The sequence below is a fragment of the Brachyhypopomus gauderio genome, unplaced genomic scaffold (assembly GCF_052324685.1).
Source record: "Brachyhypopomus gauderio isolate BG-103 unplaced genomic scaffold, BGAUD_0.2 sc61, whole genome shotgun sequence".
Classification (NCBI taxonomy): Eukaryota; Metazoa; Chordata; class Actinopteri; order Gymnotiformes; family Hypopomidae; genus Brachyhypopomus; species Brachyhypopomus gauderio.
This window is the reverse complement of record NW_027506882.1, coordinates 25986-170164: the sequence shown is the minus strand read 5'-3', so window position 1 is coordinate 170164 and position 144179 is coordinate 25986. Positions and strand designations below refer to the sequence as shown.

The 144179-nt window shown below is 40.6% G+C and overlaps 2 protein-coding genes across 3 annotated transcripts; one reads left to right on the top strand and one right to left on the bottom strand.

Annotated features, from left to right (window-relative positions):
• Window positions 1-32702: 32702 nt before the first annotated feature.
• man2a1 (mannosidase, alpha, class 2A, member 1) lies at window positions 32703-114506 on the top strand. 2 transcript variants are annotated; one of them, XM_076988264.1, is made up of 22 exons: window positions 32703-33205; window positions 33851-34111; window positions 34658-34802; window positions 36622-36793; window positions 36962-37089; window positions 57963-58136; window positions 77188-77374; window positions 79445-79622; window positions 84069-84280; window positions 100820-101005; window positions 101162-101276; window positions 101353-101420; window positions 101649-101814; window positions 101922-102152; window positions 102343-102465; window positions 102713-102827; window positions 103494-103627; window positions 106232-106373; window positions 109101-109234; window positions 109404-109601; window positions 110517-110630; window positions 110965-114506. In XM_076988264.1, the coding sequence occupies exons 1-22, from the start codon at window positions 33071-33073 to the stop codon at window positions 111115-111117; spliced, it is 3471 nt and encodes a 1156-aa protein (XP_076844379.1). In that variant the 5' UTR covers window positions 32703-33070; the 3' UTR covers window positions 111118-114506. The 2 variants fall into 2 exon arrangements, with proteins under 2 accessions (XP_076844379.1, XP_076844380.1); XM_076988265.1 differs by lacking the exons at window positions 32703-33205; window positions 34658-34802 and having other exon boundaries at window positions 33973-34111.
• Window positions 114507-115957: 1451 nt separating this feature from the next.
• Window positions 115958-118850, bottom strand: LOC143489322 (uncharacterized). The gene is made up of 4 exons (XM_076988266.1): window positions 118766-118850; window positions 118373-118524; window positions 117812-117904; window positions 115958-116552 (listed from the first exon to the last, which is right to left on the bottom strand). The coding sequence occupies exons 1-4, from the start codon at window positions 118802-118804 to the stop codon at window positions 116435-116437; spliced, it is 402 nt and encodes a 133-aa protein (XP_076844381.1). The 5' UTR covers window positions 118805-118850; the 3' UTR covers window positions 115958-116434.
• Between the last annotated feature and the right edge of the window lie 25329 nt (window positions 118851-144179).

Genomic DNA, 144179 nt, shown 5'->3' with positions numbered 1-144179 from the left:
ATTGAAGTGCATACACAAGAAAATCTGGGACGCTTGCTTCATACATAACGCCAATACCACGCTAATGATAATGTGTTTCACGGGAACAATATGAACCCGTGATAATGGTTGGTTCAGCCATGTAAATGTGTGGCGCTATTGAAGTGCATACACAAGAAAATCTGGGACGTTTGCTTCATACATAACGCCAATACCACGCTAATGATAATGTGTTTCACGGGAACAATATGGACCCGTGATAATGGTTGGTTCAGCCATGTAAATGTGTGGCGCTATTGAAGTGCATGCACAAGAAAATCTGAGACGCTTGCTTCATACATAACGCCAATACCACGCTAATGATAATGGTTCACCGCTCTAAATAATACTTATGTCAATATGTAGCGCTTCACACATAACGCCGAAACAGGGCTAAACTTTATTTATTTATTTTAGACTACAAACTAGACCTGGTGCACACAGACTGCACACAGACTAGACCTGGTGCACCACAGAGCTCCTGCCACAGAGCTCCTGCCTGTCTTTCTGCTCCTGTCTTGCTCTGAAATTAACATATGTATGGTCCTGCTAATTGGGCAGGAGAAGGAGGGGTGATGTCCTCAGAACCTTGAAATCTCAGGAGTTCCAGTGTTAAGGTTGATCAACATAAAAATAAAATGAGTCAGAGCGCAGCCAGCGAGCCCAACACCGGGACCACTCCTCGCAAACGTAACAGAACCCGAGTCACAAGGCCTTCGCGGGGCTGACTACACCAAATGGTCTCCGCAACAGATCTTGGAATTAAGTACTAGCTTCTCAGGCGATAACACATGGATAAGATGGATGGCGGGTCAGGCAGCTGAAACAGGAATGGAGGATTGTGTAGCTTGCGCAATGGCTCGACCAAAATTAATGATTTTGCCAGCTCCACTGTTTCCAGAGGAAGACCTCATAGGTTACAACTGTATGATCAGTCTCACTAAAGGGAACGTGAAAGGTAACTGTACTACCTTAGCAAACATCTTTCCGGTAATACAAAATGACACCAGAACAGGGGCCTCATGTACGAACGGTGCGTACGCACAAAAACATTGCGTACGCTATGTTTCACGCAAACGGTCAGATGTACGAAATGTGATTTGAACGTGAGAAAGTGCGTAAACCTACGACACCTTCATCTCTGGCGTACGCATGTTTCTAATGTGTTTTCGTCAATTAGTGACACTTAGAGGTGATGCAATGAAATTACAACTATTAAGATATCCTTCACGCACATTGTAGTAAGCCCTTATTGGGTAAAATAAAGTAAATTAATCAGAAAATTAAACAGTAAATTAATCAGACAATTTCACTGCCTTACTGAAATAATCATTCAACGTGTTTCCACTTAGCCTAGATTATAAAAATATGCATAAAATGTTGCACTGGAGTTCTTGGGAGATGGCAGCGTTGGCATTACTGGAAGATATTGCTAATGGCCGAATTCGCAGAGAGCGCGTTTTTCGTGACCATTATGATTCTTTAGCCCATGATGATGAGTGGCTTATAAGCCGTTTCAGATTTCCAAGAACTGTCCTCTTGTGTTGAGTTGAGCGGTTGACCAGGCAAACATTAAAGCGCAATTTGCAGCGATAATGCAACCCTAATATAATCTGAGCGATCGACTGCACACACATTTCTATGAAGGCACCATTTGAGGAGGAATTTGCTTATGTGAATAAAAAGCACTTTAATTCCATAAACGTGCAAATAATCTGTGATGTAAAAACTTACTAATGTAGTGGCACATTGGCCTGGATCAACCCAATGATTAGTACATCCTTACCAGAGGTGGGTAGGAACGCGTTACATTTACTCCGTTACATTTACTCAAGTAGCTTTTTGGACAAAAATGTACTTGTAGGAGTAGTTTTAATATGAAAGACTTCTACTTTTACTTGAGTAAATATGTGCTGAGAAAAACGTGACTTTTACTCCGTTACAATCGGATTTGCGCCGCACGCTACCGTTACTTTCGTTTTGTAAATAATTCGTCTTTTCAGTGAGAAGACTAACCAACGTCTCGTCACCCGAGTATGAGTGACCAATCAAATGAAGCCGGTCAATCACGTGATCACATACGCAAACTTCCTCCACCTAGCAAGAAAGTGACAGAAAAACCTACCGAGCATCCCTGACCTCATACAGCCAATGTTTACATTACAAACGTGTAAAAGGACAGTTATATAATGCGCTGCAGGGTTGCCAAGTTTTCAGAATCACTTTTAGTGAGATTTAAACCAGGGTGGGAGAAGGGACCTTGTTTTGGTGGTGAACGTAAATTGTTGACAGGGGGTGGTAAAATGGACACAAATTAAGTATTATATCGCGATCGATCGATCGCCAGTGGTTGGTGCCAGAGCGAACTAGTAACTCGTTGAATCATAGATGTGGATCAGAGGTAAATAAACTAGATTTTTTTCGGCATGAGAAATCGGATGTGTGGCGTGTAAGCGTGTGAAGACAGTCAAATGCGTGTGTCTCACGCTCAATGCGTGAGAGTTTGCAACCTTGGCGTTGCCAATTGTGTCTGCAAACGTGTGGACATTTCAGCCTACAAGAACTCGACATCAAATATGAGGAAACACAATGCGATAAGTTTGCTGTATGTATAATGTTGTGTAATGCTATATCTCTGAGGCATAACGTTTGTATGATGTAATTATTAAATGTAATGCAGTGCAATACTAAAAACCAGTTCTCACACTGAGTGTACACACTAGCAATATATGATGATTAAGTTTGCTACAAATGGATTCAGTTGGCGGCAAGTTGTAGCTACACGTATTGGCTGACAGTCTCATCAGTTAGTGCCTTTGTGGAACACATTAAAGTTACACAGGCCTAATAATTAGGAACAAACAAAAATACATATTATTTATAATAAATAATTTATATATATAATATTTGTTTATAATAAATTATTTTTATCATTAAAAGTCATTGTTTCCCGTAATTCAATTTCCCATGATGTAATTTATTGACACGAGACAGTACTCATGCATTTACTCACTACTTGAGTAGCTTTTAATCAAAGTACTTTTTTACTTTTACTCAAGTAAATTTTTGGGATGCATACTTTTACTTTTACTTGAGTAACATTTAGTTCAAGTAACTACTTTTACTTGAGTAAAATTGTTGAATACTCTACCCACCTCTGATCCTTACAAACTGCATGGTTGGGATAAGATTACAAGCTAGCAGAGTGTGTGACGGGTGGCTACTTGGTAAGCAACAAAATGTAAGCATTTAAATAAAAGCATTTGACATTTCCAGCTTAGAATAATTCATTTTAAACATGGGTAATTGTTAAATGACTTAGGAAACAGCAGCTACGTGCTTAAGACCTACCACTCAGACCTTTTGCGCTTTGCCGTAATGCCACAACGTGCCAAACAAAATTTTTTTCCGCACCTCTACCTCATTCAGGAGCATCTCTACTTTCACATTCGGTGAAGTTCCTGTTTTTTCCCCGTTTAGACATGGTTTGTGATAGATCATAGAGCAAACTTCTTCGGTGCAGGGCAAATTTAAATAAATTTGCATATTTATAGGGGGGCGTGTCACAGTGTGCGCTCAATTCCACGTTGATTGGGATGTACAAAAGAAATGTGCGTGGATTCTGGCGTACGCACAATTTGATACATCCGGATTTTTTTATGCGTACGCCATTTTCTGGATTTGTACGTACGCCAATTTTTTGTAAGAAATCCACGCAAGTCTTTGTACATGAGGCCCCAGGTATATTCCATCAGTAAATCCATTCCTCAATAAAGTATGCAAAACAGTATGTCAACAATGGATTTCATGCAACTGTGTAAACAATTCACTTGTTTCTAAATTGTTCTTTTACCTTTTATGACACACTGAAACAAATTATTGAAAGACATATTAATAATTATTAGTGCTAAGGGGTCTACACAATTAATACTCTTTAAGAATTACTTATTATCTATCCTGTATGTTTTTGCACAGTCTTTCCTCTCCTAACCTGTTCTTTCTTTAGATCAGTCCAGTCCTGGGGCCTCATGTACAAAGACTTGCTCACCTCTAACAATGACACGGCATACCTGTGCGCAACATTGTGCAGGACCCCACATGCCAGCACCACCGGCTTTTCAGCTGCCCAATCGCCCTCTCCACGACTGACCGGGTGTGAGAATGGAGAGAATTGTATCTCCGCTGTGGATTACAAAGGGTCATCAGCCACGTCTTGAGCACGTAGCTGCTGTTTCCTAAGTAATTTAACAATTATCCATGTTTAAAATGAATTATTCTAAGCTGGAAATGTCAAATGCTTTTATTTAAATGTTTACATTTTGTTGCTTACCAAGTAGCCACCCGTCACACACTCTGCTAGCTTGTAATCTTATTCCAACCATGCAGTTTGTAAGGATGTACTAATCATTGGGTTGATCCAGGCCAACGTGCCACTACATTAGTAAGTTTTTACATCACAGATTATTTGCACGTTTATGGAATTAAAGTGCTTTTTATTCACATAAGCAAATTCCTCCTCAAATGGTGCCTTCATAGAAATGTGTGTGCAGTCGATCGCTCCGATTATATTAGGGTTGCATTATCGCTGCAAATTGCGCTTTAATGTTTGCCTGGTCAACCGCTTCTTAATGGGAACTTTATATAACTAGCTGACATGCAGATGATCCCATCCAAAACAGCTGGCATGGCCCGGCTCAAAGATGACTGGGACATCCCCGACCGGTCTGCCAGGTCGCTTTGAAAAGAGCCAGTTGCCAGGAAGCCGAGCGTTGTCGCTGGCAATGCGCAACTCCTCGCAGTGAAATTGTCTGATTAATTTACTGTTTAATTTTCTGATTAATTTACTTTATTTTACCCAGTAAGGGCTTACTACAATGTGTGCGTGAAGGATATCTTAATAGTTGTAATTTCAATGCATCACCTCTAAGTGTCGCTAATTGACGAAAACACATTAGAAACATGCGTACGCCAGAGGTGAAGGCGTCGTGGGTGTACACACTTTCTCACGTTCAAATCACATTTCGTACATCTGACCGTTTGCGTGAAACATAGCGTACGCAATGTTTTTGTGCGTACGCACCGTTCGTACATGAGGCCCCAGTAGAGGAGAGCAGAGCAGAGGACAGGAGAACAGACCTGGAGAGGAGAGGAGAGAACAGAAGAGGAGATGAGAACAGACAACAGGAGATCAATCAATTCCACGTTGATTGGGATGTACAAAAAATAAAGGGCAGAGTTGGTGGTGCTTTAGCACCACCTGATGTCTATGTGTGCACGCCACTGCTCAAGGGTGTTAATTATTTTAAATAAAATACACACTGGCTATACGAAGTTCACCTCTGACCACGACTTTGCAGTATTACAGCAGTATTATGTCTAAATATCTAGTTAGGACAAAACTAGAGTGCTCAATGAACTCAATGAAGTTAAAATCACTGTAACTCCGGAATATCATCTGTAGCGTTTTTATGCGTGTGCAAACGAGGGGACTCTGAATTCGGCACAACAGGTTCGTTTGAAAAAAATTATCCGGCCTGCCTGCTGCTTGCATGTGTTAAATGAAAATTAGCACTTTCTTCTTTGATTTACAACTTTGTCCTACCACCTGATTAACTTTCTGTTCCACCCCTGACGGGTGAAGAAACATCTGCAGAAAAGCCACACCTCATTATAAGTCGCATGGTTCAAAGCGTGAGGGAATAAGTAGCGGTTTATAATCTGGAAAATACGGGTAGCAATTGCGGGGGCTCCGCTGTGGCGGGTCAAGGTCGCGTTCCGCTCTTCAGCTCTGTTTGCAGGGTTCATCCACCTTTACAAGGTGGAATTCAAGCACATGTACGACACTTTCAAGGTCCATTTTCAATATTGTCCAGCACCTTCAGCTTAATTAAGTTAAGCACGTAGTCGTCTGTAACTGCACCAGCCTCAATTTGTCCAATTAGACTGTTTATTTCCTCTTTTATTCTGTCGTGAAAAGACATTTCTGCTGCTTTCAAGTCCAACTATGAGTGATTGCTTCTGACTGGAGTCTAAGCCCCGCCCCAAATGCAGGCGAGCGTTCCTATTGGACAGTGATTAGATTTCATACTGGCACAATTACAGCTTCGCAGAGACACACAGTGGAATACAATGACGTTCAGTCGATTGCATTTCAAGGTGGCTTCTGGCACGAATTCAGCGTTTCTTTCTTTAAATACAAATCCACACACACTGGAGCTTTTACTTTTCATTGTGGCATGTTTTTATCACATCAGTGTTTAAATCAATCTCGTGATCATTACATTTAAAGGAGACATTTATGTCAGAAATACCGTACGGTGAAAAGCAATACCTCGGTGCCATGATTACATTTCGAGCTGTATTATATTCAATTCTGGCACAAATTCAGCATTTTGGTTTTGAATGGTAATTCTTGTGTATTGTTTTTCAATAAAGAGATAAAGTGCATTGAAACGTAATGTAATAGTGCTTTTGCATTTCATTGTGGCACGTATTCTGCATGTTTGTATGGAAAAGCAATGCATTTTGTGGATTGCATTTCCATTTTTGCCTAGTAGCGATTACATTTCGATTTGGCATGGAATCTTTTCCATACGGGACTACTGGATAATCATTCGGGGCTGAAGCACCTACAAAGTTTGGTGGTTCTATCTTAAAAGCTGTGGACGAAATAGCGTTCAAATTTTTTACGAGTCGGAATAATAATAATAATAAGAAGAAGAATAATAAGAAGAACAGCAAGTTGGCTTTGTCAAGCCAACTTAATAAAATAAGTTTTCGCAGGAAACAGAGCGTATCATGTGACTCCCTCTCGTGCGGGCGCTGTTGCCTAGCGACTTACTGAGTAGGCCTAACTGTGCGTTCACACCGAAAGCGACACGGCGACCGGAAGTCATTCATTTTCAATGAGAGTGAGCGACACCCTGCGGCGCGACGCGAAGTGAGCGAATCAAGCGACGCGAACAAGTTGAGCTCGGCTCAACTTTACGCAAATGAGCAGTGACGTGCGGCGGCGACTACCAAGTATATTTGCACCCTACTCCGAAACCGCACCTCTGACTTTGGTTCCTACTGATTATATGTTCCGATTGCAAAATGGAGGTGTTATGGCAGTTGGGCTGGTTATTGTTTTGTGCGTGTTCTTCTCTCTTTGTCTTTTTTCCTCCTATTCCCTTCCCCAAATCCAGGTGGAGCTGTGCCCAGGTGTGGCTGCTGTGGGTGGAGTCAGTCCCTCAGAAGTATAAAGGTGGAGGATCCAGGAAGTGGGAGAGAGAGGGGGAAAATGATGTGAATGGGTTGCCCGGAATGTTGGCCTTGTGTGTGTTTGTTGGCAACTGTGTAACCTGTGTGTGTGTGTGTGTGTGTGTGCGTGCACTAGAGGTTTGAGACAGTGCTCTTTGCTAGATGCCTTTTACAACTTGGCTTGTATATGTTCGTTTGTAACTATGTTGGGGTTTTTTTTGTTATCTTTTATGTGGACTGTAAACACCTATGGCTGGAAGGGGGTAAGCGCCAGTTTTGTTCTGATTTTCTCCTGGTTTTGGCCAGGAGCCAGGCTGGGTTCTTGTCTTTTTGTTGACTTCTTTTTTTTGTAGGTAAAGTCAGTGTTTGGGTTGGAGTTAGTGTTGGGTTCTGTTTGTTGTGTTGGCATTGCTTATCCCCTGGAGAAACGGCCTGCTATTCTTTTGTTGGTTTGGTGCAAGTCGGTTGGACAAATACACTGAATGAATCCATGCGGGGTCTCTGTGGTTTTTTTTTTTTTTATTAGCCAAACACCCACTTCCACCTCATCGCCTAGACTGACTTGTAACAAATGGGGGCTCGTCCTTGCGTCTAGGGTTTTTTTTTTGTTTGTCTCTTTTTTTGGTGGGGGGGTGCTTGTTGGTATAGTTGTGGTTGTGGTAGTGTCGTTGTACGCGTTTTTTTTTTCTTTCCTTTTCGGGTGGGTATGGAGTTTCACTTGGATAGGTTTGTGTTGTCTCCCTCTGTGGAAGGTTTGGTCCAGTGTAGGAAGGCTGATTTGCTGATGGTAGCGGAGTTCTATAATGTGCCTGTCTTGCGCTCTGCTAGGAAAGCAGAGATTAGAGATGTTTTGCTTGCTAAACTGCGTGATGACGGTAGGTTGCCAGTGTCTCCAGATTCGCAGTCCCCTGTAAGAGAACAGCCTGCTGTATGGGCTGGGGTGGAGGGTGCCAGTGCTGCAAAGGATGAAATGGGAGTCTTTTCACCGGCGGAGGCCGGTGAACAGACACCCAGAACGTCTCCAGGCACAGCTCCTGTCACTACTCCCCTTGGGCCAAGTTCTCTGGCGGAGTTGGACCTGAACATGGCTATAAGGCTGAAGGAGTTGGACCTTGCAATCAAGCAGCAGGAGCGTGAAACGCAGTTGCTGCGTGTGCGTGCTCTGGAGTTAGAAGCGAGTAGAGCGTCCTCCCACAGGCAACCGGTCACACGTTCTTCAGAGTTTGATATCAGCAAGCACATCTCTTTGGTACCGCCATTTAGGGAATCTGAGGTAGATTCCTACTTCACTGCCTTTGAACGGGTTGCTGCTACTCTACACTGGCCAAAAGATATGTGGTCATTGTTACTCCAATGTAAGTTGGCAGGTAAGGCACAGGAAGTGTGTTCCTCATTAAGTTTGCAGCAAAGCCTTGACTACGACCAGGTTAAGGCTGCTGTGCTCAGAGCTTACGAATTAGTGCCTGAGGCCTACAGACAGCGATTTCGATTCCACTCAAAATCAGCGGACCAAACATTTGTTGAGTTCGCTAGGGAGAAAACTGCCCTGTTTGAAAAGTGGTGTTCTGCCTCTAAAGTAACCACTTTTTCACAATTGAAGGATCTTCTTTTGCTTGAAGACTTTAAGAACGCTTTGCCTGAGACTGTGGTGGTACATTTAAATGAGCAAAGGGTGGTGACTCTTTCTGAAGCTGCTGTGTTAACAGATGATTATGTGTTAACTCATAAAACTGTTTTCTCTTCTGTGAATACCACCAGGTCTACATCACCTGGGAATAATGCACAGCAGAAAAGAAACAGACGAAGTCAAGGGGTTTGGTTTAAGGCTTCTCCTATGAATGAAAAGCCCTTAAACAGAGACAGAGAAGACTGCTGGGGAGTCTCCTTTACATCCTTCTGAGACTCGGGTATGTTTCTATTGCAGGCGCCCAGGTCACATAATTGCTGACTGTGCTTTGTTGAACAGAAAGAGGGACAAACCCAAAGAGGTGGCATGCATTTCTGCTTCTCTGGTGAACACCGGCAGAAGACAGAGTGATAACTGTGATGAGACCTTCCGCCCTTTTATTCTGGATGGCTTTATTGCCTTGTCTGATACGGATAAGTGGCGAGTTCCGGTTAAGATATTACGGGACACAGGTGCTGCCCAGACTTTACTCTCAAGTAAGGTGTTACCCCTGAGTAGAGAAACGTTTTGTGGCTCATATGCAGTGATATGTGGTCTTGATTCAACTCTGGTGAGTGTACCACTTCATAACCTCTATCTGCATACTGAACTAGTTACTGGACCGGTACGGGTAGCTGTGTGGCCTACATTACCAGTCAATGGTGTGGATGTCATTCTAGGTAATGACCTTGCTGGTGGTCAGGTTTTTCCCATTCCAGAAGTAGTAGTTGAGCCTGTACCATCGGATGAGAGTGATGTGTTGCAACAGAACTTCCCTGAAGTATTTCCTGTTAATGTTATTACTCGTTCTCAGAGTAAGAATAAAGCAGAAGCTGTCGATTTCGATTTAACTGACTTGTTCAGGGAAGACAAACCATACGCCAAAGCTGTTGGCTTTGAGAGAGAACAGGATGTGTTTACTTGTTCCTTGTCTCTACCTGTGAATCGTGCTGAGTTGGTGTCTGCTCAGGAAACTGATCCTACCCTTGCTATCTGTAGAAAGCAAGTACAGGAAAATCCCAATGTGTATTACCTATGTGAGGGTGTTTTGATGAGGAAATGGACACCCACCATAGCTTCACATGAATGGGAGAGTGTATGCCAGGTTGTGGTACCTGAGAAGTTTCGGTCTTATGTGTTAGGTCTAGCCCATGATCATGTAATGGCTGGTCACATGGGTATCAATAAAACCTACAAGCGAGTTCTGCAGCATTTCTTTTGGCCAGGGCTAAAAGCTGATGTGGTTCAATATTGCCAGTCTTGTCATACATGTCAAATGGTTGGGAAACCTAATCAGAGTATTCCCCCTGCACCACTATGTCCTATCCCTGCTGTGGGGGACCCATTTGACCGTCTTTTGTTGGACTGTGTTGGACCACTTCCCAAGACGAAAGCTGGGAATCATAACCTCCTCACTGTTATGTGTACATCGACGCGTTTTCCTGAGGCGTTTCCTTTACGAAACATCACAGCTAAGTCTGTATCTAAAGCTTTGGTGCGCTTTTTCTCTATATTTGGTCTACCAAAAACAATACAGACCGACCAAGGAACCAATTTCATAGGTAAACTGTTTTCCCAAGTGCTTCAACAGCTAAACATTGAGCATAGGACATCATCAGCATTCCACCCTGAATCTCAAGGAGCCCTTGAACGTTTTCACCAGACTTTAAAGACCCAGTTGCGTTCTTTTTGCTTTGAGTCTGGAAAAGACTGGGATGAAGGGTTGCCCTTCCTTATGTTTGCTCTCCGTGAGGTCGTGCAGGAATCTACTGGTTTTAGCCCCGCACAACTGGTGTTTGCTCATACTGTGCGTGGTCCCTTAAAGTTACTAAAAGACCAATTGTTGAATGACCGATGTGCTCAAGTAGACAACTTGTTGGCTTATGTGAGCAAATTTCGCGAACGTCTTCACAAGGCATGTGACATTGCCCAAGCCTCTCTTGGTACGGTACAGGCTTCTATGAAAAGAAGGTTTGATCAGAAGGCTGTAAAACGAGAGTTTAAACCTCAAGAAAAAGTCTTGGTTCTGTTGCCCATGCCTGGTTCTAGCCTGCGAGTTAAATTCTCGGGTCCCTATGAGGTATACCAGAAGCTAAGTGATGTTAATTATGTGATTTCCACACCAGATCGTAAGCGCAAACATCGTGTATGTCATGTCAACATGTTAAAACCATATGTGTGTCATGACAACCCTAGTGATGTGTCTGACAGTAGGCCTGTCTTAGTCTTGGACACAGTGGTATCTGAGACGGTTAGTGCAGATGAAGATGATGGCTTAATGCCATTCTCTCTTTCAGTTTTGTCTGCTCGCCTTCAGAACTCAGTTGTTGCCGCGTCTCGATTCGGTTTTGCAACATCTGTCTATGGATGCTAGAGATGACTTAAAGGCATTGATTCGGTCCTTTCCAACCCTTTTTACAGATGTTCCTCGGCAAACAAACTTATTGAAGCATGACATAGAAGTTGGCAACAACAGTCCGGTGAGACAAAACTACTACCGTGTTAATCCTGTTAAACGTGCTCTTATGCAGTCTGAAGTTGACTACTTAGTCAAGCACAAGTTAGCAGTCCTTAGCTCTAGCCCGTGGAGTTCTCCATGTATCCTGGTTCCAAAGCCTGATGGAACATATCGTTTCTGTACAGATTACAGAAAAGTGAACGCTGTCACAGTCCCTGATTCTTTTCCCTTGCCGCGAATTGAGGACTGTGTAGACTGTGTGGGAAATGCAAAATATGTGACTAAGTTGGACCTACTTAAAGGATACTGGCAGGTTCCTTTGACGGAACGTGCTTCTGTGATTTCTGCCTTTGTGACCCCTGATTCCTTTATGCAATACACGGTAATGGCCTTTGGAATGCAAAACGCACCTGCAACATTCCAAAGGTTGATGTCCTGTGTCCTCCATGGTCTACCAAATTGTGCTGCATATTTGGATGATGTTGTGGTGCATTCATCCACATGGGATGAGCATATGGAGATGTTGAAAGCCGTCTTTGAGAGGTTGGATCAGGCTTCGCTGACCTTGAACCTTGCGAAGTGTGACTTCGGAAAGGCTACTGTTCTCTACTTGGGCCGAGAGGTAGGTCAGGGTAAGGTACGGACCCCTACAGACAAAGTGAAAGCTATCCTAGACTATTCTGTACCACGCACCAGGCGTGAACTGCGCAGGTTTCTAGGTATGGCTGGTTACTATCGCGCTTTTTGCAAAAACTTTTCTGTTGTCGTCCTCCCCTTGACTGACCTGCTTCGCGCTAATGTTGAGTACAGGTGGTCCGATGACTGTCAGAACGCCTTCGAAGGTCTCAAAAGTGTGTTGTGTAGTGCTCCTGTGTTGGCTGCTCCTGATTTTTCCCACCCTTTTAAGCTGGATGTGGACGCTTGTGATTCGGGAGCCGGTGCAGTATTGCTCCAAGAGAACAGTCAAGGAATTGACCAACCGGTGTGTTTTTATTCCAAAAAGTTCAACAAATACCAGCGGAACTACAGTACAATTGAAAAGGAAACCCTGGCATTGCTTCTTGCCCTTCAACATTTTGAGGTTTATTTGAATTGTCATTCCTCACCTACCATTGTGTATACAGACCATAACCCTTTGGTTTTTCTATCCCGTATGCGCAACAAAAATCAACGTTTGATGCGCTGGGCATTATTGGTGCAGCCTTTTCATATTGTCCTTCGACACAAAAAGGGCTCAGATAACATTATCGCCGATGCCTTGTCCAGGTCACTGGCTCCCTAGTTTTTTTGGTGGGGGGGGTGTTATGGCAGTTGGGCTGGTTATTGTTTTGTGCGTGTTCTTCTCTCTTTGTCTTTTTTCCTCCTATTCCCTTCCCCAAATCCAGGTGGAGCTGTGCCCAGGTGTGGCTGCTGTGGGTGGAGTCAGTCCCTCAGAAGTATAAAGGTGGAGGATCCAGGAAGTGGGAGAGAGAGGGGGAAAATGATGTGAATGGGTTGCCCGGAATGTTGGCCTTGTGTGTGTTTGTTGGCAACTGTGTAACCTGTGTGTGTGTATGTGTGCACTAGAGGGTTGAGACAGTGCTCTTTGCTAGATGCCTTTTACAACTTGGCTTGTATATGTTCGTTTGTAACTATGTTGGGGTTTTTTTTTGTTATCTTTTATGTGGACTGTAAACACCTATGGCTGGAAGGGGGTAAGCGCCAGTTTTGTTCTGATTTTCTCCTGGTTTTGGCTAAGTTAGGGAGCCAGGCTGGGTTCTTGTCTTTCTGTTGACTTCTTTTTTTTTTTGTAGGTAAAGTCAGTGTTTGGGTTGGAGTTAGTGTTGGGTTCTGTTTGTTGTGTTGGCATTGCTTATCCCCTGGAGAAACGGCCTGCTATTCTTTTGTTGGTTTGGTGCAAGTCGGTTGGACAAATACACTGAATGAATCCATGCGGGGTCTCTGTGGTTTTTTTTTTTTTTATTACCCAAACACCCACTTCCACCTCATCGCCTAGACTGACTTGTAACAGGAGGAGAGATTGATAGTGGCTGTCTCTGGATGTCCCGCACTTTACGATGTGTCCTTGTTTATTTACAGTACAAAATGTTTATTTTTGGAGGGAATACTGTTCATTTGTTAAAAAAACATCTGCAATAAATTAGCATATTATGATATTTTTTTTATTCCTGTTTGATCTTCGGGTCTGGGGTAAAAAGTAAAAAAATTACAAACATTTTAGGTTTATATACTATATGTGTTTTATACACACAGTATGTTTTATACACGCACTATGTTTTATACACGCACTCCTTTATAATCGTGTGTCCTGTCATCAATAGATTAAAATAAATAAATACTGCGTCCTGCTTTAAAAACGTAGTTTGCATATCTGTCACGTGCTGCATGCCGGCGTGCTGTTTGACACGCCCCCAAGCGACGCAATGCTGGCGACTCACTGTGCGTTCACACCGAAAGCGACGAGAGCGACACGGCGACCGGAAGTCATTCATTTTCAATGAGAGTGAGCGACACCCAGCGACGCGAAGTGAGCGATTCGAGCGACGCGAACAAGTTGAGCTTGGCTCAACTTTATGCAAATGAGCAGTGACGCGCGGCGGCGACTACCAATCAGAAAGTATGTTTGCACCCTCCTCCGAAACCGCACCTCTGACTTTGGTTCCTACTGATTATTTGTTCCGATTGCATGGAGGAGAGATTAATAGTGGCTGTCTCTGGATGTCCCACACTTTACGATGTTTATTTTTGGAGGGAATACTGTTCATTTGTTAAACATCTGCAATAAATTAGCGTATACCCTATTATTGGTTATGATTTTTTTATTCCTGTTTGATCTTCGGGTCTGGGGTAAAAAGTAAAATAAATACATAAACATTTTAGGTTTATATACTATGTGTTTTATGCACACACTATGTTTTATACACGCACTCCTTTATAATCGTGTGTCCTGTAATCAATAGATTAAAATAAATACTGCGTCCTGCTTTAAAAACGTGATTTGCATATCTGTCACGTGCTGCATGCAGGCGTGATGTTAGACACGCCCCCACGCGACGCGATGCTGGCGACTCGGCGACGGAGAGCGATTTTATCGCTTTCGGTGTGAACGCACAGTCAGCGACGGAGAGCGATTTTATCGCTTTCGGTGTGAATGTACAGTGAGGGAGGGAAAGATGTCTACGCCACAGATAGGAGAGACAGCGGAGGAATGTGTCAAAAAGAAAAAGTCAAAGCGGGTACCAAAAAAGTTTTATAGAGTATGGATTCATATAAGCAATGGATAAAGTTCGAGCTGAATGTATATTTTGCCGTGACAAACTGGCGAACGAAAGTTTGAAGCCCTGCAAGTTAAAGCGACACCAGACCACAAAACATCCGGAGACGGTGGGAAAACCGAAGGAGTTTTTTCTAAGAAAAAAAGAGCTTCTTGTTGCTAACAGGCCACAGAACATTAAACCAGATTCATCTTGCCATTCGCCACAACTTACCTGTCAGAGACGGCTTTCAGCGTTCTGGTCACCATCAAAATAAAGGCACGCAACAGACTGGATGTGCACAGCAACTTTCGTTTGGCTGTTACCAAAATCACGCCAGACATTGAATCACTGGCTCAGGAAATACAGTGGCAGAGCTCTCATTAAAAGCTAGGTTGCCTGGCCTAGGTTGTGTTTACAGACAAATGAAAACGAGATTAAAACAAAAAAAAACTGAAATTGGTAATATTATATGTTCCTCATTTTCTGTGTTGTTGCCTGGGTTAAGTTGTATTTACAACAGTCAAATGACAAGGAGATAAAAAAAAACAGTGAAATTAAATTCTGTGGTAATATTACAAATTATTAGGCCTACTCAGTTTGTGTTGTTGCCTGCCTAAGTGTTTACAATAGTGAAGAAGGAAAAACTTGAAATTTATGTGATTTTATTTTTATTTTCTAAGTTATTCCTCATTTTCTGTGTTGTTGTTGCTTTCATATTGTCGTGCTCGTCAGTGTTCGAGTGTTGGAGGCGTGAAATGACTCACACAACAAATTGTAATACTCTGGATGGCCAGAATTTACTGAAAAGTTGTAATAACAGAATACAAGCATGAAGGGTCAGTGCTCTCTCTCAGTGTAGTGGTAGAGGCTAAACCATCCACACTAAGAGGTAACGAGCACACAATTGAACTCAAGACCCAATCTTCCCACTATATTTCCCAACTATCAGCTATATAACAATGTGATTGGCCACTGGTATATGTGCATAGAACACACGATGAACTATGCTCTATAAGACATTAACCCATGCACTGTCTAGCTAAATGCAATTTCACTATCGTAACAATATGGAAGTAGGCCTATATTACTTTTGAAGAGACATGTGTTTTACAAATAGCCTATAATCTGCACCGATGTCCTCCAGTTCAGCAGGCGAAAATGGCCATAATCCCTTCAGGGGTGGACAGCATCAGGCACTGTTGTTCAGGAAACATCAAATGCCTCCAGGGCTGGACTGGTAATCTGGCGTACCGGGCATTTGCCGGTGGGCCAACAGTCCTCAAGGGCAGATGGATTTTTTTTCCATCCCTTTTTTTCTAAGAGACCGGCCCACAATTTAGAGGGGGCGGCCCATTGGCCCATCTTCAATATAGACAGTGGACTGAACCAATCAGGATATAGGACGAAAGCGGCCCCACCCTTTCTCTGCGTGGTCCACTGTGTAGCCCTAGCATGGTCTGCCCTCTGGTGTGTGTGATGGAGTGGGAGGAAGCAGGCAATCACGGGGGCAGCTGTGGTCCTGCGGTTCAGGTATTTAGGCAGACAGCCCGGGGTCCTTAGAGCAGAACAGTGTGGCTAGGCTAATAGCGTTTGGATGAAGAACTATTCTGAATAGGCATGCACATGGTAAAGGTACGTGGTGGTCGTGTGTAGGTACTTGACTAGAAATATAATGTGATCAGCTAGTGCTTAAGGTGTCTTTTTACTTGCAAAGTGTGAGATCAGCATGGAGACGGCGTGATTCCCGGTAGCGTGTTCCTTGTTTGGAAGCAGAGCTGAGGTGGTGTGCGGTGCCGCGACCGTGTTTACTCTACAGCCCAGGACATATGGTGATCCCTTGAAGGTATAATGCAATGTATAACTGTCTGATATCTCTTGCCTATGGTGTTTTAAATTCGGCATATTAGTGACATGATTTCTTATTTTCTTTGATCAACCAGGTTAATGCAAGCGACTAGCTTTTGATGCCGGCCACTTTGTAACAGACTATACAGTGCTTGGGTTGCCAGCTGCTTTTCCTTGTATTCTTTTGCTTTTATTCTTTTTTTTGTTCTCTCCGTATTGATATGTCCCCTTCGTGTTGCTGTGGTTTTATGATTATACTCCTGTCTGTTTTTTTATGATTAAGGGTGGTTGCCGTATGTGTTGGATCAACAGTGTTGAGTTGGGATATTGATACTTTGGGTATCCATTAGTGTGACTTGCAGTGCAATATAGTATATGTCTGGTTTTAAACTTCTTCACGTGTGATAAACTTGTCGTGCAATACAGTGAGATTGTGGTGTGCAATAGGGGATCCTTTTTTGTGTGTGTTGTTTTAACTTCACGTGTGATAAGGATACCATCAGGGGACTCCCAACCCCACTACTGTGCCCAGCAAGGTAGCTGTTTTATTCATCTTTCTGAGTCAAACCCATATGATCATTGACAACTTCTGGAACAAATAATAAACTGTCCGTTTTTTGTACGATTCTAAATCTGTGTGGCTTGAGATTGTTAACTCACACGAAGCTTCCCCTCGCTCCAGGTCTAAACTCAGGGGTGGTGTAGTCGGGTATCAGCTAACTCTTAGATGCCACATTCTGGCGCAGTCGGCAGGATGAACCGTGTTCCGGAAGTGTTGTTTGTTAGTTGGTTTCAAGTGCATTTGAGGTGTAGGAGTAATTTTTATTTTTTTGAGGACGGGGAAAAAAAAAGCAGCTGGCAATTCAAACGAAGACCTCATCAGGACCCCACCATAGATGATGAGCTACAGAGGTTGAAGGAGCAGGTGGAGCGGCTCCAAAGAGACAATGAGAGACTCTCTGTAGCAAAAATGGAGGTAATGGGGAAAATGGTACCCAACCTGCACGTCGAAAGCAGGCATTTTATTTGCGACGAGAGAGAAAGTGTTCCAAGTTTTCTGGTTCTGCAGTGGCAGGTGCTCTTTCTGTAGAAGAGTGGGTGGAAGAGGTCCAAAGCTGTATGCGATCTAGAGGCATGTCTGATTTGGATAAAGCACTGTTTCTCTTTGATCATTTAGAAGGGGGGGCTCGTAATGAAATTAAGTACAGACCGGCTACTGTTAGAGAAGACCCAGGGGAAATTATTGCGGTTTTAAAGGAGGTTTACAGGTGCACTAAGTCGTATGTGTACTGGCAGCAGCGGTTTTTCGACAGGAAGCAGAGGGAGAGTGAGTCTCTGTTTGAGTTTTCCCATGCATTAATGGGACTTATGGACAAAGTTAAGCAAGGTAAGAGGGATGCCTTTGTAGACCCTGATACTGTTTTAAGAGACCAGTTCTGCGAGAATGTGCAAGATTCTGCTTTGCGTCGGGAACTTAAAAAGCTGGTGCGAACTGGAGACGAGGTAACCCTTTTAGATGTACGGCAGGAAGCTATTAGGTGGATGGAGGAGGGCCAGCCAGGTCGTGACCGGGGACAGCGGGTAATGGGCCACAGTAGTGAAATTCAGCTTACTTCCCAGTGTGAGGCCACTGTTGCACAGTCATCTGAGTTTGTTAAATTAAAGGAGCTGGTTTTAAAACAACAGGCGCAGTTGGATATGTTAGTTGGACACTTGGGGCCATTTAATCAGCGTTTTTATGCTCCCTCTGGACCCAGAGGCAGTCGTTTTAAACGTACGCCTGATGGCCAGCCCATTTGTAATAAATGTGATAGACCGGGCCACATAGCCCGTTACTGCCCGGCTTCCCCCCCCCCCCCAGACCGCAATAGGCCAGGTCGCCAGGTGCCACGCAGCAGTCCTAGTCAGCTGGAAAACTAGAAATCACCAGTGTGCAGAGCCACACACTGGGAAGGAATGGTTCCGGCTCAGTCCCTTGTGATTCCTCCTCTTATAGTCAGCTTGTAGGAAAGTGTCCTGTGCTGCAGGTGGCTATAGGAGGCATTTCAGTTCCTTGTTTAGTCGACACCGGGTCCATGGTGACAACAATCACTGAGCGCTTCTTTGTTCAACACTTTTCACATTTACAAACGCAAGACTGTAGGTGGCTGGGTTTAAAAGCGGCAAATGGTCTTGATATACCGTACCTAGGTTACCTGGAGTTGGATGTGGTAGTTCTGGGGCAGTGTGTTCCTAAGAGGGGGGTATTGATCGTTAAAGACCCTGAGCATCCCACATTACAGAGTCGCAAGGCAGAAATTCCTGGGTTACTGGGGATGAACGTGCTTCGGGACTGCTACCGGGTGTTGTTCAAAAAGCATGGTTCTCAGCTGTTTCATTCCCCCTTATTGCAGTCGGCGGTCCCGGCGGTACAGCATGCTTTGCACCATTGCGAGAAGATGGAAGCGGTCCTTAATGCTACTACACCATTTAAGGCCAAGGTGCAGGGTAGGTCGGCAGTGTGTATTAGAGCTGGTACCCTTTCTATGGTTCCCGTTACCTGTCCTCAGCTGGAATCCATGGAGTTCTTGTTGGAGCCTTTGGGGTATGAAGAAGGGCAGCTTCCAGAAGGCCTGCTCGTGTCCCCTACCCTTGTGGCAGCGAAGAAGGGTCTGTTTTATGCCCCTGTGGTGAAGGTGGGCAGTACAGCTGTGTGGCTTCCACCTCGCCGTATACTTGGCACAGTGCAGGCAGTGACAGTGACTCCTCCAGGGCCTACGGCATTCGTTTCTGTAGAACCCTCTTGGGATGATGGACTAGCTGTTATATCCACACAAGATACGCTGTGTATTAGCCCTACTGAAGCTGCAGTGTCTGATTTTGAGAGGTTGACCGAGGAACAGGCTGCACAGGTTAAGGCTCTGTTGCTGAAATACCAGGACATCTTCGCTAAGCAAGAGGGAGACTTTGATCACCCATGAAATTCCATTACTGGATGATGTTCCTGTACGCCAGCCTTATCGGCGGATTACCCCTTCCCAGTATGAAACCGTGAAAGCTCACATTCAACAGCTCCTTGATAGCCGGGTAATTAGAGAAAGTAGTAGCCCCTTCTCTTCACCCATTGTTTTGGTGTCTAAGAAAGACGGAAGCCTTCAGCTTTGCGTTGATTATCGGCAGTTAAATGCAAAGACCCGCCGCAATGCCTATCCGCTTCCACGCATCGAGGAGTCCTTGGATGCATTAGGTGGTGCCAAATGGTTTTCCACTCTTGATCTGGCCAGTGGGTACAATCAAGTTCCAGTAGCGGAAAAAGACAAGTCCAAAACAGCTTTTTGTACACCCTTTGGGTTATTTGAATTTAACCGAATGCCCTTTGGACTTTGCAATGCACCAGGTACATTTCAGCGCCTCATGGAGCCCATGTTTGGGGATTGCCGTTACCAGTCTGTGCTCTTGTACCTGGATGATGTGATTGTGTTTTCAGCTACCGTAGAGCAACACCTGGAGAGATTGGAGGAGGTGTTTTCATGGCTGCAAAAGCAGAGCTTAAAGGTCAAATTGTCCAAGTGTCGTTTTTTCCAACACCAAGTAGGCTATCTGGGCCATGTGGTCTCGGCTGAGGGGGTGGCCACTGACCCTGACAAGATTGAAGTGGTCAGGGAATGGAAGCGTCCTTGTCACCTGGTGGAGCTTCGTTCGTTCCTTGGCTTTGCTAGCTACTACCGACGCTTCGTGGAGGGGTTCGCCAAGTTGGCTGCGCCATTACACCATCTGGTGGGGAAGCTGAATGGACCACGACGGAAAGGTAAAACCTCTCCTGTATCCTTGGCCGAAGGCTGGGATACTGAATGTGAACATGCATTCCAATCTTTGAAAGAAAAGCTGACCTCTGCCCCAGTCTTGGCGTATGCTGATTTCAACAAGCCTTTTGTCTTGGAGGTGGATGCCAGCCATGGGGGACTCGGAGCAGTCCTGTCACAAGAACAAGATGGAAAGGTGCGACAAATCGCCTTTGCCGAGAGGAACATGGATAACTATAGCTCTATGAAGCTTGAACTTTTGGCAGTAAAATGGGCAGTGACAGAAAAGTTTAGGGAATACTTACTTGGCCATCAGTTTACCATATTTACTGATAATAATCCCTTGAGTCATCTGCAGACTGCCAAGCTTGGAGCAGTAGAGCAGAGGTGGGCATCCTGTAGTGTCTGTGCCTATGTAATACATTATGTAGTGTTTAAGTTTAAACTAACTGGTTTAAAATTCATTTCATTTCTTGCTTATGTTCAGTTGAGCAGGACAAAGAGGTTGAAGAATGTGGTTTACAAATGGTTTGGTTTAGGTGAAAAGGGACCCTAGTTCAGGGGTCAAAGGTCTGGTGGGCCCTTTCTCACCCTACTCGGTTTCCTTTATCAATATGTTTGATGGTTTACAGATGTGAGGGACCCTATGACTTCTTTGTTTAACTCGCATATAAATATGGGTAGACTGGCAGTGTTCGGGAGAGGAGATTCACAATTGGCCCGAGACCTCTCTCAAGCAAGACCATGGTGCTTGATTTGATGCTGTTCTTTTTTGTAATAAACTTATTATTGACAACTAAGACAGTGTCGGCGGAGACTTCTTCATTCATCATCACAGCATTGCTAAAGAAGAAAATACACCTCAAGAGTTGGCACCCCAGATGGGACCGTGTTGTGACTGACAGCGCTGCTGACGACCTCTGCGCACTTATTCCTGCACCAAGCCGGCAAACGGGTGAGCTGGTTTCTCACGTGTTTTGGGTGTTGGTTTATTCGTAAGGGCTGTTGTGTGGTTGCTGTCTAGTTGCACCGAGAAGAATCATTTATGTGCCATGCTGTGTTGCTGTTAGAGAACTCTCCGTTTTAAATTTGGGATTCTAAATTTGGGGTTTATTGTGGTGCATATGTTGAAATATGGGAATAGAGATAAATGGGAAATAGTGAAAATAAAGGTTTAAAGTTGAAGTAAAGAATAGGAAATGGTTTAAGTGTAGAATAGCGTAACTAGTAATGATAACAGTGTGCTAAATAACACCATGCGAGAGTAAGTTGTTTGGGCCCTTGACTTCTTAACAGTAAGACATGTGTACATTAGTCACTGCATGAAAGTTGGCTTTGTGATATAGTCTGATTTGGTTAAAAGTGTAAAGAGACTAGTGGTAACCCTGGGCCCAGGGCAATTGGCTAATAATAAGCATAAATAGAGGATTAAAGAGGAAAAGGTAAAGAGATAATGAGAAATGAGTTTAAGAGTTAAAGGTTAAAAGTTAAAGGAAAAGCCGCAGATTTGGTTTAAAGCCCTCTGGGAGGCGATGTTAGATGGGCCAGAATCCTGGAAAGTCACTAGGTGAATTTCAGGTCAGTTCAATGGAACTGGTGGTGTAGCATTAAGATTCATTGTAGGTTCCCACTCAACATTAGCTGACGAGCTGTGTTCGAAGCAGCCTGACATTTGAATTGTCTACACTTCATATGGTAGCAAAAATTTGTAATGTAAGAGAAAGATAAATGAGAAAAGGAGCGGCTATAAAGCATGCTATTAGAGAGTGTATGAATGAGTCGACTCTGAGTGTTTGAGATTTAGTGGTTTGTAAGTTTATGCCTGGTTTAGGGTTGAGAGTTGTTTTGTGCTTAGAGGGAGAGTTGTCCCTTTGCCTGGATGTCTGTTTGTGTGTGTGTGCGAGCTGAGTTGGTCTCTGTGTGTGTGCGTATCTTGGTGGAATGCCAGATGTGTGTGAAAAGCTGAGTGAGTTGGTTTCCATGGATTATATGATTTTATATTAAATAAAGGCCTATATAAATGTTAGTAGTTGAGTTATATATGATATAGAAAATTTTTGAGCCTTTTTGGGGGACTTGAGTTGTTAAAAAATAAATAATTAATAAATAAATAAAATGTATGAGCCTTTGGAAAGAGGACTTTATGAATAAAGATGAGAACTTATGAGCCTCTTTCCAGGGACTTTGTTAAAATCTATGAGCCTCTTTTGAGTGGACGTAGGATATTTGAGTAAATTATATGAGCCCCCAAAGAAGGACATTTATTCTTTGAAAGAAAGATCAGGGAGGATCATTTGTGTGCACCAGCATAGAGAAACATTTTGTTTTTGGAGTAAAATAAAATAAAATGAAGTTTTTCATGTGTGGTATAGAACTTTAATTGAGGTGGACATTTTGTAGACATATGATATGCGTGTTGGAAGATAACTTGGCGTGAACTGTGCTGCTCAGAGTGGTGAGACATTAAAACTCTGGTCTGTTCCTTTGTTTGTTCATGGTGTGTGTGTGTCAGAGAAGGAGAAGGAAGAGGGGCCACTGCTTGAGGTCTGCTAACTCCAGCCTGACAAAGGCCAGTGTGTCTACTGACAAACTTTTTGACCAATACCTGCTTCCTGAATATATATGTGTATAATCAATTAAAGTCACTAATGTTGATATATGTAGTCTGGTTTCACATTTAAGCTGTTAAAGGAAAATTTTCAGTTTGGGGTTTAATAGATGCATCTCTTGTTCTGTGTATGTAAGATACTACATGCTGTGTAGTCTTTTTATAGAACAAACCTTGGCAACAGATTGACTAGTTGATGCTTTAGTTACTTGAGGCTACTTTGATTTAGACTCTGTAAGGAGTTGTAGGTGAGAGTTTATCTCTGTGCATGGTTACTTCTTATTTGAGTTGTATTGGAGATCCATTTGTGTTTATATGGTGATTTGAGGTGTATGGGGGTTGTGCATTGGTAATGAGTAGGTGATTGTCTTGCAGTGGATGAGAATACCATTGGTGATAGTTGGTCTGTAGCTGGAGTCTATGCTTTTCCCTTGGGGGTTGTTTTTCTTTCTAGGATATTTGAAGTGCTTTTATTTACAGTTTGATAGAGTGATTGGGAGTGACCAGTATTGTGAATGTACATTAATGTGGTTTGATTCCTCTGGAGTTGGCAAATTGTGTTCTTTTTCTCTTTGATTGCAGCAAAATAGTGGCAAATAAATTTAATAAATTGATTGGTTAATTGATTAGTTATAAATACTTATTGAAAAAAGGAAGATTAATAAATAAGTACGTAAATAAATTTAAACAATTAAATTAAATTAATTTGAAAAAGAAAGAGGCAGGAAGTCAGTAAATTTTTAAATAGTCTTAAAGGAGTCTCAGTATTTTTAGTCAGTTTAACTTATAATAAGGGAATTAAGGGAGCTGTTGCAATGTCGGAAAAGGACAGTAAAGCAGTAAAAGTACTTACACCTGTTGATGTAGTGCAGAAGAATAATCCTTTAGTTAAAGGTATTGCAAAGATGTCAGAGAAATGGAATAAGCGTTGGCCTGATATAGATCAACCATGGCCACTGGAGGGGACTCTTAACCCGGATGTGATCAAAACAATGCAAGTGCTTGTGTCCACATACAAGGCAGGACAAAAGAAGGGTAGGAAAGGTAAACACCGCAAAGACAAGAGACATGCAGAGCTTGAGTTTCTTCAGTTGTTTGAAAAGGAAGGACAGAAGATGATAAAAGTTGCAAAGGAAAAGAGAGAAAGAAGTGCAGATATAGCAAAAAGTGAAAGAGAAACTGAACGGCTGACGTCAGAAATTGAGACACCTTTCTCTCACACGGATCTGGTAAAGAAGCCCCCTCCCTATGAGAAGGAAGTGAAGTTTAAGGAAATCTATCCTCAGCTCCCAGTGATCAGTCAAGAAGGCGTCTATAATGTCAGAGATGAAGATGATAAAATAATAGAAACTGGACAAGCAGAGACAACTATCAAGATGTATCCAAGTTCTAAAAGCAAGAAGGAAATGGTAAGTCTGGAAACTAAGGGTAAAATGAAGGTTAAGAAGATGGTTTCTGAAGATGATGAAAGTGACCTGGAGGAAATCAGGGGTAGATATGACCCTGAGGTCAGAAGAATGCTGGAAAGAGCGGAAAGGAAGGGAAACAGAATGTGGAGGAAAGAAGATTCAGAAGATGAAAGTTCAAATGAAAGTGAGAATGGAGACAGTGATGGAGATATTGAGTGTAGGAGTTCTTTATATTCAAGAGGGTCTTGTCTGGAAGCATCTAGTACTGGGACGAAAGAAGACAAGAGGAGAGCCTCAAGGGAGGTTGAGCGACAAGGCTCCCTAAGATCAGAAGCGAAATATGTATTGCGCTCAAGAAAAGGGAAGCGACCTGAGAAGATGTGTCCAGTCATCATTCGAGGGCAGAGTATGGAGTACAAGCCCTGGCAGAATACTGATATGTCAGACATACTTGAGAAGTTGCCTACTCTTCAAGATGGAGCACATCCGTGGATTTCAAAGTTGGAAGAGATTATGGTGGGGACGCAGCCTGCCATAGGAGACATTAAGAGACTTTTGGCTAATCTCCTAGGAGTTCCAGCTATGGAAGAGATCATATTGAAAGCTGGACTAAATAGATATGTGGGAACTGCTGTGAATGATCCTGAGTTGTTTTCTGCGAATAGAGGACGAGTGTGGGGAGCACTGAGAGATACATTTCCGACAAACGTACATCCTGATAATATTCTCATTGAGCCACTGGGCCAGGAAGAGAACCCAAGAGCCTATGTGTCAAGAGCACATCAAGTGTGGAGGAATGTCACAGGACGTGATCCAGATTTGAATCAAATGGAGCAGTCAATCCTGAGAGCAAAAATACAGAAGGGGCTGCCCTTACCAGTAAGAAGTAAACTGGCAGAAGTAGTTGGTCTTGGAAGTATGACCAAGGGTGTTTATACAGATCATATAGCCCATCAAGTGGAGCTATACAGGAAGAAAGACCATGACCAGAAAGAACAAGATCAAGAGATTCTAAGAAAACTTAATCAAATACAGCTGCTAGATAACAAGAAGAAGGAGAGAGGCTAAGTGGAAGGCTTTTGGATTTGATTCTTCAGTGTTACAAATTGCAGACCAATGGGCAGGAAGGAACTTATGGTTTCAGCAATTAACTCATTCTGTAAAATCAGTAAGGAGATTGAAATGTCCATGTGTGGTGAAAGTGCCAACGCCAAGCACATGGCCTTCAATTTTAGAGCATATATATATTTGCAGCATGGATGGACAGGATGCTGTTACATGGCAACGTTAAAGCTTCCGTATGAGGTTTTCTCTGTTCAGAGAGGGAATAGATCTGATGAGGTTCACTCTGATGCTGTTTCTGGAGATAGGCCAAGAAGAGAACTAGCACAATTTCACGAGGTGGAGTCCTTCCATTGGAGGATAAGTCTAGGAGAAAAGTGGGGTATAGGTTTGTTTCCATGGTATGGTGTAACATTTCTGGCAGATCGTATTGATAATATTACATATACCCTACAGGGTTTTGCAGATGAAACTATAAAGGGTTTTGATCATTTGACAAATACTCAGAGGAGTCACCGTCTGACGTTGCTGAAGCATGACATGGCTCTTGATTATCTTTTGGCCAAACAGGGAGGTTTGTGTGTAGCTTTGAACTTAACTGGAGATGCCTGTTATACTTTGATTCCTGATAATTCTGATAATATGACTAGTGTTATTGATGCATTGAAGAACATTAGGGATGCATTTGGTCCATCTGAAGGAGCTGGATGGTCTGCGAATGCCTGGTTGCGAGAGAGATTAGGATCAATGGGAGCAGCGATGGTTCAGATTTTGATAGCGGTTCTCCTATCATTGTTTGTGATGTTTTGTGGTTGTACGCTGGTGTTGACCTTTGCGAAGGCTATGATATTGAGATGGGTTGGAGTTGTGATGCCTGGAGATTCAGTTCAGATGCCGTTGTTGCAGAGGTCTGATATAAGTGATGACGAGGAGGTGGTGATAGAAGGTGAATTAGTGGAAAAGTATCCATTTTGATATTTATTCGCATTTATTGTTTTGACATTTGTTGTTGTTTTTTTAAGTATTCTAGTAGTTTTTAGTACAATAGAGTGTATGAGTGTGTGTAGGGGGGAAATGGAACAAGTGACTTATAATTTGGAGTGTGAAAGTATGATATGGTGAATTTTGCATTTCCATATAGGATTAAGTCTGTGTTTGATGTTTAATTCACATACATCTGTTGTTTTTGCAAAGATACTGGTTTGTGTTTGTTCTTCCCCTCCAGAGCAAATAGTGGGGAAGGCTGCTATGAGGGGTTCAGGAGCTAAAAAATGGACAATACAGAAGGACTCTGAACAAGGATGCTGAGAGATGGTGTCCAGAGTCCACAGGCTGTCGACACTACACTGAGAGTCAAGCTGCTGAGGAGCTGCAGATTGACATCAATATGGTTTCCTTCGTATATACATCTGCATACTAGTAGATTGTGTGATAATATTAATCTGAATAAAGTATAATCATGTGTTTTGAATGTATTCTATGAGCAAATATGATGGTTGATGGTGATATAGAATGATGTTTCTGTTAGTTGGATGAGTACATGTGGGACCTCAGATGTTTTGTTTTTTTCGATGCTAGGGAAAGGGGTAACTAGGTAAGGAAAGGTTCGAATTTCAGGTCCGATGGGTCGACCAGCCTGGATTTGAACATTTTGACTTTATTTTCTGAGGTTTCTATATGTATTTGTTAAGCTATATAACTACTTCATTTGCTTGAAATATCCTCCTTTTTCAAATTAGTCTGGAGTACTTTATGTGGTCGCCTAGGCAGAGGGGCCGTAAGAGAATTTTCCTGTCTAGATTGTTTGATGGACATTTCAAGAAAGATTTCTGCCTGACAGGTTTTTTGCTCTTACACTCCACAAAGATGTTGTGTTGTTAAGTGTGCTGTAGGAAGCACTATAGGAGAGTTGTTATAATGTGATGGGTACAAAAATGTCTGACATGTAACAAATATGAAATTTTCTTTTGTTTTCGAGACTCTGCGTAGTCTCGAAGGGGGGAAATATGTAGTGTCTGTGCCTATGTAATACATTATGTAGTGTTTAAGTTTAAACTAACTGGTTTAAAATTCATTTCATTTCTTGCTTATGTTCAGTTGAGCAGGACAAAGAGGTTGAAGAATGTGGTTTACAAATGGTTTGGTTTAGGTGAAAAGGGACCCTAGTTCAGGGGTCAAAGGTCTGGTGGGCCCTTTCTCACCCTACTCGGTTTCCTTTATCAATATGTTTGATGGTTTACAGATGTGAGGGACCCTATGAGTTCTTTGTTTAACTCGCATATAAATATGGGTAGACTGGCAGTGTTCGGGAGAGGAGATTCACAATTGGCCCGAGACCTCTCTCAAGCAAGACCATGGTGCTTGATTTGATGCTGTTCTTTTTTGTAATAAACTTATTATTGACAACTAAGACAGTGTCGGCGGAGACTTCTTCATTCATCATCACAGCATTGCTAAAGAAGAAAATACACCTCAATCCCAACTGGCATCCTTTAACTTTACCATCAAGTAAGGGAAGTGGTTGCTCTCCTGGGGCGCTCCCCCAGTGATTTGAGTGCTTTGCAGCAAGCTGACCCGGTGATCGGGCCAATATGGAAATTCTGCTGTGAGGGCCGACGGCCTGGAGTCGAAAACCGGGACGCTTTGGGTGGCCTCAGTAAGGTGCTGCTGAGGCAGTGGGACCGGCTAGTGGAGCGTGAGGGTGTACTGTACCGTTTGGTTCATCCCTCAGGAGGCGGACCAGAGTATTCCCAACTCCTTCTTCCACTGTGTTTACAGAACGAGGTCCTCCGAAGCGTTCATGATGATCATGGCCACCAGGGCACAGAGAGAACCCTCCAGTTGCTGCGGGACCAGTGTTTTTGGGTGAACATGCCTCAAGATGTGGAACGGTGGTGCCAACAGTGCCACAGGTGTACACTGGGAAAGGCTGTCCAGCCGAAAGTTCAGGCCTTTCGAGGGAAATTTTGGCCATTGACTTCTCCGTGTTGGAGCCTGCCAGTGATGGCAGAGAACATGTTTTAGTTCTAACTGACATCTTCACTAAGTATACCCAGGCCATTGCCACTAAAGATCAGAGGGCAAGTACTGTGGCTCAGGTGTTGGTACAACACTGGTTCCATCGGTTTGGCCCCCCAGTCCGCATTCACTCTGACCAGGGGCGAAATTTTGAAAGTCTGTTAATTAGGCAGTTGTGCAGAGTGTACCACATCCAGAAAAGTAGAACCACCCCTTATCATCCGCAAGGGAATGGGCAATGTGAATGGTTTAACCGTACCCTACATGACCTGCTGCGAACCCTGCCACCTGAGGAAAAGAGACACTGGCCCCGTCACATGCCACAGCTGACCTTTGCATATAACACCACCCCTCATCAGACCACTGGACAGACACCTCACTTCCTCATGTTCGGCTGTCATCCAAGGTTGCCTGTGGATTTTCTGTTGGGAACTGGTGAGATCACACAGGGCACGGAACCACTGGAGGAATGGGTAGCTAAGCATCAGCAAAGTCTTCAGTTGGTACATGAGCATGTGAGGCAGAGGTCAGAGGAGCAGGCTCAGAGGCGTAATAGGAACAACAATGAGCAGGTGAGGGATGCTGGATTTGAGGAGGGCCAGTTGGTGTATCTGAAGAATCATGTGACTGGGCGAAACAAGATTCAGGACCATTGGAATTCCTGCATCTATCAAGTAGTCAGAAAACCCACAGGCACAGGGGTCGTGTATTCGGTGGCCCCAGCCTATGAAGAAGGACCGATTCGACAAGTACACCGGGTCGAGTTAAGGGCCGTTCCCGAAGGGCAGCAACCGGGACAAGAGGGGGTAACCCCGATAGTTCCTGAGCCCAATTCGTCTGGGTCACAATCATCTGATGAGGATTCATCAGCCAGCTCAATAATTCTGTGCATGGGAGAAGAGCCCCAAGAAGCTCTCGAACCAACAATGGCTGTTATTCCAGATGAAGTAGAAGCACTACCAGCTCCAGACCTTCCACGACGCTCAGTTAGGTCCACAGCAGGCCACCATTCTAACCTTCATAGACTCCCAAGAACCGCCGTGAGAAGGGGTGATGGAGGGGCCTTGGAACAGGACCATTAGTTGGCCAAGGTGCAGGCTGTCATCGTCGGGGCGCCGATTCATTTGGGGGGTGGATTGTAGCCCTAGCATGGTCTGCCCTCTGGTGTGTGTGATGGAGTGGGAGGAAGCAGGCAATCACGGGGGCAGCTGTGGTCCTGCAGTTCAGGTATTTAGGCAGACAGCCCGGGGTCCTTAGAGCAGAACAGTGTGGCTAGGCTAATAGCGTTTGGACGAAGAACTATTCTGAATAGGCATGCACATGGTAAAGGTACGTGGTGGTCGTGTGTAGGCACTTGACTAGAAATATAATGTGACCAGCTAGTGCTTAAGGTGTCTTTTTACTTGCAAAGTGTGAGATCAGCATGGAGACGCCGTGATTCCCGGTAGCGTGTTCCTTGTTTGGAAGCAGAGCTGAGGTGGTGTGCGGTGCCGCGACCGTGTTTACTCTACAGCTCAGGACATATGGTGATCCCTTGAAGGTATAATGCAATGTATATTATACCTTCGTATCTCTTTATTCTATTATACCAATGTATCTCTTGCCTATGGTGTTTTAAATTCGGCATATTAGTGACATGATTTCTTATTTTCTTTGATCAACCAGGTTAATGCAAGCGACTAGCTTTTGATTGATGCCGGCCACTTTGTAACAGACTATACAGTGCTTGGGTTGCCAGCTGCTTTTCCTTGTATTCTTTTGCTTTTATTCTTTTTTTTGTTCTCTCCGTATTGATATGTCCCCTTCGTGTTGCTGTGGTTTTATGATTATACTCCTGTCTGTTTTTTTATGATTAAGGGTGGTTGCCGTATGTGTTGGATCAACAGTGTTGAGTTGGGATATTGATACTTTGGGTATCCATTAGTGTGACTTGCAGTGCAATATAGTATATGTCTGGTTTTAAACTTCTTCACGTGTGATAAACTTGTCGTGCAATACAGTGAGATCGTGGTGTGCAATAGGGGATCCTTTTTTTTGTGTGTGTTGTTTTAACTTCACGTGTGATAAGGATACCATCAGGGGACTCCCAACCCCACTACTGTGCCCAGCAAGGTAGCTGTTTTATTCATCTTTCTGAGTCAAACCCATATGATCATTGACAACTTCTGGAACAAATAATAAACTGTCCGTTTTTTGTACGATTCTAAATCTGTGTGGCTTGAGATTGTTAACTCACACGGAGCTTCCCCTCGCTCCAGGTCTAAACTCAGGGGTGGCGTAGTCGGGTATCAGCTAACTCTTAGACGCCACAACTGTAACACCCGCTACGTTCAGTGTTGAGCGCGTTGTTAAAGGAGAGGCAGCATGGAGTAACAGAAGCGGCAGAAAGGGGGAGCGGAGAAGTTACATGCGAAGAAATTTAAGAGTCTCAATGTAGATGCTACAAAATGTGTAAGAATCACAGACATGTTCACTGCTGTAGCCTCCGCGTCCTCTGTAGGTGAAGACAGCAGCAGCAGACAGGGAGAGCAGCAGCCAGAGATGCAGGTGTGTGAAAGAGAAACCGAGGGACAGACTGAGAGGGAAAGTGTAGTACGTAAGCAGGTAGTAACATTAGGATAACACGGGGACTTTATTACATGAGAATGATGAGCAATGGCTATTGATTAGTATCAATATTAATTGGTATTTGCATACTTCCCAAAATCTGGCAGGCAAGTGCCCTTATTCTGATAAAATAGCAAATGGTCAAGACTGAGAAGTGTTGGATAAGCAGCAAGTGTCCATTTTAGGCTATCATAGCATTTTAGATATTTAGGTTAAAGGTGTGTTGAAAGGCTGCACAGTAGTTTGAATTTGTAGCCTCTATGCTGTGGTTCAACATGTTTTAAAAGGCACTCAAAACATGTAAAATTACAGATTTAAAAACTTATAAATGATAAATAAAAGCTTTGCAATTTAAGCATGATATAAAAGTAATATTAGCAAAAGACTTGCCCACACTGAATAAGAGTAAAACGGTGTCAAATGCTTTTAAGACATAAAGCAGCTTTGTTTGTAGCCGGATACAAATACATGTTATAGCTGTTTAAAGGAGGGAGTACCTTTAACCTGAAGAATTGAGCTGTTATATCAGAGAAATTCAGAAAATACATATTAGAGATTATTGCAATAAAATCATAAAAGTGATTGTGATATAATAATGTTAAGATTGAATCCAATTACTTTAACCAGTAATAAAAAAAAAACGTCGCACTCTACATACATAAATTACAAGTCGGTTGTACTCCACTAATTATAAGGGGCCGGTCTAAACCAAAAATGCCTGGGCCGATTTTTTTTTTTGTCCCAGTCCAGCCCTGAATGCCTCAGACACCACGTAATAGGATGTGGCACTGGCGAGCCAATAAAAAAGGATGTCCACCTCCAGGGCCTTTCCCCAGCCATGATGGTACTCCCCCTCGAGAGCATCGACAAGGGAGTTGACAGTAGCTCGTGACAGGTGAAAGTCTATTTTCAACTCTGCACCACTGAAGTACAGACGAAGGACAGGTGTACTGACATTAAGATGACAGTAATGTTCTCTCCTGTCAACCTGTATGAAGGGGTTAAACAATAGGAATTTGTTATGTTTAGAATGTGTATCTTCATATAAATTAGTGTTTGAGATTGTCTTACTTGAATTCATTATTGTCTCTCAAATAAGCTTTATTTTATTCTTACGTTTTTAGAAGTTAATATATTTCCATATGTGTAGCGAATTGCATTAACGTTTAATTTCACTATTGGACAAGATCGAGTTGATGGCAAAATACTGTAGGCTATGATATTTAGCCCTGTGGATTGCGGTAGTAATAAATGTGTGGTAGGCTATTCTTAGCTGTCTGAGATAGTAGATAGATTTTGTACTCACGTTAAACTCCTCAAAAATGAATGCCATAAAGGTAGCTGTTAAAATCTTTCTTCTCTGCCTTCTCTCATGGTATCTTCTAAAAACCAATAAATAGTCCGACATTTTGAGACTTCAAAAGAAGCGCTAATCTCTGGTGGCTATACGTTCACGTGACCCCGAAATATTCTTTGCTTTTGCCGCATAGGCTACTGGAAACTACTGCATACTACTACGAGGACCAGTATGCAGTATCCAGTATATACTGAGTGCAGTATGCAGTGTGTAGTAGGCTATTTCGAACAGAGACACTGTATTTAGTTGCATGTGTGCAGTGTTGGGAAAGAAAGACTGTCATCATCACGGCACATCGAAGTTAGCAATCGGTAGGTGGCGCATTTTCTCAGTCTGATCTATATTTCTTGGTTATTGGTAACGCAAAATGAGTTCCTAAAGTTGGAGGCAGGGTCGTTAGTTTTTTGTAGGGTTTTGACCGTCACGATTTGCTGAATCACACAAACACTTCCGCATGGTTAAAACTTTGGCGACGACTACGTACTACGAAGACTAGTCAGTGGTTGGCCACCAAACATAGCATATTGTTTTTTGGTTTTGGACGATTGCAATACTCTCGGAAAAACTTTTATTTGCGAAAAGTAGCACTTCCTCGTGCGTTTCCGACGTTAGTTTGATTGTTCATGGGGCCATAACGCGCATGGCACATGTCAACTTTCAAATAGAACACTGCAACTTTCATTTGAAAGGACAGGATAATTATTGACTTTAACATCATTTTCACTGCAATACAAGACAGAAATGAAAATCAGCAGACAGTTCACGGTTTTTGGCAGTGCTATATTCTGTGTGCTGGTATTCTCATTGTATCTAATGTTGGATCACCTTCAGTTGGACCATATCAAAAACCCCATTAATGGAGAGAGATTACAGAACGTAAGTACATTTTGAAGCTTCGTGTTGGTTTTAACGGATATAATAAAGTTTGCGACACAGAGTAGCCCATATTTGAATGTAAGACTGCATGTTATCGTTGCGACTGATAAAATGCATGTTAAAACCGATACATTTATAGTTCTAGTTTGTAAAATATTTAACCGTTGGTCAGTGTTGAAACATCTGAGATTTACAGCCTCAGCACGTCATGGTAAGATTTTGTTAAGGATCATTACGTTTTAGCTTGCTTATATCTGCTGAATATTCTGTAGAGAATGTTAATGTCCACAACAGTGTCACCTAACAACTTATGGCCGTGAGACTTTTGTAATCCTATGAGCCGGCGAAACCTGAAAATCTGCATTCAGAAGTTTACTGAAGCCCAGAGCCCAATTGTTGGACTAGTAGGAAGAATAGGCAAAACCATTTAGCTTCATGAAATGAAGGCAAATGTAAAGGTAACAATGTAACTACATGTAAAAAAAAGTTAAAGTAATTCTGGATCACATTTTGCAGGCTAAGCAATGTATGATTTCTATTTCTAAGTTGTTTTATTAACACTTAGAAAGTGTAACCAGAAAATATGTTTCAGACAAGTGTCAAAATGTATGCTAAAATACCCCCCCCTTTTTCATTCTTTTCCAGGGGCAATTGGTCATCCTCCAGGACAAAATAGATCATTTGGAAAGATTGCTTGCAGAGAACAACAAGATCATTGCTAACATTAGAGATTCAGCAATTAACCTGAGGAAGTCAGTGAGCAATGACAAAGGGCCTCTGGAATCTGGAAACGTGAGCCAGAGATTGGTGGACTTGCTACACTTTGCTCCAGTTTGGGTGCCCATTCCCTCTGAGGATTGTCAGTTTTCTGCTCAAACATATTCCAAAGCAGCAGATGAAGTACAGGTAGGAAAAAGCATAACAGGACCAACTCATTACACATTCTGTTGTTTATGCCCAGATGTATTAAGCTAATAATAAAAGTTTATATTTAGCATAGTTTTAAAAGGTAACATTTCACAATACGGCATCTTGTTTTTAAATGTTATTTTATTGTTCATTCATGCATCTATTTACATGTGCTTGTAAGACAAGAGGAGTGAGAGAAGAGTCTAAAATTAAATTACTAGTAGTAGTAGCAGCAGCACAACCTGTTGGTCATATCTCATGCTCACTGTTCATTTGAGCTTTTCTGGACTGAGTCATTCCTTGGATCTGTTGGAGATGTTTTTGAACTTTCTGACTGGGACTGCTTAAAATTCTACCCAAATGATTGATATATATATATATAAATATATAATCTAATTATATATATTAATAAAATATTTTAATAAAGATTAGCATCAGGGCAAGTTTTGCAACATCGTGAAATCTGGTGAAACTTTGTTTCATTTTGTAATATGGAATTGCATGCTTAACAACCACTATTTCTTAAATAAAACACTATTTCAGATGTTGCATGTGTATGACATGCTCAGCTTTGATAACCCTGATGGGGGAGTATGGAAGCAAGGCTTTGATATCTCGTATGAGGAGAATGAATGGGACAAGGAACCTTTACAAGTGGTTATTGTGCCCCATTCACATAATGACCCTGGTAAGGTACATTTATCCTTGTTGTGTTGTAGATATAAAAATTAGTTTTTGTATATTCACCACCTGTCCAAATTTGATTGAAGTTTCACTTTTTAGTCAAGCCTTTGTTCACCTCTGTGTAAGGGCCTAATTCAGCTAATTGATGCAATAGACAAATCTTTTATCTTCCACATGTTTTTTTGTTAATAGCACCATTAGTTTATGTGGGCAAAAGCCAATGTGTAATGTCTCTGCTTCCACATTTGAGTTCTGACTCTTTATTTTTCTTCTGTAAGGAAATGCATTCTAGAGTGGTTTTTAAGCTTTTGTAACCATGTCTGGTTACAAGTCTAAATTATTTAAACAAATATGGAACAAATATTCAATTAGGAGTATTGCTTATATCCTATGGTATTTGATAGATTTTTATAATATGATAGATTATTCTGTCATGTCATTTTCAGCCTATAATAGGTTGTTCATGCAGAAAATTTGCAAGCTGATAATAGCACAATGTGTTTTTATAACTGCATTGCTGCTTTGCAAAAGGATAATGATAAATGTTCACAATGTTTTTCTAATTTGAGACTAGGTGAAAGTGGCACAAATTTGCATATTGTTATTGCCCATAGCACACAATTAGTTTAAAACACTGAATTCAGAATCTGTAAGTGATCACTGCTACTTTTGGGGTTGAACTGTGCTGATGTAAAATACATATTTGCAAACTTTCATCCCATTGATCACATATTTATATGTCTACAACCATCACAACTTTATCATTTAATTGACCAGGGTTAGTTGTAGTTAAACGTACCAGCACTGCCACACTGGTGCAGTTTAATCCAGTTTCATGAATGTGCCAGGAGGTAAGTTAATGTTTCAGCTTCAGACAGGTCTGACTTGCACAGCTGGGACACAAGCAGCACACATACACAAACATGTCACTAAAGGCTGGCTAGGTCACTGCCCTTTGTTCCTGGCTTGAATTGATCATGTGTGTAGTAGCCTGATCTACAGTGTCCAAAAAGGTATTTTTAAGTTGCCATTCATCTTAGAGCGTATTAGTTTTGCAGTTTCTCTTTTAAATTGAGAAAGGATTGTAAACAGATTTAAATAATTTAAACAGATTTGAACCCTACCAACCCTCCTGTCCAGTACACAGTTAAAGATAGAATTACAATTACAAATTTAAGCAGAACCTTAAATGCAATATTTTTATGAACTTCACACTAAAATAACTGATGCTTTATATCTACTGCTTGATATTATTTATTGAATTGGAAATGTGCTGCTAAATATTAATCATTAGGTGTATTTTGACAATGGCTGCTTCTACACAGTGAGGTGACTCTGATAACATTATTTAAAAATATTAATGTTAACAGTTGTTTTTATGCTGTTTAAATTATGTGCTGTGAGAAAATAGGTCTTAGAATTGCTTTAAGAAAATGAAACATACTTTCAAACATCATTGTTGGTTATCTGAGGATCAATCATATTGCTTCATTTCAGAAACAATAAGTGAATATTGAATGATCAGTGTTTCTCTCATCAGGTTTTTATTAAAGAAAATAAATGTAAAAATTTGTTATCTTCTGAAGTGTAATGAGTCTAAAATCTATCTTGCTGATTGAGAAATGTGTCTATAAATCTACATTTTCATTTTGGGTTCCATATATTCTCTTACAGACCTACACTGGAACTGAAACAGTTTGCTTCCTATGTTTTGTGTCCAGTGTCTTATTTTCATATTAAATAAATATGTAACATGTAACTTATCAATAATAATTAATGTAGCTATTAATGAAACCATGCTATTGATTTCTTGTTTTGATCAGGCTGGCTGAAGACATTTGATGATTACTACAGAGACCAGACCCAGCATATTCTGAACAACATGGTTGTGAAGTTGCATGAAGATGAGCGGCGGAAAATGATTTGGTCTGAGATTTCCTACTTTTCCAAATGGTGGGACAACACTGATATCCAGAAGAGGGATGCCGTTAAAAAGTAAGACTTCTTTGTACTTTTATTTGCTGTTCTTTTCCCATTTTATTTATTCATAATTTTGTATAATTCCTATCACTCAGTGGGTGGACAGATACTTTTCTTCATACATAGGCCTTCTGCCAGAGGCATGGAAGATTGTTTGAATTGTTTGTCTCTTTTTTTTGGAAGACTGATAGAAAGAGGCCAGCTGGAGATAGCCACAGGAGGCTGGGTAATGCCTGATGAAGCCAACACACATTATTTTGCATTGATAGATCAGCTCTTGGAGGGCCACCAGTGGTTGGAGAGAAATTTGGGTATGTAAAATTGTATTCTCATGTTTCCTTTGAAACAATCAAAACAAAATGCAAAAGTCAGTTACCGAGCAGGCCAAGTAGCATTTCACAGAATTTGAATGCTCATTGTTTTTTCCAACTCTGTAGTAGGTTGAGAACAGGTATTCAAAAATTAAGTTTTATTTGTACATGTAAGAAATTTGACCTCAGTCTCACAATGCTCAGCATACAGTATCTGAGTAAAGTTTGCACTTGTGTAGTAGCATAGACATTCATACTGGAGTTCTAGTTCTATCATACCATACAGTCACAACCACAGTCATATACACCATCACACTCGAATGCAGCAAATGTTTATATTGTAGCGTGTGACAGAAATGATGTCATTCTTGACATGACTGCACCCCTTGCCTTCAGAATTGTCATGCTTAAATGAGACTCTCATATCAGCAAATAAGAGTCATGCATGTCCTTGACTTTGCTCTTTTATTAGCAAAAACTTAGCACACACACTACAAGTACAGCACGAATATGGTAAGTACAGCTGAGTGTGTTAGACTAACATTAACGTAACTACACTAACAATGTTAACCAGAGCACACTGACCAATGCTAAACATAATCAGTCCTTAAAAAGTCTTAAATGGTATTAAATTTCATTTTTGTAAAATAAGGCCTTGAAAAGTCTTATTTTGTCTTAAATTTTCAACCACAATGTCTTAAATTTGCGGAGCTAAATTTAGGGAGGAATAATTCCGTCAGGCATGTGTTCAACTTCGGGGGCGGAAATCGGTAGCCGTGCAGTGCACAACCTTCGCAGTATTGCTCGCAAGTATTCCGGGCTTAACGAACACCCGTAGTTGTTATAGTGGCGGGATTGAATTTTCATGCGGGCTGTATGTACGTTAATGTCTGTTCAGAGAGATGGGGAAATGCAAATTTAGCCAGAAATGGTTGGAAGACCTGAAATATTCCTGGTGGCTCAGAGCTGATACCAGCGAGGCTCGTCAGCAGCAGCCTGTAACTGCGTTCACACCGAAAGCGATAAAATCGCTCTCCGTCGCCGAGTCGCCAGCATCGCGTCGCCTGGGGTCCAACATCGCCGGCATGCAGCACGTGACAGATATGCAAATCACGTTTTTAAAGCAGGACGCAGTATTTATTTATTTTAATCTATTGATGACAGGACACATGATTATAAAGGAGTGCATGTATAAAACATAGTGTGTGTGTAGTATATAAACCTAAAATGTTTATGTAATTTTTTTTACTTTTTACCCCAGACCCAAAGATTAAACAGGAATTAAAAAATCATAACCAATAATAGGGTATATGCTAATTTATTGCAGATGTTTTTTAACAAATGAACAGTATTCCCTCCAAAAATAAACATTTTGTACTGTAAATAAACAGTGACACCTCGTAAAGTGCGGGACATCCAGAGACAGCCACTATCAATCTCTCCTGCATTTTGCAATCCGAACAAATAATCAGTAGGAACCAAAGTCAGAGGTGCGGTTTCGGAGTAGGGTGCAAATATACTTTCTGATTGGTAGTCGCCGCCGCGCGTCACTGCTCATTTGCATAAAGTTGAGCCGAGCTCAACTTGTTCGCGTCGCTTGATTCGCTCAATTCGCGTCGCGTCGCTCACCATCGCGTCGCTGGGTGTCGCTCACTCTCATTGAAAATGAATGACTTCCGGTCGCCGTGTTGCTCTCGTCGCTTTCGGTGTGAATGCACAGTTATATCAACGTTTTGCCCTGCTGCTGGCGCTACTGCAACGGCCAGCAGTACAACAAGAGAACCATTCAGTCGAGCTCTGCTCTACGTCGCATTCACGCTGTATGCGGCTTTACCAATACTTTGAAGGCTGAGGTAATATGGGCGCTAAAAACAGAGTCACCAGGCATACAGATCCAACGAAGGAACTGACTCATTGTTTAAAACCATGTTCCCTGATTCTGCCTTCAAGCCTGGTTTATACTTTCGCGAATGACCGTAGCGCACGAACCTCCGCGAATGGCGGAAGCGTTGCAGTGTTCTCCGAAATGATATAGGGTAGTGTAAAGAAACACTCCTCAAAAACAGGGAAAGGAACATTTACCTGGTGAATTTTAATGTTGCTTTGTGTTTCAGGTTTGAAAAGTGCTGGAATTTAGGCTAAAGTATTTGAAAATGCTTGAAATTGTAACTACTTCGTTTCACAACAAATATCTGTCTGACTGAACAGTTCTCTTGTATTAGGTTAACAAATACGAGCCTCTTGTAATTCCAGGACGAAACATGAGAGAAAGTGAAGACGTTAAGATTGGGCGTTTTGAAAATAAAACACCATTAAATAATGTAAAAAAGCGAATAATTTCGAGTATATGTATAAATATTTAACCTAATTAAGTTTAAGGTGCTGGGAAATATTGAAATGGACCTTTAAAGTGACGTACAAGTGCTTTAATTCCACCTTATAAAGGTGAATGAACCCTGCAAACATGACTTTGTTCATTGTGCTGAAGCGCGGCCCATGCGAAGTTACAAAATTCGAGAGGTGCACGACCTCGCGAATCGACAGCGCGTGAGCCGCTCACGCACAGGCGAAGCCACCGCGATTGCGTCATTTTCGCCGCGCGGACCCTCGCGCCGCTCGCGACGCATCAAGTATAAACCAGTTATAATAATCATTTACTTGCTGAACAAGCCGAAGGGAAAGCAGGAACCCTGATGGCCCAGGTGATCACAAAATCAAACATCCTGAGAAAGCGTTTCAGAGAGAAAGTAGCAGAACTGAAAGGGGTTGAGCTTGAGCTGGAGTGTGAATTGAAAAACAGGAAAATGGCCTTGTGTGTGTGTGTGTGTGTGTGTGTGTGTGTGTGTGTGTGTGTGTGTGTGTGTGTGTGTGTGTGTGTGTGTGTGTGTGCGCGCGCGCACGCACCCGCGCGTGTGTGTGAGCGTGTATGGTATTATGCTGTTGTCAGTGTTTGAATTTTGTTTTGTATAAAGTTTCATTGTGTATACTGTACAGTGAAAAATTGTAATGTTTGTGTCTCGTATTGTCTGTCTTGTGCATTCACATTTGAAGTTTTCAAGCAGCTAGATTAAATAATGTAAATGATCAGCCTGGTCCATCCGCCACAGTCTCAAAGAAAACAATCAGTAACACTCTACGCCGTCAAGGATTTAAATCCTGCAATGCACGCAAGGTGCCCTTCCTCAAGCTAACGCATGTCAAAGCCCGTCTGAAGTTTGCACATGACTATCTGAATGATCCAGAGGAGGAATAGGAGAAGGTCATGTGGTCTGATGAGACAAAAATATAACTTTTTGGTTTAAACTCCACTCATCATGTTTGGAGGAAGAAGAATGATGAGTACAACCCCAAGAACACCATCCCAACTGTGAAGCATGGCGGTGGAAACATCATTCTTTGGGGATGCTTTTCTGCAAAGGGGACAGGACGACTGCACCGTGTTGTGGGAAGGATGGATGAGGCCATGTATCGTGATTTTGGCCAACAACCTCCTTCCCTCAGTAAGAGCACTGAAGATGGGTCGTGGCTGGGTCTTCCAGCATGATATCAACCAAAAACCCACAGCCAGGGCAACTAAAGAGTGGCTCCGTAGGAAACATCTTAAGGTCCTGGAGTGGCCTTGCCAGTCTCCAGACCTGAATCCAATAGAAAATCTTTGGAGGGAGCTTAAAGTCCGTGTGGCCCAGCGACAGCCACGAAACCTGAAGGCTCTGGAGGAGATCTGTATGGAGGAGTGGGCCAAAATCCCTGCTGCAGTGTGTGCAAACCTTGTCAAGAACTACAGGAAACGTCTCATCTCTGTAATTGCAAACAAAGGTTTCTGTACCAAATATTAAGTTTCTTTTTATGGTGTATCAAATACTTATTTCACAATATATATATATATATATATATATATATATATATATATATATATATATATATATATATATATATATATATATATATTAGGGCTGGGTATCGATTCAAATTCCAAGAATCGATCCGATTCTGAAGATTAAGAATCGATTTAATCCGATTTAATCGATTCGATCCGATTCGATCCAATTCGGGGTTTAGTGTTATTAAAAATGTATTTGAGCTGTTTCCTGACTATGTACAGAAGCAACATGTTAAAACTAGTATTATATCGATATTAATCAGCAAATAGTTACTGGTAGTTGGTAGTTACTGACGGCTGGACAATAAACAGAGGACATCTTTGAGGTGTCTATATCTGCAACAGTGGACTCCTACTGGGACACTAACCAGTGCATTATTATTATGATTGAAATAATTAAGAAGTCACCCAAAAGCTGTTGCTACCAAATGCATTTTTATTTTAAAAGTGCTCACACTTAATAAACTGAAATTATAAAATGTAAACGTGTATTTTTCTTTAAAGTGTGAATATAATAACAGAACTGTCACGTTACGGTCCCCAACCCCTCCCTGTTGGGCGTGTGTTAACGTTGTCTGCGTCTACTCGTCTGCGTATCTCCGCGGGTGCGGGTGCGTCTTGTTATAATCCTCACCTGTGACTCGTCTCGTCATCACGTGGGGTTTATGTGGTTTGTCTATTTAATGTGTGTTCGCGCAGCGTCCTGTGCTCGTCGTTGTTTGAGTCACACATGTTCTATGTAAATGTGTTTTATGTGCGCTGTCTGCGCTTTGGTAAATGTAATAAACGATTTGGAAAGTGCAAAGGATTATGTCTCGTCCATCGCCTTGCGCCCAACGTTACAAGAACATTTTTAACTTTTTTAAATTGTAAAAACACTGGGTAAACTGTCAGTGACATGGACTAACTGTAAATAGTCACTGACACTGGATAAACTGTCCTGCTTTTAGATTGCCGATTTGACTATCGTCGTTACCGTCACTGTCCGACGCCATGTTGTTTTACAGTTAGTTAGACCGAGCACGCCTGCGTGAATTCAGTGACGAGGCGGGGGTAAAAGATTACTAAAAAATCTATCTTTGGACGTACGAATCGATTATCAGATCATCTTATGCGAATCGATTCTGAATCGGAAAATTGATTTTTTCAACACAGGCCTAATAAATAAATAAATATATATATATATTACACACACACACACACACACCCTCAAAACGCCAGTGTCAACGTCTACAGTGAAGAGGTGACTCCGGGATGCTGGCCTTCAGGGCACAGTGGCAAAGAAAAAGCCATATCTGGCTAATAAAAGAAAAATATTAATATGGGCAAAAGAACACAGACATTGGACAGAGGAAGATTGGAAAAATGTGTTATGGACAGACGAATCAAAGTTTGAGGTGTTTGGATCACACAGACGGACATTTGTGAGACGCAGAACAACTGAAAAGATGCTGGATATTATTATATATATATATATATATATATATATATATATATATATAATATCCAGCATCTTTTCAGTTGTTCTGCGTCTCACAAATGTCCGTCTGTGTGATCCAAACACCTCAAACTTATATATATATACACATACACATATATATATATATATACACATATATATATACACACACACACACACTACCGTTCAAAAGTTTGGGGTCACCTAGACAATTTTGTGTTTTCCCTGAAATCTCATACTTTTATTTATCAAATGAGTTGCAAAATGAATAGAAATATAGTCCAGACATTGACAAGGCAGAAATAATGTTTTTTTTTTTTTATTTGAAATAATTTTCTACTTTAAACTTTGCTTTCGCCAAAGAATGCTCCCTTAGCAGCAATTACAGCATTGCAGACCTTTGGCATTCTAGCTGTTAATTTGCTGAGGTAATCTGGAGAAATTTCACCCCATGCTTCCAAAAGCTGCTCCCACAAGTTTGATTGGTGACTGTGCTGGCCACTCCATTACCGATAAAACACCAGCTGCCTGCTTCTTCTCTAAATAGTTTGTGCATAATTTGGAGGTGTGCTTTGGGTCATTGTCCTGTTGCAGGATGAAATTGGCTCCAATCAAACGCTGTCCACAGGGTATGGCATGGTGTTGCAAAATGGAGTGATAGCCTTCCTTATTCAAAATCCCTTTTACCTTGTTCAAATCTCCCACTTTACCAGCACCAAAGCAACCCCAGACCATCACATTACCTCCACCATGTTTGACAGATGGTGTCAGGCACTCATCCAGCATCTTTTCAGTTGTTCTGCGTCTCACAAATGTTCGTCTGTGTGATCCAAACACCTCAAACTTTGATTCATCTGTCTATAACACTTTTTTCCAATCTTCCTCTGTCCAATGTCTGTTCTTTTGCCCATATTAATCTTTTTCTTTTATTAGCCAGATATGGCTTTTTCTTTGCCACTCTGCCCTGAAGGCCAGCATCCCGGAGTCGCCTCTTCACTGTAGACGTTGACACTGGCGTTTTGCGGGTACTATTTAAATGAAGCTGCCAGTTGAGGACCTGTGAGGCGTCGATTTCTCAAACTGGAGACTCTAATGTACTTGTTTTCTTGCTCAGTTGTGCAGCGGGGCCTTCCACTTCTCCTTCTACTCTGGTTAGAGCCTGTCTGTGCTCTCCTCTGAAGGGAGTAGTACACACCATTGTAGGAAATCTTCAGTTTCTTGGCAATGTCTCGCATGGAATAGACTTCATTTCTCAGAACAAGAATAGACTGTCGAGTTTCAATTGAAAGTTGTTTTTTTCTGGTCATTTTGTGAGTTTAATTGAACCAACAATTGTAATGCTCCAGATTCTCAACTAGCTCAAAGGAAGGTCAGTTTTATAGCTTCTCTAATCAGCAAAACTGTTTTAAGCTGTGCTAACCTACTTGCACAAGGGTTTTCTAAATATCCAATAGCCTCCTTACAGAGTTAGCAAACACAATGTACCATTAGAAGACTGGAGTGATGGTTGTTGGAAATGGGTCTCCATACATCTATGTAGATATTGCATTAAAAACCAGATATTTATAGCTAGAATAGTCATTTACCACAGTAATAATGTATAGAGTGTATTTTTGATGCATTTAATGTTAGCTAAATTGGAAAAAAAACTGCTTTTCTATCAAAAATAAGAACATTTGTAAGTGACCCCAAACTTTTGAACGGTAGTGTGTGTGTGTGTGTGTATATATATATATATATAATATATATATATATATATATATATATATATATATATATATATATATATATATATATATATATATATATATATATATTAGGGGTGGGCGATATGGGAAAAAAATTGTATCACGATTTTTTTATCACGATTTTCCATCCAAAATAAAAAAAAAATTGGGGCTACAAAAAGCTTTCTTTTTAAGCAGATTTTAATGAGCGGTATTGCAATTTTCCATGTGCAAACATTGTAAACAAAAAATTTAAACAACACACGTTACATTGATAAAGTGCACTATTAGAATATAATTAAGAACAAAATAAGTGAATTAAGTAGGTAAACATGATTAAGTAGGTAAACATTACTGTGATAAATTAAACATCTTCACTGATAAAGTAAACATTCTCACTCTGATAAAATGAACATCACTCTGATAAAAAGAACATTCTCATAGAATATAAAAAATAAAGTAAAATATGAAACATTGAAGAACACAAACACAAAATAGCTTAAAAAAATTGTCCAAAGCAAACTGAGAACTGTATTAGTGCAAGTTTTCAACATAGAAATATCAAACTGCTCCTGATAAAAAGGAGAAATTCACAGTTTCCCCATCACAGATTTTTAGTCAGAAAAATCAATTTGTTCACCTTATCTGGCTTGAGAGTAGCCCTTTGGCAAGTTACTATGTTGCCACCTGTGCTGAAGACTCGTTCAGAGGGAGCGCTTGTTGCTGGAATGCACAGGTATTTCTGAGCTAGTTGGCTAACTCGTGGAAAGTTTCCTTCGTGGACTTTCCACCATTCCAGAGGATCCATCTCACTGTCTGCATGTGGAGTGGAAAGATATGCCTTCATTTCCCCCTCGATTGCCTCTCTTATAGATGGGGTGGAAGCTGTTGTGCCAGCTGCAGATGCAGCACCTGATATTTTCAAAAGGCTGCCTAATGTTTTCTTTTGTGCTTTCTTTGGTGGGGGTTGGCATTCTGCCCCAGGATCACTCTGCGAAGTGGAGGTGGGCAATGAATGCTGTGCTGTGCTCAATAAGGACTCGATCTCAGAAACAGCTCTGGCTTGTATTTCCTCTGTCTTGTCACTGTCAATGTACTGTCTCTTGAACCTTGGATCCAAAAGCGAAGCCATGTCGAGCAGGTCATCAGTGAAATCTCTTAGAGGGCCAAGGGCCTTCTTAACACACTCCATGACTTCAATATCTTGCCATGATGGTGCCAACTGCCGTGTCTTCTTGTCAGCTTTCAGGACCTGCGAGATGGCACTTTCTTGCTCCAACACTCTCTCGATCATGGCAAGTCTGGAACCCCATCTGGTTGGCGACTCTGTTTTGAGTTTTTTTTGTGGGAGTTTCAGCTCTGTTTGAGCTTGAGCCAAATCCCTCTTCTTCTTCCAGCTGAAGGAGAACGCACTGACTATTTTTTTTGCAGACAGATGTCACACAAACAACTCTATGATCTTTGGCACTGTTTTCTATGAAAAAAGAGCACAGTATTTCATTAGTAAGATGCAATGACCGAAATAAACCAAAATAACAAAATGAACATTTTAATATGCCATTAATTATTAACATTAAAAGTGTTGCAATGCTCATATTTTATCATTCAGAATTTTTATGATTATCAGCATCATTATAATAATATATATTATTGTTATTATATGTGAAGAAACATTTGAGATGAGATGAGATTCAATTTATTGTCATTGCACATGTACGAGTACAGGCAACGAAATGTGGTCTAGCATCTGACCAGAAGAGCAATAAGCAGTGGGTAGAATGTACTATAGATATTATAAAAATAATATTAACTATTTAATCATAGACACCCCATCACTGTTATTTATAATCTGTTCCGGATACGTACTGAAAACATCTTAACAGACATGCATTATTAATTTATAACGTTTACTCACCAGTGGCTAGGTGCAGCCTATGCCCAAAACAGGGAAGACGAGTCCAGTTGTTAAGCTGGAGGGCCTTCACCATGTTGGTCCCACTGTCTGTGGTCATGCAAGTCATGTTCTCCTCACGGAGTCCCCAACTTTTAAGTGCGTCTCTCAGCCCTTGCGCGATGAGCTCCCCCGTGTGATCATCTGGGAAGTATGTTGCTTGCAGAGTCGCGCTGCAGAGCTTCCACTTGTCGATGTAGTGGATGGTCAAGCTTAAATAAGGCTCAGATGTGCGGCTAGACCACAGATCACTGGTTGTTGCGAAGAACTGCACTTTTTGTATTTGATGTTCTAACTTCTGTCTGCACTCTGTGTATAGATGTGGCATTGCAGTGTTGGAAAAAAATTTCCTGCTTGGTACCTCGTAGCGGGGGTCAAGTACTTTCATAAGGCGTTTAAATCCCTCGTCCTCCACTGCCGTGAAAGGAACCATGTCCTTAGCTAGATAGTACGTAACAGTGTCCGTTATCTCGCTCCACCGCTTACTGGACTTGTCATACGTGGTGCCTTTTTGAAATGCCTGGGTTAGCGTTGTTTGCTTCGGTTTTGCCACCGAGACCGCAGCTTGTGAGGCGGCTGCCCGCATGGTGTTGCTTTCGGCATATTCCTTGAGATGCCTACGTCTCAAGTGACTAAATAAATTAGTTGTATTAGCATCGGACGATTTAACATTTTCTTTGCACACCCTACATATAGGTGAAGTTTGGTCTTTGTCAGTGGATGAAAACCCAAACCAATTCCATATTACAGAGGTGGATTTCCTTTTCTTCAGTAGCTCCTCGATTTGGATTTCAGCCATCGTTGTCCACGCAGTTTTTAGTTTTTACAAACACAACATGGAGGCGTGGAAGACGCACAGTTCGCTGTGATTGGTCAGTCCTACGCCCTACGTCTGCCGCGTCAGCAAAAAAAGTCATTGCGCTGATTGGCAAAGGCGATCTATACGATTTCTCTAATTTGGTAGATCGCCTGCGATTCTCCACTCGTCATTGCCATTCACGATTTTATATCGCCATATCGTGCACCCTCCGGTCACAAGACCAGTTCCCTAACCGCTAGGCCATGACTGCCCTATATGTATATATATATATATGTATGTATGTATATATGTGTGTGTGTGTGTGTGTGTGTGTGTGTATATATAATACACACACACACACACACATGCATATATACATATATTGATTAGCAGAGCCGGAGTGGCTAATCGGGAGATTCGGGAGGATTCCCGGTGGGCCGGCTCATATCAATCTCTAGTTTGGGCCAATTGGGAGGAAAAAATTATTTTGTAGGATTCCCCCCCTGAGTCTTGGTTCCTCTCAAGGTTTCTTCCTCATGCCCTTAGGGAGTTTTTCCTTGCCACTGTCGCCCTTGGCTTGCCTAATTAGCTAATTAGCTGTTCAGACGAAAACTAAAGTTTAAAAACCTTTTCAGTCTTAATTACCTACACTGTAAAAAAAACTATTTTTTGACTTTGTAAATATTATTAAGTTTATTTAAGTACTATCTGTCACGTTGAGGACCCCGGTCCCTCCCTTTTGGGCGTGTGTTTACATTGTCCTTGTGTACTCGTCTGCATCTGTGGATCTCCGTGTGTTTGGTTGTGTCTTGTGATAATTCGTCTCACCTGTGGCTCGTCTCGTAATCACGTGGGGCTTATGTGGTTTGTCTATTTAATGTGCGCTCGCGCAGTGTCCTGTGCTCGTCTGAGTCTACATGTTTACGTGTGTGTTTACATGTTTCTCGTGCGCTATTGCGCAATATCTGTTCACAATAAACGTGACGTTGTTGGAAAACCAGCGGAACTGTGTCTCTTCCGTCTGCTGCCTCCCATCGTCACACTATCTAAAAGAATAATCTAGTACAGTCTAGTTACTTAAGAATTTCACATAAAATTATATGCAATACTTGGTGTTTCTTTGTAATTGTTTGTCTTCAAATACGTTTGTAAATTTTAGTCTAAATGGCAAAGTAAAATTTACAACGTTTTTGCACATCTTTTTGTGAGATGCAAAACTGAAAACAGCAAGTAAAAGGTCTCTTGCAGGATCCACGCATGCGCAGTGATGTCAACAAGTCAAACGATTTTCACACAGAGTGCATCGGAGATTTAACGTACAGTTTAACATACATTTTCCACTTTAAAAATAAACGTTATGTTTAGATGTGAGATGAGCCTGCCAAGTTATCGAACCAAACGATTAGCTTAACTCAGGCAATGTTAGTTTATTTCCAGTTCGGATTATTGACCTGCCTGAGAGAAATATTAGCAAAGTAACTTGTGCTAACTGGGATTAGCAATTTACGTTCAGAAATACGGATGGTCACCATTAAAGTATTAACAGTGTAGATATCATTTGAATGTACTTTAGGTTCAAGTGTGTTAACGTCTTAGTTATGTAGTTTAGATGCTGAAGTCTTTATTTATTTTATCAATATGTGAATATTTTAAGAATATTTAAAGCTTTATACATTGTAGCGTCGCAGGCTAGGCCTGGAGTTATTGTAGTTTAGTAGGGGGCGGGGCATTCATCTACCCACTTGAGTTCATCTTAGGCACTGTTACCGTGTCTAGTAGCTAGAATAGAGAGGTGAATAAGATTGCGTTTTATATAGGTGTTCATAAGAGTGAAGTGTTCATCTCTTGTGTGATAGTGACACACTGTTCGTGTGTGTTGGAGTTATTGCTGCAGCAATAAAAGGAGCAAGTTTTCTCGCTTCTTCACAATATGTGCAATCCTTTGGTTTCACAGCATGTAACATATAAATTAATGTTTTGTATCACAAAAATAATACTGTAAAAAGAAAACAATACTGTAATAAGCAATATATTTGGCAGTTTGTTCAATTTACTTGCTGTTTATACATGGAAAAAAGTTTTTTTTTTTAAGTAAACCCTACTCCAAATTTTATATGTATGAAGAAAAACTAAATAATTAATTTAAGTACATATAACTTTTGCCTTCAATATAATTAAGTAAAATTATATTTTAAAAGCAAAAGGGAAGAGAAAGGGTTAGGGTACAGATCGAAGGTTAAATGGCCAGGGGCAGGTGATAAAATATTGTGGAGGAGTGTTAATGATGATTTGAAAGGGATGTTGGAAGGGTTGAAGGGAACAGCGGAAAGCAAGTTGAACAGGCTAGGTAAAGTTATCTATGATTATGGTGTGGCAAGATTTGGTGTTGTGCAGAAGAGTAAGGCTGTTTGTAAATCAAGGAGGCAGGTAGAAATAGGAAAACTTGTCAAGGAGTCAAGGTTATTGAGGAAGCAGTGGAAGCGGGGTAATGAGCAGGAAAGAGAGGGCATTGAGTTACTGCAAGACGAGTTGAAAAGTAAGTTAGGGAAATTGCGGAGAGCAGAAGCTATGAGGAAAAGAAGGAAGAAGAAAAAGCGCGCTAGAGAGGCATTCTTTAAGGATCCGTTTAGATTTGTTAAAACATTGTTTAGTCAGGAGAAGTCAGGGAACCTAAAGGTAGGAAAGAAGGAGCTTGAGGGGCACTTTTAGAAGGTGTGCTCAAGGGAGGAAAGGACTAGTGAGTTGAAATTGCCAGCAGATATTCCGCCAGTAGGTGACCTACAGTGGAAGATGGATGTTAATCCCCTTAAGTGGAGTGAGGTACAGGATGTAGTGCGGTGGGCAAAAGCAGGTTCAGCACCAGAGCCTAACGGAGTTCCATATAGATTATATAAAAGTGCGCCAGATGTTTTGAAGTTGTTATGGAGGTTGATGATTATAGTGTGGAAGAAGTGGATTATCCCAAAGGACTGGCGAAAGGCAGGTGGTGTTCTTATTCCGAAAGAGAAGGATAGCAGGGTTGTTGGTAAATTTTGTGATGGGCTACATTGTGAGCTTGGAGGGGGGTGGGTCTGGGACGCCAGACTCCACTGATGAGCCTTCTGAAGGTGTTGGGGGCTCAATTCATCGAAACACCAACGAAGGGAGGTGCCTTCCTGATGACCCCAAGGAAAAGCTTGCAAGGTATTGTTTTGAAGGTCAGTCCAGGTTTGTTTGGTGGTCTGAGTACTTGGCAGTTGAGGCAATGGACCATGAACATAGTGCGCTGTGCTTCTGGATCCTTGTCGAGCCAGTATCAGATTGTAGCTGCTGCTGTGTTCTGTTCAAGCAACTAGTGTGTGCATAGGGTGTGTGAAATCTATCTTGTCTTCTTAGTAGTACTGGGTAGATGAGACGATGGGTCATGAGCATAGTAGTAGGTATTATTAGATCATAGAGGTAGGGGTAGAGGTAGACTCATGTCGTAACCATCCGGGTGAGTGAACGCTGTGCGCGTCTGGCTGCCGCTGCTCTCTGGTATAATACTGTATTGTTCGATTGTAATGTTTTTGTCCTCTGTTGATAAACCACGGTTACCCTAGTAACAAGTGCCACTATGCGGGTAAGACAGTTGTACATCTGGTCTGCTTTTACTGTCCTATCACTTCTCTATCAGCCGGTGGCACTTCTCCAATACACCGCAGCTGAACTCCTGCGGCTTCACCTTCACAACTCCGTACCTCCACCTGCAGAGCTGTTCTTTCACCCGGACATCATTTTTCTGCCTCGCCCGAGGTAAATTCATCGTGGATCTCGCCGGAATTTTTATGTCGACAGCTCCACGTCAATACCATCCTTCTGGTCTACTACCCGCCGCCCTCCCAGGAACTCCAGCCGGCGTCCAAACCATAGCGCGCTAGCTAGCTTAGCCAGATCGGCTAACGCTCCCGACAAGCGCGACCTCACCACCGCTAAGTTTGGTCTTCTCAACATCCGCTCACTTACGAGCAAGGGTCATCTCGTGCAGGATCTCAAAGACCGTGAACTGGACTTTCTTTGTTTAACGGAAACCTGGCAACAACCCAATGACTTTTCTCAACTAAACGACTGTACCCCTCTGGGGTTTGTTTACATTTCTCAGCCACGAAGCGTAGGTCGCGGAGGTGGTCTCGCAATATTACACCGTGAGAACTGGAAAGTCCTCTCAGTTCGCGTCCCTGCTTTCAGTTCAATGGAATGCTTGGCGTGTGAACTGCCCGGACCCTCACCTACAATCATCGCCACAGTCTACCGTCCCCTTAAACCGCACAAGGATTTCCTTACGGAGCTGGCCTCACTACTAACTCATTTATCCACCCTGTCACCAAATGTGATATTGTTGGGGGATTTTAACATACACATGGACTGCAGTCATCTTCCTCGAACTAAAGACTTCTCCTCTTTCCTCGAAAATTTCAGTTTCAGTCAATACATAAATTTTCCTACCCACACAAAAGGACATACTCTGGACTTAATATGTTGTTCTGGTCTCATCCCTTCTAACTGCGCAGCTGCTGATCTCCATATAACTGACCATTTCCTACTTACTTGTAACTTTTCACTCTGTCTGTCCAAATCCAAACCATCACGTTACATTGCCTTCAGGAATATCAAAAACATTCATTCAGATGTTCTCACCGCCAGCCTCGACAACATTCAACACCCAGTCTTTTCATCCCCACCCGATGAATTGACTACTCACTACAATAACACTTTAACCAGCATCCTGGACTGTCTGGCCCCAGTGAAAACCCGGACAGTTTCTTTCACTCACTCTGCCTTATGGTTCACCCCTGAACTCCGATCACTGAAAGCTAAAGCCCGTCAGCTCGAAAGACTCTATAAAAGATCCGGTCTCACTATACATAAGGAAATGCACAAAACCCACATTATATATTACAAGGACAAAATCTCCCAAGCAAAATCTACATACTACTCAGGTTTAATTGATACTAACAAAGGGAACACTAAAACATTGTTTCACCTAGTCAACACATGTCTCCAACCTACAGCCCCCCTACCCCCACACTTTTATTCAACTGCCTCCTGTAATCTCCTCCACTCCCTACTTTTTCAACTCCCTGACTCAGCCTATATTTCTGATACTATTATTAATTCTAAACCGTCCTCGTCCCAGCTGGATCCCCTCCCAGGGTTCCCACGGGTCCTTGAAATCCTTGAAAGTTTGTGAATCTGAAAAAATAAGTTCAAGGCCCTGGAAAGTTTTTGAAAACAGGCAAAACGGGGCTGTGGCTTCCGGTAGAGAGTACGCTGTGCGCAATTGGCTGCCGCTTCTCGCCGGTGTGTGTGTGTGTGATTGATTGTCTGTGACTTGTAACTGTGTAAAGCGCCTTGGGAATCTGGAAAGGCGCTATATAAATCGAACATTCATTCATTCATTCATAAAAGACAGTTGTCCTTGAAGGTCCTTGAATATTTTGGGGAGTTTGAAATTTCACATGGATGAAGACCGCAGTCAAGGAATAATAGGGCACAGTTGGTAGGAAGTCAATATTTACAAAAGATTGCTATGAAAAAGATTGTCATAATGTTTTAAATTTCTCATCCTTTGTTGAAAAATATGATCTGATATGATAGTTTTTATAAAGATTTTAAGAAAGTCTGCAAAGTGATTCCTTTAGCATTAATTCAATTAATCAAAAATGTCATTTTATATTCAGAGTTGACTGTTTCGATGTCCATGTTAAAAGTGAATGACTAACTTAGTTGACTTCAAGTGTAATAACAAGATTATCACTGATGGTATGAGACAAAAGATGTAATAGAGATTATTTCACAAAACATCCAAATACAAATTATAAAACCACAATGGCTTGTCAAATGGCCCATATCTTCTAAAGTAAAAGAGACTCATTTCAAAATAATAAATAAGATAAGATTTAAACATTATGTGGATTCATGTACCTTTTGTAAGTCAGAAGATGAATTCCAGGAGCATTTGTTTTTTCATGTCAACATTCACAAAGTTTTTGCATGGACACTAGAAACACGATTAATCTCAAACTTAACATTCTTTCTTTTGATACCATTTTACTTTATGCGGAAAACTAAAGTTTGGATTTCTCTGATGCCATAAATGTAGTCGTACTTTTAGCAAAATACCACATTCACTACAGTAAGTGGAGTGGTTAAAAGCCTTCTTTTCTCTTTATGAATGAATTAAATTCATATTACTCTTCATTAAGTAGATTAAAAAACTTGGAAAATGCTAGAATCATCTCACACCAGATTTCTCTAGAGATCTATAGTTCTAATCTCATTATATGGCTTTGCTCCTCTGTTTTATGTATGTACTGTATGTGTATATGCATATGTGTATTATTGATATTATTATTTGTCTACTGTCAACGTGTCATTATTTTGCCAGCACAAGTTCATTTAAAATTATGTTGATTCTACAGGGCCTATGCTGACTTTTACTTTGCAAAAGTTTGGTCATTCTCCTGTAGAGAAATCTTTGTTTGTTTGTTCAGCACCGAAAGCTAGTGTTTCCTGTAGGTAGTTAATGTATGTGTAGCCGCTTTACGTGAATGTCACCTTCTCACAGGTCCACTGCTAAATTGCCAGTCATGTTGAGTGTGAATTAAGTTTTCGTTTAATCAGCGCTTAATGTCATGCACAGAACATTTCAGGATGCATGTCTTGAAATGGCATTCGGTCTTTTGAATTTGCATTGAATTAACATCGTTTTTTGACAACATATTCAGGGGTAACAGTAGGTAAATGGTGCCAGGTGCAGTCCTTGAATTTGAGGAAGTTGGTCCTGGAAAGTTATTGAAAAGTCCTTGAATTTGATGTTAACCAAGGTGTGGGAACCCTGCGGCCTCCCCACAGTCTTAGTCAAGTCCTGTATCTCCTCTCTGCTCCCCCTCATTACTGCTATTATACATTCCTCACTTAAATCTGGTATTGTCCCTTCACTTTTCAAAACAGCAATAATTACTCCAATTTTGAAAAAACCCGGCATAGATCCCAATAACTTTAATAACCTCCGCCCCATTTCTAACCTCCCCTTCCTCTCCAAAATTTTGGAAAAAATTGTTGCGACCCAACTCAACTCTTATCTTTCCCTAAATCACCTATATGAAAAATTCCAGTCTGGTTTTCGCCCCCTCCACAGCACGGAGCCTGCCCTCATCAAAATCACAAATGACCTCCTTATGACTGCTGACTTTAATTCTTTCTCCATATTGATTCTCCTTGATCTGACTGCAGCTTTTGACACCATTTCCCACACCATCCTTTTAAATAGATTATCTTCCATAGGCATTAACCATATCACACTCAACTGGTTTCACTCTTATCTCTCTGGCCGCACACAGTTCATACAACTTAAATCCTTCAGGTCTCAGTCCTCTCCGGTTTCTTCTGGTGTGCCCCAGGGGTCTGTCCTGGGGCCCCTCCTTTTCATCATCTATCTGCTACCCCTTGGAAATATATTTCGCACATTTAACATTGATTTCCACTGCTATGCAGATGACACCCAGCTCTACATAGCCAGTAAACCTAGCTCTCCATTCCCTCCCTCATCCCTCTCCAATTGTCTGTCTGAAATAAAAACCTGGTTCTCCTCTAATTTCCTTAAACTAAACTCTGATAAAACAGAAATATTGCTCTGCGGTACAAAATGCACACTTTCCAAAGTTCACAGTTCCTCTATCCTGATTGACAGCTCCATAGTCTCCCCCTCACCACAGGTTAAGAGTCTGGGTGTCATCTTAGACAGCACTCTTTTATTTCACTCCCACATTAGCAACATAACCCGAACTGCGTACTTTCATCTCCGCAACATCAATTGTCTATGTCCCTCCCTCACCCCACACACTGCCTCTATTCTTGTTCACAGCCTCGTTACCTCCCGTATTGATTATTGCAACTCTCTCCTTTATGGCCTTCCTCAAAAGTCCCTCAATAAACTTCAACTGGTTCAGAATGCAGCCGCTCGTATTATCTTTAGAACGCCCTCATCTCACCACATCTCACCTATCCTCAAACAACTCCACTGGCTACCGGTTAGATTCAGAATACATTTTAAAATCCTCTTATATACATTCAAGGCACTCCACAATCTGGCTCCACCATATCTCTCAAACCTCCTCACTATCACATCTTCTTCCCGCTCCCTCAGATCCTCCTCCTCCACTCATCTATCTGTGCCACCTGCTCGTCTAAGTACTATGGGGTACAGAGCTTTCAGCCGCTCTGCTCCCAAACTCTGGAACGCTCTCCCGCCAGACATCCGCAATATAGATTCACTCCCTCTTTTCAAAACACGACTTAAAACTCACCTGTTCAACATCGCTTACTCCCAATGACCTCTTTGTCTGTTTTTTGTTTAGGTATGTGTTGTTTTGGTACTGTATGTGCTGCATGTTTTCTAATTTCTTGGAAAGTGTCCTTGGGTGTCCTGAAAGGCGCTTGAAATAAAATGTATTATTATTATTCATAGTCGTTGGTTGGTTAATACATCCTAGCCAAGCCTGTTGCATGACTCCGGATGTTAGGTGCAGGATTTTATCATCTTCCTGTATTATGTTACTTTACTGTATATAGCATTCAAGGTTTTTGGTATGAGGAAAATATTTAAACTAGGATATCTTACACATATTTATAGCAAATTCTTCCTCAGTAGATGCAGTTGTTGTAGGAGCCAGTATCAGATTGTAGCAAATGCTGTGTTCTGTTCAAGCAACTAGTGTGTGCATAGGGTATGTGAAATCTATCTTGTCTTCTTAGTAGTGTTGGTAGTTGAGACGATGGGTCATGAGCATAGTAGTAGGTATTATTAGATCATAGTCGTTGGTTGGTTAATACATCCTAGCCAAGCCTGTTGCATGACTCTGGATGTTAGGTGCAGGATTTGATCATCTTCCTGTATTATGTTACTTAGTAACCTTCACTTAATATATTTAGAGATGTAAAGTTTAGTGGTATGTACAATTTACTTGATTTTTACAAGTAAAATGTACTTATTACAGCAGTAATATTTACTTAAAAAATGTTAGTGCAAATTGTTACGAGGATTTTATCAAGTAAATCTTACAAGTTAGTTTTTTCAGTGTAGTTAGCTACATTTAAAAAGCTTTACTAATTAACTCCTGTTTGATGTAATGAGATACTGTCTAACACAACTCTTGTTTCTAGTTTAAAAACTGCAGTGGTTTTCCCTTAATTTCTTGCCAGGTTGTGTTTAGTCTATTTTGGGTAATGGTTTTGAGACAAACTGTATCATTTAGCTCGTCTGTGATAACATCGCTTATGTTGTTGCTGCTTATATCATGGGTAAAGAGCTAAATACTCTTTAAATGTAGCTAGCTAGGTATTTAGAGTGAAACTAAGGCTTAAACCCTGATAAAATCCAATTTAACACAACTTAGTTTCTATCTAAATAGCTAGCTAGGGGACGTAATAAAGCTATTTAAATAAAGCTCTTAAAATGTAGCTAGATAGATAGATCTGTCCAGAAACCCTTCTGTTGTGTCATGACTGGATTTGCAGTGCGTTCTGAAATGTAGCGCACGCATTGTCATTTTGATGTATTTGCAGTGCGTTTTCCACTTGCAGTGTGATGGACTTTCAGGGCCACCATAGTAACATAAATTGATGCTCATTTTACATATACAGGTGCTGGTGATGAAATAAGAATTTCATGAAAAAGTTGATTTATTTAAGTAATTCTATGTAAAAAGTGAAACTTGTATATTATACCAATTCATTACACAAATATATTCATTTCTCATATATTTCAAGTGTTTTGACAGTTGTCCAAAAGACGACCATTGACACCTTACACAAGTAGGTCAAGACACAAAAGGGCATTGCTAAAGAGGCTGACTGTTCACAGAGCTCTGTGTCCAAGCACATTAATAGAGAGGCGAAGGGAAGGAAAAGATGTGCTACAAAAGGTTTACAAGCAATAGGGCAACCGCACCCTGGATTGTGAAAAAAAACTCATTCCAAAATGTGGGGGAGATTGACAAAGACTGGACTGCAGCTGGAGTGCGTTAAGAACCACCACAGACACAGGTTTCAGCTGTTGCAGAGTTCAGCCACTCTTGAACAATAAGACAGCATCAGAAGCGTCTCACCTGGGCTAAAGACAAAAAGGACTGGACTGCTGCTGATTCCTCCAAAGTTATGCTCTGTGATGAAAGTATATTTTGCATTTCCTTTGGAAATCAAGGGCCCAGAGGCTGGGCGAAGAGAGGAGAGGCACAGAATCCATGTTGCTTTAGGTCCAGTGAAAAGTTTCCACAGGCAGTGATGGTTTGGGGTCCCATGTCATCTGCTGGTGTTGGTCCACTGTGTTTTCTGAGGTCCGAGGTCAACGCAGCCATTTACCAGGAAGTTTTAGAGCACTTCATGCTTCCTGCTGCTGACCAACTTTATGGACATGCAGATTTCATTTTCCAACAGGACACACAGTGCCTAGGCTACCAGTACCTGGTTTAAGGACCATGGTATAATTGGCCAGCAAACTTGCCTGACCTTAACCCCATAGGTATTGTGAAGAGGAAGATGCAATACACCAGACCCAACAATGCAGAAGAGCTGAAAGCCCCTATCAGAGCAACCTGGGGCTCTCATAACACCTGAGCAGTGCCACAGACTGATTGACTCTCATAACACCTGAGCAGTGCCACAGACTGATTGACTCTCATAACACCTGAGCAGTGCCACAGACTGATTGACTCCATGCCACACCGCATTGCGGCAGTAATTCAGGCAAAAGGAGCCCCAACTAAGTATTGAGTGCTGTTCATGTTCATACTTTTCAGTTGGCCAGCATTTCTAAAAATCCTTTTTTTGTATTGATCTTAAGCATAGGTGTCAAACTTGAGGCCCGCGAGCCATATCCGGCACATAATACAAATAAAGTTAATGAACTCTGGTAAAGTTTCTGTAGACATTATCTCACTTGTTCATTTTTTAAATTTTATTTTTATATAAAGGCACCTGGTTTGCACATGTTTTAATATTGCATACCAAAATGTGTTCCTGCTTCTTGTTACAAACAGGAGTGAAGCCCAGGACAGGCTGGGCTGTGGATCCATTTGGCCATTCTCCTACTCAGGCTTACCTGTTGAAACAAGCTGGCTTGTCCAACATGCTTATCCAGAGAGTGCACTACTCTGTCAAGAAGCACTTTGCCACTGAGAAGACTTTGGAGTTCTTTTGGAGACAGAACTGGGGTAAGTACAGCCCTGATATAAACCATTCACATTGAAACATTGTCAAAACTGTTCATTTAAAAAAAGCTATTAATTTCTTTCAATCTGAACTTTTTTTTTTTTAATCCTGCATAAATTTATTGCTATATATCCAAGCTTTATGGATTAAAAAAAAATGCTTTTCACACTGCCCTGTGGCACTGTCCTGTCTTTAAAATAATCAAAAGCCCTCAGAATTTAATACAATTAATTTGAAACTCTTGTGATCAGCCAATTCTCTTCCCAAGACCTACCATCCTATTTAAATCCTTTGGAAAACTTTTTTTAATTAACATACAAATGCCTGAACACAGTTCCATATAACAAATCATTTTGGAAAGATTTATATTCACTCTGTACATTCAAATTGTGTGGGCCTAATTAAACCACAACTTTCATCACAAAGCAATGCTGAAAACATTGATTCAGTAACAACACTCCAGTCAACACAATGTAATTATGAAACTTTCTTTTCACTACATGATTCTTATTGGATCTGATGTTTGACTAAACTAGTCATGTTGACAGTTTCTCTTAGTTGTACTGTCCTTCCTTCCTGTTAACTGCTTGGATGAAAAGTGTTCCACAGTTCTTTATATTTCTGACTCAGTCTAGGTCATCTACTGTTGTAATTTTGTCTTGTTCCTGCTCTGTGATTTTACTATCAGCAAAAGAGTTTTGTGATGAACTCAACACACAGATCACTTATCATTGCTAAGGCAACCTAATTTTCAATTATAGCCATCAAAATAATCCTAAATAAATTTTTACTACGAAAGATACACAGACTCACCTCAGATCCCATTAGAGCTTTTAATAATAAGTATGATTAATTTATTGAATTCTTTATTGAAAACCAGACGCTTTCAGATATTCACTAGGTGACTAGGTTTATAGCAGCAGGGAGATCCAAGAGCGAAGGTGTAGAGAATGCGAGGGTCAGTATCCAGAGTACATGCAGCCACATCAAAAGGAGCAGATAAAGGATTACGGTCGGTCAAACGTCTCCAAGGATATGTTGCAAGGAGGCAACTGAACAGGGCAGACAATCCAAATGGGCTAGTTCTGGAGAGACAAATGGAGTAAACACTTGTTATGCATGTGATCAGGGCATCACAATGGCTTGGTGGTTAGCATGTTTGCCTCTTAGCAATGGGGTCTTGGGTTCAAGTCCCTGTCTGAGTGGAGTTTCTGTGTTCTCCACGTGTCTGCGTGGGTTTCGTCCAGGGTTTCTGGTTTCCTCCCACAGTCCAAAACCATGGAGGTAAGGTAAATTGACATTCCCTGACAAATTCTCCCTGAGTGTGTTACTGAGTGACTGTGCATGAACGTGTGTGCTCGTATGCCAAGTGGTGCCCTGTCACTAGGGTCTGTCCTCTCTCCCCTTCCTGCACCCCAGGGGGCTGTGGATTCCGGTAGAAAATATGCTGTGCGAAATTGGCTGCCGCTTCTTGCAGTTGTGTTGTGATCCAGGGCTTAATTTGAGCCGGATCCTGCTGGAACAGGATCCAGGAACTCTTTCATTTTGAAGGGTGCGTTCCGGGAACTGTCTGCCTCGATCCAGTAACTTTCAAGCCTACTAATTATAAGTTATGAAGAAATGTGTCTGCGTTGAACCAATTAATTGATTAATCCCTTTTAGCGATGCCTTTCCGTGTCTCCCCTATAAAGCTAGTTATACTTTCGCGAGTGACTGTGGTGTGCGACTCCGCCCACCTCGCACGAACCTCCGCGAACGGCGGAACAATATGTGGTAGTATAAAGAAACAGCCCTCAAAAACAGGAGAAGGAACATTTAGCTGACCAATTTTAATGTTGCTTTGTGTTTCAGATTTGAAAAGTGCTGGAATTTAGGCGAATTTAGTACTTGAAAATGCACTTAAAATGCACTTCTGCACTTAAAACACTTATAAAACACACGTAAATCATTTAAAAGTAATTTATGAATTGGCTTGTTATTTTGACATTTGTGTGCCTAAGCGTTGCGTTTTGTGTGCGATCCGGTGACATTGTTGGCCTCAGTGACCCCTTGTCTCATGCCGCTGTTTGCGTTCTGGCATCGTTTGATTTACAAATTAAGCACTGGTGTGATCATACCTGTAAGACTTGTAAAGTGACCTTGGGTATCTTGAAATGTGCTACATAAATTCTTACAAACATTCATTCATCATGGCAGTACTTTGCAATGTGTTGGTAGCACGAACTGGTTTAAATGGACAGATGAACAGGTGCAAATAATCAGTAATCAGGGGAGGCAGATCTCCGAAATGTGAGGTTATTGGTGAAGCCAGATTGAGAGAAGGTTTGTGACTGCTGAATGCTGGGGGGTGGTATCCATACTAGGAAGCATGACTGAGGTGAGCCACTTTCCACTGACCTGCAAGAAATACTTAAACATTACTCTGAGGAGGAATGGATATTACTAGATGATCCTTTCAAGTCAAGTCAAATTTATTTATATAGCGCATTTTACAACACATGTTGTCATAAAGCAACTTTACAATTTTATGGGTCCACAATTTTATCCATAATGAGCAAGCCAGAGGCGATGGTTGGTATTAGGAAGAAATCTTGGGAGGACCAAGACTCTCAAGGAAACCTGTCCTCCATTGGGTGGTCTGCTAGCAGAAGTCCATATTTATAGCCCAAATGTAGTTCTATAGTTATAGTTGTAATTCCAGACCAAGTAGTCACAGTACCTTCAGGTAGGAGCTAGCATCAGTGCATCCTCTTGTGGCAATGGCACATCCACCGGCAAGCCAGACCATCTCCTAGGTGCTTATATGGAATCCTCTTAGGTAGAAGCATGCAAAAAAGACACAGTAGAACCCCGGAACTCGACTGCATCACTTCTCGACGCTCCTTTTGGAACTAATTAGCGTTGAGTTCTGAATCAATTTTCCCCATAAGAAATAACTGAAATCGGATTAATCTGTTCTCAACCATCAAGTTGAATTCCAATGCTAAGTCCGTCACACGAATGCCTTTTTCAATTCTATTGTTCTTGCTGACGCTGGCATCCTGCTGACGCTGGCATCCTGCTGACGCTGGCTGCCTGCTGACGCTGGCTGCCTGCTGATGTTGCTTCCTGCTGATGTTGCTTCCTACTGACGCTGCTTCCTACTGACGCTGTTGTGGAGTGTTTTTTGCCTACTTTTTCCTATCTGTTTGTTTACATTTGATGTATCGAAAGACCTTTTCGACTCTCAATGATGCAAGGCGCGCAAATCTTCGGCTGTGGACAATGTGAAACATGTATTGTTCTCTGAGTCCTCCTTTACTGTTTTCCCCACATCTGGGAGAGTTATGGTGTAGAGAAGCCCCAAAGAAGTGTACCACCCAGACACTTTATTGCATGCCCAGACTGAAGCATGGGGGTGGATCAAGGCATTCCCTTAGCACAATACTTGTGCTAGATGGGCGTATCACTGCCAAGGATTACTGAACCATTATAGAGTACCATGTGTATCCAATGGTTCAAACATTGTATCCTGAAGGTGGCGTCGTGTATCAGGATGACAGTGCACCAATACACACAGCAAGACTGGTGAAAGATTGGTTTGATGAACATGAAAGTGAAGTTGAACATCTCCCATGGCCTGCACAGTAACCAGATCAAAATATTATTGAGCCACTTTGGGGTGTTTTGGAGGAGCGAGTCAGGAAACGTTTTCCTCCACCAGCATCGTGTAGTGACTGGGGCCTCGTGTACAAACACTTGTGTGGATTTCTTACTAAAAATTGGCGTACGTACAAATCCAGGAAATGGCCGGAATCCATGCACATTTCTTTTGTACATCCCAATCAACGTGGAATTGAGCGCACACGGTGACACACCCCCCTATAAATATGCAAATTCATTTAAATTTGCCCTGCACTGGAGAAGTTTCCTCTCTGATCTATCACAAACCATGTCTAAACGGGAAAGAAGAGAAACTTCACCGAATGTGAAAGTGGAGACACTCCTGAATGAGGTAGAGTCGCGGAAAAAGTGTTTGTTTGGCACGTTGTGGCATTACGGCTAAGCGCAAAAGCGCCCCCCCCCCCCCCCCCCCCAATCTTTGGAGGACAACTTTGTTTTTATGTACAGATCAAATGACAATTATAACAATTCTGTATAATATAGTGATAACAATATGCAAAGTGATAATTATTGGGGTTAGGTGGACCATAAGAATATAGAATATAGAAAAGAGTGGAAAAGAAAAGAGGAGGAGAGAAAGAATAAAAAGAGAAAAGACAGGAGGGCAGGGAGAAAAAAAACCCGGAACCCCAAGGCCCCCCCCTCTGGAGTGGAGCAGTAATCACAAACCAGCTGTCAAAATAAATTCCCCCACACATTCAACCACACCCATATACCCTCTTTTGGACATATACAGTGGAGGAAATAAGTATTTGATCCCCCACTGATTTTAAAAGTTTTAATACAAAAAAATAAATGAAACGTCTCATAATTTTGTCAGCTTTATTTTAACAGTGGCACATAGGATATCAAAAGAAAAACTGAGAAAATTACATGAAATGAGAAATAAAAAATAATTTGCATTTCATTGAGGGAAATAAGTATTTGATCCCCTAGTAAAACATCATTTAATACTTGGTGGCAAAACCCTTAATGGCAAGCACAGCAGTCAGACGTTTCTTATAGTAGGCTAAGCCATTCCATGACCTTGATATGGTTCTTATGGAGCCACTCCTTTGTTTCCTTGGCTGTATGTTTTGGGTCATTGTCGTGCTGAAAGACCCATCTGTCAGGAATAACACCTGATGGCCATTAGGACTCAGCTGTTCCTCATCACCACGCCCACATTCCAGGGATTCATATACACCGCCGTTACAACACCTAGTCGCGAAGTATTACCAACTATGTTGAGTACCGAGCGTTATCATACTCTGCTGTTTCTCCTGTGTACTAACCTCTGCCTGTTCCCTCGACATCGTCTCCTGCCTAGCCCTCAGGTACCGTACGGACTCTGCCTTCCCGTTACGACCCCGGACCGGATTGACCACTCCCAACAAACGGCGCTAGATATACTCCGTTTATGCAGTAACATCTCGCATTCTCTGGTTGTACCTATCTGCCAAATAAAGAGCACGGCACTTTTGCACAAGGATCCCTCTCTGTTTCCTCCATTCGTTACACCAGTGGTTCCCAAAGTGGGGGGCCCGCCCCCTAGGTGGGGCGCGGAGCTATTGCAGGGGGGGGTGCGGAGCTTGGAAGTAAAACATGTGCACATGTGTCAATATTAGGGATGCACTGATTCCGATATTAATATCTGAAAAAATTCTAGATCAGGTATCGGTGACAATGTGACCGATCCATAAAAACAGATCTATTCAGTCTAATTCTATGCTTGTAACACTTTTCGGAGTTAGTTCAACCTTAAATATCCACTCTGTCCCGGATAGAAGTGAACTTGGACAGTTAACAGACGAGTGAAACACGAAGCACACAGAGGAGAAGTGAATCGTTGACTCGTACTCGCGCTGGTGGTATTCCACTTAGTCCGTTTATTTGCTGGTTGACCAAAATAAACCTGGGCTCCAGCACTACTTGACTGTTCATACATGAACTGGTGAGTTGTCCAAAGCTCATTGAATGCGTTACTTACAGAAATAAAATAAAGATAAAATAAAGAGCAGTGGTCTGAGTCGGTCTACGGCAGAAAGCTAAAAAAACAACAATATTCCAAACGCGCGCTCAACTCGCTCCCTTAAAGAGACAGTACACATATTTCTGGCCGTTACATGCTTTGTGCTCTGCGTGATGTCTGCGCTAGCAAACTAGCCGCATAGGTATTGCTGTTTCTCTTATTTCATCTCCTTATTTATTTAAAATTATATTTAGAATTCTTGAACCATTTCAAAGGTTTCTTGCAGTTAATTTTTTTCATGTTTGACCAAAGTGTGAATCTATTGTTTTTGTCAGTTTCAGGTTCTTTGGTATTATTTATTTTACATTCAATATTATATTCATAATTACACTGACTGCAACAAATGCAAGTTGTGTTGTTTTTACATGTTTTTATGTGTGTTTAAGTGTGCTATACTGGTGCAGAGTTTTCAATAAACTTGTAATTCACTATGTCTGTGTTTAAAAAAAAATGTTTGAACTGTTTTACTCTATCAGATCGGTATCGGATCAGTATCAGCCGATACTAAGCCTCAGATATCTGAATCGGTATCGGAAGTGAAAAACGTGAATCTGTGCATCCCTAGTCAATGGGGGGGGCGCAAAAATATTCTCATCTACTAAAGGGGGGCACAGCAGAAAAAGTTTGGGAACCACTGCGTTACACCATCCACGACCCATTTTCAGTGCCCTGGTGGAGGCAAGGAGATTGTTACCCAGGATTTTGCGATACAAGGCCCTGTTCATCTTCCCATCAATGCGGTGAAGTTGGCCTGTGCCCTTAGAAGAAATACACCCCCAAAACATAATACTTCCACCACCATGCTTGACGGTGGGGATGGTATTCTTAGGGTCATAGTCTGTATTTTTCTTCCTCCATACACGTTGTGTTGAGTTGAAGCCAAAGAGCTCAATTTTGGTCTCATCTGACCACAGCACCTTCTCCCAGTCTCTCTCAAACTTGAGGCGGGCCTGGATGTGAGCCTTCTTGAGCAGAGGAACCTTGCGTGCACTGCAGGATTTTAAACCATTACGTCTCAGTGTATTACCAATGGTTTTTTTGGAGACTGTGGTCCCAGCTGCCTTGAGATCATTACTCAGCTACTCCCGTGTAGTTCTTGGCTGATTTTTAACCTTTCTCATGATCAATGAGACTCCACGAGGTGAGATCTTGCATGGAGCTCCAGGCCTGGGTCGATTGACAATAATGTTGTACTTCTTCCACTTCCGAATAATTGCACCAACAGTTGTCACCTTCTCATCCAGCTTCTTACTTATGGCTTTGTAGCCCATTCCAGCCTTGTGTAGGTCAACAATTTTGTCCCTGACATCTTTAGACAACTTTTTTTTTTATTATTGGCCCACCTCCACCCCCCATCTTTGTTTTTATATCAAATAATAGATCAAATAATAACAATTCTATATAATATAGTGTGAAGTGATAATTATTGGGATTAGGTGGACCATGGGAGGATAGAGTATAGAAAAGAGGGGAAAAGAAAAGAGGGGGAGAGAGAATAAAAAGGGAAAAGACAGAAGGGCGGGGAGAAAAAAAAAATTATATATATATACACACACATACATCATACACATACATATATTCAAATATATACATATACATACACACACATATATATATATATATATATATATATATATATATATATATATATATATATATATATATATATATATATATAAAAGAAAAAAAAAACAAGCAGCTCAATTGAAAAAGAAGAGCAGAAAGTGTACCCAAGACATATGGCACAAATGACTGATGTATATGTGAATGTGTTTGTGTGCAACACAAAAGTGCAACATATGATAAATGCATGGGATGTACTTGCCAGCGAGGGTAGAAAGCTGCGACAACATCCCCCAGAGGCCAGAGGTAAGCAGAGAAAGACCAGGGGAACCAGAGGAAACAGAGCCCCCCCCCCGCCATGGGCCAGTAGCAAAGCCCCAGCGCCACGCGCCCCCGAGAACCTCTCCCCACCCGGCAGGGCCCCCCTCCCGCCGAGGAGCCCCGAGCCGCCCCGAACCACAACCCCCCAGGGGAGCGGGCCAACCGCCGCTCTGGAGCACCAAGCCGGGCCTACTCCTCTGGAGTAGAGCAGTAATCACAGGGGAGAAGCCGGGAGTGGACCAGGCACGACTAGCCTCCGACCCAGAACCAGCTGTCCTCACTCATACACTCAAACTAATATATACATTCTCCCCCATATCTACACCCCTACATACATATACACACCCCCTTATATACACCCTTACCATGTATACACCTACACCTATCCTTATACACATACATACACACACACACCCCCAAACTCACACTCTTTTAGATCCTCACATATATACACCTGCATGTACATCCACTCCAACATACATCCCCACACACATTCACCCACACCCATATACACTCTTGCGGACATATGTACCCCATAAATGCTTAGGTCCAGAGGAAAAGGTCCCCTGGAAGAGGAGAGCCAGCTTGCTAGCTGGCTCATTGGGCCCCGAGCTTCGCTGCCCCCCCCCCCCCCCCCGCTCGAGGCAGGGAGTGGTCGCCCCGGGGAGACCAGGGGGACACCCCACTGCACCACCTCATCCAAGCCCAGACCCCCACCACCCCCACCACAGAGAGCAGCCGGTCCGGACATCCACATACACCTAAACACATATTCTCTCTCACGCACGTACACACCCACACACATTCATCCCATATGTACACCCACACACATTCATCCCATATGTACACCCACACACATATACACCCACACACCTTGTGCTATATGTACATCGCACCCATGTAGGCACCCACTACCATACCAATCTCGCAATAATCATACAACAACAGACATCAACACTGGTCTGAGTCCGGAACCCAGCGCCCCCCCGGCCCACCCCAGATCTCCCCAACAGCCACCGCCCCACCCCCACCACCCAGGCCCCTCAGAGCCCCAAGGCCCAGACCCGACGCTCCGACACAAGGCCGACCGACCCACCCCACCCAGTGGTGCGCCCGCAGCGGCACAGGTCCCCCCACGCGGCAGGGCCCCAGCATGGGGTCGGGTGGCCCCAGGCGCCGTGCCCCGGGTCCCGCCACCTAGCCCCGCAGGGGAAGCCAGCCACATAGGGGGGCAGCACCTTCTCCCCCCCGCACACCCCAGAGACCAGAGGCAGCACCACCTGAGCGCCCCCCCCCCCCCCCCCCCCCCCCCCCCAGCCAGGGCAAACATTATATTGGCTGTACAGTGGGTGCATATGTTTGACTGTGCTAGGCCCAATTGGAACATCCTTTGTCCTGTATAGTGTGTTCTATGAAGGACTTTGTATTGTATAAGTTGTAAGTTGGGGTTTTTACTTATTTTGAAAATATTTGTACATATATCTGTCCAAAAGTGTTGATCTGGATTAATAGAGAGATCTTGTTCCCATTTGGCTATTGGAAGGGAAATTGAGTCATCAAATTTTAACAATAATTTATATAGTTTTGATAATAATTTAGGAGTACATAGATTAAAAAATTCAGTTACCCATACTGATGTTTCTAGATTCAGTTGATTGCGGTTGAATCTCTGTTGAATGATCGATTTCAATTGTTGATATTCAAGAAATCTACTGTTGCTTATTCCATATTCTGATATAAGTTCCTGAAATGTGACAAAGTTTCCATCTTTAATAACATGTTCTAAATTTTTTATTCCCTTATCATGCTATGATGTGAAATGTAGTACTTTCGTATTCTGACAAATGTCTGGATTGTCCCAAATGAGTGTTAGTTTGCATGGGATGAGTGAAGACTGAGTTAATTTTAGAAATTCCCACCAGGCTGTCAGTGAGGTATTTATATTAAGGCTTTTAAAACAGTCTTGACGCTTAATATTAGAGCTAATGTAAGGTAGGTCTGAGAGTTTTATTTTCCCACAGAATGCTTGTTCTAGGTCCAACCATGGGCTGTCTATTGAGTCGTATTTGATCCATTTTAAAATGTACTGTAATCTATTGGCTAAGAAATAATTATAAAAATTTGGTCGTTCTAAGCCACCATTGAGTTTTGGCTTTTGCAAGGTTTTCAGACTTATCCTTGGTGGCTTGTTTTTCCATAGGAATTTTGAGATGTTTGAGATATAGAAAAGAAGCTGTCTAAGTTTGATTGTATTTGGAAGAGAAGCTTGTGTGTTCTGTAGGAAAAGTAATACATCATCTGCGTAGAGACTTATCTTATGGTTTGTGGTTCCTGTATTAATTCCCGTAATATTTGCATTTTGTCGAATTGCTGCTGCTAATGGCTCAATGAAGAGAATGAAAATCAAATAAAATCAAATCTCTTTATTTTCACGTCACTTTGTACAAGTACACGGGTGAGTGAAAATCTTTGTGCGTGATTCCCTGTTTGTGCAACTTGTTTGTGCAACTTGCAGGAAGACATATAAATAGAATAAGAAGTCCAAAAGTCTGGATAGAATAATATAATATATAAAATTTGAATTTAAGGGAGAATTACATATTTACAGACGGCTGGCTCCGTTTTGTTGAAGTAATTTAGTACAGTTGGCAGATATTTTTTATTGTTTTGTGTAAAAGAATGAATGAATGGAGTTGTTTATTACTGTGTTGTGTTTGGTGCTCAATGAGTCAGTGTGTTATGGTGGGGGGTGGAAGTTGTGGGTTTTGCTGTTTAGCATCCTGATGGCCTGAGGGTAGAAGCTATCTCGGAACCGGCTGGTCCTGGACTTGACGCTCCTGAATCTCTTCCCACTTTGCAGCCGCGTGAACAGGCAGTGGCTTGGGTGGGTGGGGTCTTTAATGATGATGTTAGTCCTCCTCAGACAACGGCTGGTGTACAGGTCTTGGAGGTTTGGCAACTGAACCCCGGTGATCTTCTGTGCTGTCCGTGTCACTCTTTGCAGGGCTTTAAGCTCAAGGACAGTACAGTTCCCGTACCAGGCGGTGATGCAGCCAGTCAGAACCCTCTCCACAGTACAGGTGTAGAATGTCCTGAGGATGCCGGGGTTCAGGCCAAACTTTTTCAGTCGCCTGAGGAAAAAGAGGCGCTGTTGTGCCTTCTTCACTGTCCTTGTAATGTGTTCATTCCATGTTAGCTCCTCCGTGATGTGAACACAGAGGAACTTGAAGCTGCTGACCCTCTCTACCGTGGTGATGGGGTGTGAACCTGCTTCTGCTTCCTGAAGTCCACTATCAGCTCCTTGGTCTTGCCGATGTTGAGGGAGAGGTTGTTTTCCTGACACCAGTTTGACAGGGTGGTGACTTCCTCTCTGTAGGCCGTCTCGTTGTTGTTGGAGATCAGGCCTATGATGGTTGTGTCATCGGCAAATTTGATGATGACGTTGGAGCTGTCTCTAGCTGTGCTGTCATAGGTGTACAGGCAGTAGAGGAGAGGACTCAGAACGCAGCCTTGGGGAACTCCTGTGCTGAGTGTCAGTGAGGATGAGGTGATGTTGCCCATCTTCACCGCCTGGCGGCGTCCTGACAGGAAGGATCCAGCTGCACAGATTGTTGTTCAGTCCCAAGTCCCGGAGCTTGGTGTTTAGCCTGGAGGGCACAATGGTGTTGAATGCTGAGCTGTAGTCAACAAACAGCATTCTCACATATGTGTCCCTTTTCTCCAGGTGGGAGAGAACAGTGTGCAGTGTCAGGGCAATTGCGTCATCTGTGGATCGGTTTATCCTGTACGCAAACTGCAGTGGATCGAGTGTTGCAGGTATTGAGGAGCAGATGAAGTCCCTCACTAGCCTCTCAAAGCATTTGCTTATAATGGGCGTCAGAGCTACTGGACGCCAGTCATTTAAGCAAGATGTGCTGGGGGCCTTGGGAATTGGCACAATAGTGGCCTCTTTGAAACACTCCGGCACAACTGAGAGAGAGAGATTAAAAATGTCTGTGAACACTCCCGCGAGCTGATCAGCACAGACTTTGAGGACCCGTCCAGGGATGCAGTCAGGTCCGGCTGCTTTCCTGCTGTTAATGCGCTTAAAAGATCTGCACACATCAGCCATGGAGAGAGTGAGAGAGGTGGGTGTAGCGGTGGAGGGGTAGAGGGGGCGTTTCCTAGAGGCGCAGCGTTGTTTACCTCAAAGCGGGCATAGAACGCGTTCAGCTCGTCCGGAAGCGCAGCTGGGATGTTTGTTGCTCCGCGAGGTTTTGTTTTGAAGTCTGTGATAGTGTTTAACCCCTGCCACAAACTCCTTGCACTGTTGCTTTTAAACTGTGTCTTCACTTTGGCTCTGTAGTCGCGTTTCGCTGCTTTGACGGACTTGCGAAGAGCGTAGCTCGCTTGTTTGTATTCCACAGCATTTCCGGATTTAAATGCAGATGTGCGCGCGTGAATAGTGGAGCGGACTTCACAGTTGAGCCAGGGTTTTTGGTTGGGGTAAACACGGATGGTTTTTGTCGGCACAACGTCCTCTATACATTTTCTGATGAATCCAGTAACTGAGTCTGTATATTCGTTGACGTTATTGTTGGACGCTTCCCTAAACATCTCCCAGTCAGCGTCATCAAAACAGTCCTGGAGTATAGAGTCCGATTGGTCCGACCACAGACGAACCTCTCTGGTAGTGGGCGGTTCCCGTTTCAGTGTTTGCTTATAGGTGGGTAGGAGAAGGATGGAGGAGTGATCCGATTTGCCAAACGGAGGACGGGGGAGGGTTTTGTAGGCGTTCCGGAGGGGTGTGTAGCAGTGATCCAGCGTGTGTGTTTTCCGCGTGCTGCATGTGATGTGCTGAAAGAACTTAGGAGCAACTTTACAAAGGTTTGCTTTGTTAAAGTCTCCAGCGACTATAAATGCAGCCTCGGGGCGCATGGTCTCCTGCTTGTTTATGGCTTCATGTAGTTTCCCCAATGCCAGGTCTGTGTCCGCTTGTGGGGGGATGTAAACAGCGGTGAGAGTGACCCCTGAGAAATCTCTCGGCAGCCACGCCGGTCTACATGATATGATCAGGTATTCCAGAACCGGGGAGCAGTAGGACTCAATAAAGTGCACATTTCTCTGATCACACCAAGTGAGGGTGATAGTGGGCAGCCCTGCCTGGTGCCCCTCTGCAGAGTGAAGCTTTGTGAAGTGATATCGTTTGTCCTAACCCGTGCATTAGGAGAGCTATGTAAGGTTTTGATCCAGTTTATGAAGGATGAGCCAAATCCAAATTTGTGTAGAACTGCTAATAAATATTTCCAGTTTACCCGGTCAAATGCTTTTTCTGCATCTAAAGATACAATGGTAGACTCTAATTTGTTAACTGTGCAGTAATCTATTATGTTTATTAGTCTGAGTGTATTGTAGGCTGATTGTCTACCCTTGATAAAACCTGTTTGGTCTGGATGTATTATAAGTGGGGTGATTTTCTCTAATCTTCTGGCAAGTGCTTTGCAAATAATTTTAAGATCTATGTTTGAGTGAAATGGGGCGCTAGCTGGAAGGAAGTGTAGGGTCTTTGCCTGGCTTTAGAAGTACGCTAATGTTAGCAGAATTCATGTCTGGGGACAGTACGTGATCATTTTGAATTTGAGTTACCATTCTAAAAAAGGTTGGTTCTAGCACAGACCATAATTCTTTGTAGAATTCTACCGGAAATCCATCCTGGAGCTTTGTTATTTGGTAGCTGCTGTAGGGCTTCATGTAATTCGGGCAGAGCAAGTGGTGAATCCAGTGAAACTTGTTCGTTTTCCAGTTTTGGGAGATTTATATTATTAATAAATTCTTCAATAGCTGAATCAGATGGATTAATCTGAATATAAAGCTTTATATAACTCTTTTAAAGCTTTATTTATTTTTTGTGGGTCGTGAATTATGTTACCTGTTGAGTTCTTAATAGAGGAGATAGTTGTTTTTTTCTTATTAAGCTTTAACTGATTAGCAAGGAATTTTCCAGATTTATTGCCATGTTCAAAATTCTGCCTTTTTTTTTTACTTTGCAGTAAAAATTGTGTCTTTTTATCGATTCTTTCATTTAATTCCAATTTGAGTTTTCTCAGCTTGTTCAGTGTGTGTTCTTGTGGTGAAGCAGCATGGGCAGCTTCTAAAGACTTTATTTTTTCTTCCAATTCTGATACCAATGTTTTTTCTTTATTTTTCTTATGTGTACAGTAGGATATTATTTCCCCCCACATTACTGCTTTCCCTGCTTCCCAAAGAACCCCCAGTGATGTTCCTGGCATATCCTGGTTATATAAACATATATATATATATATAAATATGTTGCCCATTCTTTTTTGAAGTATTTAATGAAATTTATTGCACAAGTGGGAGAACTTGCACAATTGGTGACTGACTAAATACTTATTTTCCCCACTGTATATTAGCAATGCATAAACGCATATTTAGAATAGACAGGTTAAGTATTATAAATCTACCATCTGGATCTGTTATATTGTTGCTAATGGAGAAGTTTATCCTTCTGTTAATTAATATGGCCACCCCCCTTTGTTTTGAGTTGTAACAGGCTGAGTATGAATGTGGGAACTGGGGAGAGGTCAGTGTGTATGTGGGTGTCTTGGACATGTGTGTTTCCTGTAGAAAGACAATATCTGCTTGTAAATCGTTTAGCCGTTTAAAAAATTTTCATTCTTTTTTCGCTCGAACCAGTTCCACGTACATTCCATGTGACGAACTTCAGTGAATTCAACGTTAAGTTGCTTGAGTGTTGGATGGTTGCTAATGGTGTGTGTGTTGCACATCTGTGTTGTATGCCTGTGTTGTATGTTTCGTGTATGTGTCTGCGCTAGGGTTGTCCCGATCCGATATTTGGATCGGATCGGCCGCCGATATTAGCAAAAAATGCGTATCGGTATCGGATCGGCAGACACGAGAAAATGCCGATCCAGACTCCCGATCCAGTTTTTTTTTAAAGTCCGCACCCATTTTGATAATCCATTCCGGTTTTTGCTAGTGAGAGTAAAATCCGGTCCGCATTTTCCAGCACACCTTCAGCACACGAGCATAGTTTCTGCCCCAATTTAGCTCCGTGGCATTTCGGACCGCCGTGTAAATTTGAAGTTATCGGTCAGTTGTGTGGGATTATTTTACCTTAAAGGATGACAAAGACAAAGAGGTAGAGTGCAACATATGCCACAGTAAAGTCAAGCGTTGTGGTAAAGCTGTAAGAACTTTTAATACCACCAATCTAATCAAGCATTTAGCGAAATACCACCATAAACAACATGACGAGTTTCTAATGAAAACCGAAGACAAAAAGAAAGGTCCTACACAACTAACACTGGCAGAAACGTTTGAATTGAAGGGAGTGTATAGATGGGGATGGAGCAGCAAAGTGTGGAGTAGAAGGCATTTTGCTTTTAATTAGTTTACGATATGTGCACAGATTTTTTTTTTTAGCTTTGGTTTACACTTGTTCAAGAGCACTGATGGATGTTAATGTTAATGTTAATAATAGACTATTTTCCACTCAGGTTGTGTGTTTTTTTTTCTTCAATATAATTTACAATATTATTTGCACTTGTGGCTTTTTAATCCTTGGTTTACTGACGCTATTTCTGTTTGTTATTTAATATTTTGTCTATTTTGAGTTTATTAATTGCTAAATAAACAGGTCAGTTTCTCCTTACCAACCATTGTGTATTATTCAAACACACCTAATTCAGCTGGCTACTTGTTATCAAGAGTAAAACGCTTTTCAACATGAGTTTGACAACAAAGTAAGTTGGCTAAATAACTTTAAACTTTAATACATGCTCGGATAGGCCGGTATCGGTATCGGCCGGTATCGGATCGGAAGTGCAAATAAATATCGGTATCGGATCGGAAGTTCAAAAAGCTGGATCGGGACATCCCTAGTCTGCGCTAAATGTCTGTGTGTATGTGTCTGTGCCTGCATGAATCGGTCGTGTGTGTGTGTCTCCTGTGTGTTAGTGTAAGACTGTGCTGTATGTCTGTTTGGGTCTGTCTTGTATAGCTGCATGTATGTGTGTGTGTGTGCGCATACATTACATTGCAGTCTTGAAAGTGGGTGAACAAATCGCTGGATGAGTGCAGAAAGAGAAAAGGAGACGGAAAGGGAGAAGGTGACATGTAAATTGAGAGTGCATATACGACAAAAAAAAGAATAAATAACTAAGACTTATGAAGGAAAACATGCGGTACGATGCTAATTAGACCGGCATTAGTTATTTAAACTTAGACATGTCTTATTGTTCTAGGTGAAAAGTAATGTGTTATAAAGAGTTGATGTCGGTGTCGGTGTTGATACAGTTCACCTGTTTAGAACAGCCATGGTGTTGTGTTTGTGTCGCAGTAAAGTTGACTGTTCACGTAGAGTTTGTCCACTGAGATTACAGCCCGGGAACCTGCTTGAATGAAACTCTTGCGGATGGGGAACAAGACCTTGCGTCGCTCCAGGATTTCTTTGGGGAACTGGTCGTTGATGCTAAAGTTGGTTCCTTTCAGCTCCCAGCCGTGGCTTTTTAGCAGCTCTTTATGCTTATAGTGTTCAAACTTGGCCACGATCGGTCTGGGTCTTCGCACATCCGGCCGCTTCCCCCCAGGCGGTGAACGTGGTGAAAACTGATGTTTTTAACGGTGGCCTGTGAGATTTTCAGGTGAATTTGTATAAATGATTTTACTGTAGAGTCGGGGTCCTCGTCTGCCTTCTCTGGAATACCTGCAAATATTAAATTGTCTCTCATGCTGCGGGACCGTGTTTTCTGCCGCGAGTGCCTCCACTTGCTGCTGGCTGAACTCCACCGACTCTCGCAAAGCTTGAAACTCTTGGTGGAGAATTTCCACCAGCGCCAGGCGCGCGTCAAACCTGGACAGTTTGGTGTTGATGGACTCCAGAATATCCGCCATGTTGCAGGTGTGTGGGGAAGCCGCTCCTGGGGAAGCTTCGGCACGGTTCCTCTTGGTGGATGGCGTCTTGTCTGCTTCACTCATGATGATTCTATCAAAGCAGTTGTCTATATATGTGAATATACTGTCCAAATTTTTGCGGTGCTCCAGAGTGGTTGAGTTTGTTGATACTTATTAAGTAAAAAAAAAAAAAAACACCTAAAGATGATTACTTATTTTTTTAGGTTGTCTTAAATAAATCTAGCACGATATAAAGATATTAACTGATAAGTTTGTTAGCAGTGGCCTCCCGCCATGTTCAAAAGCTTCCGCCTTCTGCCGGTTTGCAGTCTGCTGTGCTACTCCATCATTTCCTGGTCTCTACCGCCCCCCTGGTCTCTACCGCCCCCCTGGTCTCTACCCGTGCGGGGTTGATGGTCCTCGAGTGATGGGATCGGGTGAAAGGAGGACCAAAATGTGCAAAAGCTTTGAGTGGGACAGCGTGTGTGAAACTTTAAATGTTGTGGGATCAGAACAACGCACACTGGCAGAATTATATAATGCATCTAAAAAACATCAGTAAAATAACAATAAAATAATTGGTTAAAATTTGAATGCTGTCTATTACCTTTTTATATTGTAGCTATGATTTGTTGCCTTGCTTGTATGGCACCTGGGTTAGGCTGTGCATTTATTTTTGTCCTGGCTCTGGGTCAGCTGGTTGCTACACCACCTTTAAAAATGGCACGGCATACCTGTGCGCAACATTGTACAGGACCTCACATGCCCTCACAATACGACACACCTTCTCTGGCCGATACACGAGCATTGGGTGTATGCACTTTCTCACGTTCAAATCACGTAGTACATCTGACCGTTTGCGTGAAATATAGCGTACACAATGTTTTTGGGCGTATGCACCGAACGTACATGAGGCCCCTGGCCACTATTCTGCAAGAAATGGCTTAAAATCCCTCTGACCTCTGTGCAGGACTTATGTCATTCTAAAGAAAAATTGGCTGCAAAAGGAGGCCCTACACCATATTAATAAATTATTGTGGTCTAAACATATAGCAGTAGTATGGACAATACTGTGGTGGAATTGATGACACAGAAGTCGAGGTCTTTTAATATATTAAGCAGTATTTATTTGATAGCAAGTGAGTTACAAAATATAAGAGTATAAAAAGTATGATGTGAAGCTTATGCTTCACACAGCAACTCTGAACTGCCTCTCTCAGTCCAGTTTCTTTATTGTATTTATAAGCGTGTGTGCAGAAAAATTAAGGATGCCAGCTTCCCGGGTGCAGTTATCAGTTTCTCTGGGATTCAACCTTTGGGGCATAGAAATGGATAAGCAATGTTATCTCTAACTCTGCTACTGCACAGAAAACTTCAGTCTTACAGAAAAACATCTTCAATATGGTCACAGGGATTATTAAGCTGTGCAAGCAGTACTTTTCACACAGACTGTGCTATAATGTCTGCATGGATGTGATTAACATGAAACACATTTGAATATAATCAACATTTCCTTCACAATACCCTCGGGATTCATTGTTTAAAGTAATGCTAAAAGTTATGTTTGAGATCTTGTCTTGTGTAAGGTTCATTGAGTAGAAAATCTCCTTTAAGAATTATTGTTTAAGCGAGAAGGTTTGAGTTAATTGTTAATAGTGAAGTCTGTGTTCTATGGTGTTTTGCTGTTTAAAGAGTATGCGTTTTGCTTGAGAGTATGTCATTGGTATGTCATCGATTTAGTCATCTGTGTTGTGTTGCTGTCGTGGTTTCTGATTTCTGTATGTTTTAGTATAATGATGCCTCGAGCTGTCCATGTGTTTTCTATTCTATTAACTTAGTTATTGTTAAATGTGAAACCCCTTATATAAAACGCTACAACCCCCACATCACGCAACACAACAAAAAGATTGTTTATCTGGTAATGCTCATGTTATCCACACCATCAGCATAATTTAAACCACTGCAAGTGAGTGGCATTGCATTTGTAGAATTTGTGGAAATTTTCATTGTTCATTTATTATGTTGGGTGAACCTCTTGGAGCTAGCTGACCCTAACTGACCCTAGCTGACCCTAACTTACCCTAGCTGACCCTAACTGACTCTAGCTGACAGCCCGCTCCAAACTATGAGTTCAGGATGCTGTTTGCTGATAACATTGAATTTAGATAAATGGTAGACAATGAGAGGAATGGAAGTTCAAAATTGCAGATTTTGTTTATCAGTGTATGCTCATGTTATCCAAGCCATCAACATCAAACTTTCTAATTGTAGGCTATGTGTAATCTATATCTCTGGAAAGCTGTAAATACTGACGTTACAGGTATTATCCCTTGAGATAACGTGATTTCACAGGTGTCATTTAAAAGTGTGATAAATGAAAGGCTGGTGGCACAAAGCTGATGACTTCCAATGGCTTGTAGTCCCTCGATGTCATTTTGATGAATTTGCTTTACATATTTGCAGTGCATTTTTCTTTTGCAGCGTGATGGGCTTTCAGGGCCACCGCATCGAATGATGCATGGTATTATTACTTTTCCTGTATTTAAAAGCAGTGTCTCATTTTTGCGTTTCTTTTCCAGATCAGGAGTCCACTACAGACATCTTGTGTCACATGATGCCATTCTACAGTTATGATGTGCCACACACGTGTGGTCCTGACCCAAAGATCTGCTGCCAATTTGACTTTAAGAGGTTGCCAGGGGGGCACATTAGCTGCCCTTGGAGAATTCCCCCTCAGGCTATTACCAGTGACAATGTGCAACAGAGGTAGCTATAATTCCAGAAACATACAATTAAAAAGTGAAGTATAGTTCTAAGCGACAATGTAGGGTTTCCATGCAAGGGTGCAACTGAGCCAGTAGATTTGTGGACAGCATGCTTTCAAAATTTGACAAAGATTAGAGCAAATGAGCTTTCACAAGGTGAATCTTTCAAATGATACTCCTTTTGTCTAGTTGTGATAGTCTATGCTGGACTGTGATATGTGAATGTACTCAATTAAAGCAGAATAACACATTTTTATTTTATATACTAATTCATGAAAATATTAATGCAAGTTTATCAAACGTGTTGATTAGACTGATTCAGACAGGTGTTGATTGCACTACTCGTACTCAATAAGTCTGGTCAGTTTGTAGAAGATTGAGTGAAGTATGCTTGAAGCCACATTACAACACGTTTTGAAACACATCAGTTATGATATAATGTATTAATATTACTCCTTTTATGAAACTTGGCATGATATTGAGCTGCACTATATACCTGTGCATCAGGTTTGGTTATGATTGCTGAAAAAGTTGAGGACTTGGAGCTCATTTTGCTTTTTGGAAAGATATAAAGTAGACAGCATGTTCTCAGGAATCTCATACCAATTTTTTTTTACCGTAATAGTTTAGAATTAAGACATAAAATTTTGAATTGTATAAAAAACTAGATGAGGTTCAGACCTTCTTAAACTAGAGTGCTAGTGTGTCAGGAATGTCAGTCACACCCGTGACCACCAGAGGGCGCCCTTGCCGGAAATTGACCACACCTGTCTCCAATTTGCAAACCACCACACCCTATTTAAGGACTTTTTTCACAAGCCACCAGTGCAAAGTATTGCCTCTCTGAGTGTCTCTACCAAGCCTTATTCTTGCATTGCATTCTGGCTGATTCTGGTTTTTGATCCCTGCTCTGGCCTTTTGATACCCTCCTGTTTCGCCTAGCCCTCTTGTTCCTCTGCCTGCCTTCTGAAGTCTTTTTTGGTTTTTTGATTATCGCTGCCTGGTTTTTGACTCTCCCTTTTTGCCTTGCACTATTGTACTGCTGCCTGCCTTCCCTACGAGGTCTGCTTATTGCTTCTTTATATTAAAATCAAAGTATATTACACCTGCGTATGGATCCATCTCTACCCTCAGGTCCACCACCGTTACATAGTGTTATTTTTTTTGGTAGTTAAACATTTTCACTGAATTTGTTATTACAACTAAAACATTTAAAAGTCAGCAGAGTAAAAGGTGGGACGTGACCAGAGAATGCACAGTTTTCTCATGAGACAGCCTGATCGCTTGACCCGGTGACAGCACCATCTACTGCTCTGGCGGAGATTATAATATGGGTTTGATTCCAAGCTAACATGTTTATAATTGTAATGAGTAACTATACAGCGTGTTATAAATGTATTGGAGTAAAAGTATTAAACTAATGGAAAATATAGTGAAGTAGAAGTAGGAGAAAAAATTATACTCCAGTAAAGTACAGATACTGCATTTTAGTACTAGTAGTTCTACTTCATTACTATACATCTCTGCATAATTATGCATTTTCAGCTTTTAAAAACAATGATTCTGTTTTTGTCTGATGTGTGATAAGTTTTGAGATAGATAAATCATATTTCATTATCTTATTCTTAAGCCTATTTCTTGTTCAGCTGTTTTCTGGCTAAACTCTTCCAGTTTCCAAAACTATATATCCATGATTCCTTACTAATATTGGTTGCAAGCGTATTTGTTAAAAAAAACCTTTCCTTACTGGCAAACTGCATAAATGTAGTGAGTGATTGAATTATTAGTCAGAATAAAGCTTATGTTTCCACGTTAGAGTGCAGGGCAAGAAACCTACAAGTTATTGATACAACCTACAAGTTATTGTTATTGATGCCCCTTACTGCTCCATCCAGATTTCAGAGTTAACTTTCGCAGTAATATGTCACCATACCAACCTTCCTGTTGAACTATGTTTATTTTAAAGTGTTCCCATAAGTGTTTGTGTTAGGAAAGGTGTTAACTTTTTTAACAAATAACTTTGCAACCAATATTAGTATTTTTTTGACCACCTTTGTCATACTATTCCAAGGGCTCACATGCTGTTAGACCAGTACAGGAAGAAGTCCAAGCTCTTCAGGACCAAAGTTGTGCTGGTTCCACTTGGTGATGACTTCCGCTACACAGATGCTCAGGAGTGGGATCAACAGTTCAATAATTATCAGAAGCTTTTTGACTACATGAACTCTCATCCTGAGCTCCATGTGCAGGTTTGGGTTCTTAATGCTCACTGTATAGAATTACCATTAGTATATTTAGCTGTTGTGCATAGCAAGTGCCCATAATTTCATTAGCCTCTTTACAACTAATTTGTTAGTACAATGAATGTTATAAAGATTCGTACCATCAGGGCTGGCTCCAGGGTCCTCCCACTTGCTGCCACAGGGGGGAGCTCGCAAACTGACTCCCCTCAGCATGATCACAATTATTAATGATGACTCTACTCAAGGAAGGTAGTTGCAGTGTCTCACTGCTGAATTGTTTGTAGCTCTACGCTATGCTTATGCAGTCAGCCCCTTTTTCTCAGTACCATATTGCATTGTCTGGTGTCTTGTCACCACGCTTTCTCTCTCTGCTTGTTCAAGTGTTATCACTCCTGTGCCACTCCCTGCCCCATCTCAAGTTTTCCATCGCTGTGTTTTCTCTGTTAGGTTATTGGTTATTTTGGGAATGTTTTTGTTACCTTACAGCTACGGTCAGAGAGCCAACTACTTTCCCTGGCATCCTTAGTTTGTTTGTTTCAGTTCACTGATTTATCCCCTCTTGCGTTGAGTATTCCACGTTTCTTGAGTTTACCCTGGTTTTTCCCTATGCATCTAATACGGTGGTGTTTTCTTTTCAACGTTTTTCCCGCAGTCGTTCTGGCGGAGGTTTCAGTTCTTTGTTTTTTGTGTGGACAGGCTCTTGGGTTCACCTATTGTTCAAAACCCTCGTGGTGGGTATCATCACCAAAACCCACCTTGTTACACGTACATAATCATATACACATTGAAATGCTAGCATGGCAAATGCTGAAGTAATGCTAATGGCAGTTACCATGGAGTGTTCATGCAATGTTTTTGGGCATTAACTAGCTTTCATTCAGTGTCAATGCCCATTTATTATATACATCATGTTCTAAGAGTTTTATTGTAAAAAGGCTCATAGAAAGTTTATAAAACATTAGGGACACTTGCCTTGTAGGTGTACAAAATATGCATACCTGATACAAGTTCTCCACCACTGTGCAAAAGTAACATTTTAAACATTTATGCTTTTGGATATTGAATTGAATTATTTGAACTGAAATGACTACTAAAGACTATACAATAAGTGGCAATCTGATCTAACAATACATGTGATTTGATTTTAGTTTTTATACTAATACAGTTAACACTAGAAGCACCGGTCATTTGACTGCTGTGACGTCTACTAGAAGCGCTGCCTCTGGTCGACCTACTTATACCTAGAAGCGCCGTGCACCGGTCACTTGACCGCAGCAGCACAAAAAATAATAATATCTTTGCACTGGATCCAATTTCAGAACCCTCCTTTCATGACTTTTCCCAGAATTGTCCTTTTAATAAACTAGTATTTTTACATTGTTAAACGAAACCCCGTACAGGCTAGTTTAAATCGATTTTGCTCGTATCTCTGTAATATTATCATCGTCGCCTACACTTCAAGACTGTGATTCTCTTTTCTGCCAGCGGGTCTCGCAAAGATTCGTATGTCATTTAATATTTAGTATAACAAAATAAAGATAAATAGTTTTCAAAACTAAATTAATCACAAAGTTCAAACTGATTATGTGTAAAGAAAAAACGGAATTCGTCCGTTGAACGAAAGTGAAAGTGTTTCACTTTTGAAAGTCTTAAAATATATACTTTATTTATTAATATGATTTAATATATACTGTATATAAGTTTACATCAACGGTTTTCAAACCATGAGTGAGTCTTGCTTTGCCTAATAAATGCTTTAGTAGTTTGCAGGAATTCTGCGAATGGTAATTAGCCTACTTATCAAGTCAATATCTCAAAGAAATAATCTCTCGGGTTTAATCCCTCTTCGCCAGTGCTAGCTGTTAGATACATCAAACAGCAACGTAGTTGCCACCCAGACCACTGCAGGTGGAACTGCCACCCAGACTACTGCAGGTGGAACTGCCACCCAGACTACTGCAGGTGGCAGTTCTCACGAGGCTAGTGACAGAATTTGTTTGGCGCGGCACATAAATGCTTTAAAAAAAAATAAAAATTGAAAACTCGCGGGTTTAGTGTCGACAGTGGGAGCAAACCTGGAACAACAAATCAGAGATGGATTTAACGAAAGAAGGCAGTCCTGCCTAAAAAGCTAAGCATACAAGTAAGTACCTTGACGAATGGGACAGGGAATTTACTTTCCTAAAGAGGAGCATGAAGGGGCACAGCTACTCATTATGTAAGATATGTAGCTGTGATTTTAGTGTCTCTCATGGTGGAAGGAACGATGTCCGTCAGCACGAACAATCTGCCAAGCACAAACGCGGGCTAAAGGCACAGAAATATGCCCAGGAGATGTCCCCATTTGCTACAAATACCACTAGAAAGTTTTTATTTTTTTATTCATTTGTAGTTCAAAACATATTTGGGGTGTTTTTTCTTCACTTTTTGCCACTCCAAAGATGTTTTGTCTCTCCTACAGCCTCGATTGCAGCTAATAAATAACCGATATAATATGATGCAAATAACCGATTATGCAAATTAGGTGATGACGTCATATATGGGAAATGTCTCATATTTTTAAATACAAAACTTGACAGGTATGGTTATGCCAAGGACAAAATTAAAAGTCCACTGACCAGCTTACTGTGTTTGACACAGAGGCAGAGGCTGAACGAAGTATTGTTCAGTTCCAACTAACAGCTGACGAACTGACAGCATTTGTGCGTCTCATTTATTTGAGAGGTATAACAGCCGGTAAAAGCATGAAATACTGGTCTGCTGACTTAGGAAATCCCATTTTCAAAGAGACAATGTCTAGACAGACATTCAGAGATATCATGCGCTATCTGCACTTTGATGACAAGAGCACAAGGGCTGCCCGCCTTGCGACTGATAAATTTGCTATGATCTCGGAGATATTTGATAAATTTGTGAAAAACAATATTGCTTCTTACACGCCCGGTGAGAACATAACTGTTGATGAGCAACTGTTCCCAACTAAAGCTCGCTGTCGTTTCACTCAGTACATGGCCAATAAACCCGATAAATTTGGGATTAAGTTCTGGGTTGAAACAAAATAGCCTATATGTTGAACACAATTCCCTATCTAGGGAAAGGTGAAAGCAGGCCGGTTCAAACAGTGCATGAACATTAACCACAGCGACAGAGGTTTATTCTCTAAGTTCACAATTCACTACATAAATGGAACTTAATTTTAGGTGGGGAACGAAACTTATGCAATATAAGCTAAATGTAAATCGCCGAATGGTGATAACGCTGCTTGTGAACCTCCATCTTCAAACAACTGGTGACACGGTCGTTAGGACGTGAGGAGAGAGCCAACTATATTCGTGAAGCAATCAAAAGTATCATTTTAATAATTTTGCGTTTTGTTACGCAAAGGTACATACCCTACCTTTTATAATGATATTTTTGTAATTAATTTTGCCTATTTGTGCTTTTTGTTCTTTGTCTAACACATTATAGACATTTATTTGTAGATTGTTATGTTCACCATAGCCTACAATTCAGTAACATACACAACTTTTAGACATTAAAACTTGAAATGGCGTAACATTGAGTATACAAACAAACTTGCTTTAGCTCGGTCTACGGGCTTCACTTTGCTACTCTGAGTATCGAACAAGCTTTTTGTGGATGTGGGGGTGGAAGGCTGCAGCGCAGTCTGTAGCATTAGCAAGACAAAAGACGTGAACGCTTCACAGTGGGGGTGCGGGCCAGTGAGTTAGTGGTGTGGCGAACGAACATGATAATCTAGTGACATATATGCCAACAGAATAACACACAGACAAATAAGCAAACTATTACACTAACCAAGCAAACTATTACACTAACCAAGAAACAAAACTGAAACTATATTTTGCATTTACGTTTTCGCACAAACCAGGAAATGCAATATGAAACTAAACAAAACTGGCAATGGGGAAGCTACTGAGAACAAGGTCACAAGGCACTGATTCTAAAAGGTTTAGTCACATTAATTTGTTAACATATTGACGTTACGTGCAAATGTCACCATTACGAATATTTTGTTTGGGTGGCTCATTCTTCCTTTTGTGCAAAATGCCATCTAGCGTTAATTATGTGTCAGTACCAGCTCCCCTGTGTAAAGACTCAGTGATCTTTTGACCACCCGAGGCGCGCTTTAAGTAGGTGAAAACAACACGGCGCTAGTAGGAGGTGGTGAAAGCGGTCAGATGACCGGCCCTCCGCGCTTCTAAGTATAAGTATGTAAATGAGGCGTGGCGCTTCTAGTGTTAAAAGACTCTTTTGTGTGTGTATTTCTTCTTTTGACTCCACTGTATTAGACTTTTGGTAAACTCAGTGAGCATGTGGGAGCAATATGTACAACATTTAGGTTGCTTTTCTAGGGATAAAATACATTCTTAAAAATGTTTTATTATTGTTGTTAACTAAAAAAATATCTACCTCATTATTATTTCATTTCAGGCTCAGTTTGGCACTATATCTGATTACTTTGAGATCCTGCGTAAAGTGACTGGCATGGACCAAGCTGGCATGAATGTGGGAATGTCACCTTTTCCAGTACTTGGTGGTGATTTCTTTACATATGCGGACAGAGATGACCACTACTGGAGCGGATACTTCACTTCCAGACCATTTTACAAACGGATGGACCGTGTACTCGAGGCTCACCTCAGGTAAATACACACTCACACAGATAGCAGTATAGCTTGAATTGGATAACGATGTGTATAAATAAAAAAAAAAGTGAATGACTATCCATGAAAATTAGAACAACAAAAATACCTGCTCCTCAATTCTAGTATTGTTGTGCACAACTGTCTATGATTTTATATGCTAACATATAATCGATTCCCAGTGCAGAACAGTCTAACTGTCTAACTTAGCAGAGGCTCTTGTGTTGCTTGAGAATGATGCTGTAGTGACAGGTGCAGTAATGTGTAGTGATATGTTCTATTGACTGTTTCTGAGTGACTGTGGCTTTTCTCCATTATTTGATATGGGAATGTGAGAAGGGCTTGCATCTGTTCTTTCTGAAGCCTCTATTGTGTTTCTGCTCATTTTTATCTTCCTTGTAGTATATCTTGATTACGCACCTAAACTACCCTGATGTAGATAGGTTTTTACCCCTTTAATGCATGCATATTTGCATGTTAATAAGGATCTAAATTTAGCCAAGGAATGGAAGGTTTAAAGGCATACTGATGAACTTGGGGTGAATGTTCTTTAGCATGCAGATGTTAAATTAGTACTAGTAATACACATTGGTTTTGTATTTTGTACATTGCAGAAAACTGTGCCATTTGTGCTGTTATGTGACTGCAGTGCAAACAACAGATTCTTGGTGTTTTGTGTTTTAAAGCAGTTTATAATCTATGAACTATAAGGCTCTAGCAGTTTTGACATATCCTGCCTGTCTATTCCAGTGCTTGTGTTCTGTGAAGTGAGAGCAGAATTTAAATTGGCTTAAATTTCAAAATATATTTGTAACATGGTGTCAGCGAGAGAACACACAAGTGCAAAGGCAGAATGATATTTAATGAAAAGGTGAACAGATAAACACCAATCCAACATATCAAAGTTACAAGACACAAACTAATGTAGCTGCAAACAGGTAACTGAAACCCATGGCTTAAGTCCACATATGTAGAAATGTTTAAATCTGTATTTTGATGAAAGAGAGGGAGAGAGACTGTGTGTGTGTGTGTGTGTGTGTGTGTGTGTGTGTGTGTGTGTGTGTGTGTGGCGCATCCTGGTGTCAGAGTGAGTTGGCATGATTGACATTACTAGCATGACAGGAATGACATGACTGGAATAACTGGAATGACATGACTGACATGGAATGATTGACATATACTATACATATACATACATATACTATACATATACATACATATACTATACATATACATACATATACTATACATATACTATACATATACCATACATATACATACATATACTATACATATACATACATATACTATACATATACATACATATACATACATATACTATACATATATACTATACATATATACTATACATATACATACATATACTATACATATACATACATATACTATACATATACCATACATATACCATACATATACATACATATACTATACATATATACTATACATATATACTATACATATACATACATATACTATACATATACATACATATACTATACATATACATACATATACTATACATATACATACATATACATACATATACTATACATATATACTATACATATATACTATACATATACATACATATACTATACATATACATACATATACTATACATATACCATACATATACCATACATATACATACATATACTATACATATATACTATACATATATACTATACATATACATACATATACCATACATATATACTATACATATATACTATACATATACATACATATACTATACATATACATACATATACTATACATATACATACATATACTATACATATACTATACATATACCATACATATACATACATATACTATACATATATACTATACATATATACTATACATATACATACATATACCATACATATATACTATACATATATACTATACATATACATACATATACTATACATATACATACATATACTATACATATACTATACATATACCATACATATACCATACATATACATACATATACTATACATATATACTATACATATATACTATACATATACATACATATACTATACATATACATACATATACTATACATATACCATACATATACCATACATATACCATACATATACATACATATACTATACATATATACTATACATATATACTATACATATACATACATATACTATACATATACATACATATACTATACATATACTATACATATACCATACATATACCATACATATACATACATATACTATACATATACATACATATACTATACATATACATACATATACTATACATACACATACATATACTATACATATACCATACATATACCATACATATACCATACATATACATACATATACTATACATATACATACATATACTATACATATACATACATATACTATACATATACATACATATACTATACATATACTATACATATACCATACATATACCATACATATACATACATATACTATACATATATACTATACATATACATACATATACTATACATATATACTATACATATATACTATACATATACATACATATACTATACATATACTATACATATATACTATACATATACCATACATATACATACATATACTATACATATACATACATATACATACATATACTATACATATACATACATATACTATACATATATACTATACATATATACTATACATATACATACATATACCATACATATACTATACATATACTATACATATACATACATATACTATACATATACTATACATATATACTATACATATACCATACATATACATACATATACTATACATATACTATACATATACATACATATACTATACATATACTATACATATACTATACATATACATACATATACTATACATATACTATACATATATACTATACATATACCATACATATACATACATATACTATACATATACATACATATACATACATATACTATACATATACTATACATATACATACATATACTATACATATACATACATATACATACATATACTATACATATACATACATATACCATACATATACTATACATATACATACATATACTATACATATACATACATATACATACATATACTATACATATACTATACATATACCATACATATACCATACATATATACTATACATATACTATACATATATACTATACATATACATACATATACTATACATATACTATACATATACTATACATATACTATACATATACTATACATATACATACATATACTATACATATACATACATATACCATACATATACCATACATATACCATACATATACATACATATACAATACATATATACTATACATATATACTATACATATACATACATATACTATACATATACTATACATATACCATACATATACCATACATATACATACATATACTATACATATATACTATACATATATACTATACATATACATACATATACTATACATATACATACATATACTATACATATACATACATATACTATACATATACATACATATACTATACATATACTATACATACATATACTATACATATACTATACATATACATACATATGCACTCGTAAAAACTATACATGCAGGTAGAAGTGTGTGTGTGTGTGTGTGTGTGTGTGTCTCAAAAAAGAAGCAAAACATCAGTTTGTATGAGCATCTGTTAGTCACTGAGATAATGGCTAGGGAAGTGGCATTGTAAATACTATAGAAAGGCCTGCTTGCGCCTGTATGTGTGTGTGCCTGGTTAATAGACACAGAGAGATCTAGGTAGCCAGAGCAATGTTTACTTAGGGCACAGAGATGGGAGGGGGAATGTGGGTGAGAGTGTGAGAGAGACTGAGAGTGTGTGAGTTTCAGCCTGCGTGCGTGTGAGAAGGAGAAGGTGACAGAGGGACTTTACATGCATTTTTTGCTTTCCAAAAATATTAAAAATATTTAGCAGGTATAAGTAACCTAAAATCCTAAATATTTTTATAGTATTTTTGATTTCACACTCTGTAGAGTATTATAAGACTTTGCTTGACATGATCGTATGAAAATCCTAGGAGGAGTATGAAAAGTGCTGATTTCAAACTATTATTAACTAAATAAACTGTGCATTTTTTAATAGGACATGTACTGGGAAAGTTGTTCGCACTACTGCAAGGAATCAAATGAGTCCAAGTTTGTTGCCATCATACCCCAGTATGTCTTAGAGGGTGTGTACCTGAACATGCCATGTGAGTTTCATGTCAGTTGACATATGTAAAGCTTGTGAAATGTGTACTGACAGCTAATTGGTGGATAGCGGCGGCCATATTGGACATATGATGGTGCAGACCTAGGACCTGTCTCATGCATGTAGATGATGCATGCCAAGTTTCGTGTTATTTCGCCAATCGGCCAAATTTAGGACATACGGGGGTACTGGCAATTTACTTGAATGCGTTTGCGTGCGCTGTAATGCCACCTATGGGCGGATTTGGCTGGCGTCTTGCGCCTGAGTAGCGGGAGGGACTACAACCTATTGACCAAGTTTCATGTCTGTAGGCCTTACGGTTTGGGCTGTGCAAACCGTTTTAAGGCAGAAAAAGAATAATAATCAAATATAGCCGCAAGCGACAATGAACGGGCTCCTCGCACGTTGCATAGGTACCCACTTGCATGCCTGAGACGAAGGCATAGTATGGCTAGGCCAGTGTGTATGTGAAACCTATTGGTAGGCCAGGGCATGTGTGTGCATGTGTAATAGAGAGAGAGGTTTGGTGTGATAATGTTTGTGTTCATGAGTTAGAGCTGTGTATGTGTGAGTGATTGCGTATAATGGGCAGGGAACTTAATGTATGTGCTCAATCTATGATGCATACACAAGTAGGCATATGTGTGTGTGTGTGTGTGTGTGTGTGTGTGTGTGTTAGGTGTTTGTATGTGTTACTCACTGAGGTATGTGTAGGTATGGCTAGGTCAGTGTGTATGTGAAACCTATTGGTAGGCCAGTGCGTTTGTATGTGCATGTGTAATACAGAGAGGTTTGGTGTGATGATGTGAAAGTGTTCAGAGTCAGAGAAAGAGTTAGAGCTGTATATGTGTGTGTGTGTGTCTTTGTGTTTGTGTGATTGCATATAATGTTGTCACAGTGAACTCACATGTCTGACATGACAGTGTATGTGCTCAATCTATGATGCATACACATAAGTAGGCGTATGTGTGTGTGAATTAGGTGTTTGTATGTGTTACTCTCTAATGTATGGGTAGGTATGGCTAAGGCAGTGTGTATGTGAAGCTTATAGGGAGGACTGTTTTTTTGTGAGTGCATGTGAAATAGAGAGAGAGAGGTGGAGACAGAGACCATGGGTTGTTAAGTGTTAGAAGGTTGGGGGAGTGGGGGGTGGGGAGTGGATGAGAGGGGCACTCTGCATGTGTGAGAATGAGAGCGTGCGTGCCTGCAAAGGCTCTCCACCGCTCCTTGCACTGCTCAGTATGGAAAATGAAAATATTCACTGTAGTCATTTGTGGACGGATTTAGCTCAAACTTGGCACATATCACCACAATGGTCATCTGAATGTGCATGTCAATTTTCATAAACATCGGACATACGATGGCGGAGTTATTAAAATGATGGTACCATTGTGATGCATATGAAAAATATACATTTGTGGAAATCTTAGGATTTCTTCTACAACATTTGCATTGCATAGTCTGCTGAGTATATCAAGGTGTGATTTGAGGTGATGGAGTGAAAATCCTAAGAGTAGTGTGGAAAATGGAAATTATACATATTTGATAATATGTGAAAATCTGTACATTTTTGTAAAGCACTTGCAATTACAAAGTTGTTAAGGATTCTACGTAGAATCATTTGAGTCCAAGTTTAATGTTTTATGTCAGGGATGTCAAAGTCAAATACACCGAGGGCCAAAAAAACAAATTTGCTACAAGCCGAGGGCCGGACTGGTTCAATGTTTATTAAAACATATTTAAATGATTGCACATAACCTATTGAACCAAGACCTAACACAGTGTATATTATTTAATGCTTAAATGAATAAAGCAATATTTTCTTATTTTCAAGTGAAAATATTTTTCAACAAGCAAACATGAATAAAGTAAAGGTTTGAAAAGTGCTGGAATTTAAGCTAAAGTACTTGAAAATGCTTGAAATTGTAACTACTTCGTTTCACAACAAATAACTATCTGACTGAACAGTTCTCTTGTATCTTGTAATTCCAGGACGAAACATGAGAGAACGTGAAGACGTTAATATTGGGCGTTTTGAAAATAAACAACCATTAAATAATGTGAATAAAAAGCGAATTATTTCGAAACATTTCGAATATATGTATAAATATTTAACTTAATTACGTTTAACGTGCTGGGAAATATTGAAATGAACCTTGAAAGTGACGTACAAGTGCTTTAATTCCACCTTATAAAGATGTATGAACCCTGCAAACATGACTGTTCATTGCGCTGAGGCGCGGCGCGCGCAAAGTACAAAATTCGAGAGACGCACGACCTCGCGAATCGACAGCGCGCGAGACGCTCGCGAGACGCTCGCGAGACGCTCGCGAGACGCTCGCGCACGAGCTGAGCCACTGCGATTACGTTATTTTCGCCGCGCTGACCTTCGCCGCTTGTGCGCGCTGCAGTGACTTCGCGGGCTACCGTTGCATTGTGGGGAATGTAGTGTTTGTGCGTGCAAAACACCAGCGGGCGGCTGTGGCCTGCGGGCCGGTTCTAATAGTAATTAAATGTCATCCAGGGGGCCATAGATAATCAATTCGCGGGCCGGATCTGGCCCTCGGGCCTTGACTTTGACATATGTGTTTTATGTCATACTATGTGGGCGTAATTCAGGAATTTCTAGTATAGCGCCACGTATTGGTGTAATTGCCATCATACCCCAGTATGTCTTGCCATGTGAGTTTCATGTCAATTGACATGTTTTTTTTTTAATTAAATTAAATGGCCCACCTCCACCCCCCCCCCCCCCACTCATTGTGACTTGCCCCTGAACACACCTTTTCCCCCCAAAGTATTCCCACCAACTATCTAAACAACTACTGACTTAAACACACATTTATAGAACACTTTAAGAAACATTATTACTGAATTATGTACAAGAATGATGCGCTTCCCAGCATCCTCCACAGCAGGTGGGCGGAGCCCACCAGTCCACTAGTCCACCGCCGTCACATAGCCCCCCCCCCTACAGTCAGCCGTCCCGGTGACTCTCAACTCCAAGTCCGGTGATGAAATCATCCAGGTGACGGGGTGGTCTACGGACTCTCTGCGGTCTAGCAGTTTGAGCGCACGGTGGTGTCTGAAGTCCATGCGCGACAGGAGGGCTGGGAGGCAGAGGCGCCTCAGCATCCATTTGTCCATCGTCCAACCCCGCGCACCTCTCCGTCGCGCCACCGTGCAAGTCCGCAGGGCCCTCCACGTCGGTACTGCCAGCATCCTGTGGGTGAGATCGGACGAACCGCGGTGAGCCCTCTTGAACGCCCGGTTGGCTAAGGTAGCCCTTGGGCCTGTACGGTGCCAGCCGATCTCTGTGTATGACAACATGCTTTCTGCCCACCTTGATCCTGTAAACCACCTCACTAAAACGAGCCACCATGGAACACGGCCCCACCCAGTTTGACTGTAGTTTCGGACAGAGGCCCCTCGTTCGCTTAGGGTTGTATAACCACACATCCTGCCCATTAGCTAGTGGTCCACCACTACACCGCATATCGTATGCCCGCTTTTGTTTCCGGCTCGCGGACCCCTGAGCGTCTCTCGCGTCCCTGTGAGCGTCCCTAAGCCTGCCCAACAGGTCCCTGACGAAAGCTGGCCCAGGCACACAAAGTGAATCCGCGTCCGGGCGCGGCCCAAAGGCTAGGTCCACGGGCGTGCGAAGTTCTCTACCGAACATAAGGCACGCTGGGGTGAACCCAGTCGACTCTTGGACTGCCGACCGGCACGCAAGTAGGACCGTGGGCAATCTCACGTCCCAGTCCTTCTGGTGCCTACTCGCAACCATGGCAAGTTGGGTTGCCAGCGTGCGGTTGAACCGCTCGACGAGTCCGTCCCCCTGAGGGTGCAGTGGGGTGGTCCTGGTCTTGTTGATCCCCAGCAGCCTACAGACTTCACCCATGACCTCCGACTCGAAATTACGCCCCTGGTCGCTGTGTAGCGTCTCTGGCACCCCGAACCGACAGAAAAACTCATCCACCAGCACCCTAGCAGTAGTGGTCGCGCTCTGGTCGGCAATGGCGTAGGCCTCAGGCCACTTAGTGAAGTAGTCCATTGCTACCAGGACATACCTAGGGCAACATGGTGGCTTGGTGGTTAGCACGTTTGCCTCTCAGCACTGGGGTCTTGGGTTCAAGTCCCTATCTGAGTGGAGTTTCCATGTTCTCCCCGTGTCTGCGTGGGTTTCCTCCGGGGTCTCCGGTTTCCTCCCACAGTCCAAAAACATGGAGATTAGGTAAATTGGCATTCCCTGATTCCCTGACAAAAAATTCTCCCTGACTGTGTGTCTGTCTCCATGTCCATTAAAACAAAAGCAGTTGTCTGAGTATGTGTGCATGAATGTGTGTGTGCTTGTGTGCCCAGTGGTGGATGGTGCTCTGCCACTAGGGTCTGTCCTCTCTCCCCTCCCTGCACCCCATTCAGTCCCCCAGGGGGCTGTGGATCCCGGTTGAGAGTACGCTGTGCGCAATTGGCTGCCGCTTCTCGCCAGTGTGTGATTGGGTGTGTAAGAGTTGTATCTGTATAAAAAAAAATTGTAAAGCGACCTTGGGTTCTAGAAAGGCGCTATACAAGTTGAACAATTCATTCATTCATACTTGTTACCCGCCTCGGTTACCGGGAACGGACCCATCACATCCACGGCAAGTCTCTCCATGGGTGAGCCTGATCGCATCGGTATGAGCGGCGACCTAGGCTTTGTGGCCGGACCCTTTTTAGCAGCGCATTGGTCACAACAGTGGACGTACAACTCCACATCACGCCTGCACCCTGGCCACCAGAATCGCTGCCTAAGGTGGCGTAGCGTCTTTGACACCCCAAAGTGTCCGCTACCGAGCGCTCCATGCACCGAACCGAGAACCGCCTCTCTTAACTGTGCCGGAACCACGTTTTGTAGGGTGCGCCTATTTGAGCTGGGTTCGGACCATTCCCTACAAAGTAGTCCATTAATCACGTGCATATTGGGCCAATTTGACTTAACCGCCTTTGCTACTGGACCCAGCGGGCATACCACGTCCCAATTGGGCGTGGAGCCGGCCTCCAAATGTTTTAGCCCCCAGCTGATCTCTGGGTCGGCCAACTGGCCTTCTCTAAACTGGTCGGTCGCCACCGCGTCTACACTCCGTTGCAAAGTCCTGTCTGCTGGCCCAAGTTCAGCGCAGCACCTGGACTCAGGCGTGCTCCCCTCGGCCTTCACGCAGTGCTTGCAGTCCGTGCCATGAACTTTACCCGGCCGGTGCACGATAGTAGGGCTGCCACAAACGATTATTTTAATAGTCGACTAATCACCGATTAATTTTTACGATTAGTCGACTAGTCGGATTGTACGTTAATTGAATATAAAACATACACTAGAATGCAACTGCTATTATATAACCATCATTAGATTTCAGCTATAACTAAAAATAAAAACAATTAAGATCATAGTTCATTAAACCTTTAATGAAATATGCAGCTTGTTGCAACAAACAATTATTAAAATAAGGATAAGGCACTGCCTTAAAAAACACAAAAATAAATAGGCCTACATTAATAAAGAATTTTTTTTAGGTTTTTCTTTCTTTCATTAGTCTCTGGCATCAAACTTCGCTACATTTAAATCAAATTAGGTAGGGATCTGAAACTAAGGAGTTATTCACAAAAATAAAGTTTTGGTCTCAGTAACGTTACAGAAAATACACGAATGCGTGCTAAGGCTAATGAAACAAATCGCCATCACTAATGTTAACTTTTACAGCTACAGCGATAAGCAGGGTTGCCAACTCTCACGCATTGAGAGTGAGACACACGCATTTGACCGTCTTCACACGCTCACACACCCGATTTCTCACGCCGAAAAAAAATCTAGTTTATTTACCTCTGATCCACATCTATGATTCAATGAGTTACTAGTTCGCTCTGACGACAACCACTGGCAATCGATCGCGATATAATACTTAATTTGTGTCCATTTTACCCCCCCCCCCCCAAAAGATCAAATCTCACTCCAAGTGATCTTGAAAAGTTGGCAACCCTGCGATAAGTAAGTACTAAGTTAACGCTCTGTTTATGGTAACTTTAGCAGCTAACTAGCAATTTAGATTACAGAGATGACGGTCCCTATTCATCATTGTTGTCACAATTAGCCACAACATGCTTCAGGTACATGCTCGTACATCGCGGTTGTGCTGCCGTGGAAGGCAAGTTCTGCCTTGTAGATATTGCATGCGTTTCGGAACCCGACTACGGAAAATGATCCCGCACTTTTGAGTTCCGTAGCCGGGTAGCCACGATACCAGAACTTGTCTGTATAACGTCCTGGGATGTCGTCAACTGTCTACCCCGGTTTCCACTACTGCGCATGTGCGTCAAGGACAGAAACGCAGACGCAGCAGTGGAAACTGTCGCAGCAGTTTGGAGAGGGAAAAAAACGACGCATCGACTAATAAATTAGTCGTCGACTATTTTAGTAGACGACATAGTCGTGACTAGTCGACTAATCATGGCAGCCCTACACGATAGTGAAGTTGAATTCTTGCAACCTGGCCAGCCACCTAGCCAGCTGCCCCTCGGGGTCACGGAGGTTTATGAGCCACTGTAGGGATGCGTGGTCTGTACGTAGGCGGAATTTAGTGCCATATACGTACGGCCTAAAGTTCTCTAAACATGCTATCATGGCCAACAGCTCGCGCCTGGTGACGCAGTAATTACGCTTCGTCTTGCTCAGGGCGCGACTGAAATACCCCACAACGCGCTCTATGCCACCGTGCACCTGTGACAGTACGCCACCTATACCATGGTCGCTCGCATCCGTGTCGATAATAAATTCATTATTAAACACAGGGAAGGCTAGTATGGGTGCGCAACACAGCCTTTTTTTAGTTCCATGAACGCGTTCTCGCACTCAGCCGACCATGCGAATTTCGCCCTACCCCCAGTAAGCCCATGGAGAGGCGCCGCTATCTCTGCAAAACCTCGCACGAACTTCCTATAATAGGAAGCCAGCCCCAGAAAGCTCCTAACCTGTTTGGCGCTATTCGGCCTAGGCCAGTTTTTGACTGCCTCCGTTTTTGCTGGGTCTGTGCTTACCCCTTCGCTACTGACGATGTGGCCCAAAAAACTCAGGTGCTCTTGCAGCAGATTGCATTTTTCAGGGTTAAGCTTTAGGTTAGCATGCTTGATTCTTTTCAAAACTAGCTCCAAGCTCGATAGCGCCACCTCGAATGAATTAGCGTGCACCAGTACATCGTCAAGATAGACGGGCAACACGTTGAACTGCCATAGTTCCTTACCGATAGTGAACGCAGAACGCTCCTTAGCCGCTTCGGTTAGGGGGACCTGCCAGTAACCGCTGCGTAGGTCAAGGGAGCTAAACCACCCTGACCCCGCAAGCAGTTCTAGGGACTCATCTATACGCGGCAGCTGGTACGCGTCCAATTTTGTCACCGCATTTAAACGTCTGTAGTCCACACAAAATCTCCGATCCCCATTTTTCTTCTTTGACAGCACAACCGGCGACGACCACGGGCTGTGCGACGGCTTGATTATGCCCGCCTCAGCCATAATTTTAATTTGTCGCTTCGCTATTTCGCGCCTTGCGAATGGCAGCCGGTGTGGTCTCGAGCGTATTGGCCGCGCATCGCCTGTTATAATATCGTGTGTAGCCAAGCTGGTCCTAGTGCAGTTGCCTTCTGATACCGCAAAGATGTCCATGTAACGCTCCAAGAGTGACCAGACTTGGTCCCCTTGCTCGTTAGTAAGGTGGCTTACACAGCATTTCCATAGTTCACGGACGGCCGCAGCGATCGCAGTCTCGTCGCGCGTCACGGCCGTTTGCCCTATGCTGCTCGCGGCGCGCGTATCTGGTGGCACACCGCTAAACGAGATCGGCCCAGTTTTGCAATCTATGTGCGCCCCTGTGCGTTTTAGAAAGTCAATTCCCAGTATACACTCTTCGCTAAATGCACCAAGCCAAAATTTGTGAACGCTGGGCCCCTGTCCGAAATCTACGCGAGCTAACGTGTGCTCGTAAAGTGTCACCTTCTCGCCTGTTACCGTGGTGAGGTTAATGCGCTCGCCCCTTATGGGTCTAATACCGCACTTGGACATGTTGTCGTCATTATGCTGCAACACAGAGACGGCAGAACCCGTATCGACAAGAGCACTCACCGCAAGTCCGTTGATTTCCAGTGGGGCGTACTGTCTGTCCAGGTCCAAGCGACACGAAGCCGATGAGGATCCGACGAGATGAGCGGGGGCTGACCTGATCCTCAGTGGCCGGCCCCGTTCTCGTTTCCCTGCATCATGCACTCCGCTGCTCTGTGGTCCGGCAGGCCGCAGGTCCAGCACGTCATCGGCCGGCGCCCCGCCGTTCTACGTCGTGGTCCAGTAGCGGCGGTCGAGTGTGCCCTGGGCCTTCTGGAGAAGATCAGCTCCGCCCTCTCTGCCTCCTCGATCGCCTGGTGAAGTGACGACGGGTCCTTCAGTAGCACGTGCGACTGCAGTTCAAATGGCTCCAGCGCCTCCACGAACCTGTCCAGCGCTAACATCCGTACCGTGTCCTCTGACAGCGTTGGGTACGCCCGTCGTGCCAGTCGCAGAACATCTGCCCCCAAGATCCCAATCCGTTCGCCGTAGGCGCGTCTTCTCAGACTCAGCTCTCAGAAACCTGGCTGCTATTCTCAGCTGCGCGTCGTATTCTCCCCAGTCCGACAATCCGTCGTACAATGGTAGCTCGAGCGATGTTATCGGCTTGTTTAGTAGTGGGCCGCCGGCTGCTGTATCCACGCCGCTCGGTGTGGTGTAATCTGGCGCCCCGCTGTTTTCAATTCTGGCGTCGCGTCGCTCCCCGACGGCCCTTTCAGTCGTCATTGGCTGCACGGCATCAATCTGCGCGGCGCCATTCGCCGTCACCAGCCGACACGCCTCTTCCTGCAGCGTCATCCGATTCTCGGCTTCTGATTGGGCGTCGTTGTTGAACGCTTCCAGCCAATCCGCTGGTCGACGCGCCTCTTTCGCGGCGCTTTGTCCTTCCGCTTCCCATCGGAGCTTTTCTCGTCTCACCGCTGTCTCTTGCCACCGTATTAGTTCTTCTACCTCATCGATCCGGTCCAGCAACGGCCGCAGATCGCCCAGAGGCCCACTTCTTGACACCAGTTGTGGCGTCGGCAAGTGAGAAGACTGGCTCAGGAAGCTCATTTCTACTCAGATGGCTATTTATTTAATGAGTAACACAGAAAATGCCATTTAAATCCACTCTCACACTGGCGCTAATGACAGCCATGTCATGCATTCACATACATTCCCCACTCATGGTGACTTGCCCCTGAACACACCTTTTCCCCCCAAAGTATTCCCACCAACTATCTAAACAACTACTGACTTAAACACACATTTATAGAACACTTTAAGAAACATTATTACTGATATATTACTGATATATATATATATATATATATATATATATATATATATATATATATATATATATATATATATATATATCGATAAAAAACACAACCAGCTTGAATGACCACAGCAAAGTAAAGCAGAAAGTGTACCCGAGACATTTAGCACAAATGACGTGATGTGTGAGTGTGTGTTTGTGTAACCTAGTAGTGCAACATAGGATAAATGTACAGAATGTACTTACCAGCAAGGGTAGAAAACTGCGACAACACACTCCCCCAGAGGCCAGAGGCAGGTAGAGAAAGACCCGGGGATCCCACCCGCCCACGGCCCCCCAGGAGCTGTGGAGTCCCAGGGCCGCACTTTCCAGTGACCCCCGCACGCCCGCCCCAGCAGGCGGGAGAGTGAGAACCCCGGACAGTGCCCCCACAGCCAAGGAGCCCAGGTCCAGGGGAACCAGAGGAAATGACATCAATTGACATATGTAAAGCTTGTGAAATGTGTACTGACAGCTAATTGGAGGATAGCGGCGGCCATATTGGACTTATGATGGTGCAGACCTAGGACCTGTCTCATGCATGTAGATGATGCATACCAAGTTTCATGTTATTTGGCCAATCGGTGTGTGCAGGAGAGTTTTTTTGGCAGTTATAGCGCCCCCTAGGTGTGAATGTGTGCCAAAATGTATGGGCAGGTGTAGACGCCCAACAGGTACATGTATATGAAATTTGGTGTGAATGTGTGAAAATATGCATGAGATACAGCAGAATATGTGGATTTTTGGCAATTTTTCAAACAATTGATGAATGTGACAAAAGTATGCATTTTTTTATAGGACTTGTAATTGCTGTCACGGTACGGCGGCCCCCTACTGGTCGCCCCCGTCTACAGCAGCAGCTTGTCCTGTGGGTGTGGTGTTGTGTTCGTTCCTCAGGTGGGCGGAGCCCGCGATCCGTCTCACCTGAGGGTCGTTTGTTCGTCTATATATGTCTTGTCTTTGTACCTGTTGACCGCTGGTTATTATATCCTTAATTCAGATCAGTTCACGGGTTTTGGTTTGCACACTTCACATATTAAACCAGGGGTGGCCAACCCATCAGAGACCAAGAGCCACTTTTTTACTGTGTTACGGAAAAGAGCCAGATCATTTGTTGTAATGGACAAAAAAATAAGTATTATATCGCGATCGATCGATCGATTCGTGTGAGCGTGTGAAGGCAGTCAAAAGCGTGTTTTCCACTACGCCGGTTTTAAAAGTATTAGTAGCTCGCTAGGCTTGTAAACAAACCACACACCACGAACATGTATCAGTGTGTCGCCCTCAGAGCTGATGAGGTAACCAGGCCATGGCACAGACCGTTAGTGCAGGTGAGAGCGGACCGGCTGGGGAGCCGCATAAAACCAGGCAAAGAGCCGCATGCGGCTCGCGAGCCGCAGGTTGGCCACTCCTGTATTAAACCATCCTATTTCCCTGAGACTTGGCATGATCGCTTCCATTTATTTTCGCTCACCCTGCCCGTCACAATTGCAAGGTTGTCAGGTGTACTGCAAGGAATAAAATGAATCAAGTTGCATGTTCCTAAGTGAAAATTTGGAGGAGTTATGCATGATTTTCACAAATAATGCCACCTAGTGGCCAAATGTTTCAAAACTGCACAGCATGACACATAGTCCTGAGATATGCACAGTGGTATGGTTTCATGTTGATTGGCCAATGGTAAGTCTGTCAAATGGCCAATTAATTCAAACAAAAATTAATTGGATCATGGCGGCCATGTTTTTTAAGTGATGATGTCATCATTGTGTGCCTTGATACCACTTGGGCCCCTGATGATGCCTGTAAAGATGCCTGGCTTGATGTGACTAATGGTTTCTGAGAAAGTTTTTTCCATGTTATAGCGCCCCCTATTGGACAAATGTGGACAACTTTGACCTGTGACCTCAGAGTCATGTGCCCTATCAGTTGATACATTTTCATGAAGATTGGTCAAAGCATTGCTGAGATATAGCTGCTGAAGTAAATTTGCCCATGCCTCAGAGCTATTGATTGACATGTCACAACCAGACTGTATGCAAATGTCTTCTTTTTTTATAACTTTAGATAATGAGATTCTTCTGAATATTTAGACACCAGGATTGTGGTGATCAGATGACAAACTACTATAAAAAAGTACGTTTTGCATATTATGCAAATTAGCAAAAAATCGAAATGGGTGGAGCTTAATGGTTCTTGAGGCGTTTTTGTTTGGCTTGAGCTAAGGAATCCATCAGAAGTGGAATTTCGTTTCTAGGACCTACGGGGTGGGAGATATGGACCAAAACGCAAAATGCTGTGCTATAGCGCCACCATCAGCCAATGTGCGTCTTTGTATTTTAGCACGGTCCTGCAAACAGACTACATCTTTCTGCCAAGTTTGGTGTCTCTGGGACTTACGGTCTAGGCTGCAGTATGTGTTTTATGCGGAGAAAAATAATAAGAAGAAGAATAGCAAAAACAATAGGTTTCCCACACTGTGTGTGAACCCTAATAATCAAAAATAATTACAAAAGGTTTCCAGCACCTTCGGAGTTTGGATCCCTAAATAATTCTGAAAAAATAGCAACTCGTATATGAAAAGATTAATTAAGCTGAAGTATTAATTAATAGGTCTTAACATTACATATGGCTTTTAGTAACCAGATGAAACACAATTCAATGTTAAATTCTGTACAACTAATGATTTTGTATGGCTCAGGCTTTAAATAACGTGTCTAGAAAATATATATTTCTGGATGAATGTGCTTGTACTCAGAATTCTGACACAATGATGTTGGGTGATAGATTTCTGTAGTAAAGTATGTCTCTTTGATCTTTTCTTAGATCAGCTGAGATTCTTTATTCTCTGACCTTGGCCAGTATTAGGACGCTTGGTAAGCCCAGTAATTATCCTGCTATAGAGAATTATAAGTTGTTGACAGAGGCAAGACGTAACCTAGGCCTGTTCCAGCACCATGATGCAATCACAGGCACCGGCAAAGACTGGGTGGTTGTGGATTACGGAACCAGGTACATAGCTTTCTTTTTGCCACTGCTAGTTGAATCATTGTAGAGCAAGTTGTTTCTTGTTGCCTCTAATGCTGATTCTAAGATACTGTAATGTGACTGTTCAAGAGCAGTGCCTCTGTGAAAGTAAAGGAATGTGTAATTTATTCTTTTTTTTAGGTTGTTTCACTCCATTTTGAATTTGAAGCGAGTGATCGGGAGCTCAGCTCACTGGCTTGTGCTTACTGACAAAACAACTTATATTTATAATCCTGCAAAGCCACTGCTTCAGATTGTGAGTACCTTAAATTCTAATTCCATAAATTTATTTCACAATGGACAGGCCTTAACATTTTCTCAAATTATAATAGGATGAGGTCCAACCAGCCCATGATGTCTTACCTCACAAAACTCTCCTTAAGATCAGTGCCACACCGAGGTAATAACTCTGAAGTTTAAACAACCTTCTTTACACATTCACACATTTACACATTCTTTACACAACCGTTTTTAATTGATTATTATAATAGCCGAGGAGTACAGTAGGTAGTAATTGAATGGACTCAATATACATAACAATATAAGGTTGATCTCTGGTAACAGATCAATGGCATTTGAGGTTTCTGATCTCTTTACCACTGCAGATGTTTGTGGTTCCTTCTTTCAGGTCGGTTGTAGTGTTTAACCCTACAGAACAGGCCAGGAGCTCAGTGATGAGCATCTATGTGACAACTCCCCATGTTCATGTACTCACAGCCCAAGGCCGTCCTGTCATTGCTCAGATCAGTGCTGTTTGGGAGGGTGTCACCCAAGCTTCCACTGAGGCCTTTCAGGTGAGCTTATATCTGCTATAACATTACTTTACAGGTATGAATGAAAATTTGGATTCCAAATTGATTGGAACATTTTACATGTATTTATAGTGTTTATGTTGTGACAGCTGTCTTTTGTAGCCAATGTGCCACCGTTGGGCCTGGCTGTCTACCAGATTCATGAGGGAGCAGAGCTACACACCGAGTTAGGCCATTACATGTTCCTGAAGGAGGGTGGAGGTGTGTCAGTTACTGGAACTGAGCATTTCAGAGTGACTATCCCTCAAGAAACTGTTCCAGTGTCTGTGGAAAACCCCCACCTCCAGCTCTTTGTTTCCTCCAGGACAGGACTACTGGAGGTCAGACAGCTCAAACATCCTACAAACTGTTACTTACTGCATCACATATACATGCATGTGTGTTTACAAAAGCTAAACTGGGCAACAGCTGCAAGATGTTTGTTGCTAGCTGTTTATCTGTTCAGATTGCTGTCTCATGTTCCTCAGTTCTATGGAGATATGAAATGAGAATGATTTTCTTCTTTGTCAGGTGCTAAAACTGAAGGAAGATGTAGTAAATCATTCCGTTAAGGTGGATTTTGTATGGTATGGCACCACCAGCGATAAGGACAAGAGCGGGGCCTACTTGTTCCTTCCTGATGGAGAAGCTAAAGTAATTCAACTCTGTTTCATTTGTGATTCAAGCACAATTTTAAATATTTCTTTGTCTAAATGTTTGCCACTTGAATTCAAAATGTAAATATAGACTAAATACATCTGCTAATTTTCACCCTTTTTTCTGCAATATTGTCATGTAGCCTTCAGTATCTCATTCACAAGCACCCACATTCACAATCCCATGTCACTATGAGGTAGTGATGTTCTGTATATTGATTTTGTTTTGTCTTTCACTTGAACAGAAGTACTCTCCCTCCCAGCCTCCTATAATTCGATTGACTAAAGGGCCTGTGTTCTCTGAAGTCACAACAACCTTTACACACATCACACATACTCTCCGGCTTTACAACATTCAGGGTGAGAGTCTTGCAGCCTCATTAAACATCCTGCATGCAGCTGTTGCACTAAAGATCTTCCACTCTTAGCACTGAAACTATACATTGACAGAGGAAATGGTAAATATATTGTATGTGTGCATTTCTGTTGAGTCTTTACTGTCAGAGAAGTTATTTTCTACTTTGCTAGGTCCTGTTCGTTTTAGGAAAGAAAGATGGAAATTTTTCATGACCACATGAAAGGATGTGTAGCTTTAGAGTTCAGCTTTATTTCCTTTCCCCTAAGGATGTAAGCCAATGGTTTAATTATTTGAGATAAGAAAATGAAAAACATTAAACTTAAGGAGTTTTAAATCATTTTGTTTAGGTATTTTATTTTTGCTAACTGCTTGCCTTGAGATGGTGGTCTAGCTGAGATTGAGCCTAGAGTAGTGTACAATATCACCAACCCAGGTCCATCAGATTCCAAAGTGTGGCTCCAACTATCAGAGGAATTTCAAAACTCTAGTGTGCTGTTTCTTATCCAATAATTAAGCATCCAAATACATATATATTGTCAATCTGTATGGCTAAAGCATTCTAAAAATACCATTACTCTACTGTGTAGCATACTGTACAGCCTTTCTTGTAAGCACAGATATAAAGGAAACATTCTTTGTTTCTCACATCTGATTACTTTCTTTCTAAGGAGTGGATGGGCAAGCTGTTGAGATCTATAACACTGTGGATATAAGGGGAGAGTTCAACCGTGAAATTGCAATGAGAATAACATCTGATATTAAGAGCAAGGACCAATTCTTCACAGACCTCAATGGTTTCCAGGTAGGTCTTTCACACACATCTTTCACATATGTATTTTTTTAACTCAATCCAATATACATTTAGACAAAATGCATAAACAGGCATTTATTATTTGTATGTTTTTTTCATATACATTTGATGATAATAGGCACATGAAAACACAAAAAAAAGTATAATTTTTGTTTTATCAAACTTAAAACTTGCCATGGCTAGTTGATTTATTTAAGCGGGTGTTAGGTTTTCAACTTGTCTCTAGATGTAGATCATTGCCATCAGGGTTCACAAGCGGGAGTATACATTTGTTTAGCCCCAGTGTTCCGTAGCTGGTGTTAGGAGAACAGATACACAACACACGGCGGAGACAGACTAAATGTGGGGGTAGGATAAATTCCAAGATAAACAACGAAAAAGAAAAAGAGAAATTCTAACTGAGGGTTAGGCACACACACAATAGAATGAACAAAATGTCATAATGTTCCAATTGAGGGTCACAGACAGTAAATCATAAATTTCCTTACACAGGGTTGTTGTGATAAGTGTGTGATCGGTGATGGCTGCTGTTACCTGGTTATTAGAGCCCTCTTGCAATCATGTTGATCCAACCAAATATTAGTAGCAAGCATTAAAATAATTTTCTTTGGTATTTTGGAACACTTTTTTGTGTGTATATATTAGGGGTGACCTGTAATAGTAGCTGATTCGACTATAGTCGACTATACCCCCTAGTCGACTATGAACGTCATAGTCGAATGTACCATTCTAACTGCATGGGGGTGCACAAGGATGCAGCTAAGCATTACTTGTTACATGAAATGTCTTTGTTTTCGTTATATATAGCCTTTTGTCAAATAAAATCATCCTAATTTCTGTTAATAAATATTTTAAAATGATGATTGCGCATTAACAATAGGCATATTCCTTACTACACATTAATAAATCACACCCTGCAGTTGCACAATCCAAACGAGCTGAGCTGAACACGCTACAGAATACGCAGCATTTTCCGAGATTATAATGGTTACTAAAAAACTTCAAAAGTATTTTGAAAAATATAAAGATGAATCAAACAAAGTAAAGTGCAAGTTATGTCATCAACGTCTTTCATTTCACATGACAACAACCAACATGGCATACCATTTAAAAAACGTAAGGCGAAAAATAAAACAGTTCAGCCGTTTGTTGTTTCGGTCGTGTCATCTCGTCTCGGTGCGTCTCGGCAAGTAGGCCTATAAACATTTTTTGTTGTTGTTTGCTTTTAAACCCCGTTACTTGAACCTTTCTTTATATTATATTTGCTGTTGTGTGTCAATTGTTTTATATTTTCAGGCAGGCATATGCACAGTGCATGTCTGACAGTTCGATATGCGCAAAGCGCACTGACGGTTAATGTTCTCTAACGTTTCATTAAAAAATAAATACGTAAATAAATAAAAGCTGAATAAATCCAACCTACCATGTTTATTCATTTATCTGAGTGTTTTAGGTTTTTACTTTGAAGAGGAAAAAAGTCCTGAATGAGAACGGGATCCCATTTAAGGTGCTCTAAATAAAAAAAATAAACCAGATTCGACTATTAGTCGACTAAAGGGAAAAGCTGACGAATCAGATTCGACTATGAAAATCCTTAGTTGAATACACCCCTAGTATATATATGACTTGTGTTTAAACAGCGTTTCTCAAAGTGTGGGGCGCATGGGTATTGCAGGTGGGGCACAAGCAATTGGAAGAAATGAACCTTTCTAAAGCCTGGTTTATACTTTCGCGAGTGACCGTAGCGCGTGACTCCGTCCATTTCACGTGCGACAGTTTTGGCTTTCAGCCGGTGTTGTGTCGAATTCCGACTCCCCTCGTTTATCTGCGCATAAAGATGCTACAGATTATATTGTCGATTTATGTTTCTATGCATAAATAAGAGCTAGACTTTAATTATCCATCACAGCAAACGGCAAGGCATTATCTATGTCCAAAGCCACACTGGCTCAAGGGTGTTAATAATTTTAAATATAATACGCACTGGCTATACCAAAGTTCACCTCTGACCATGACTTTGCAGTATTATGTCTAAATATCTAGTTAGGACAAAACTAGAGTGCTCAATGAACTAAGTTTATAGTCACTGTAACTACCTAATATCATCTGTAGCATCTTTATGTGTGTGCAAACGAGGGGACTCGGAATTTGGCACAACACATGTTGGTTTGAAAAAACCAACTGCTGCTTGTCGTGCCTGCTGCTTGCATGTGCTAAATGAAATTGAACACTTTCTTCCTTGATTCACAACTTTGCCCTACCACCTGATTCACTTTCTGCTCCGCCCCCTGCTGGGTGAAGAAAAATTTACAGAAAAGCTGCACCTCAGTATAAGCCACATCGATCAAATCGCGGGGAAAAAAGTAACGGCTTGTAGTCCGGAAATTACAGTAGCTAATTAGTGTGTTGCTCTAATAGAGCATGGGCATCATGATTCATTATTAGAACAAGAGCTTCAGTTCAGTCAAAATAAATGCTTTTTCTTCCTATAATATTATGTCATACAGACTCTCAAGCAGTTGAACACAAATATTTCAAGTTGGTACATTCTTTCTTTATCTTTCTTACTTTATTTATACTGGATATTTTATCTAGGTGCAGCCCAGAAGGACTATGGCTAAGCTTCCACTGCAGGCTAACTTCTATCCCATGACCAGCATGGCATATGTGGAAGACTCCAGCAAAAGACTTACTCTACTCACAGGGCAATCTTTAGGGGCTGCCAGTCTCAAGAGTGGTAAGTTGTCCTTTAACCTAGAGCAGGGGTGTCAAACTCATTTTGGTCTGGGGGCCGCATACAACTTAATCGGCTCTCAAGGGGGCCAGACCAGTAAACTCATTTCAAAATTACATGGAACTAACAATAAGTTGTATCGAACTACGTGATGCAGAGCAGGGAGGTGGACACACACGCTGAGGAGAGCGAGATTTATTTAGCAGAATTCCATAAGCAAAGTCGTAATAGCAGGCAGGGGTCATATCAGGCAGGCAGTCCGAACATGAAATGTACACAGGCATACTAACACAAAAACAAAACGAACGAGGCAGGGAACAAGAACAGGGAGTAAAATGGAGAACGTAAATACCAGATGGTAGCGAAAACGGAACACCAATCCACAAACGGTAGCGATAACAAGGAACAGGAATGAACAAAATATCCGACTCCCGACATGGGAGACACAGGGACTATAAATACATAGGACTGGACTAGACACAGGTGAAGACAATGACAACACGGGCGTGGCAGACGAGGGGAAACCACGGAGAGAGACAAGCAGGGCGTGTTCTGAAGACTAATGACTCTACTGACAGTACTTTATAGACTATCTTGTATGGCCCTCAACATTTACAGTGAGTCCAAGAAGTATTTGATCCCTTGCTGATTTTCCCACTAATAAAGACATGATCATTCTATACTTTTAATGGTAGATGTATTCTTACATGGAGAGACAGAATATCAAGACAAAATCCAGAATATAATTTTAAAGAATATATTTTAATTAATTTGTATTTCAATGAGGAAAATAAGTATTTGATCCCTCTTGCCAAACACACTCAATACTTAGTGGCAAAGCCTTTGTTTGCAAGCACAGTGGTGAGACGTTTGTTGTAGTTAACCACAAGTTTAGCACACACACCAGGGGGAATTTTGGCCCACACTTCTTTGCAGATCCTCTCTAAATCATGAAGGTTGGTGGGCTGTCGCTTGGCAACTCTGACCTTCAGCTCCCTCCATAGATTCTCGATTGGATTGAGGTCTGGCAACTGGCTGGGCCACTCCATGACCTTAATGTGATGTTTCTTGAGCCAATCCTTTGTTGCCTTTGCTGTATGTTTAGGATCGTTATCATGTTGGAAGACCCAACCACGGCCCATTTTCAGATCCCTGGCAGAGGGGAAGAGGTTGTCCCTCAGGATTGTGCGGTACATGGCTCCATCCATCTTCCCAGTGATGCGGTGTAGTAGCCCTGTACCCTTGGCAGAGAAACACCCCCAAAACATTATGCTTCCACCTCCATGCTTGACGGTCGGCACAGTGTTCTTGGGGTCATAGGCAGCATTTTTCTTCCTCCACACATGGCGGGTGGAGTTGAGGCCAAAAAAGTTCAATTTTGGTCTCGTCTGACCACAAAACCTTCTCCCAATAACTTGGTTCATCTTTCAAATGATCATTGGCATACTTGAGGCGCGCCTCCACATGTGCTCTCTTCAGCAGGGGTACCTTTCGGGCACTGCAGGATGTGAATCCATTGTTGCGCAAAGTATTGCCAATTGTTTCATTGCAAACTGTGGTCCCAGCTGCCTTCAGGTCATTTGCTAACTCCTGCCGAGTGGTTGCAGGACGATTTCTGACCGTTCTCAGCATCATTGCCACCCCACGAGGCGAAATCTTCTTTGGAGCACCGGGCTGAGGTCTGTTGATTGTCATGTTATACTCTTTAAACTTTCTGATAATTGCACCAATAGTTGTTACTTTCACATCCAACACCTTACTAATCTTTTTGTAGCCCATTCCAGCTTTGTGAAGGTCAACAATTCTGACTCTGAGGTCCTGTGACAGCTCTTTGGTTTTACCCATGTTGGAGACTTGAAATCTGTGTGATCTGTCTGATTCTGTGGACAGGTGTTTTTCACACAAGTGATTAGTGAGAACAGGTGGCTTCAGGTCAGGTAACAAGTTGATTGGGAGTGTCTAACTGGTCTGTAAAAGCCAGAACTGCTAATGAATACTAAGGGATCAAATACTGATTTCACTCCATGAAATACAAATCAATTAATATATATTCCTTAGATTTATTTTCTGGATTTTCTTTTTAATATTCTGTCTCTCCATGTAAGAATACATCTACCATTAAAAGTATAGAATGATCATGTCTTTATTAGTGGGCCAACGAAGAAAATCAGCAAGGGATCAAATACTTCTTGGACTCACTGTATATGTTTGCAATATTTATTGACCTGCTTTTAACCAAATTTATTAGTTGGATATTTTTAGATGCATTTATATTGTAAGCCATTAATGTTTATCCAAACAGTTTGAACACTGCATGAACTATGCATTTAAACAATATACTAGATTATAAGAGTGAAGAGGGAGATATCAAATGAGACTCCTTATGCTATGCTCCTTATGACCTATGGTCATGAACTCCATGAAAAAACAAGACTATGGATACAAGCCCAAAATGAACTTTTTCTGCCCATTAGTGGGGCTTACTCTTGAATGGGCAAGGAAGCTCTCTGTGAGGAGTTTTGAGTAGAGCCACTCCTCCTCTCCAGTTGAGGAGGTCAGGGCATCTAATAAGAGATATGATATACCACACATGGCAAGCAGGGAGGAGGCCTGGTGGTAAACCTATTATCAGCTGGAGGGATTACATCTTCTGTCTGGTCTGGGAATTACTGGGTATGCCCCAAGAGGAGTTGGAAAAAGTACTGAATATTTACTGATCACACCCTTTAGGTCAGCTCGAAGTAATCATGGACCGTCGACTGAACCAGGATGATAACCGTGGCTTAGGCCAAGGAGTACTAGATAACAAGATTACTGCAAATTCCTTTCGCCTGCTGCTGGAACCCAGAAATTCTGCCCAAGAGGTGATCTTAGCTGGTGTGTGGGTGTGGGAGTATTTGTGTAGATCACATTTGGTGTGGGTGTATTTGTGTAGATCACATTTGGTGTGGGTGTATTTGTGTAGGCCACAAATTTTGCATTTCCAAAATGATGAACATAAATGATCAACCGAGTTTTATTTTCCTGTTTTAGCACAAGAAAGAGAACAGTGCCCCATTTAGCTATCCATCACTACTGAGCCACATTTCCTACATGTACCTTAACCACCCTCTCATCCAAATGGCAACCAGTGTGGACTCGGCTCTGCATACTACAGTACCCTACAACCCTCTCACTCACTCTTTTCCCTGTGACATCCACCTGGTCAATCTGCGCACCATTCAGTCTGAGGTGGGTTTTCCTGAAGCCAGCATCTTATCACCATGTTATTCATAAAATAGGTCAAGTACTCCTTTAGGGTACTAACTGAAAACCTCAGATTCACTTGTTAACTGCCTAATGACTGGCTTAGAGAACACAGTTAAATCTTAGTAACAAGGATTAAAAAGCTAGCTACAATTGAATACTTTAATGCATTTGAAAGGTAGTAAGTTATTTATTTATTAGCCATGCATATGCTGTAGCATCAGCAATTTGTTGTGATATAATCTCAGCCTTTACATAAAATCTACAAACAGAAGCAAGTAGTGACAGTTTATGGATGCAAATGCAATGATTCCATGCATTATAATGCATTATTATGTATTATATGTATTATAACTATTACATATATGCATATCTATAATACATTTTATATATGAAAATACATTTGGTTGGACTGCAGTGGAGCTGAATGTGCTTTTGAGTAGCTGCCGGTGGCAACAAAGTGCCATCTTAACAGTGCCTTTTTTCTAAATACCTTTACCATATAAAATTTGAGGTTATAGTTTTGAATATTATGCATGGCAATACGATATCTGCAGTAACTTTATAACATTACTACTTCAGTTTAATTGTAAATAAAAAGTCATCTGCACTTAGCCAAGAAGGTTTACAAATTCAGACAATCCCTATTATAAATAAAGCAAATAAATTGCTCCACAGAATTGTGTTAAAAAGTCCTAGCTCACTCTTCAGTACCTAAACATTTCAGTGAAAAGGTATGATGAAATGAAACATTCAGTGTTTGATTCTGGTTTGCTGCATGTTATGTTGGAACTTAGATGATCCCATTTGTAACAAGACAGGATCTGATGAAAAGCAGCTGATCGCTAAAACAGTGGGCTCCATAATCATCCTAGTGTGGGGTGTGTGTTTGTCTCCCAGGAGGAAGGGGGAGGTCCATCCGAGCAGGCTGCTTTAATATTGCACAGAAAAGGCTTTGACTGTGGCTTTTCCACTAGGAACACTGGTCTACTGTGCAGCATCACACATGGCAAGGTAATTTTGTTTTGGCAATCATACAGGCACACAGACACATGTGCATACTCAATAGCTAACAATGTCTTAACTGTTAGTGTTAAGTCAGTGTTATTGTTAACAATACAAAATAAACCTCTCGTGAATTTAGCCATTGCACAAGAGAGTTAGAGTTTGAATTGAATGCTTAAGCAGCACTAACAGAACTGCATGTAAACATGAAAACCAGGACAGTATATTTGTGAAATAGATGTTTGGTACTGTAACAGTTTGAATAGGTTTGAAATTTTAGAATGTGACTTTTGACAGGTTCTGTCTAATTAAGGGATGTATGTATTTTCTTTTTTGAATTTAGATTCACTTAGAGGAGGTGCTGACAAAGCTAAAAGTTAGCACTCTCACACCTGTCTCTCTCTCTCTGATGTATGAATACTTGAGCATTCCAGCACATGAGGAGATCAGCCTTAAACCAATGGAAATCTGCACATATCGCATCCACCTGGAATGAACCATGGCTATAAAGAACTTTGATTGCAAGTCTTATTCTTAGTATTCAGGACAGCAAGGACAAGCATGCCTTTTCCTTCTGTGATTGAGTAAACAAAGTGTCAAGATGAAACTTGAAGCTCCTGTTACCTGTTTATAAATTCTTAGCTCTAAAAATTTGCTTAGTTTTCAATAAGAAAATACGGCAATTGAGGATTACATTGTGTACATAACTTCCAACATTTCCTTTTTTTTGTGATTTCTATGATTTTTTTCATTTGGGCAATACGTGCAATGAGCTCACTCATTATTTTACCTTTTAAAAGTCCCCTTCACAATTATTTGTTTTAAAAGGTAAAGTGCTCATGGCTATATTCTTGGGCTATGGGAGAATCTTCAATGTTCAACTAAGGAAACATTAATAGTATAATAAATAGAAAGAAATATGCATTTCTTTAAATGTTATTTGCATAAATAATGTCTCGTTTATCATGCTACACATTTTTTTGAAGTAAATAAACATAGGAAACTAGGAGATGATGATGTGGCAAAGGGTAAACGTAATTTTAAAAGGTACACAAATTTAGGATTGCAAATGTTCAGAATCCTCTTTTTCAAAAAATACTTTGTGTATATGAGCAATGATAATTTCCAAGAATAGTGTGTGAAATCATGATTTTACATGGTAAACCATGTAAAACATCTGGTAAACCAAGATAACACAATCCACCATTTTTCTGTACAATTATATTTTTGGAGGTAAATAAAGTTTACTATATAATGTTCTGTGATCAACTAAGGATTTTCATAGTCCAATCTGATTCATCAGATTTTCCCTTTAGTCAACTAATAGTTTTTTTTTATCTAGAGCACCTTAAACGGGATCCCGTTCTCATTCAGGACTTTTTTCCACTTCAAAGTAAAAACCTAAAAGACTCAGATAAATGAATAAAATGAATAAACATGGTAGGTTGGCTTTATTCAGTTTTTAGTTATTTACTGATTTATTTTTTAATGAAACGTTAGAGAACATTAACAAAAAAAAAGTCACGCGTCAGTGCGTCAGACAGGCACTGTGCAAAATGTCAAAAATATTTAAAATAAAATATGCCTGCCTGAAAATATATTTTTTTATTGCCACACAACAGCCAAAAAATTATAAGGAAAGGTTCAAGTAACGGGGTTTAAAAAGCAAACAACAACAAAAAATGTTATATTTTATTTGTGGTAAAAATAACCACACCAGTCACAACTATTACACAGGTCAACAGCATTTTTGGGGCCAAAGATATTTCAACGAATTTAGGGTAACTTTGGGGTGCTGATTCTGAATATGTCATCAGTTTTGCCATATTGGCTCAAGTTTTTGAGATTTTTCGTGAAATGTGTAAAAAAAAAAAGACGTAATTTGCTACACGCGCATTAACTTTATTTTATTTTATTTTATTTAAAATAGGCCAAATACACTTTTTTTATGAAGTCTGTTATGTTTCTTCTATGTTTTTGCAGTGTATATTCACCACAAATGTAACAGAATGTGTCTGGATCGTTAAGACAACTTCTTCTTGATGAGTTCATGCTTTTCACTGGAAAACAGACAACAACATAAAGTTAGTGCAAAAATCAAGCTATGAACAAACGTTTAGAACACTAATTAACAAAAAACTATATTGAGAACTGCTCAGTTCAAGTACTAATCCCAAGAAATTAATGAGATGATGCGTCGCATTTACCAACAAGTGCTATAAATAAGATACCAAAAATCTCAAAAACTTGAGCCAATCTGGCAAAACTGATAGCATATTCAGAATCAGCACCCCAAAAATACCCCAAATTCATTAAAATATTTTGGACACCAGTAAATTTTTTTTTTTTGTTGACCTGTGTTATTATTATTAGCTACATATATTTCATATTATATATGAAAAAGTGAAAGTGGCTTAAAGCATGAAGAACAATGCATATATTTTTTGTGTTTAATTAAACCTATAAAACACTGTTTTCAAACAAAATATGAGTTTTCAATTTATTCTTCAAAAGGTGCACTATAGCACTAAGTTGTGCTCAGAAACACTGTTTAAGGCGTTTACAATGCCAGCAAACGCTGTTTTAAACGCCCAAATGCAAGACTTACTACTTGTTTGGAAATGCATGTGTAACATTGCAAACATCATAAAACAGCTTGTTATCACATTAAAACACTGTTTTCAAACAAAATATGAGTTTTCAATTCATTCTTCAAAAGGTGCACTATAGCACTACGTTATGCTCAGAAACAGTTTAGAGCGCTTACAACGCCAGCAAACGCTGTTTTGAATGCCTAAATGCAAGACTTACTACTTGCTTGGAAATGCATGTGTAACATTACAAACATGATAAAACAGCTTGTTATCACATCCAAACACTGTTTTGAAACAAAATATGAGTTTTCAGTTCATTCTTCAAAAGTTGCACTTTTGCTCCAAGTTATGCTCAGAAACACTGTTTAGAGCGCTTACAGCGCCAGCAAACGCTGTTTTGAACGCCTTAATGCAAGACTTACTACTTGCTTGGAAATGCATGTGTAACATTGCAAACATCATAAAACAGCTTGTTATCACATTAAAACACTGCTTTAAAAAACACAATACGAGTTTGGAATAATCTTCCTAAATGCGTCCGGGACTCTGACACAGTCACAATCTTTAAGTCTAGGTTGAAAACCCACTTATTTAGTTTAACGTTTGATAACTAATATCCCCCTTAGATAAAGGTACAGATCCAGGGGTTCATAGGCGAAGGGTTTTATGGTAGACTGGGGCTCTGGTGCTGTCATCCTGTCACTGCTCGTGGTCACTCAAGTTTGTTGACAGTGCAGTGGACGGATGCCATTGTCTCAGAATGCCCCCAAGCCTGTGTTACCTTCTGGTTCTGCCTTTTTAGCTAGGCTGTGATAGTTTAACTTAATGCCGGAGTTGCTGCCACACTCCAGAAATGTTTATAATTTCACCTGTCCTGTATATGTCCTCATGCAGAGCTAATTTTCCCTGTTTCATTTCTCCACATGGCTGCCCGCCTGCTTGAGGAATAATGAGATGAGGAGACCAGCGATCCATCCTGAGCCAGCCACCTCCTGCCTAACCGGATGCCTACATCATGATGGACATTATTACATATTTTTGCTTTTCTTTCTCTTCTTTCTGTCTAAATTGTTGTTGTTGTCATGGTGACCGGTGTCGGCCAGAGGAGGATGGGTTCCCCCCTGAGTCTTGGTTCCTCTCAAGGTTTCTTCCTCATGCCCTTAGGGAGTTTTTCCTTGCCACTGTCGCCTTTGGCTTGCTCACTGGGGGCTAGGACTCGGCACTTATAAAGCTGCTTTGTGACAACAACTGTTGTAAAAAGCGCTATATAAATAAAATTTGATTGATTGAGTTTTCAATTCATTCTTCAAAAGGTGCACTATAGAATTGTTATGCTCAGAAACACGCCTTCTTCAAAAGGTGTACTATAGAATTAAGTTATGCTCAGAAACACTGTTTAGTGTGCTTACAACGCCAGCAAACGCTGTTTTGAACCCCTAAATGCAAGACTTACTACTTGTTTGGAAATGTATGTGTAACATTGCAAACATAAAACAGCTTGTTATCACTTTAAAACACTGATTCCAAACAAAATATGAGTTTTCAATTAATTCTTCAAAAGTTGCACTAGAGCACTAAGTTATGCTCACAAACACTGTTTAGGGCGCTTACCACGCCAGCAAACGCTGTTTTGAACGCCTAAATACAAGACTTACTACTTGTTTGGAAATGCATGTGTAACATTGCAAACATCATAAAACAGCTTATCACATTTGTGACAGAAATTATTGATTATTGATTAATTATCATTGATTAGTTTATGTTTAGTTATTTATAAGAGATCATTATAAACTTTATGATTTAGTATTTGTCCATTCTGGCTAAGCAGAAGGACTACAATAATGAAGTAGTGTGATTCAGTGTAACAATGTTTAGTTCATGTGTGCCATACTATGACCCAGGTCAGGCAAAGTGCAGAGGGTCGGAGCACTTTGTCAGCTGAGTGTCACTAGTCCACTATTCTGGGAATTCAGCTGTCTTTGTGTCCTATTGATACACCAGTTTCTTCCACTAACTCTAGGAGGGTCCGTGTTAGGCAATGCATACATGTCAGACAAAAGTAGCCTGCTGGGTATCTATGTGTTGTGCTAAAGATAACTTGCTTGTTAGAACTGCTGAACTGTATAAAAACAAGGGGACTGCCCTCTTTTGCCTTCATTTTAACCATGTCTGTGTCCTCATCCACACTGTAAGACCGGATAAGTTGAGTTTACTTAAAAAATATTTGTAAACCGGTTGCCTTAAAAAATGTAAGTAATGTATGATGAAAACTTGATTGTATTTGACTTCAACTTTTGAGTAGACCAGAATAACAATTACTAGTTTAATCAACTTAAAATGTTTTGTAATGTTAATTTCTTTGTGTATTGAATATACTTAATGTTTTAAGTTCAATATAATCAATTCTAAGTTAAATCAACTTAAAATGTTTTGTACTGTTAACGTCATTTGACATTTAATATACTTAATATTTTAAGTTCAATATAATCAATTTTAAGTTGATTTAACTTGAAATGTTTTGTAATCTCACTTTCTTTTTATATTTAATATACTTAATATTTTAAGTTCAGTATAATAATTTCAAAGTTGGTTTGAATAAAGATATCTAACAAAATTCATTTATTTGTATAATTATAACTCCAAACGTAAATTCCAATGCACTACATTCTAAGTTGGTCTAAATCAAAATGCTCTATTAAAAACATTTTTGTGTACCTGTTAAAAATGAATGTTATTATTTTCACAAGAAATTTTACCAAGCAAAAACTAAAATTTTCACATTTACAGTTTATTGCACTTTGTAAGTTTCAGCCTTTAACAAATGGAAAAGTCAGGGAACATGACATTGTAGAAAACATTTTTCATGACCACATTTTGGCTTTGTAGAACTAACAGTATGTGGCTTGCTTAGAACTTTAACTGGGCCAATAAAATATTGTTCAAGCTCTTTACACAATAACATTCTGATTGGTGCAACATTCAAAACTAAGCACCTGGCTTCCAAAACAGTACCTTATAACTTGAAGCCACCTTTTCACATTGAGAGCTGATTTTTTAGGGTCAGTAATTTGGGTGCCAGCTCACTTTTACCCAGGTTGAGCATCACCTGCTGGACAAAGAGGAATGTGTTTTTCATATACTTAGGATATTCCAGGTGCAGAGCGTAGATCAGTCCAAAAAGGACACAGAAAGCCTGAGGAAGGTTGGTCAGGTCATCTATCACAAGATTCCCTTCCAAGATGATCCCAACTCTGACTGGGCTCTGCTGAGGATTGTCTTCATCAATGCAGAGAATCCCCACTGCAGTTTGGCTGTACAAGTCCTTGTCAGCTGGATCCTGGCAGAGGAAAAGAAATGTAAAAAAATAGAAAGAAAAAAAATTATTATACCCCAAATCTCTAAACTGAACAAAACTAAAGCATTGAATTAACTTTTTCCTGATGCATCTCAGTAATCCAGGTTGAAAAAAAAATATATATTTTTTTAAGTAACTCGCTTCTTAAGGCCGTTACAGTATGTCTTAGACAACTTCTGCTGACATCTCAAAATTTTGTTGAACATGCTGACACACACCGAAGAAACAAAAAGAAATCATCAGTTAAGTCTCTTGAAAATGTACATTTCCGTTATCAATGACAATCAAATATGAAACCTTGCTTAAAATTCTAACCTCATGCCAAACTTGCTGATATTTTAACACACATTTCATGTACAGAGCAGCAGAACAGTGATACGGGCCACTGTGGCAACAACAACTGGTGCTGAGTTCTGGGCACAAATAGGACAGTTGTTGTGGTAGTTTGATCAGCTGCCGCTGAGCGCAGCTTCTTGAAGAGCGTAGCTCGGGAGCCCCTTGTTGCTTTATTTTTAAGAACAATATTGACAGTAAAACATGATTCTTTGTATGGCCATGATTAAAATGGGGTTTTTGTATTTTCTTTTCCACAAAAAACTTTATTCATAGTGTCAGGTTGAAATAGTTGTAGTTTATCATCTGCAAATCTTAATACAACATAGGATTACAAGATTCTAAATAAGGTTCTGGCAATAGAAGAGTGCTAAACATGTATATATATTTGGAACCATACTGTGACATTACTGTACTTTGATCAATGCATGTATTGATAGAACATGAAAAATAAAGAGCTTTTCTGCCATCAATTCATTGGTTGTGTTTGCATAGCTTGTATTATAATATATAATTTTTATTAACAAGCTAGTTGATAAAATATTCTTAACTTATGTCAAACTTATGCAGCTTACACCAGTGTGTTGAACAAAATTAGCATAAGCTGTCTAAAACATAGTGTGAAGGGTCTTTAAGCTGGTATGTGGTTATAGCTTCCATTTTTGTCCTTACAGTACAGGTAAAACATTTAATAATCAGTTTTTAAATGTTTAAATCAGTTTTTAACAGCCTTTTCTGACCATTGAACTAATTGGTGACACAGATGCTTCAATTGTTTGTCTACAACCTGTTTCGCAACAGACAGAATATTATGTGAAACAATGATACAATTACCATAATATCTCCATTACAGAATCCAAAAAAAGAGCTACAACACTTGATAACTAATTCCAAACTCAAATACTTACATTTGAAGTCCTGAAGAAAGCAGAATGATCATCTCCCAAGATGACTGGCAACCCCCGAAGGCAAAGGCACCTAACATCTGTAGGCTCAGTGGTCTAAAATACATACAGATAAACAAAAAAAATTCTTAATTTTTATGGAACAGATTCTAAAAACTTCACTACTAATTATTTAGATCAAAATTTGAATATTCCATAACTTGCAAGTACAGAAGAAAAGACAAAATAAATGGAAGAAAAAGAGAATGGCACTAAAGATAAGAGGAAGATGACAGAAAATTAAGCGAGCAGAAAGTGGAGAAAATCACAGAGGATGATCTGTAATTTTTTGGACAGTAGAGAACCTGTAAATTAAAATAAGTGCAAATTAAAACAGAGGTAAAGAAGCTAAAACACCACAGAGATGACAATAAGCAACCAAGTAATATGAAGCAAATAAAAAAATAGCAACAAAAGAGAAAATGATTTGGGCAAGAAAAATAAACAAAAGATCAAGATAAAGACACAATCTACTAATCTTTGTAGGAAGATACAAAGCACTCTGAAGTAAACAACAAATATTACCTTTGCCTGACATAAAGTGCTGCCAAAAGCTGGCCAGTAAGGCCCCTCTTCTTCCTAAACAGTTCCATCAAGCTGGGAGAGAAACGATCAAGTGCGTCAAAGAAGTTGTCTTTGAGATTTTTCCCCACCACTCTGCTGAACTCCTGAAAAACCTGATATATAGGAAACAATGGATAAGTTTATTAAAAATGACCAATTACCCTCAATACTACTGTACATGATTTGAATGAAACAATTTAATACAATTCTTTAAATCAATATGATTAAATGAAAATTACATGCAAAATATGCTGGAAAAAATGGTGCAGGGGCCAGCTTTGACAATTAGAATGCAAGTTAAAATGTATCAAACAAAAAAAGAACACATAAGGCATTTAAAACATTTATACAAACCTGGCTTTCGGTGAAAAGAGCTGGCCAACGCTGTACCATCTGGCTAACTGCAGGCTTGTCTTTGACAACTTCTTTTCTGCGAAGTGCAAATGTCACATCCATTTCTCTCTTTACAGTGGATCCATTTGGCTTTTTTTTCATCATTTCATTGACCAAAACCTGACGGGATTCTTCCAGGTTGTGGTCATCCATTCCTTCTGGATAATTGGGTAGGAAATTTATTTCCCCCTTCTTTGGCTTCTTAATGGCTTTGTTGGGAGGGTCGCCACTTGTGGAATACCTTCCACGTTTACCACCATTCACAGACACATCGAGTCGGCCCAGCTGGCGCATTTTGGTTCTATAGTTTCCCATTTTGAACTTGAGACTATTTTTCCATGCATCGCATCCACTAGATGAGCCTTGTTCTTTAAGGCATGGGTGTGCTTGTATTAAGGCTTTTGCAACAGCTTCAAACTCTTCCTTTGCTGGGTAAGCTTTGAATGAATACATGGCTTCTGCCAATTTCTCAAGGATATCATGTTTCAGCTCTTTTGTAACCTTGAGACAGACTCCATCCCTGAAATACAGTAGGTTACCTTGGCGAAGTCTATATTCGACATCTACTGCAAATTTGGGAATTTCAAATGCTTCTGGCCACTGAGAACTTCTTTCAGAAGAGACAGACAAGATCTCTGTGTCTGCCAGGCTGACTGAGTTGCAAGACAGGTCAAGGTGTGTAGTGACAGGGACAAGCTCAATCGTTGGAATTAATTTGATGGTTGGTTTCTCGGAAAGCTCTGAGAGATGAGTGAGGTTACAGAATTCATTATTAAATTCTGGATCTTGGTATTGTAGGGAGAAGCTGTAGTTTGTTTGGAGACGGTCTTTAAGGCAGCCAAGCAAATCTTCAAGTGTGTCCGGTCTTGTTTCCATGGTCATCTTTCTAATATCTCCCTCAGTGACTATAATCCTTGTGGTAAACTTCTGCTGCACAGCCATCTGGGGGGAAATGGCCAGGTATTTAGCAAATAATAAAATGCCTTAGTGTCACCATAAGTTCTCCTTGAACCCTGTACACTGACAATGGAAAGACATCATTTAACCCTGAAATCTTCAAGACACACTTACAGGTGACATCATCACACTGAAGTTTGTATGATCGTAAATGTTCACAGTACCATGCTGTCATTTTATTGCAGACAAACACAATCTCTGCATTAGCTGCAATGATCTTTTCAATCTGGGCAAACTCTGGGAGACCCGAGCAAGAACCGGCAGAGAGTATCATGCCTTGACGGTAATTGATTCCATCTACACAGACAGATGATGCAACAAGCACTGAAGTTACAGTTGCTATGTTTTGCACAATTGACCTCTGAACAGTCAAAGGAAAAGAATCAAGCAAAACGGGGTAACCTTTGTCATTTCAACAGCTGGTCTAAAGAAGGAGTTACAGTCAAGATGGTAACTGACTGCTTTCTGGTGCTTGGTTGCAAGTGTCATGGTAACATTTTTGAAATTCTGAGTAGTACGTACTGCCCTTTTAAAGAAGCTATGTTTGCCCTCAAAGCGCATTGTCCAAACCTCAGACAAGGGCCCAAACTTCCGTATAAGTTGAGGATAATGTTCCAAATAGTGATGCTTGGGCCTTAAACGGAACTCTGGGAATGTGGACTGTAGCAGGCTCCTGTGTTCTGATATCTTGCAGTTAAGAAAGTTCAGTGTTTCTTCAGTATGCCTTTGTGCTACAACAAGCTCAACAATCTCCTTGAGAAGCATGAGAGTTTCCCAAGTGTTGTCCCCTTCAGGGATATAGTGGCCAATAAGAAATGGAAGGAGCCTTATTAGACACCAGTTCTCATGAGCATTGCCACCAATTGTTCCTTTGGCTGAAAACCCCTTACCAATAACCTGAGGTTTGTCCGTTTTGTCAGCAAATGTGTAGTTAAAGGACTTAATGGCTTCATTGAGCATACCTAAACTAAAATACTTCTTGCTGATCAGATCTGTGAGACAAAGGCATAACTCAACGAGAACAATGCCCTCCAACATATCATGCATGATGTCAGGAGGGTACCCAGTGACCACATGGAAGTGTTCCAGACTCTCAGTTAAAGGGCATGCTTCTTTCACGCCATAAATCCGACTTAATCCTGGATCTTTTTTCACCTCTTGTACCTGAATATCATGGGACTCCTGTTCTCGAGCTTGAAAGAAGCCAGAAGATACCTCTTGTTGTTGAGCGTCACCACTGCTTACTAAGCAAAATCTGCAGAATTTGTCAACAGCAAAGCTTTCCTGGAAGCCTGCAAGAGAGTGGGCACCAAGATTATCAGCTGCCACAAACAAAACTGTTCCTTTAACACTTGCCCCTAGTTGCTCCAAGTAAACCCCACTTTGTTCTAATAATTTTAGATCATAAATCAGAGGCTGGAGAATTTTTGAGTAGCCACACTCTTTGACTGTGGAGGTGTAGCATAGTAGAGCAAGCTGGATTGAGTTGAGTGTTGACCTATATTTTGCAGGAATGTTGACAATAACCCAGTATACTGCACACATTTTGTGTTTCAGTTTTGATGTTCCAAGAGGATTGGCTATTTCAAAGTCATCAATATAAAGGCCAAGGGCGATTGTGAATTCATCTCTTGCAAGAAGTAAATTTTGTTTAAAGTACTGCCCATCTGCACAAGATCTGTATTCCTGTGGGACACTGACTTTTGCCGACATGGCCTTGTCTAAAACGTCTTTTTTGTTAAGCAACTTCTGTAGCATGGGAACAATGGGAACATATGCAAGAGGTTTTTTACCCTTTTCCACAACATATTCAATAGGATTTACCAGTGGAAACACTTTGCGTACATATGCAGCTCTCTTTTTGGCAGTTCCTAAAGGCCCATCTTTATCACAGTATGTCATTACACTACTTTTTGACACTGCACTAATAACCTCTTTCACAAACATTTCTTCTGTGTCAAAACAATATTTCTGTAGTACAGTCATGATCCTCTTTTGCAGAAGAGGTTGTGACAGCTTATTGAGCTGACAGAGTTGCTGGATCACTTCCTGCACAACACTTTCTGGTATGTTTAGAACAGACTGCATCTTTAACAGTAAAGATGCTAAATTGTGCTCAAGCTGCATTTCTAGATCATGAAAATCATAGTCACTGGTTACTTCATTCATGTCCTCCAAGTCCTCCACATAATCAGCATCAGAAATTTGTTCTTGTGCAGCCCCCTTGTCATTATTTACATCATAACCACCTAGTATTTCAGATTTAAAGCACTTCCAGTTCTGTGCTTTGTGTTCTTTACTCTTATGTGCTTTGAACGTGCTGTAAACACTGCTTCCAAAGTTACATTCTTTGTAAGGACATGCTACTTTGTGGTTTACTTTCAGGTGTGCTGAATGTAGATGTGAAAAGAACTCTGTCTCAGTGCATGACTCAGAAAATCCACATGACAAACAGCTAAACTTAACTGGTAAAGTTACACTTGTTTGTTGACTGGGTGTTGTGGTGTGAATGCTGCACAAGTGTACTTTTAAGGCATTTAGTGATTTAAATGTACATAGGCATTCTTCATGCAAGCAAGGAAATGGTTCTATCCTTGCATAACTCCCATGTTTTAATCTGTAATGTTTAAACAAATGTGCTCTCTTATCACAGCTAAAAAGGCATAGTGGTTACACTACTTAGTTTTATGCCCAAACGTTTAGATACATGACAGTATGACAGAAAATAATAGAAATATTAAGCAATTAATGTTATTTTGTTTTTACTTCCAAACGAATATCGCTCTTTTTCTCGCCGTAAAAACTGGCCGTATATATTTGTTTTTTATAACGTTAACTGAGCTGAAACAGCACTCGTTTGATTATACTTGCTATACAACCGTAACAGTCAAAGTTGGGCTATTAGCTGTCTCCAACATGCAAAGAAATTAAAATAAAACAAACTGGAAATAGTTACCACAGTAGTGCTAATAGTTAAACAACGTTCTTACCACAAGCAGCCAGTCAGTGAAAATGGGGTGAGCAAAAGAAAGAAAATCGCTACTAAAATAAAAGACGGCCAGTTTCCATTTCTCTCGATTTCTCTGTCTCCAACTTTAAAATGGTGACCTAGCTAACAAAGCTAGCAGACAAACATTCATGCTAAATGCTAAACAGTTCACCGTGCGTGTCTCTGTCCGTGTGCTTCCGAGTTCTGAACTGGGTCACCGAGCGGGAGTAGCAGCCATACCCAACATGCTCTCTCTCCTCAGCTACCTCAACTAGCTCAACCGGTGGAGCTTTCACTCACTCGCCAATTCTCCCACTAGCAGCCCCTCGCACTTACAAAATGTCCAGGTAAAATACTGGTGCCTGATCCAAAACAACATTCAGGTCCTAAAAACATAGAAGCTAACAAAGTTAATATGCTTCAAATAAAAAAGAATGACTCTTCTCACATTTACTTCAAGTCTTCATATTTTATCCTGCACTACTGCAATGTGTTGTATTTTTAAAGTGCTAAAGATGATATTTTTATTGGCTCTTTCTTTACATATGTTTTTAGGCAAATAAAACATACATGCGCAAGGAAAGATAATGGAAAAAATACTCACTTTTCTGGCAAATGGAAGTTGTCCAGCAGCAGAAAATTGGCGGCAAAATAAAATGGTGTTTCTTTTGCAACTGGACGAACGCGTGGCCAAAACCAAGTTTTAAAAATTTAAGTCCATTTAACTTAAAATTATCCTCACATGTGAACTTTTGCAACAGATTAGTGGACTTTACTTAAGATGTTAAAGTAATGATATAAAACTTAAATAATTTAATTATATTTTAATTAAACAGTTTAAGTCAATACATATTTCGGGTTAACAGTGCATTTATTAGAAAATTTCCATGACAAGACAGAGGTTCAAGAACCAGTAGAGACTGATGATTCTTGGTTTGAGTGGATTACTTCAGGGCTAGGCCCATGGGGACATTGGATGTTAACTATGATTTTACCAATTGTAATATGGTGATAAACATGATAAAACAGCTTGTTAACACTGTTTTCAAACAAAATATGAGTTTTCAATTCATTCTTCATAAGTTGCACTTTTGCCCCAATTTATGCTCAGAAACACTGTTTAGGTGTGACGGGCAGGGTGAGCAAAATAAAATGGAAGCGATCACGCCAAGTCTCAGGGAAAAAGGATGGTTTAATAGAGAAAGTGCGCAAACCAAAAACCCGTGAACTGATCCAAATTAACACTAGAGCTCCTGAGAATTCAGGATTCTGAGGACATCACCCCTCCTTCTTCTCCTTCTTGCCAGCAATTAGCAAAGCCAAACATCACCCTTTATTATGTTAATTCACAGAGCAAGACTGAGGCAGCAGCCTCACCCAGAAAGTCTCTGATCACAGAGATCACAGATCACAAACAAGCAGAAACACAAATGCTTCTATCAAATGCTTCTAACACAAATATAGATAGATAGAGGTAGTATAAGAAATATACAATAAGCAAGATTCAAGCCTGCTGTTTAGATCACAAACAAGCAGAAACACAAATGCTTCTATCAAATGCTTCTTACACAAATATAGATAGATAGATAGTATAAGAAATGTACAAAGAGCAAGATTCAAGCCTGCTGTTTAGATCATAAACAAGCAGAAACACAAATGCTTCTATCAAATGCTTCTAACACAAATAGATAGATAGTATAAGAAATGTACAAAGAGCAAGATTCAAGCCTGCTGTTTAGATCACAAACAAGCAGAAACACAAATGCTTCTATCAAATGCTTCTAACACAAATATAGATAGATAGATAGTATAAGAAATGTACAAAGAGCAAGATTCAAGCCTGCTGTTTAGATCATAAACAAGCAGAAACACAAATGCTTCTATCAAATGCTTCTAACACAAATATAGATAGATAGATAGATAGTATAAGAAATGTACAAAGAGCAAGATTCAAGCCTGCTGTTTAGATCATAAACAAGCAGAAACACAAATGCTTCTATCAAATGCTTCTAACACAAATATAGATAGATAGATAGATAGATAGATAGATAGTATAAGAAATGTACAAAGAGCAAGATTCAAGCCTGCTGTTTAGATCACAAACAAGCAGAAACACAAATGCTTCTATCAAATGCTTCTAACACAAATATATATATATATATATATATATATATATATATATATATATATATATATATATATATATATATATATATATATATAGATAGATAGATAGATAGATAGATAGATAGAGAGCACATGAATTTGTTTTCCTGTCTTTTCCTCTCCTTTTCCAGCCTGCTGTTTAGATCACAACATTTATCAGTGATGCAGTGATGCAACGCGACCATGCTAATTTTCGCTAGCAATGATATGGGATTTCCTATATAACATTAGCATCAAGCTAATTGCGCCATGCAATTTCTTAGCTTTTCAAACGCGAATTCAAACGCGGAAACAGAAAGTGTTTGATTACAACAAATATTATATAGTATAGTATATGAAATATACAAAGAGCAAGATTCAAACATTTTTATTTATTTTTATTGTTTGACGGGACTCATTAGAGAAACTGTCGTCTCTATGTGCGATTGAATTGTAACTTTTGAAACACGAGTCTACAAATTTTCTGCCGTTTGTTGTAGTATCGGTAACATACAGTCTGCTTGTAACTTCGACTTTTTCGTGAAGTATCACGTTTGGTGTTTTGGTCATATGAGCTTGGGGGTGAGCCAGCTTGTGCTTTGGCAGACGTATGAGCTGGGGGTGAGCTGCTTCCACCGCATTACCAAGACAATGGGCGTTAATCCCTTCACAGCAGGGGAGTGGGCTACATGGACCCTACCAAGCCCTGTGAAATTTTTCGCTTCTCTAGGAGCTCTAGTGTTAAGGATATAATAACCAGCGGTCAACTGGTACATAGACAAGACAGATATAGGCAAACAAACGACCCTCAGGTGAGATGGATCACGGGCTCCGCCCACCCGGGGGACGAACATAACGCAACAATAGACAGGACAGCTGCTGCTGTAGACGGGGGTGACCAGTAGGGGGCCCTTCGTACCGTGACAGATCCCCCCTCCAAGACGCACTCCCCTCCACCAGCTGTGCGGCACACAGCGGCAGCACACAAAACAAAGGGGCAGGTAGGCAGGCACAAGGGACACACCCCCTGTAGTCCCGGAGCTGAAACACAAAAACACACACACGTGAGCTAGCTCACCTACCTGGGCGGGACCCTGGACCGACTGGGCCGTTAACAACACAAAACTACGCCCCGGTCGGTCACAGGGCCCTCACGTCCTAAACGGCCTTCAGCCGGTGAGCCCCACAGGTGCGAGGACGAGGATTTGTCTGAGGTGTGTGTGTGCAGGTTACCTCCCCAGGGCGTGGCTATGTCACCTCCTAACTCCTCCCGGAGCTGACCCCTGCCTTCTGCTAGGGGTCACCCCAGCCTGCAGGGGAGTCAGCCCCAGCCGGGGCCTCCCATCACGAGGTGGACTCCTCCACCCAACCCAGGAGCGCCAGAGACCGAGGCCCAGAGCACTACTGTCGCGGGCTGGAGAACAGCCTCAAGGGCCTCCTGGTCACCCCGAGCAGGAGGGAGGATCTCCATCATCTTCAGCAGGAGCTCTTCAGACCCGAGCCCATGGTCCCCAAACATCCGGGGCCCCAGCCCACCAGGGAGGGCATCTTTAAGACCAGGCTCCAGTCACCCCACAACATAAGGGGGCTTCTGCCAGGTGGAGACCCCCACAAGGTCCAGGAACACCACGATCCACCGCCAGGGAGAAGACCTGCACATAAAAAACACACATACACACACACCAACACAAAAACACACACGCATACTTACCCTGATCCCCCTACCATGGGGGAGGGGTATCCTCCAATCAGGAGAACCCCCCACGTTTCTGGTCAGGGCCTCCCGTAGGAGCTACGCCATGTGGCACGGGAATGACCCTCAGGTGATACGGATCACGGGCTCCGCCCACCCGAGGGATGAACATAACACAAGAATTGACAGGACAGCTGCTGCTGTACATGGGGGCGACCAGTAGGGGGCCCGCCGTACCGTGACATTAGGGCGCTTACAACGCCAGCAAACAATGTTTTGAACGCCTAAGTGCAAGACTTACTACTTGTTTGGAAATGCATGTGTAACATTACAAACATGATAAAACAGCTTGTTATTACATCAAAACACTGTTTTCAAACAAAATATGAGTTTTCAATTCATTCTTCAAAAGTTGCACTTTTGCCCCAAGTTACACTCACCCTGTTTACGCTCACACTGTTTAGAGCGCTTACAACAGCAGCAATCACTGTTGAACGCTTAAATGCAAGACTTACTACTTGCTTGGAAATGCATGTGTAACATTGCAAACATAAAACAGCTTGTTATCACATTAAAACACTGTTTTCAAACAAAATATGAGTTTTCAATTCATTCTTCAAAAGGTGCACTATAGCACTACGTTATGCTCAGAAACAGTTTAGAGCACTTACAACGCCAGCAAACACTGTTTTGAATGCCTAAATGCAAGACTTACTACTTGTTTGGAAATGCATGTGTAACATTACAAACATGACAAAACAGCTTGTTATTACATCAAAACACTGTTTTCATTCAAAATGAGTTTTCTTTTCATTCTTCAAAAGTTGCACTTTTACCACAAGTTATGCTCAGAAACACTGTTTAGAGCGTTTACAACGCCAGCAAATGCTCTTTTGAACGCCTAAATGCAAGACTTACTACTTGTTTGGAAATGCATGTGTAACATTACAAACATGATAAAACAGCTTGTTATTACATCAAAACACTGTTTTGAAACAAAATATGAGTTTTCAGTTCATTCTTCAAAAGTTGCACTTTTGCCCCAAGTTATGCTTAGAAACACTGTTTAGAGCGCTTACAACGCCAGCAAACTGTAACGGTGGCGTACCCGAAGGTAGTGAGGGATCCATACGCAGGTGGAATAACACGTTGCTTTAATCAAACAAAAGGACTGAGCAGACCCCGTAGGGAAGGCAGGCAGCAGTACAAAAAGGGCAAGGCAAAAAGGAGAGTCAAAAAACCAGGCAGAGTCAAAAAACCAGGACAGTCCAATAGCAGCAGGCAGAGGTACAGAAGGGCTAGGCAAACAGGCGTAAGACAAGAGGGCAGAGCTAGGATCGGTAACCAGGAATGCAGACAGGATAGTAAATAAGGCTTGGTAATGCTACACGGGGAGGCAATACTTCGCACTGGTCTGCGTGAGCAGAGTCCTTAAGTAGGGCGTGGATGAGTAGCCGATCAGGTTCAGGTGTGCGGATCAATGTTCGGGTGATGGCGCCCTCTGGCGGTCACGGGCGTGATTGCCATTCCTGACACAAACACTGTTTTTGAACGCCTTAATGCAAGACTTACTACTTGTTTGGAAATGCATGTGTAACATTACAAACATGATAAAACAGCTTGTTATTACATGAAAACACTATTTTCATTAAAAAAAAAGAGTTTTCTTTTCATTCTTCAAAAGTTGCACTTTTGCCACAAGTTATGCTCAGAAACACTGTTTAGAGCGCTTACAACGCCAGCAAACGCTGTTTTTGAACGCCTTAATGCAAGACTTACTACTTGTTTGGAAATGCATGTGTAACATTACAAACATGATAAAACAGCTTGTTATCACATCCAAACACTGTTTTTAAACAAAATATGAGTTTTCAGTTCATTCTTCAAAAGTTGCACTTTTGCCCCAAGTTATGCTTAGAAACACTGTTTAGAGCGCTTACAACGCCAGCAAACGCTGTTTTTGAACGCCTTAATGCAAGACTTACTACTTGTTTGGAAATGCATGTGTAACATTACAAACATGATAAAACAGCTTGTTATCACATCCAAACACTGTTTTGAAACAAAATATGAGTTTTCAGTTCATTCTTCAAAAGTTGCACTTTTGCCCCAAGTTATGCTCAGAAAAACTGTTTAGAGCGCTTACAGCGCCAGCAAACGCTGATTTAAACGCCTTAATGCAAGACTTACTACTTGTTTGGAAATGCATGTGTAACATTACAAACATGACAAAACAGCTTGTTATCACATCCAAACACTGTTTTTAAACAAAATATGAGTTTTCAGTTCATTCTTCAAAAGTTGCACTTTTGCCCCAAGTTACACTCACCCTGTTTACGCTCACACTGTTTAGAGCGCTTACAACAGCAGCAATCGCTGTTTTTGAACGCCTTAATGCAAGACTTACTACTTGTTTGGAAATGCATGTGTAACATTACAAACATGATAAAACAGCTTGTTATCACATCAAAACACTGTTTTGAAACAAAATATGAGTTTTCATTTCATTCTTCAAAAGTTGCACTTTTGCCCCAAGTTACACTCACCCTGTTTACGCTCACACTGTTTAGAGCGCTTACAACGGCAGCAATCGCTGTTTTGAACGCTTAAATGCAAGACTTACTACTTGCTTGGAAATGCATGTGTAACATTGCAAACATCATAAAACAGCTTGTTATCACATTAAAACACTGTTTTCAAACAAAATATGAGTTTTCAATTCATTCTTCAAAAGGTGCACTATAGCACTACGTTATGCTCAGAAACAGTTTAGAGCGCTTACAACGCCAGCAAACACTGTTTTGAACGCCTTAATGCAAGACTTAATACTTGTTTGGAAATGCATGTGTAACATTACAAACATGATAAAACAGCTTGTTATCACATCCAAACACTGTTTTGGAACAAAATATGAGTTTTCAGTTCATTCTTCAAAAGTTGCACTTTTGCTCCAAGTTATGCTCAGAAACACTGTTTAGAGCGCTTACAGCGCCAGCAAACGCTGTTTTGAACGCCTTAATACAAGACTTACTACTTGTTTGGAAATGCATGTGTAACATTACAAACATGATAAAACAGCTTGTTATCACATCCAAACACTGTTTTGGAACAAAATATGAGTTTTCAGTTCATTCTTCAAAAGTTGCACTTTTGCCACAAGTTATGCTCAGAAACACTGTTTAGAGCTCTTACAACGCCAGCAAACGCTGTTTTGAACGCCTTAATGCAAGCCTTACTACTTGTATGGAAATGCATGTGTAACATTACAAACATGATAAAACAGCTTGTTATCACATCCAAACACTGTTTTGGAACAAAATATGAGTTTTCAGTTCATTCTTCAAAAGTTGCACTTTTGCTCCAAGTTATGCTCAGAAACACTGTTTAGAGCGCTTACAGCGCCAGCAAACGCTGTTTTGAACGCCTTAATACAAGACTTACTACTTGTTTGGAAAGTCATGTGTAACATTACAAACATGACAAAACAGCTTGTTATCACATCCAAACACTGTTTTGGAACAAAATATGAGTTTTCAGTTCATTCTTCAAAAGTTGCACTTTTGCTCCAAGTTATGCTCAGAAACACTGTTTAGAGCGCTTACAGCGCCAGCAAACGCTGTTTTGAACGCCTTAATACAAGACTTACTACTTGTTTGGAAATGCATGTGTAACATTACAAACATGATAAAACAGCTTGTTATCACATCCAAACACTGTTTTCATTCAAAATATGAGTTTTCTTTTCATTCTTCAAAAGTTGCACTTTTGCCACAAGTTATGCTCAGAAACACTGTTTAGAGCTCTTACAACGCCAGCAAACGCTGTTTTGAACGCCTTAATGCAAGACTTACTACTTGTTTGGAAATGCATGTGTAACATTACAAACATGATAAAACAGCTTGTTATCACATCCAAACACTGTTTTGGAACAAAATATGAGTTTTCAGTTCATTCTTCAAAAGTTGCACTTTTGCCACAAGTTATGCTCAGAAACACTGTTTAGAGCTCTTACAACGCCAGCAAACGCTGTTTTGAACGCCTTAATGCAAGACTTACTACTTGTTAGAAAATGGATGTGTAACATTACAAACATGATAAAACAGCTTGTTATCACATCCAAACACTGTTTTGGAACAAAATATGAGTTTTCAGTTCATTCTTCAAAAGTTGCACTTTTGCCACAAGTTATGCTCAGAAACACTGTTTAGAGCTCTTACAACGCCAGCAAACGCTGTTTTGAACGCCTTAATGCAAGCCTTACTACTTGTTTGGAAATGCATGTGTAACATTACAAACATGATAAAACAGCTTGTTATCACATCCAAACACTGTTTTGGAACAAAATATGAGTTTTCAGTTCATTCTTCAAAAGTTGCACTTTTGCTCCAAGTTATGCTCAGAAACACTGTTTAGAGCGCTTACAGCGCCAGCAAACGCTGTTTTGAACACCTTAATACAAGACTTACTACTTGTTTGGAAATGCATGTGTAACATTACAAACATGATAAAACAGCTTGTTATCACATCCAAACACTGTTTTGGAACAAAATATGAGTTTTCAGGTTATTCTTCAAAAGTTGCACTTTTGCCACAAGTTATGCTCAGAAACACTGTTTAAAGCGCTTACAGCGCCAGCAAACGCTGTTTTGAACGCCTTAATACAAGACTTACTACTTGTTTGGAAATGCATGTGTAACATTACAAACATGATAAAACAGCTTGTTATCACATCCAAACACTGTTTTGGAACAAAATATGAGTTTTCAGTTCATTCTTCAAAAGTTGCACTTTTGCTCCAAGTTATGCTCAGAAACACTGTTTAGAGCGCTTACAGCGCCAGCAAACGCTGTTTTGAACGCCTTAATACAAGACTTACTACTTGTTAGAAAATGGATGTGTAACATTACAAACATGATAAAACAGCTTGTTATCACATCCAAACACTGTTTTGGAACAAAATATGAGTTTTCAGTTAATTCTTCAAAAGTTGCACTTTTGCCACAAGTTATGCTCAGAAACACTGTTTAGAGCTCTTACAACGCCAGCAAACGCTGTTTTGAACGCCTTAATGCAAGCCTTACTACTTGTATGGAAATGCATGTGTAACATTACAAACATGATAAAACAGCTTGTTATCACATCCAAACACTGTTTTGGAACAAAATATGAGTTTTCAGTTCATTCTTCAAAAGTTGCACTTTTGCTCCAAGTTATGCTCAGAAACACTGTTTAGAGCGCTTACAGCGCCAGCAAACGCTGTTTTGAACGCCTTAATACAAGACTTACTACTTGTTTGGAAATGCATGTGTAACATTACAAACATGATAAAACAGCTTGTTATCACATCCAAACACTGTTTTGGAACAAAATATGAGTTTTCAGTTCATTCTTCAAAAGTTGCACTTTTGCCACAAGTTATGCTCAGAAACACTGTTTAAAGCGCTTACAGCGCCAGCAAACGCTGTTTTGAACGCCTTAATACAAGCCTTACTACTTGTTTGGAAATGCATGTGTAACATTACAAACATGATAAAACAGCTTGTTATCACATCCAAACACTGTTTTGGAACAAAATATGAGTTTTCAGTTCATTCTTCAAAAGTTGCACTTTTGCTCCAAGTTATGCTCAGAAACACTGTTTAGAGCGCTTACAGCGCCAGCAAACGCTGTTTTGAACACCTTAATACAAGACTTACTACTTGTTTGGAAATGCATGTGTAACATTACAAACATGATAAAACAGCTTGTTATCACATCCAAACACTGTTTTGGAACAAAATATGAGTTTTCAGGTTATTCTTCAAAAGTTGCACTTTTGCCACAAGTTATGCTCAGAAACACTGTTTAAAGCGCTTACAGCGCCAGCAAACGCTGTTTTGAACGCCTTAATACAAGACTTACTACTTGTTTGGAAATGCATGTGTAACATTACAAACATGATAAAACAGCTTGTTATCACATCCAAACACTGTTTTGGAACAAAATATGAGTTTTCAGTTCATTCTTCAAAAGTTGCACTTTTGCTCCAAGTTATGCTCAGAAACACTGTTTAGAGCGCTTACAGCGCCAGCAAACGCTGTTTTGAACGCCTTAATACAAGACTTACTACTTGTTAGAAAATGGATGTGTAACATTACAAACATGATAAAACAGCTTGTTATCACATCCAAACACTGTTTTGGAACAAAATATGAGTTTTCAGTTAATTCTTCAAAAGTTGCACTTTTGCCACAAGTTATGCTCAGAAACACTGTTTAGAGCTCTTACAACGCCAGCAAACGCTGTTTTGAACGCCTTAATGCAAGCCTTACTACTTGTATGGAAATGCATGTGTAACATTACAAACATGATAAAACAGCTTGTTATCACATCCAAACACTGTTTTGGAACAAAATATGAGTTTTCAGTTCATTCTTCAAAAGTTGCACTTTTGCTCCAAGTTATGCTCAGAAACACTGTTTAGAGCGCTTACAGCGCCAGCAAACGCTGTTTTGAACGCCTTAATACAAGACTTACTACTTGTTTGGAAATGCATGTGTAACATTACAAACATGATAAAACAGCTTGTTATCACATCCAAACACTGTTTTGGAACAAAATATGAGTTTTCAGTTCATTCTTCAAAAGTTGCACTTTTGCCACAAGTTATGCTCAGAAACACTGTTTAAAGCGCTTACAGCGCCAGCAAACGCTGTTTTGAACGCCTTAATACAAGACTTACTACTTGTTTGGAAATGCATGTGTAACATTACAAACATGATAAAACAGCTTGTTATCACATCCAAACACTGTTTTGGAACAAAATATGAGTTTTCAGTTCATTCTTCAAAAGTTGCACTTTTGCTCCAAGTTATGCTCAGAAACACTGTTTAGAGCGCTTACAGCGCCAGCAAACGTTGTTTTGAACGCCTTAATACAAGACTTACTACTTGTTTGGAAATGCATGTGTAACATTACAAACATGATAAAACAGCTTGTTATCACATCCAAACACTGTTTTGGAACAAAATATGAGTTTTCAGTTCATTCTTCAAAAGTTGCACTTTTGCCACAAGTTATGCTCAGAAACACTGTTTAAAGCGCTTACAGCGCCAGCAAACGCTGTTTTGAACGCCTTAATACAAGACTTACTACTTGTTTGGAAATGCATGTGTAACATTACAAACATGATAAAACAGCTTGTTATCACATCCAAACACTGTTTTCATTCAAAATATGAGTTTTCTTTTCATTCTTCAAAAGTTGCACTTTTGCCACAAGTTATGCTCAGAAACACTGTTTAGAGCTCTTACAACGCCAGCAAACGCTGTTTTGAACGCCTTAATGCAAGACTTACTACTTGTTAGAAAATGGATGTGTAACATTACAAACATGATAAAACAGCTTGTTATCACATCCAAACACTGTTTTCATTCAAAATATGAGTTTTCTTTTCATTCTTCAAAAGTTGCACTTTTGCCACAAGTTATGCTCAGAAACACTGTTTAGAGCTCTTACAACGCCAGCAAACGCTGTTTTGAACGCCTTAATGCAAGACTTACTACTTGTTAGAAAATGGATGTGTAACATTACAAACATGATAAAACAGCTTGTTATCACATCCAAACACTGTTTTGGAACAAAATATGAGTTTTCAGTTCATTCTTCAAAAGTTGCACTTTTGCCACAAGTTATGCTCAGAAACACTTTAGAGCGCTTACAGCGCCAGCAAACGCTGTTTTGAACGCCTTAATACAAGACTTACTACTTGTTTGGAAATGCATGTGTAACATTACAAACATGATAAAACAGCTTGTTATCACATCCAAACACTGTTTTGGAACAAAATATGAGTTTTCAGTTCATTCTTCAAAAGTTGCACTTTTGCTCCAAGTTATGCTCAGAAACACTGTTTAGAGCGCTTACAGCGCCAGCAAACGTTGTTTTGAACGCCTTAATACAAGACTTACTACTTGTTTGGAAATGCATGTGTAACATTACAAACATGATAAAACAGCTTGTTATCACATCCAAACACTGTTTTGGAACAAAATATGAGTTTTCAGTTCATTCTTCAAAAGTTGCACTTTTGCCACAAGTTATGCTCAGAAACACTGTTTAGAGCTCTTACAACGCCAGCAAACGCTGTTTTGAACGCCTTAATGCAAGACTTACTACTTGTTAGAAAATGGATGTGTAACATTACAAACATGATAAAACAGCTTGTTATCACATCCAAACATTGTTTTGGAACAAAATATGAGTTTTCAGTTCATTCTTCAAAAGTTGCACTTTTGCCACAAGTTATGCTCAGAAACACTGTTTAGAGCTCTTACAACGCCAGCAAACGCTGTTTTGAACGCCTTAATGCAAGCCTTACTACTTGTTAGGAAATGCATGTGTAACATTACAAACATGATAAAACAGCTTGTTATCACATCCAAACACTGTTTTGGAACAAAATATGAGTTTTCAGTTCATTCATCAAAAGTTGCACTTTTGCCACAAGTTATGCTCAGAAACACTGTTTAGAGCGCTTACAGCGCCAGCAAAACGCTGTTTTGAACGCCTTAATACAAGACTTACTACTTGTTTGGAAATGCATGTGTAACATTACAAACATGATAAAACAGCTTGTTATCACATCCAAACACTGTTTTCATTCAAAATATGAGTTTTCTTTTCATTCTTCAAAAGTTGCACTTTTGCCACAAGTTATGCTCAGAAACACTGTTTAGAGCTCTTACAACGCCAGCAAACGCTGTTTTGAACGCCTTAATGCAAGACTTACTACTTGTTAGAAAATGGATGTGTAACATTACAAACATGATAAAACAGCTTGTTATCACATCCAAACACTGTTTTGGAACGAAATATGAGTTTTCAGTTCATTCTTCAAAAGTTGCACTTTTGCCACAAGTTATGCTCAGAAACACTGTTTAGAGCTCTTACAACGCCAGCAAACGCTGTTTTGAACGCCTTAATGCAAGCCTTACTACTTGTTAGGAAATGCATGTGTAACATTACAAACATGATAAAACAGCTTGTTATCACATCCAAACACTGTTTTGGAACAAAATATGAGTTTTCAGTTCATTCTTCAAAAGTTGCACTTTTGCTCCAAGTTATGCTCAGAAACACTGTTTAGAGCGCTTACAGCGCCAGCAAACGCTGTTTTGAACGCCTTAATACAAGACTTACTACTTGTTAGAAAATGGATGTGTAACATTACAAACATGATAAAACAGCTTGTTATCACATCCAAACACTGTTTTGGAACAAAATATGAGTTTTCAGTTAATTCTTCAAAAGTTGCACTTTTGCCACAAGTTATGCTCAGAAACACTGTTTAGAGCTCTTACAACGCCAGCAAACGCTGTTTTGAACGCCTTAATGCAAGCCTTACTACTTGTATGGAAATGCATGTGTAACATTACAAACATGATAAAACAGCTTGTTATCACATCCAAACACTGTTTTGGAACAAAATATGAGTTTTCAGTTCATTCTTCAAAAGTTGCACTTTTGCTCCAAGTTATTCTCAGAAACACTGTTTAGAGCGCTTACAGCGCCAGCAAACGCTGTTTTGAACGCCTTAATACAAGACTTACTACTTGTTTGGAAATGCATGTGTAACATTACAAACATGATAAAACAGCTTGTTATCACATCCAAACACTGTTTTGGAACAAAATATGAGTTTTCAGTTCATTCTTCAAAAGTTGCACTTTTGCCACAAGTTATGCTCAGAAACACTGTTTAGAGCTCTTACAACGCCAGCAAACGCTGTTTTGAACGCCTTAATGCAAGCCTTACTACTTGTATGGAAATGCATGTGTAACATTACAAACATGATAAAACAGCTTGTTATCACATCCAAACACTGTTTTGGAACAAAATATGAGTTTTCAGTTCATTCTTCAAAAGTTGCACTTTTGCTCCAAGTTATGCTCAGAAACACTGTTTAGAGCGCTTACAGCGCCTGCAAACACTGTTTTGAACGCCTTAATACAAGACTTACTACTTGTTTGGAAATGCATGTGTAACATTACAAACATGATAAAACAGCTTGTTATCACATCCAAACACTGTTTTGGAACAAAATATGAGTTTTCAGTTCATTCTTCAAAAGTTGCACTTTTGCCACAAGTTATGCTCAGAAACACTGTTTAAAGCGCTTACAGCGCCAGCAAACGCTGTTTTGAACGCCTTAATACAAGACTTACTACTTGTTTGGAAATGCATGTGTAACATTACAAACATGATAAAACAGCTTGTTATCACATCCAAACACTGTTTTCATTCAAAATATGAGTTTTCTTTTCATTCTTCAAAAGTTGCACTTTTGCCACAAGTTATGCTCAGAAACACTGTTTAGAGCTCTTACAACGCCAGCAAACGCTGTTTTGAACGCCTTAATGCAAGACTTACTACTTGTTAGAAAATGGATGTGTAACATTACAAACATGATAAAACAGCTTGTTATCACTTACAAACACTGTTTTCATTCAAAATATGAGTTTTCTTTTCATTCTTCAAAAGTTGCACTTTTGCCACAAGTTATGCTCAGAAACACTGTTTAGAGCTCTTACAACGCCAGCAAACGCTGTTTTGAACGCCTTAATGCAAGACTTACTACTTGTTAGAAAATGGATGTGTAACATTACAAACATGATAAAACAGCTTGTTATCACATCCAAACACTGTTTTGGAACAAAATATGAGTTTTCAGTTCATTCTTCAAAAGTTGCACTTTTGCCACAAGTTATGCTCAGAAACACTTTAGAGCGCTTACAGCGCCAGCAAACGCTGTTTTGAACGCCTTAATACAAGACTTACTACTTGTTTGGAAATGCATGTGTAACATTACAAACATGATAAAACAGCTTGTTATCACATCCAAACACTGTTTTGGAACAAAATATGAGTTTTCAGTTCATTCTTCAAAAGTTGCACTTTTGCTCCAAGTTATGCTCAGAAACACTGTTTAGAGCGCTTACAGCGCCAGCAAACGTTGTTTTGAACGCCTTAATACAAGACTTACTACTTGTTTGGAAATGCATGTGTAACATTACAAACATGATAAAACAGCTTGTTATCACATCCAAACACTGTTTTGGAACAAAATATGAGTTTTCAGTTCATTCTTCAAAAGTTGCACTTTTGCCACAAGTTATGCTCAGAAACACTGTTTAGAGCTCTTACAACGCCAGCAAACGCTGTTTTGAACGCCTTAATGCAAGACTTACTACTTGTTAGAAAATGGATGTGTAACATTACAAACATGATAAAACAGCTTGTTATCACATCCAAACACTGTTTTGGAACAAAATATGAGTTTTCAGTTCATTCTTCAAAAGTTGCACTTTTGCCACAAGTTATGCTCAGAAACACTTTAGAGCGCTTACAGCGCCAGCAAACGCTGTTTTGAACGCCTTAATACAAGACTTACTACTTGTTTGGAAATGCATGTGTAACATTACAAACATGATAAAACAGCTTGTTATCACATCCAAACACTGTTTTGGAACAAAATATGAGTTTCAGTTCATTCTTCAAAAGTTGCACTTTTGCTCCAAGTTATGCTCAGAAACACTGTTTAGAGCGCTTACAGCGCCAGCAAACGTTGTTTTGAACGCCTTAATACAAGACTTACTACTTGTTTGGAAATGCATGTGTAACATTACAAACATGATAAAACAGCTTGTTATCACATCCAAACACTGTTTTGGAACAAAATATGAGTTTCAGTTCATTCTTCAAAAGTTGCACTTTTGCCACAAGTTATGCTCAGAAACACTGTTTAGAGCTCTTACAACGCCAGCAAACGCTGTTTTGAACGCCTTAATGCAAGACTTACTAGTTAGAAAATGGATGTGTAACATTACAAACATGATAAAACAGCTTGTTATCACATCCAAACACTGTTTTGGAACAAAATATGAGTTTTCAGTTCATTCTTCAAAAGTTGCACTTTTGCTCCAAGTTATGCTCAGAAACACCATTTAGAGCGCTTACAGCGCCAGCAAACGCTGTTTTGAACGCCTTAATACAAGACTTACTACTTGTTTGGAAATGCATGTGTAACATTACAAACATGATAAAACAGCTTGTTATCACATCCAAACACTGTTTTGGAACAAAATATGAGTTTTCAGTTCATTCTTCAAAAGTTGCACTTTTGCTCCAAGTTATGCTCAGAAACACTGTTTAGAGCGCTTACAGCGCCAGCAAACGCTGTTTTGAACGCCTTAATACAAGACTTACTACTTGTTTGGAAATGCATGTGTAACATTACAAACATGATAAAACAGCTTGTTATCACATCCAAACACTGTTTTGGAACAAAATATGAGTTTTCAGTTCATTCTTCAAAAGTTGCACTTTTGCTCCAAGTTATGCTCAGAAACACTGTTTAGAGCGCTTACAGCGCCAGCAAACGCTGTTTTGAACGCCTTAATACAAGACTTACTACTTGTTTGGAAATGCATGTGTAACATTACAAACATGATAAAACAGCTTGTTATCACATCCAAACACTGTTTTGGAACAAAATATGAGTTTTCAGTTCATTCTTCAAAAGTTGCACTTTTGCTCCAAGTTATGCTCAGAAACACTGTTTAGAGCGCTTACAGCGCCAGCAAACGCTGTTTTGAACGCCTTAATACAAGACTTACTACTTGTTTGGAAATGCATGTGTAACATTACAAACATGATAAAACAGCTTGTTATCACATCCAAACACTGTTTTGGAACAAAATATGAGTTTTCAGTTCATTCTTCAAAAGTTGCACTTTTGCCACAAGTTATGCTCAGAAACACTGTTTAGAGCTCTTACAACGCCAGCAAACGCTGTTTTGAACGCCTTAATGCAAGCCTTACTACTTGTATGGAAATGCATGTGTAACATTACAAACATGATAAAACAGCTTGTTATCACATCCAAACACTGTTTTGGAACAAAATATGAGTTTTCAGTTCATTCTTCAAAAGTTGCACTTTTGCCACAAGTTATGCTCAGAAACACTTTAGAGCGCTTACAGCGCCAGCAAACGCTGTTTTGAACGCCTTAATACAAGACTTACTACTTGTTTGGAAATGCATGTGTAACATTACAAACATGATAAAACAGCTTGTTATCACATCCAAACACTGTTTTGGAACAAAATATGAGTTTTCAGTTCATTCTTCAAAAGTTGCACTTTTGCTCCAAGTTATGCTCAGAAACACTGTTTAGAGCGTTTACAGCGCCAGCAAACGCTGTTTTGAACGCCTTAATACAAGACTTACTACTTGTTTGGAAATGCATGTGTAACATTACAAACATGATAAAACAGCTTGTTATCACATCCAAACACTGTTTTGGAACAAAATATGAGTTTTCAGTTCATTCTTCAAAAGTTGCACTTTTGCCACAAGTTATGCTCAGAAACACTGTTTAGAGCTCTTACAACGCCAGCAAACGCTGTTTTGAACGCCTTAATGCAAGCCTTACTACTTGTTAGGAAATGCATGTGTAACATTACAAACATGATAAAACAGCTTGTTATCACATCCAAACACTGTTTTGGAACAAAATATGAGTTTTCAGTTCATTCTTCAAAAGTTGCACTTTTGCTCCAAGTTATGCTCAGAAACACTGTTTAGAGCGCTTACAGCGCCAGCAAACGCTGTTTTGAACGCCTTAATACAAGACTTACTACTTGTTAGAAAATGGATGTGTAACATTACAAACATGATAAAACAGCTTGTTATCACATCCAAACACTGTTTTGGAACAAAATATGAGTTTTCAGTTAATTCTTCAAAAGTTGCACTTTTGCCACAAGTTATGCTCAGAAACACTGTTTAGAGCTCTTACAACGCCAGCAAACGCTGTTTTGAACGCCTTAATGCAAGCCTTACTACTTGTATGGAAATGCATGTGTAACATTACAAACATGATAAAACAGCTTGTTATCACATCCAAACACTGTTTTGGAACAAAATATGAGTTTTCAGTTCATTCTTCAAAAGTTGCACTTTTGCTCCAAGTTATGCTCAGAAACACTGTTTAGAGCGCTTACAGCGCCTGCAAACGCTGTTTTGAACGCCTTAATACAAGACTTACTACTTGTTTGGAAATGCATGTGTAACATTACAAACATGATAAAACAGCTTGTTATCACATCCAAACACTGTTTTGGAACAAAATATGAGTTTTCAGTTCATTCTTCAAAAGTTGCACTTTTGCCACAAGTTATGCTCAGAAACACTGTTTAGAGCTCTTACAACGCCAGCAAACGCTGTTTTGAACGCCTTAATGAAAGACTTACTACTTGTTAGAAAATGGATGTGTAACATTACAAACATGATAAAACAGCTTGTTATCACATCCAAACACTGTTTTGGAACAAAATATGAGTTTTCAGTTCATTCTTCAAAAGTTGCACTTTTGCTCCAAGTTATGCTCAGAAACACCATTTAGAGCGCTTACAGCGCCAGCAAACGCTGTTTTGAACGCCTTAATACAAGACTTACTACTTGTTTGGAAATGCATGTGTAACATTACAAACATGATAAAACAGCTTGTTATCACATCCAAACACTGTTTTGGAACAAAATATGAGTTTTCAGTTCATTCTTCAAAAGTTGCACTTTTGCTCCAAGTTATGCTCAGAAACACTGTTTAGAGCGCTTACAGCGCCAGCAAACGCTGTTTTGAACGCCTTAATACAAGACTTACTACTTGTTTGAAAATGCATGTGTAACATTACAAACATGATAAAACAGCTTGTTATCACATCCAAACACTGTTTTGGAACAAAATATGAGTTTTCAGTTCATTCTTCAAAAGTTGCACTTTTGCTCCAAGTTATGCTCAGAAACACTGTTTAGAGCGCTTACAGCGCCAGCAAACGCTGTTTTGAACGCCTTAATACAAGACTTACTACTTGTTTGGAAATGCATGTGTAACATTACAAACATGATAAAACAGCTTGTTATCACATCCAAACACTGTTTTGGAACAAAATATGAGTTTTCAGTTCATTCTTCAAAAGTTGCACTTTTGCTCCAAGTTATGCTCAGAAACACTGTTTAGAGCGCTTACAGCGCCAGCAAACGCTGTTTTGAACGCCTTAATACAAGACTTACTACTTGTTTGGAAATGCATGTGTAACATTACAAACATGATAAAACAGCTTGTTATCACATCCAAACACTGTTTTGGAACAAAATATGAGTTTTCAGTTCATTCTTCAAAAGTTGCACTTTTGCCACAAGTTATGCTCAGAAACACTGTTTAGAGCTCTTACAACGCCAGCAAACGCTGTTTTGAACGCCTTAATGCAAGCCTTACTACTTGTATGGAAATGCATGTGTAACATTACAAACATGATAAAACAGCTTGTTATCACATCCAAACACTGTTTTGGAACAAAATATGAGTTTTCAGTTCATTCTTCAAAAGTTGCACTTTTGCCACAAGTTATGCTCAGAAACACTTTAGAGCGCTTACAGCGCCAGCAAACGCTGTTTTGAACGCCTTAATACAAGACTTACTACTTGTTTGGAAATGCATGTGTAACATTACAAACATGATAAAACAGCTTGTTATCACATCCAAACACTGTTTTGGAACAAAATATGAGTTTTCAGTTCATTCTTCAAAAGTTGCACTTTTGCTCCAAGTTATGCTCAGAAACACTGTTTAGAGCGCTTACAGCGCCAGCAAACGCTGTTTTGAACGCCTTAATACAAGACTTACTACTTGTTTGGAAATGCATGTGTAACATTACAAACATGATAAAACAGCTTGTTATCACATCCAAACACTGTTTTGGAACAAAATATGAGTTTTCAGTTCATTCTTCAAAAGTTGCACTTTTGCTCCAAGTTATGCTCAGAAACACTGTTTAGAGCGCTTACAGCGCCAGCAAACGCTGTTTTGAACGCCTTAATACAAGACTTACTACTTGTTAGAAAATGGATGTGTAACATTACAAACATGATAAAACAGCTTGTTATCACATCCAAACACTGTTTTGGAACAAAATATGAGTTTTCAGTTAATTCTTCAAAAGTTGCACTTTTGCCACAAGTTATGCTCAGAAACACTGTTTAGAGCTCTTACAACGCCAGCAAACGCTGTTTTGAACGCCTTAATGCAAGCCTTACTACTTGTATGGAAATGCATGTGTAACATTACAAACATGATAAAACAGCTTGTTATCACATCCAAACACTGTTTTGGAACAAAATATGAGTTTTCAGTTCATTCTTCAAAAGTTGCACTTTTGCTCCAAGTTATGCTCAGAAACACTGTTTAGAGCGCTTACAGCGCCAGCAAACGCTGTTTTGAACGCCTTAATACAAGACTTACTACTTGTTTGGAAATGCATGTGTAACATTACAAACATGATAAAACAGCTTGTTATCACATCCAAACACTGTTTTGGAACAAAATATGAGTTTTCAGTTCATTCTTCAAAAGTTGCACTTTTGCCACAAGTTATGCTCAGAAACACTGTTTAGAGCTCTTACAACGCCAGCAAACGCTGTTTTGAACGCCTTAATGCAAGCCTTACTACTTGTATGGAAATGCATGTGTAACATTACAAACATGATAAAACAGCTTGTTATCACATCCAAACACTGTTTTGGAACAAAATATGAGTTTTCAGTTCATTCTTCAAAAGTTGCACTTTTGCTCCAAGTTATGCTCAGAAACACTGTTTAGAGCGCTTACAGCGCCTGCAAACACTGTTTTGAACGCCTTAATACAAGACTTACTACTTGTTTGGAAATGCATGTGTAACATTACAAACATGATAAAACAGCTTGTTATCACATCCAAACACTGTTTTGGAACAAAATATGAGTTTTCAGTTCATTCTTCAAAAGTTGCACTTTTGCCACAAGTTATGCTCAGAAACACTGTTTAAAGCGCTTACAGCGCCAGCAAACGCTGTTTTGAACGCCTTAATACAAGACTTACTACTTGTTTGGAAATGCATGTGTAACATTACAAACATGATAAAACAGCTTGTTATCACATCCAAACACTGTTTTCATTCAAAATATGAGTTTTCTTTTCATTCTTCAAAAGTTGCACTTTTGCCACAAGTTATGCTCAGAAACACTGTTTAGAGCTCTTACAACGCCAGCAAACGCTGTTTTGAACGCCTTAATGCAAGACTTACTACTTGTTAGAAAATGGATGTGTAACATTACAAACATGATAAAACAGCTTGTTATCACTTACAAACACTGTTTTCATTCAAAATATGAGTTTTCTTTTCATTCTTCAAAAGTTGCACTTTTGCCACAAGTTATGCTCAGAAACACTGTTTAGAGCTCTTACAACGCCAGCAAACGCTGTTTTGAACGCCTTAATGCAAGACTTACTACTTGTTAGAAAATGGATGTGTAACATTACAAACATGATAAAACAGCTTGTTATCACATCCAAACACTGTTTTGGAACAAAATATGAGTTTTCAGTTCATTCTTCAAAAGTTGCACTTTTGCCACAAGTTATGCTCAGAAACACTTTAGAGCGCTTACAGCGCCAGCAAACGCTGTTTTGAACGCCTTAATACAAGACTTACTACTTGTTTGGAAATGCATGT

Coding starts and splice junctions, on each gene's coding strand:
- man2a1 (XM_076988264.1), top strand. CDS start 33,071: ATGAAAATCAGCAGACAGTTCACGGTTTTTGGCAGTGCTATATTCTGT. Junction 84,281..100,819: donor GTACTCGAGGCTCACCTCAG/GTAAATACACAC, acceptor ATCTTTTCTTAG/ATCAGCTGAGATTCTTTATT. Junction 103,628..106,231: donor CAGACCTCAATGGTTTCCAG/GTAGGTCTTTCA, acceptor TATTTTATCTAG/GTGCAGCCCAGAAGGACTAT.
- LOC143489322 (XM_076988266.1), bottom strand. CDS start 118,804: ATGGTACAGCGTTGGCCAGCTCTTTTCACCGAAAGCCAG. Junction 117,905..118,372: donor GCACTTTATGTCAGGCAAAG/GTAATATTTGTT, acceptor TATGTATTTTAG/ACCACTGAGCCTACAGATGT. Junction 116,553..117,811: donor CTTTCTTCAGGACTTCAAAT/GTAAGTATTTGA, acceptor TTCCTCTGCCAG/GATCCAGCTGACAAGGACTT.